The sequence below is a fragment of the Nymphalis io genome, chromosome 10 (genome assembly GCF_905147045.1).
Source record: "Nymphalis io chromosome 10, ilAglIoxx1.1, whole genome shotgun sequence".
In the NCBI taxonomy this organism is placed as follows: Eukaryota; Metazoa; Arthropoda; class Insecta; order Lepidoptera; family Nymphalidae; genus Nymphalis; species Nymphalis io.
The window spans coordinates 11,027,097-11,171,275 of NC_065897.1; the positions used below are offsets into that span (position 1 = coordinate 11,027,097).

Genomic DNA, 144,179 nt, shown 5'->3' on the forward strand with positions numbered 1-144,179 from the left:
ACAGGCTTCATAGTCGTATTGTTCGCGTCTTTGATCTATTTTTTTTTTATTTAGAGAGTAGTTTGATGTTCCTGCTTGTTTTTATTTCCAGGCAGAATAAATATCGATTTCAGGGTTCAAATTTTAATTACCTTGTGTGTTTTTATTTGTTCGCGATCTATTTATTCTTGTGTGCCAGTAGTCTCGTCTATTAAGAATATTAAGATTGTTACTATTATTTCAAAATCTGTTCGCCATAAAAAGCCAGTTCGAATATTTATTTTACTTTTTATTTAACATATACCTCGTTTTAAAATATATTATTGTGGCTATAATCAGCATTTTAATTTGATTATGTAAGAACTCACCGAAGTGAGTTCAAATATCTCACTCGTGAAATGTTGATAATCGACTTACGAAGATACGCTAATTTGATGCGTTTATCCTTTAACTGTTCTAATTTTTAATAGACAACACATCACTTTCTGACATTTTGAAATATAATCTGCAATCAGCTCTTCTGCTAGTAGAAATGACTACTCTTTTTATGAATTAGAAATACCGTATGTGCTATTTCAAAAATCCATCCCAATTTTCGACCATGATTTACGTTCAATGAGTTACGGTCAATTGCAATTAGATAACTGACGACATTAAGTAAAAGTTTAGTTCTAGACGATAGTTTTAACGTGACTCTAGAATATGGGCAAGCACCACTGAATTTTCATGTGCTTAATTTGTGATTATAATTCATCTCGTTTTTTACGGTGAAGGAAAACATCGTGAGGAAACCTGCATGTGTCTAATTTCACTGAAATTCTGCCACATGTGTATTCCACCAACTCGCATTGGAGCAGCGTGGTGGAATAAGCTCCAAACCTTCTCCTCAAAAAGGGAGAGGAGGCCTTAGCCCAGCCGTGGGACATTAACAGGCTGTTACTGTCTAGAATGTGCCAACAATTAGGTAACACAATGCATATCTTCCTTCTTCTTACATTGTTACTTTCTTCGTGTTAATTTTTTTACCGTAAATCTCATAATTTTTACGCTTTTGACATTTTCCAGGGCTATTTCAATGTCAATTATGATCTCGATCGATTCAGTGGCTTTTAGTCATGATGAGGTTACAAGCAGACAAACAGAGTTACTTAATTACTTTCGCATTTTAATATTAATATAGATACTAGCTTATCATTTTCCTTTTTAAGAATTTGCTAATAACAATGATACGTTTTAGCGAAGATGAAACTTGTGACGGAACACCGACAGCCTTACTGTTATACATAGGTGAGCTTAATTATATCGGTTGGTTTATTTAATGTCGCCGGCTGCTGTGCAAGGTAAAAGAAATAATAGTTCTTAAGTCTTATCGTAAGCTTATCAGGTAACAATGTTAAATCAAAATCGGTCCAGTTCTTTTTGCATGATACATGAACAATCAGACAATTTTCAGATTTATAATATCATAAATAATTTTTTTAAGGTCAAAATCTAGTATTACAAATTAAAATTGTGTGTAATTATCCTTACTTAACACTAAACAAAATTTCGATTTGTTATCTTAAACGTGTATTGCGTGATGACTAAAATGAATAAGCAACAGTTGTATTCGGCTTTCACGTGTTAAGTTTGTTAAGTATATATAATATAATTAATAAAAGGCTTAAAAAAATAATGGCTTAGCATGCAATAACATCGATCAAAAGTTTTAAATAATATTCGCAATCAATTAAAAATAATTAAGACATATTTTTTTAAAACAATGTTCAATGTTTATGTTTAAATTTCAATGTGACAGTAGAAGGTTATAATTTGTAAATAAACTGAAATGTTCGTCATCGTAATGGACGTACCTAGCACAAAAACCATAAAAAGCTCCACAAACCACACCACTTAAGAGTTGATAAACATTCACGCAAATAAATACGTATACAACGTAGCGTGCAAGTAAAAAAACTTTGAACGAGCTATAAAATAAAGAGCTGAAGTGAGAATTATTACACGATATCACCATTTAGTGGAGTAACAATAACGACCTGTTGAAAACTGGGTTGCTGTCCCGCTCTAGCGTTATCGGTCACGTATGTGCGTCTCGTTTTTTCTTCACGGGTTAAGCGCGAGGCGTCCGCACGAGCCGGCACTTCGGGTCTCACTGAGCGCCCCCCGATCTATAAGAGAGCGCTCCGCCCGCCCACGGAATACGAGTCCTGAATAAGGGGAACGGTAAATAGACTCGGTCACCTGCCACAATGACAGACGCATCAACAATATTGTTTTAAAATATAGATTACGTATTACTATAAGGAAACTGAAGTAGGGTAAATTTTTTAATTTTCGCAGCCAAGTCAATATAATTGAATATTTTTAAAAAACCTTAATATTCTATTACAATGTTATACATAGGAATGTTTTAATATTTTAATCTTACATACACTTGTAGTATTCATACAATACTTGTATTGAAGAGCACTTAAAGTATGTATGTGAGTTTTATTAATCAATCCTCTGGAAATATTCAATATTTCAAAGCGAGTATTTTGAGTTGCGTTTGATATATGAACTCGAGAACTTATTAACGTTAAAAACAAATACAACAACGATTTCAACATTAACACTAGTAGATTTCCCATAAAATATCCAATTAGTTACAAGTTAGTTTACAAAATAAATAGAACCTTCTGTGCCAAGCCTAACCAACGACATTATAGCGTTCCTGTTTCATAGTAAACAATTATTGCAAACAATATAAACTCCAGTAGAATTTTATAACGAAAAAGTTTAACGTGCAGTGAAATTTCAGTCACTTTCAAATTATGGGACATTGCGAGTGACGAGGATCGACACAGGTAGGTAGGTACGGTTGAAACGTGAAAGCAATAATTTTAAAGGCAGCAATCGCTTTTCCCGACACGAAGCAAGAAGGCGCGTTTAAAATATTCATCTAAAGTTATCTTCGTGTAGACAACTATATGAAACAAATCGACAACTCAACAGATGTTCTTTTTTTAAATATGACTTGAATACATTTATGGTTGTTTTTTTAAGTATTTTATTATTGTGTTACAGGGACATTTTAGTTCTCAAGGTTGGTGGCATTGACATAAGCATTGGTATACATTTTTTATAATGCCTGTCTATAATTAATATATATATATATATATATATATATATATATATATTGTGTTACTTTGTACCGAAGCGTAGAAGGAGCCAAAATATTTAATGCCAGTATTTTCGTGTAGGTAAGTAATTCTTCTTTTTTTAAAGGTAATATAAAACTGAATTTTATGTTATAAACAGTTTTTAAACATAATTTTCATATAGAAAGTATTCATAAAATATTTATTAGAATTATTATAAACATTTTGCAAGTATGAAAAAAGGATATAATCAATTTTAAGAGGTCCATATTTCTAGAGTATATATAGATTATGAAATTTTCACGAAGTTCTGAGGTCGACGCTAAGTGGCGCTTAATCGTCGCTTTCAAAGTGACCATTCATGAGAATTGACACGAAGTAAGAAATAAAGCAAGAATATTTCAAAACTAACCTTGATTTGGCTAATAATAAATTAAAAGTTAAAGTTAAATTAATAAGTTGTTAAAAAATCTCATAATACGTGTTCTATATGTATCCATATGGTATTTATAACGGGGTCATTATTTAAAGGATATTTTGGTTTTAGAAACAATTATTTGAAATTGTGTTTTTGATTATTTTAATAAAACATTTTACATCGGGCTCATTATTTATTTTTAAAAACTACGATTCAAGATAATAGGTACTATAATTTTGTAGCCTGTTTTAAAAGGACCAATATCCATAACCCTTAATTTTGGTATTCATAATAGAAACAATGAACAGAAGATGTTTCCTTTATATAACATATGTCTCTTTGTGTAATATTGTTGGTATTAGTAACATAAAGTTTATACCTTTTTAGCACAAATATCTATTTTACTTTTAAAAAGATGTGGTACATGGTATAATGTGATTTACATTTTATCCAAAAATTTACTTTGACCCTTTTACATCAGAATTTAAAAAAATCCAAATTGGTTCTTAAATTAACCCCGTCATTCAAGTTAAAAAATATTTAAAAAAATACATCTCAATTGAGAACCTCGTCCTTTTTTTTGAAGTCGTTTTAAAATTAAAACTGGTAAGGTTGAAGATAATGAAATTTGTTTCTAAGAACGAATATGATAAGGTAAATAACTTGCTCGCACGTTAAGTTAGCAGTAGATAGGCTTCGCAGGAAGCCGCCAGAGAGATCACTTGGCGCCCATTGTTATCGTATTACAATATTTATTTTTTTATAATCAGGCTAATATTAGTGCAAAAATAACTCCGGTTTATTAGCTCATTGAGACTAAGGATAAACCACTAAATTGGTCGTAAAGAAATTTATAAAAAATAGCCTGGGACCTGAATAAATACATGCATATACATTGCGGGAACATACATGTAAAAAAGAAATTTGTGTGGCACTCAGTTTATGGGGACAGTTAGTAGGATAATAATACCTACATAAACGCGCAAACTGAGACTTGATCATTTATATTGTATTTACTACTGATACTATTAATTATATAAAATAGCTAATAATACCTACTTCAAGAGCATAATGTCCGTTGTGTCCTATGACATTCTAATTTGGGGTAATGCATTCGATATCAATACGACCTTTGTTTGAGGGTAAGGAGTAGGGATGCAAGGTGAATTCGATATACATATATACAGACATAAGAGAGATATCATCAACCGATATGTCAAGCATTTTCGTATTGATAGTTCCGACGAGTTATAACCATCACGTCACGTCACGTCACGTCACGTAATAATGATAGTAATGTAGTAGTAGTAATTTACTTACCTATGCATCGTTCAGAAAGTAAAGTGGAGACAAATACAGGTGAAAGTTTTGAGTTACAATATTCCTCGCTTAGTTAATGACCAGAAAAATCTGGTGTTTAGATACGTTACTACGATATATGTATATGCAGTAATAAAAAGAAATTAAACACCTTTATATATATTGTATTGGACTGTTGGTTATTTAGGTTTTAGTGAATTATGCAAATTCACTTGGCAACTATATAATATGGAATTGTCACATGGCAACTACAATGTGCGAAGGCCCTCTTTTGATTTTAGCTTAATTTACATCAAACTCATACATATATTTGCGTTGATCGACCACGTTGCAGTTGCGATATTTTATATTTCAGTGATTTTCGCGCGTATTCCATTTATGCAAAAAGCACAGATATTATGTTCCTTGCCACGTGTCAATTAAAGGCCTTGACGCTTACAAACTATTTAGTGTCGCGCTCATTTATTACATTAAAATTTACTGTGTTATTTATATGATTATATAAATCGATTCAACTGTAGTGAAGATGTCTTGCACAATTTATAACCACTGTAGCATTCATTTAGGAGTAAGCAATAAATAAAAACTCGCTATATTTCATCATTGCATACTGTTTGTGGCGTTCAAATGATTCCGCAGCTGATATCTGTTTGATATTTCCAGCAAAAATTCGACGAGTATGTGAAAAAAAAATCGCATATTTCGTTCTCCCCTTTTTTTCTGATCCTGAAGCCTATATTACCGACTACTGGTAGTTTTTTAGTAGTTTTTTGGTAGTAAAAGCCGAGATGGCCCTGTGGTAAGAACGCGTGAATCTTAACCGATGATCGTGGGCTCAAACCCGGGCAAGCACCACTGAATTTTCATGTGCTTAATTTGTGATTATAATTCATCTCGTGCTTTACGGTGAAGGAAAACATCGTGAGGAAACCTGCATGTGTCTAATTTCACTGAAGTTCTGCCACATGTGAATTCTACCAACCCGCATTGGAGCAGCGTGGTGGAATAAGCTCCAAACCTTCTCCTCAAAAAGAGGAGAGGAGGCCTTTAGCCCAGCAGTGGGATATTCACAGGCTGTTACGGTTACGGTTACGGTACGGTAGTTTTTTGACGATCAATACGGAAGTGATTCTTTTATATTTTTAGAATGTATAATTAATATTGTAATATAAACTTATAATTATATTTCAATATATACAACATTTTTAGTTTTATTTTCGTATTAGTATTAGTTTTTATTCGGTTTTTGCTGCACCCGGATCTACATAGATAGGGCAACATACAATTGAAACCATACGTGAGAAAAACATAATTCCCTTAAATCTATTCCGACACACTGTGCTTTATTTTTTGTGACTGCAAACGATACCTTCACAGGAAATTGTGTCCTTTTAAAACAAAAACGTAAATCTGTTTTTTTAATAAGTACTTATTATCACCTAAACGACTAACTGGTTCATTTTTCACCCAGAAAATAAGAGTTCCGATTCAAACGAGGTATGCTAGTATTCTTGCCACCATTCCACGTGGTCACGATTTGTACTATTTTTGTATATAAACATATAAGGCTTTATTTCACTTGTCAAACTAACTGACTAAGTTTAATTTAACAAAACTATGAAAAATAAATATATGCGGCAACGAAACGAAATACCTACCTATAAGCTAACCTATAAACTTTAACTTACAAAGTTATTTACAAAACGAAAATAAATACGTACCTATGTATGTATTTTAAGCAACCTACTCAACTACCCGTTGTAATAATATGTCAAAACTATAAAAAGTACTAAAAACTGTCTATGGTCTTATCTCGATATCTTTCATAAGAATTAATGTTGTATAAAAACGACTTTGCAAATAATGTGACATTTTAGAACGAATTTGATTACCATACAAAAGATTATAGTCAACCTTAAAAGACAGATTATATATCTACGCATGGGCGAGTTAATCGAGATATACCAGCATAAGCTGAATCCTACTTTATATAATTGGTCTGAGTTCAACTTACATTGGAAGAACAATTATTTTATAGCGATTTTATCGAATAAACGTTCGACGTGATTCTTTAAATTGACAATTTTATTTTTTATAAATCGATTGAAACAAAACAAATATTAATTAACACAAACAAACAAACAACCATAATTACATAGCCACAATACATTAGTGAAAACCGCACTCAAATCCGTTAAGATCCGTTTCTAAGATTAGCGTGCACTAACGCACAGACAAACAGATAAACAGACAAAAATTCTAATAATCATTGTTTTGGGTTCTATTGCGTTGATAAAGGCCTAATGGTTTTACTGATATATTTTCCATGTACAGACAGCGATCAGTTACATATAATACAGATTTATTATATGTATAGGTATAGATTAGTAAAATATATGCAACGACATTTTACAACAGCAAGTGTTATTCTACAACTAGTTCTACAACTAGAAAAGTGATGATCTACACATAACTGAACATATTTTTGACCTTTCAAATAAAAAAAATATCAAATAGGTACATAGTCTGTTTAAATCCACTTAGAAGTTACGATGCCACAGCAGACACAGATATACTCGTTAAAGTTATGATATAACACCCCTCTTTTTGCATTGTTGGCTAAAGTATATACGTAATTAACTTACTATACTAACACTAAAATAAATTTAAAAAATATATAATATATTTTTTTAATTTATTTACTTTACTGGTGGTAGAGTTTTGTACAAGCTCGTCTGGGTAGGTACCACCCACTCATCAGATATTCTACCGCAAAACAGCAGTACTTGGTATTGTTGTGTTCCGGTTTGAAGGGTCAGTGAGCCAGTGTAATTGCTGGCACAAGGGACATAGCATTTTGGCTCCCAAGGTTGGTGGCGCATTGGTGATGTAAGCGATGGTTAACGTTTCTTACAGTGCTAATGTCTATGGGCGTTGGTGACCACTTACCATCAGGTGGCCCATATGCTCGTCCGCCTTCCTATTGTATATAAAAATATAGTTATATATATTTGCAATAACTTACATTACATTTATAAGCTCAATGATAAAGCGCGCGAACTTATGTCTGAAATATAATTAAGCAATCTTGAGTTGCACGATTATATCTAACATTTTATTTTTTACTAGAAATAATTACAGGCTATAATTATAGTATACAAAGCTTCACATTTATTATATACCTTATAAAGTTAAAAGAGTGCACTATTATTATAATTAATACAATAGTTTGTGGTAACAATTAATTGAAATAATTTATCAATAATTTTAGTTCGTTAGTATCTTACAATAATATTATTATATAATCTGTTACAATTTGTAAGAACTTACTGACGTACATATTTGACAGTCGCTTTTCTGACATTTGACATAACTGTGCAAGGTAGAAGTTTGTTTACATACAATATTGATACGAAGATAAAAATAAAAAACAAAATATATCAAAAATGTCGATTTCGTTTCACCATAAGCTATTAACTTGTGCGAACTCATGTCGTATTTGCTTGGATAATAACACAACTGGAGGAATAGATCTTACCAAAGACCAAAACGTACTACAGTGGTTTGAATATTGTGTTGGTATATCTGTAAGTATTATTAATTTTAAAACCATGCAAAGTCCAAGAATATTATCTTTATTTATAGACTGCAATATTTTTTTAATATTAAATTGAAATATCAGTCATAAGTCAGCACATACTTGGTGGTTACTAAAATTATCTCATAATTATAACAACAAATAACTATGCTAAATAGATAGTTTACAAAAACATTACAACTTTAATTTGTAGATTAACATCCAATGTCCACCAAAAAGGTTATGTTTTAAGTGCGCAGATAATATAAACAATTATGTAAAATTTAAACAAAAGTGTCTAGAATCCGAAGAGCATTGGACATCATTATGTGAAGATGTTCAGGTAAGTCTCAATTGTATAATAAATGATGAACTTTAAATTCTATTCATTTTAGTAGAGTATAAATACCAATAATTTTTTTAGAAACCCAATGTAGTAAAAGAGGAGTTTATAAAATCTGAAGATACAGAAAATATATTTCATGAAGAGAAACACTTTAATGTACATTTTGAATATGACAATAAAAAAGCTAAACATGATTTTTCTCAACGTAATTGTGATTCAGAGAAAAAAAATATTGTAAATACCATAATTATTGATAAAAGTCTAGTTGAAAGCGATAATAATAATGACCAAAGAATAAATGTTGAAAGTTATATAAATGATGAAAAAGGAAATTTAGAAGTAAATGAAAACGCATTTACAAAAAAACATCAATGTGAAAAATGTAAGAAGGAATACAGTAAGTTTACATGTTAAGAAATATATAATATGATTACAAACTAATTAAAAAAACTACCTTTTTGTGTTGTGCACAAAACTATATATACTTTTATATAAATTTTAATTATTAAGTTCATCTGATGGTTGTCCTGACATTACATTTCTGATATATTATTAGATACATTAATTGTAAATACATTTTTTAATTGGTGTAGCTAATGAATGTAACTAAATTTGTTGGTATAAGGTGTTGTAATACTCAAACCAAAAAAAGATATAAATATAATTTTTTTTCCTTCTGAATATTGTACTGGCCATCAGAAAATTACATATTAAATACCGTTTTAAAAACACTCCATGATTAAGGCCTCACTAATTGATATAGTTGGCTCAAGAAGATCCTGTAAAGTACGTAAACTGTGATGGTTAAAACTTTTTTTGCCCAAAAGTTCTATGATTTTAAAGCAGCAAGGCTTCAGAATAAATTAAATAAATTACTCTCTACTTCAAATTTACTATAATTCGCATGTAAGAGAAGATTTACTAACTGGCTTTTAAAACTGGTCTATAAAGAGACAGAAAAATTATTAATTTCATATATTAATAATAAACTTACAATTGTGTTAAATAAGTAGCGTGTTCATATATTATTGAATCTACTCACCTATAGCATAAACACAAATCCCACACATATATACACATGCGCTAACACACACATATTCACAAGCATACATTATCTTTTTATTTCTATTAGCATAAGTACTTATTACTAGATAAAATATTGTAAAAGCTTTTGTCTTTGTCCTGTTTACTATAAAATTAAACAAATAAATAATTCCTAACCCACGAGGGGGAGCCAGGAGATCCTTAGTGCAGGGCAACCTAGTTTGGGCTCCTGTCTCCATCAAATGTAAACATTATTGTCCTCGAAAGAGAATTTTATTATTATTATTATTTTTTGATAAATGATCTTTTAGGAAATCACAAATGGCTAGTGACGCATATGATGAATGTATGTTACAAAAACGACATTAAAAGTATAAATATAGAAGTCGATAGAAACAAAGCAACAAAATTAGAAGATGCTAAAATTAAAAAAAAACGAATGTCACTGTCTACTTGTGGTAAGTTTTGACAAATTTAATATATTTTTCTCTATTTATTCTCGTCGTGGGTGTCTTTCAAATCAATTAAGCTTACATACAGTATAGCTTATTTACCAAAATGAGTCAGAGTCCTATTTATTTATTTAAATAAATATTTATATTAATTAACTGTAAGTTATATTTAATATTGAGGTTGTGTAGTTTTGTTCTGTTATCTGATCATTGAAAGTGTAAGAAGCATAAAATAATCCTTATATTGCCCTTCCAAATATTATATTAATGTGTTGTTGTAACACTTACCCTAAGTACTAAGTAATATCCAATATAAGTAAAATTACGGGCGGTTATTTTTACTATAATATTTGGTGGTAGAGTAACGAATGAATACATAAGCAAATCCGTACTAACAACATAGTTCATCTCACCAGAATTTCTTTATTTAAACAATTACTTCAAATATACTACTGTATATGTACATAAATATACTGAGCTAACAAGTTCATATGCACAAGCATTGGATGTAGAAATAGGTGCAGATATTCTCATAAGAAATGTTTTTTAGCCTCTTTGATCAAGGGATTTTCTTGCGTTAGAATCCCACTTAACCCGGACACCCTGGCACTTTTTGAAAGAAAAATAAATAAATAAAAATATTATAAAAATGGTTTCCAACTAACTTTGTTTCATATATTGGTACCGATAATGTTATTCACAAATTTTTTCAAAATTGTTTATACTTCGTATATATTTCCATGACAATCTATTTTTTTTCTTTGCGTCTTTAAATATAATATTCTGCCGAATTTTTCCAATCTTCTTTTACGTGTGGCTATAAATAAATGCGTACATATTTTTTGCGGATCATGCAGTTTCTCACGATGTTCGTAAATACATTATGAGTTGCTGTGAAAAAGTGCTTATTAAGAAAACTGCTGATAAAGTAAGAAAATTCAGTTAAACCTTTATTTTCATGGATCTATCAAGGCAGTAAAGTTTTTTACTTTACTTACTATTTATTGTGGATTTATCGCTTAGATTTCACTTTATATACAGCGTAAAAAACAAAATGCATAATTTATATTAATAATTAATAAAAAGGTATTTTTGTCATAATTAGTGGAACTTTTGAAACAGGTTTGTTAGAATTATCTTATATTTTTTGTCCTTGATCTTCTGAAAAATATATAGCTGATGTATTGTGTTCTACCTTCTGGGAACAGTAAAGCTTATCCCACTGCGAACGAACACAATAATCAGCTTAGCTAATAAAATTTATAGTAGATATTTTATTTGATTACATATATATTTCTACAAATAAAAGCTCCGAACGATTTTATTTGAATGAAAACACTATAGGGTTCATAGGTACTGATAAATAATGAAAAAAAAAAATAGTGGCATGACAACGTTTTTTTACGCGTTTACACGATAATGCGGAGTAAAGTCTCTTTTTGTTTTTAACTATATACAATTATTATACGAATATCGAAAATAGTTTTAATTTTTTTAGTATTAGGTCCTTACATATGAAATTAGCGTTTTGTCGTACTGACCACTTTGGTCAGTCAATCAGAAATATCTCCTCTTTGGTTAAGAATTCCAAATTCAAATTTATAAATTAATTTAGCTGGTACATTTGAGTTTTGAAAACAGTCATTCATTTGTTTTTTCCTCATGATTTTTTTCTTTGGCGTCGCTTATTACCGCACAATGGAAAACATGATATATCGGTATATTTACGAGTACGAGTTCTACCGTGGCACCAGTGCTGCAGAATCAGCTCGAAGGATTAATGTTGTGTACGGTTCTGGTGTCGCAAAAGAAAGCACGTTACGTTTTTGGTTTCAACGTTTTCGTTCTGGAAATTTCGAAATTATAAAAAACAATTTTCGCCAAAGGCGGACTAATTTTGCCTAAGCATATTAGTGGACATTCAATATTATGTCACTTACTGAACCAATTCTTCTGTCACAATATGATCTAAATATCGTTGAATCCGTCGTTGGTCTATTGGCTATAGAAGGCCGCAGATTCCGAGGTCCTGGGTTCAAACCCCAGGTCGGAACAATTAAAAGTTATGAGTTTTACTGTCGGAAATTCTCAGTTTGTATGTCCTGATGTCTCTCGGAAAGTACGTAAAGCCGTTGGTCCTGCGCCTGAAATCTTGCGGCTCGTGTGGAATTGCCGTCCCTTCGGATTATGAGAGTGAGAGAAAAGAGAGTGCACCTATGTTTGCGTACACACTCGTGTGCTATAATATGTCGTGCGCATTGGCTAATCTCTCTTGAGATTGGCCGCTGTGACCGAAATCGGCCAGAAGGACATCATTATATCAGTATCCAATTTATATACCTCTAAACTTCTAAAGCCATTACAGGTAATCTGTAATATTAAAATGCCCAGTGACTCTCATTCGTGCTTATTCATCATACTCTTCACGATAATTTATTATTTCTTTTTGCTCAAACTTTTGCTTTTGAATTTATTGTTTGTATCATACGTATTAATTTTTTATAGCTCCCTTATATTCTAATTATTAAATAAATTAAGTTATAGATTCTTATAACGTTTATATGAGCAGTCACGAACTTCACGATGAAGAGGGTGAATCGTCACAAATATATGTATAGAAATTATTAATAATAATGATAATAATGTTTTAGGTTTATGTAATACGTCCCTTAGCAGCGACATCACGAAACACATGGACGAACATTGGTCAAACAATGATTTACAATGTCAATTATGCAATTATTTTGGCAGAGATTTTGCAGATATGGTAACACATAGGTATAATAATTCATATTTTTAATAAATTAATGTCATTGATCCGACATGGCCTAGGGGTGAGAATGCGTGAATCTTAACCGATGATTGTGGTCTGAAACTCAGGGTCTCTTTCATTTTCATGTTTAATTTTTGTTTATAATTCATCTCGTACTCGGATGTGAATGATGATGTGTGTGATGTTCATTGAAATCCTGCCACATATATGTTCACCAACACGTTGTGGCACTGTGACGGAATAAGCTCAAAACTTCCTCAAAAGGAGAAAAAATTACTTTTTACTTTAACTTGACACCGTGTTAGTTATGCATATAATCTACAGTAACAGTTTGGGAATATCCCACTGCTGGGCTAAGGCCTCCTCTCCCTTTTTTGAGGAGAAGGTATGGAGCTTATTCCCCCACGCTGCTCCAACGCAAGTTGGTGGAATACACATGTGGCAGAATTTCAGTGAAATTAGACACATGCAGGTTTCTTCACGATGTTTTCCTTCACCGTATAGCACGAGATGAATTATAATCACAAATTAAGCACATGAAAATTCAGTGGTGCTTTCCCGGGTTTGAACCCACGATCACTGAGCCATTTCGGCTTATAATCTATGATGACAAAATCATTTATGATAAAGGACGAATAATTCTGTTCGCAAAATAAAATCACTGAATACTTTATTTTAATACTAGATATATAAATAGCTTTCTAGATATTTCTATATCTTACAAATTTTGCTCGTCGAACCAACAGCGATAAAATTACCATTTTTATTTTGCATTCTGTTCAACGTAGATTATGCAAAAAGTACTTACTGGATTTTAAAAAGGATTTGCTGTAAAACATGTTCAACTCGGTCGAAGTGTTGGGAAATAGTAATTTGTGGGTATTATTCATACATACTTTGATACAAATCCGCTTGATTTCGAAATGCTTTTTTTTATATTTTTATAGAGTATATTAATGTTTACGTTTGGTAAGTTTTTAACTATTACTACTATTTTACTATTAATAGTATTTATTCGAAATAGTTTCATTCATATTACTGACAGTTCAAGAGTTTCTGTGTAACTTCAGGCACAAAGGACATAATATCTTAGTTCTCAAGGTTGGTGGCGCATTGGTTTTGTAATTAATTTTTAATGTAAATTGTAATTCATTAAAAGTATATACTAAGTTTTAACTTTTGGAGCGGATTTTTTTTTTATAGAATAGGAAGGCGGACGAGCATATGGGCCACCTGATGATAAGTGGTCACCAAACACCCTTAGACATTGGGATTGTAAGAAATGTCAACCATCGCTTACATAGCCAATGCGCCACCAACCTTGGGAACTAAGATTTTATGTCCCTTGTGTCTGTAATTACACTGGCTCACTCACCCTTCATACCGGAACACAACAATAACAAGTACTGTTGTTTTGCGGTAGAGGTCTATGCTAAGCTATTGCATAAATAAGGTATACTACCGCCTAAGAACCTTAAATTGTTAAATTCAGTAGAAAAGGTGACTGCTAGTTTTTTTTATATAATATTATAAAATGTTGCCTCAATCGTTATAATGTACGACACTTCTATATTAACGTAATAATTCATCGCGGAAAATGTACGAGGATAATTTTCTAACGGTGTGTTACTTTTGGTAAGATAACGCGCCGGTTCGCAATACTAAAGTTGCTTCACACAATAATGAGTTCGAACCACTTGTGACTTATATTTAATTTTAATTTGAATATAATTTTTTGTAGGCAAAGGCAAATAATATTTTTGAAGGGTCACAAAAGTTAGTATTCCCATATGTAAAGAGTTTTGTTATTTTATTTACAACCCTTCCGTCCCACGTACTTTAGGACCTCCCCTTGTACCATAAAGTATCAGTGATTAATCTCAAGCTACGACATTTACACTTTTTTTAAAGATTTTAATTCTGAGAGAGAGGGTTCCTCCTGACTGGCCAAAAAAGACAGTCTGGGTACGGGCCTCAGGGTTGCCCTCTTTACCCGAGCTATTCCTTACCGGCAAGTTATCCTGCCGTGTCTTTTAATTTCGGCTGGAAGGCTCAACGACCCAGTGGCTTTTAACTCTGTATAAGTAAATTAAAATTGTATTCAGTCGTAATAAAGTTGGTTGTAATTTAACATTTCGAACGAATGTTTGACTTGAAAAAACTACATTGAATAACAAAAGATAATCAATAATATACTCGGCTCTTCAGTCATCCATAGTACAAGTTTGATTAATTGTTTTATAGTTATTATATATAATATAGTTATTATAATTTTTTTTATTAAGTTACGATTTTTCTTTTCATGCAATAAATTGTTCTTTTTTATGAATGACTAGCACGTATTTTTCTTTTCAGTTTTCAACATTCTCCCAAAATGAAATTATTCTGTCATGCATGTAAAAAGAAGAAGGCTTCGGTTCCATCTCTTCAGTTTCATTTCAGATCGGTTCATTTACAAAAAGCGGGTGGTCTTTGTTCTGTATGCAATAAAACTTTTAAAAAATTCAATACTTGGAGAAAACACGAACGACTTCACAACGAAAATAGTTTGTTTATTTGCGATCACTGTGGAAGGAAGTAAGTAACTATCGATTGGTTGGATCCGGTTTTCTCCTTTATAAAAATCTCATGAAATTCACGAGTAAAACTAATATATAGCGGAAAAACCGATTTGTTTTTCTTGATCACGGTGGAAGTCCATCGTTAACTCAAATGTTTCCAACGAAAACACTATACTATGTATACTGTTATATCGCTTCACTCTGGTTTTGACGGGATAAAAATATAATTTACATTTCTACCCATCAATTTTGAACCTTATCTCGTATCTAGTAAAGTCTAAAATAATATCCGTGGGTAATTTACCTAAGTTGTACGCTCCAAGATGATCAATTGAGAAAAATTGTTGGGGAGAAAAATAAGTTAATAAATAATTTGTGTCGTAAACACTACACTATACAATTCATAAGAACTATAAATATGAAAAAACAAGTTATTTATAGTTGTTTGATACTTAAAAATAAGCGGTAAGCATTCTTATTTAATAATCCAGAAATTATGTAACTAAACAAACATACATATATATTTTTATATATAATGATAATTAAAGTAAAATTAGATGCCCTTAAATTCTTTGGATTATGCTTATAATAGACGACTTAGAACAAGACGACTGTTTTGAATTGTTTTTTTTTTCGTACCGGCTTGAATTATTTTGTGGTTACTTGACATTACATTGTGAATTTTGCTATTATCGTCTGTTATCTTATCATTCGGACGTCCTGGGCGTTCAACGTCACTCATGTTCTTACGACCACAACGTTATTCGGTAATTCGTGAAATAATCCATGCGACAGAGCAGTGTTGCCGCAAAATATATTCAGATAATTTTTTTTTTTTATTTCGTCTATAATATTTGAAGCTTCATTCTCAGATTATGAAGTTAAAATTTTAAAAAAATACGAACATTTTAACGTTATTAATGGTTTATAAACAATTATTTAACTAAGATAACTGGAACAGAAAAACAAATTAAAAAATATTAATCGTGCAGTAAAATATGACTAGCAAATATACATTAACTTTAAGTAAATGAATCATTGCAGTGTTTTGAAATTGCGGATTTTTTTTTTTTTATAGAATAGGAAGGTGGACGAGCATATGGGCCACTTGATGATAAGTGGTCACCAAACACCCTTAGACATTGGGATTGTAAGAAATGTCAACCATCGCTTACATAGCCAATGCGCCACCAACCTTGGGAACTAAGATTTTATGTCCCTTGTGTCTGTAATTACACTGGCTCACTCACCCTTCAAACCGGAACAGAACAATATCAAGTATTGCTGTTTTGCGGTAGAATATCTGATGAGTGGGTGGTACCTACCCAGACGAGCTTGCACAAAGCCCTACCACCAGTGAATATAAATATTTTGAGAATATAAATATTTTGGCTTTACAACTAATATTATTAACGTCTAAAATAATTAACAGGTGGCTCTAAGCATATCAGAGTCTACGATCGACCTTAATACCTAATTAATTCTGATAGGTCATGACCCAGTTTATCTTCAGCTTTGATAATATTGAATTTAAAGCACACCGTCAAAATTCATATTCGCAGATTTTTATACAAGAACGAAATCAAATCACATCTGATTTACCACACGGATGTGAGGCTATTCGTTTGCGAAACATGCGGCAGGGGTTTCAGGAGAATGTCCGGTTTAAAGGTACGTCCCATTTTTATTTTAAGTGGTTTTCCTCAACTCAATATTTTATTCTTCAAAGCGGGCATTTATTGTTTAAGGTTTCGCTTATCTTGTGTTTCTAAAATGTGATTTAAAATATAGCTTTTCAATAGCTACTTACTCTCGGAATCTTTAAAACACATTGTTAAACAATATACTATGTTAAATAAATATATGTATAATGTTTTTTTAACGTCTACTTTGTACATAATCTTTGTTGATCGATGTAGCTTTGGTTTTTGTAAAACCTTTGATAAATGGGTCCGCCATTGGTGTAATTCACTTTAACGGGTCGGTGTTAATCGAGTTCATACCGAATCAATTTTAAACTTACCTCTACATTTAGATGTAAAATGACTTTAATTGATACAATTATTGAAGCTATAAGCGAATTTATAGTCGCATAGTGTTCAGTATATTGTTCTTTATTTTATTGGCAATTAGTCAATGCAGATAATTAATATAGCATATATTAAACAAAAGTTTGTGTGCCTGATGGTATGTGGTCACCACCGCCCATAGACATTGACATTGTAAGGAATATTAACCATCCCTTACCACCAAGTGCTGACTTATTTCTTATATATTAAGTCTATGTATTATAAAATATTTACATTTACGCTATATTTATTTTTAGGACCACATAAAAAATTTACACACCGTAATACATCCAGTGAAATGTCACCATTGCGACAAAACGTACAAAAGTCAGACAAAATTAGATCTTCATTTGAGGAATCTCGCTAAAGACAAGCCGTTCATATGTGAAGTTTGCTCCAAGACGTTTGTATCTCAGAAAGTATTAAAAAAACATATGTTCTGGCACACCGGCGAACGACCTCACACTTGTGCAGTATGCGGATCGAGATATAAAGCCAAAGGGCAGTTGAATCTACACATGAGGAGCCACACGGGTTTTATGCCCCATAAATGTGTTGATTGTGGCAAAGGTTTTCCAACCTCGACGCAGTTGAGGCGACACCGAAGCGTTCACACGGGTGTCCGAGCGTATAAATGTGTGCACTGCGAGAGATCTTTTCATCAAAAGAAGACTTTGTTGGAACACGCAAAGCAACACAAAAGCTCTCAGGGTGCAGAATCAGAAAACTAGTTTTGTACATTTTTAAGTGTCAGTTTTTGTACGAATGTCGTTGATTATTATGGTATTAAATAAATTAATCTATTTTAAATGCATTGTTTATTTTATTTTTCCTTTCAAACAATATTCGTTTTATTTTTCGAGTAGATTTGTTGTTTTCTATGTCTTTATGTAAATAAAATCAAAATTTTATTTATTTATAATTAATATATTTATTGTAGACAGTTTGTATGAAACTTTAATCTTAAAAAGATTTATCTAATAATTTCTCGGTCTTTTAACTTTTATCTTATCAATTTGTATTTTACAGTTAGTATTCTTTAAAAAAAAAACAGTAAGCCGAATAGTAAGAACGCGTGAATCTAAACCGATGATCGTGGGTTCAAACCGTGAACGCGAAAATTCAGTGGTGCTTACCACTGAATTTTCATGTGCATAATTTGTAATTATAATTCATCTCGTGCTATACGGTGTAGGAAAACATTGTGAGGAAACCTGCATGTGTCTAATTTCACTGAAATTCTGCCACATGTGTATTTCACCAACCTGCATTGGAGCAGCGTGGTGGAATAAGCTCCATACCTTCTCCTCAAAAAGGGAGAGGAGGCCTTAGCCCAAACATTCACGGCCATTCACAGGCTGTTACTGTACTGTACTGTACTGTAAAAAAAAACAATGTATTACTCTCATTTAATTGTCAGAATATTCTCTCTAATTACAAAATAAATTATATAACATGAAAACATTAATTATTTCAAGAAAAAATGTATGTTATAATATGTATTTTATTTGAACCGCAAAAAAAAAACAAATATCTCTTAAACGACAAAATTCATAATTGAACAGTATTACTCTAAATTAATTACGTCACTTAGTTGGAGCGAACGATAATACTAAAAGAGCCGTATGATTTATCAAATTCCCAAATTAGTTTCATTAAGAGATTCAAAAGTACCTAAGTGTTTTAATTGAAATGTCTTCTAGACACTCTACTTTAAATAAAAGGACAGGTGTTTTTTAGGTTCTTTTTTTATAGAATGGGTAGGTGGACAAGCATTGTAAGAAATGTTAACCTTCGCTTATATCGCCAATGCGCCACCAACAATAGAATTTCAGATGTTATGTCTCTCGTGCCTGTAATTACACTGGCTCACTCACCCTCAAATCGGAACACAATAATACCAAGTATTTGTTGCTATTGCTGTTTTGCTGTAGAATGTCTGATGAGTGGGTGGTACCTACCCAGACGAGCTTTCACAAAGCCTTACTAGTATATACTCGTAGTACGTAATTCGCTGCAGTTACTAAGCCCTTAAGCAGCTCCACTGAGCCTCTTCATAGTTTAGCTGGTTCGATAGTTGATTACGGTACTTATATTTGTTTTACTTTTTTCTTTCGTTTTATCAAAAGAGTGCTTAGTTTGTGTGGCTCGATGTCGGTACGCGTGACTACTTCTTCCAACCATTTTTCCAATCAAACCTTCCCTGTGCGGCAATCTTCGCTCGGCTGGAGGCAATGCCCTAGGCACTATGATCCTGCTCGTTTAGAAATTACTTTGTAACGTCAAGTTCGATACGATCTTCCGTTAATGAAATTTTAACTTTTTTGCTTATATTGCATAATAGAACGCATAGAAAAATAAATAGCTATATATACCTATTCGTATTTTGAGGACTAAACGAAGCAAGTGTTGGCTATATATGAAAATCAATTCAAGATAGTGTGACCATTCGACAGATCAATCCATGCAAAATTAAACTTAATTAACCAGGAGCATTGTTGAACAGTGTTTTTAATGCAAACTCCGATCGGCGTCAATCGCTCGTCCTCGAATAGGTAAAATGATACACTGATTATCATTTGACATGAATTTGAATGTATTTTTTTTTTAAATTAGAATAGTAAGTGGTGTACTGTATTTTTTGGTGATTAACAAAATTTTAAGCCATTTTAATTAGAGTTTTGAGTTATGCAATCATGGTTTTTTATATAATATTGTTTCAAAAAGTAAGGAAATAAGTTATTTAAATAGTCATTATTTTTAAGCACTTAAAATTAATAAGTTTTAAATATAAAATGTGTTACTTTAAGATAACTCATAATATTTAACCAATTCTTGTATATATATTTCATGTATCTCAAAACCGGCTTCAACGACTTGACTCAAATTTTGTATTTAGATAAGGTTTTTATTTTTAGTTTATGTATATATATATATATTTATTTTGTTAAAAATGTGTTTTAGATAGGTTTTATTATTAGAGCCCTTGTTCTATTCTAATCCAGAAGTTGCCTTCAAAAAGCTCTTAAATTTAAACCTAGGTTTAGCTTTCGGCTTTATATTTTCTAGGACAAAACGCCTATAGACGTCATAACTAACCAAGAATTACTGCGCTATTGTGTCTAGTGTACTGGCCCTGAAAGTGTTGATATCTATTTAATATACTATATCAAAACTACCCTCTATTCGTGGACTCGTACATGACCACAAATTCAGTTTGACGTATCTACGCAGAAACCGAGCTAACTTAACTCGATCGTTTAGACATTACACCCGAGCGATAATCATAATAATTGCTGTAATCGATACCACTATGTAAGTTATAAGTACCCGCTCAACATATTGTTTAGGTATCATGTTTTGATAATTATGGTTTAATGTTAACTTAATTCCAAAATTAAATATTTTCATCTATTTCGGTAAAATAAAAGTCATTATAGTAATATTAAAAAAAAGTTAGATCTACAATATCTTTAGTTTTATATATTTGTCCCATAGTATTAATCCTTATTAAAATAAAAATATATTAATTTAAAGTTTTTATTCTTAAATAAATAAAAAATGATTTACATTATGAAGTTTGGATGTGTCATTTGAAAATTATATGTTAAAAGATATATTTTTTATAGAATAGGAAGGCGGACGAGCATATGGGCCACCTGATGGTAAGTGATCACCAACGCCCATAGACATTGGCATTGTAAGAAATGTTAACCATCGCTTACACCACCATTGCGCCACCAACCTTGGGAACTAAGATGTTATGTGTTGTGCCTTTTGCCTTTTGCCCTTGTGCCTGTAATTACACTGGCTCACTCACCCTTCAAACCGAAATACAACAATACCAAGTACTGCTGTTTTGCGGTAGAATATCTGATGAGTGGGTTGTACCTTCCTAGACGAGCTTGCACAAAGTACTACCACCAGTAAACAATAAAGTTATGAAAAAAAATAATTTACAATAAAGTTATGAAAAAAACCTGTGGGCCGTCAAAATTTATCATATAATATATTATTGGTATTATTTAGAATCGGAGCATTAAAAAAACTCATATTCAAACTCCATTAAAATATTGTTTATAAGTTCTAAGCTCACATGCCAACTTACTAACAACAATATTTAATCATTCCTAATAAATATATTGAGAAGTTTCGGTAAAGGACCACCTCTTTATAAGTAAAGTTTAAAAGTAGAGGAATAAATCACCCCTAAAATAACTTTATTCAACCTATTTTAGTTGGTATTTGCAATCGGACGCGAACAGCGTCGGGGTATGAATTTTTTAAATTAAAATTCGTTCATCTAAGTTTAATTAAAAATACTTTTTAAATTCTTCGTGCTTTTTTAAAGTAATTAAGAGGTAAAACTAATATTTCTATTATATATGTTATTTAAAAATGTACGATATAAAGACTAAAGACTGAAAAGTGTCCTTATATATGTTGGTCTAATATGTTTTTAACAAAACTGAGTCCATTTCTAATAGTCTAGATTTGTGAGATCGTAATGACGAAAGCGATTTGAATAGTGATTTATTTCTTTTTGGAAAGCAGACAGAGTACAGAGAGTAAACAGGGTTGTCTGATACGTGGTAGCCTTACGTATATACACACTGACACAGCAGGGAGTATAAACCACGCCGTAAATGTACCACCAATCATTGGGTCTAATATATGATGTCCCTTAAGCCTGAAACTGGCATACTTACCTTACAATGTATTGGTGTTTAAATGTGGCGGTAAAATAACTGATGTACAATGCCCTACCATCAGTTAAAGCTGACGTCTTTTGTTAAAGCAATAAAAATACCCTTAAATAATGTATATTTTATGACGATAATGATGATGATGATATCCAGGAAACTTAAAAACTTGTAGAACCTGTAGATATTCTATTGCGATGAAGGATTTTCACTAATAGGATTGGAAGCATGATCCGCCACAATGCTCTGTTGTAAATTGTCGGATATACATACATTATGCAAATTCAATGGTGGAATCTAACGGGGGGGTGTAAGTTCACGTAATTACATTTATTTTTCATTCACGGTAATGTGGAAGACATATTTGATTCGATTTATTTGGTCGAATGTGACAAATGACGCTTATACGTGTTTCTATTCACTTGTATTGTAGTGTACTTAAGTTACAATACAATTGTGTCAAAGTAGAAAAATATTTGTATTGATTTTAAAATTATATATTATTCTGCTATTGTTTTATAATACTTGTAATTGTATAGGATGAGTTATATAAAAAAGAATCTCGCTGAGTTTTTTTCGCCGGTTCTTCTCAGGTCTGAGGTGTTTATTTCCGAACCGGTGGTAGATTTATGACAATCAATAAGTAAGTGTAACGCTTCTATATTGAATTAAGATTTTTGACTTTGACATAAATTACGAGCTTATGTTATTTTAAGCTAGATTACATTTCTAAAAATGAATTAAAACATATTTCCAACGCTGTATTAAAATTTTGTTACTGTTTTATATCAAAAATCCCTATTAAATCCGGGTAACTGATCCACTTTATTATGTACGAAAGGTAATCAGGTTCATGATATCCAGTTACGTCTAAACGTAATTGGTTGATAGCTGCAAGGTGTGGGGTCTGTTTCAGATTATCATGAATCAATTTAACTGTTTTTTGTTGTTCAGAAAAATCTGTTTTAGGGAAATTGTAATGGTGCACTTTGAAAACTCGTTAATTTTCTAGATACTAAATATCTTATTTTATACTGTCAGTAAAAACACTTTTTTTTTCGATTTATTTTTTATGTGCGTAAATTGTGCAATATAACGTTGTAAACATGTAAACCTTACTTACCTTACTCAAGGAATTCTTATCGTTAAAAGAGTTCAGGTCAGGTAATTTCGACAAAGGGTTAAAAAATAATGACAAAATTTATTGAATCTATAAATTATAATATAAAATATAATCATATATAAAAATAAAAAAATAAACCAGCCTCTAAAATAGAAAACTGTGGGTATGTAAGTAAATACATATTAGTAAAAACATTTATGTTTTTTCAACCAAGTCTGGCGATGGAACGAGGGCGGCTGCTGATAAGTAGATACAGTACAGGCCGCAATTAAGAACACGAAATCGAACAATTTTATTTAATACAATATAATAAATAATGAAAACAAATTTCTACGACACTATACGTGACTAAAGAAAAACGGTAAATCCAATAAAATGTGTTTTAGCTCCTGTTAACAAGGTCATGTGAATGTTTTGTCTTGATAATGAGTTCTAAACTAAAACAACTGTCCCTATTTCGAATTCTGCCCTTAATAACACGAGCTCATTAAGATAACTTTACTCCCACACGTAAAGATACGAAGTATTATTGAAAACTTTGTTTTATGCATATTTTCTGTCAAAAAATTTTTGGGAGCCCAAATAAATACAAGAGCTATTCTACCTTCATGTGTTTGTAATTTTTTTTAAAGGTTTAAAATATTATATTAATATTTTAACGATGGTACTGTAATAGAATAACTTCTATCCACCATAAGGTATGATTATAAAATATTACAAGAAACATTAAGCTTACAATATCATTGACAGTTCATTTTAGGAAGTTACTCATCAGTATGTACTTCTTTTTTTTGTAAATATATCTTACACATAGAACAAATATATATATTTTACCGAGTATGGAGTCTTTTATCGAGTTAATCTTTTGAGTTAGGAGTTATGTGTCACAACGAACAAAAATAAATTGGTAATCTTAAACAGATTAAATGATAAAATTATTATGTCCAATAATATTGAATTTTATTGTCAATGTTTTCCTTATCTAATTAAACCCCTACACTTTTGTTAAAAATTAATACCATCCCTTTGCGCGCAACTTATATACTATTAAATCTTGTATTTGCATTACAATTTTGTATTATAACGCTTTTCTACTTGTTCGCATGTGCCCATATAACGTCAAAAGGAGTAATCTATCACTGCCGACCGCAGTGTCTCGTTAACATAATGAATTAGCTGTTGACGTGTGATCATTAAACAAACTTGTTCCGCTGATTCCTTGACACTGTCTATGTCAGACATTGCGTGCATTTTATTTTGTCATTAATTTAAATCGTCATTAAAATTATATAAGCAAGGAAATTATCATTAGTGGGAATATGTTATTAATTAATATTTTACTTGGTGGTAGGGCTTTATGTAAGCACTTTTCGGTAGGTATCATATATTATACCGCCAAGAAGCAATATTTAGTACAATTGTGTCCCAGTTTGAAGGTCAGTCGGTAATTCAGTGAGAGAGGTAAGTGTATCTACAGGCACAAGGGACATACATTACATTGTAGCTCGCATCTTAGATCCCAGAGTTGGTGGTGCATTGACGACGTTAATATTTCTTACAGTGCCAATATCTTTGGGTGGTGATGATCACGTATCGTGGGCTGATCAATTAGCCAGTTTGACTGCTTATTTTATTTAAAAAAAAACGCTTTAAATAGTTTAGTTTTAGATGAAAGCTGTACTCTGTATTGAAGCGGTCAAATGATTGGTGCCTTATATTAGAACTTTATGTAACGCCATTTTATCCTATATTTTGATGTGAAATTTGAAATCAAAATGAAATTATAAACTTGCGTTTTGGTATAAATTTACCAAAAAACAAAACCCGATATAACTTTTTTTTAAATCTTCTGTTATAATCGCACCGTCATGAATATAAACAGATTATATGCGGAATGCGAATAAGAAATGCCAGCGTTATTTGATATGAAGGGAAATTTGGTATGTGTACGTGTGGTAAGTCTAGGAATAACAACACGTATGTGCCAGTTTGGTTTAAACTTATGCTTCTCTTCCTTTTTTAGATGAAGAAAAAATTGCGGTGTTCTATACTTACTTATTTTTATTTTCGGAGAAAGATAAAGTTTATTTTACGATACAAGTAATTGAAAGCTTTATATTTGTACAATTTTCTTCTTAAAAATATATAATGAAATAACAAACTCAAGTTTTTGGTAAACGAAAAATGTATTTTTAACTTATGACTTTGTCAATTTAATCTAATGTCTATGTGTCTTAATCAAATAATTAATGTAATCAGTGTTAGCTTTGTGGTCGAAATACGACCATATATATGTGTTACATGTATCTATCATGTTGCAAATAAAAGTAGAAATAATTTTATTTCCAACTAGCTGTGCTCGCGGTTTCACACGCGTATAACTTAAAGAAATCACTAAGAGCAGACTTATCGTATTTCAGAATACACAACATTTTTATTTTTATTGTCGTGGGATATAAGTATTTATTGGTTTACAGCAACATACAATTGGTCATGAGAAAAACAGCTTTACAAACTTGAAAAAATAACATAACCTATAAACTTTAATTTGCGAAGGTTTTTAAAAAGCGAAAACAAATAATTAAGTATGAATATTTTCTAACAGACATTCATGTTCACTGGTGATAGGGCTTTGTGCAAGCTTTAATGGGTAGGTACCATCCACTCATAAGATATTCTACCGCAAAACTTCAGTATTTGGTATTGTTGGTTTCCGGTGTGAAGGATGAGTGAGCCAGTGTAATTACAGGGACATAACATCTTTGTGGTGCATTGGCGATTTAAGCGATGGTTAATATTTCTTGCAATACCAATGTTTATGGGCGTTGGTGACCATTTACCATCAGGTGGCCCATATGCTCGTCCGCCTATTTTTTCTATAAAAAATCCTACTCAACTACCTGTTCAAATATGTTAAAACTATAAAAAGTACAGTATTTTTCATTGCTGCTCCGCTCCGCTATTGATCGTAGCATCTAGCGTTGTATATCCTGTAGCTTTTCTCGTAAATAGGCTATCCAAAACTAAAATATTTTTTCAATTCGAACCAGCACGTTCAACCAAATAAACTCGTCAGCTTTATGATATTTGTATAGGTAAATAAAGTTTTCAGTGAGTTAAATAGTTTTGTTTCATCTGAACATTTTGGAATACAGCATTGTAGATCGGAAGACAACTATAAAATATATTAAGTCAAACTTCAGGCACTACAGTGAAAGTGAACTTGCAGTGATGCAAGTTCACTGATGACAAAAAACCTCGTAATATACTTTTTTCATTTTCATTCAAAATGACAATTCATGCTTCTTACTTTAAAATCACAGATTTCCATACAACCATTCATACTTTGCCTATAATTACGCGAGCAATATCTAGTTCAGTTTAAAGATTCTATCAGTTTTTTCTATTAAAAAAGTACAAAAATTTAAATTTAAACATAGTTTCGAAAAACATAAGAAATGTGTATTACATGTATTGTTATATTTCTTTTTAATCCGTAATATGTACAGTTTTTTTTTTTTTAAAAAGCTACTTACTACCTTAACTTAACAAAATACTTTACAAACGAATACAGAGAGAGGTTTACTAGGTCCCTGTTACCAAATAACTCAGAGTGCCTTTTTTTTTTTTTTTTTTTTTCCTGAGTGAATGTGTGCTGTTGGCCCTATTGGCCTTTACAGCGTCACCGGGCGTTGGGGCGAGTACTAGACTCCGCCTTGAATTTCGAGCCGTTTCGGGCTCTACATGACGTCCATCCTGAGGATGTCTCCTACGAGATCGCACCTCGGCTCAGGACGTAGTCGGAGGGGAGGGAAGCGCTTCTGTACGAAGCACCATACTAGATCACGACCGATTTCGCGATGTCGCAAATCTGGGACCTCGTTTCCGCCGGCGGAAACGGTGTATATGTGTCTTGTGTAGTGTTTTCCCTACGAAGGGAGCGTTTGCGACAGTTATGCTGTCGTCTTTGTCATTAAGGACGTGCATTGGACGCCTGAGTCTGTGCGGGAGGTTACCTCTGAGGGAGGTATATGAGCAGGCCTGTGCTATCGGCGGATTGCCGTGTCGTTTAGCTCTCTCAAAATACGCCGTAGAGAGCATTTTGAGATACTTAGCGATCGAATCGATTTTGAGGTCCTTGTGAAGGTCAACGTTACGTATGTACCATGGCGAGTTGGTAGCGATACGAAGAAAGCGATTTTGAATCATCTGCAATCAGAGTGCCGCAATCGGCGCGCTTTATATATGCATCGCATATACGCGTAGGTGCGTTTATATGACGTGTGTCCAGCATAAGATGACCTTTATTTAATATGAATCCGATAATTATGAAATTTTCGTCAAAATTGATGTTCGGAATGCGTTCAACACGGTTGATCGGGGAGGTATGTTAAAAGAAATTAAAAAAAAAATCCAGAAATATTCGACCATATGTGGCAATGTTATGGTTCTCCTATAAAATTATTGTTTGGTGAGCACGAAATTAATTCATCAGTAGGTTGTCAGCAAGGTGACCCACTTGGCCCCACCATATTTAGTTTGGTTATACATCCAATAATTTCATTATTAAATTCAAAATTTATTTTATGGTACCTCGATGATGGCTCTTTGGGAGGAGATGTAACAATTGTCATTAACGACTTAAAAGACCTTTAAAAAAATTTAAAAGTATAGGGCTTACTTTAAATTGCATTATATTTTTCAGAACCTATTTCTCTTTCACAAGGAAAGAAAAACAAAATTTTAAGTGATTTAAACCTTTTAATCCCAAATATTATTACAGTGCCTAAGAATTCTTTAACTTTACTAGGCGCTCCAATATTTGATGATGCATTTCTTTCCTTAATAAATTCAAAATTAGAAAAGTTTAATCTCATTTCGAAGCGTTTATTAGACACTAAGCCATATATCATCATATTATAGATCTGAGCTCAATTTAGATTGGCATACATAATTACTAAATAATCTCTGAAACTGTCCATTTTTTAATTTTGTTTTGTTCCTATAAACTTTCAACCATCATAATTTTTCAGAGTATAAGTTATAAGTAGCTAAAGTTAATATTTAAATTGACATAACTTTTTTATTTATAAACTGATTAAAATAAAACAAACACTTAATTTTAATTTGCCTCAATACATTAGTGAAAACCGCAATCAAGTCAGTTAAGCCGTCTGTAAGATTAGCGTGTACAAACGCACAGACAAACAGACAAAAATTCTAACAATTTAGTTAGTTTTAGTTTTGCGTTGGTATTGTATTGCGTTGGTAAAGGTCCCCGATTATAGTTTTTCTCATATATCTTCCATGTACAGGCAGCGATCAGTTACTCTTTTATTAATATGTATAGATTTTTTTAATGTCTACACAAAAGCTATCAAAATCGGTTGACAGATGAGAAAAATATGATTAGGCTCGTAAAGGCAGGCCAGCCGTCAGAGAGTCACGGTAGCATGCGAAAGCGATCCCGTGGCGCTCCTTGTCAAAACGGGCACACTCGGCGCCTTGGATACCAGCGAGCCCCACATAACCCCGACTGTTCCCGTGGGGGAAACGCGTAACGCGTTTTTCCAGCGGTAAATAAAAAACGGAGAAAAATATGAAAATTTTAGTGTATTATTTTAGGAGCACTAAAATTTTCAATTGTTTTATAATCAAAATCCTCTTGTTAGGTCACACAACTCATAGTTGAAGACCACTGACTTTCATAAGCTTAATTTGTGCTTATAATTCATTTTATGAGCGGCTGTGAATAATATGTAAAATAATTGAATTGGTCAATTAATGTCATTATTTTCTCTAAAGATAGGCAACAATCTTGAAAGCAAATATCAATATCAAGTAACGCGTAATTGCATATTGAATATCTGATAAAAATCATTGAATTCAAATTTTTTTTTTATAATAACCAAGGTTTTTTTTATAATAACCAAGTTTTTATGTGCACCAAATGAGAATTATATGCGAGCAGACCGATATTTTCGAATAATATTTTATACATTTATTAAAATTTATATATGTATTTGGGACCTGGATATTCATAGAAAGAAACAAAAATTTCCTTTGAACAATAACTTGAGGGTACGGAAGGGACAAACAGGTACACGTATGGATTGTAGGGTTTCATCACGTCTGATACAATTCCTATATTTAATTAATAGATATACTCGTATATTGTAATTATTCAAAAAATGTAGTCCATTTACAAAATCCTTATTTCTCCCGTGCAAAATAGTTGAGGATCGTTAGTATACTGTAATTATTGCCGCCGCCTGGTTGACTCCGCCCACGTACCAGCTGCTATTCTATCGCAATGGATTATATTTCTCAGGAATGAAGGTGAGTCACTGTTATTATTGGCATGTTGGCAGGTTCCGCGATCGGCTGATATTCTTTTTACTAGTGTCTATGGTGTCTACTATTAGATGAATAATAATAATTAGTCTTATGTGTATTTTGATAAATATCGCTTAATAAAATCTTTAATGTGCGCTACATACTCTGTATATATATATATAGCGTTCGTAAAATGTTTAAAATCTTGGGTGTTGCCATCAAAAGGATTTTTGACAAGAAACAAACTTTATCTGTCAATAAATTTTGAGCGCTGAGTTTGAAAGTTAAAGACGAAAGAAAGCCCATCGGCCGTGTCAGTTGACGCCCTATCGGACTATGAAATTGGGAAAATTGAGGATGCACACCCTGAGTTTTGCCACACAATTAAGTACTATAATATATTCTGCTCAGTTGGCTAGCCTTGAATAATAATGGTAAGACAGAAACGTCTGGAGGAAATCATCATCATCACCAATTTTCTTTGAATATAAAATAGATGAAAATGTTTATTTGACTTCAAAACATTTATATAAACTGGCCAAAATCTGACCGACGTTGTCCTGCCTTTGATCAAACGTCATAGCGATCCGTTGAACGGGAAAGGAATTTAAGTGGTGCCGCATCATCTAGTGGTGAGTTACAATTAAATAGATTGTATGAAAACATTTTCCATTAAGAAATACTTATAGGTGGCACTTTCATGGTGATTGATTAACCGGTGTCGAATCCTATTAATCTCAAACAGATATACATATGAACATCCATTTGTATATATCGCTTTCAAATTCATAGCTATAATAGTTTTGACTTTAAACGATGTCCAGAACTTGTACCCTCGGGATAACTTTGAACAGGATACGTATTCCCACGACATGTTGCTAGAACAATGCTAATGTTCAGATTACATAAATATATTACCTAAATTGGAGACTGGTTTGTATTACACTATATATTGCTTGAGGGATAATATTGTTACGAATGTATTTGAAGCAATATAAAATTAATTCCGATTTATAGATTGAATGAATATGATACTGTTATTAATATTTATAATCATTTCTATATTTTCAGCAAATGGTACGTGTAAGTAACTATCTCCTGGGAATAACTAAGCATTACAATTGTAAAACATTAATTATTTCTCTCATCTTCAAAGTGCCATCAAGATTGGGAACTAAGATGCGAAGTCCCTTGTGCCTGTAATTAAACCAGTTCGCTCACCATTCTAACCGTTACATGTCTTCAACTACATTTCATTACATTTATCGTCGTGTCTCTTCTCTTATTTTTTTAAAATTAACTTCAACAACAAAAGAAGATATCTTAATGGTACCAATTATATTTTGATGATAACATAAGTGTTGCATACACCCAAGTGCATATCTGTATGACATACACAAAATGTATGTCATACAGATGTAAAGTAAAGTAAGTGTTTTTTCGCCTCGTATAATACCGACAAACAGTAATACTTTGTGCTGTTGTGTTTTTGAAAGGAGTTAACTTAAATGAATGATTAAAAATTAAAGATATAAATTTATAAATTATAAATTGCTTATCTTTTGACTTTGGTTACCTATCCGGATCAAAGTTAAAAGCCTTTGAAAAAAAAAGATTTATTATTTTATGTTTTTACATAAAATAATAAATCTTTTTTTTTTTTTAGTTATACTCATTATATAATAATAACGGGCAGGCTGGTGAAATCTGAAATATTGCTGGTTTTAAGGGCGCACTTAGGTTTAATTGATGAAGCAGTTTTGTATAAAATAAAAACGATTTAAAAAGTACCCACATTATGTTTGAAATTTTCAAGAAAACAGTTTACAGTATTGAAACACAAATTCCCCTTCTAAGCGCAATTTCGATGCGTGCTCTGGACAAAAACAAAAAAACACCAAATAAGTAAAGAATAATGATTTAGCCGTTAGACGCTACCTTCTTACGGTATCAGTACCATAATATCAGTATGGGTATACTATAATATAACTATTGCTCGCGTCATGTTAATATATCATAGATTTACGCAAAAAAACATAATTAAACAAAATTCTCAAAACGCAAAACTGTTAGTATCTAATTAATTGTTGTGTAATTATAAACATCTTAAACATCTCTATTAATATTAATATTTTTAAATTGCTCCATCATGTTTCCAAGATTATGTGGATTTATTTAAAAAAGCTTATTTCGATATAAATATTACTACTTGTTTTTTACATTATTTTTAAAGCTTCAAATATAATCTCCCGCTATCATAAGTTTTGAAATTTAAGTGAATTGTATTTTATGTATTAAGCAAATGGTACATTTTTATACTGCTATACTGCTGCTCCCTTATTGCTGTCAGACGATTTTTTTATTGTTTTTTTAACCTTCACAAACGTGTTATCTGTGTCTTTGTTGTATCTTATCTTTAATTTATTTGAATGTTATTATAATGTGCCTGCTTGTTCGTTATCAGGTGGCATCACAATCTACGTTTCAGGATTTAAAAAATGATATTCGTGATATTCATTTGCAGCATGCATTTATATTGGTTTGCATTTGACGTCGTTGAATCCAGAAAGATGACTTCTTCATTGACTCGAAATGTGTGTCAGCTGACTTCCTTAAGGGGGTGTTTGTTGTCGTCGCGGGATTTTAAATTTGGTAAGTTTTTGTATATGCAGTTATTTGCCGAGATAAATCAGCTTTCTAAATTTCAGTTTGAACATAGACGTGAATTTTATATAGAAAAAGTCACCGCTTTTAATGGTTTATTCTGGAATGCTATCAGGGTTACGCTTATTCATCATCGTATACCAATATATTTGCAGAATAAATTATGTACATAAAACAGGGCAGGAAGAGAGCATTCTGCGAGGCCTCTATTGGAACTTCGCATAAGCAAGCAATGTAGGGGGACAAACATTTTATTCCCTCTCGAGCTCAAGGTGAACATCGTTGTTGATCGCGTGAGGTATTTCGCTTTCCTTTGATGTTGTGTGAACCATGGCCATCTACAGCGCACCCGTTTCATCTCTCGGACTCTGCGTTTGCCGTGCTGAGTTAAATTTCACAGAATACGATATCCCCACGTTATTTCAAAAATATCCCACGCTAAGTCACTACAATAGATAAATGGCTTAAACGTAAAAACAAACAAAAAGGTTTTTTTATAAACAGCGAAAATGAAAAAATATATCAAATATTTATTTCTTTGCTTAAGAATCATCCACACACTGTACACATCTCGCGGTAGTAAGAAATCTTTAAATGCGAACATTTAGATGCATTGGATCTAGTTGGTTATTTTTATTCGAATCGGACGTGTCCCGAGTTTCAACGTGCGTATCTACACATTGATAATCTTTTCGCCTTATGTACATCGTCGTAAACTTATACGATTATCGGTATTAAAGGTTAAGCGGCACTTTTCCGATTACCACAAAAAAGTTAAACTTATGTAAAGTTTTAGTTATTTAATGTAGTATTTAAAAAAAATCATTCAAAGCAAAATTAAAGATAAATGATAAAATAAAATAGACATTATATACAAAAACAACGGGCCGCCTAGCGATGTAAGAGTCCAGGTTCGATCCTGCCCGCTTATAATGAAAGTACTATAAATTGTCGTCCCTTATAACAAGCTATTACTGGTCGTAGAGCTTTGTGCAAGCTCGTCTGGGTAGGTATCACCCACTCATCAGATGTTCTACCGCAAAACAGCAGTACTTGGTATTGTTGTGTTCCGGTTTGAAGGGTGAATGAGCCAGTATAATTACAGGCACAAGGAACATAGCATCTTAGTTCACAAGGTTGGTGGCGCATTGGTGACGTAAGCGATGGTTAACATTTCTTACAATGCCAATGTCTATGGGCGTTGGTGACCACTTACCATCAGTTGGCCCATATGCTCGTTCGCCTTCCCATTCTATAAAAAAAAAACTAATAAATAAAAAATAGAAAAACACGCCGTTCAAAAATGTATAATATATTTTAAGTAATAAAATTTTATACATTATACTTTATTTACTGTGTATCCTAAGCTCCTAAAAATCCATTTCATATTTACCTACGAGAATATTATTCATGTTATGGTGATGTTATTAATCGAAAAAAAATTGTTTTGGGAACTCAAATCGCGTTTTAAATTATTTTATATTTTTTATATTTCAAACACTTTTAAATACTTTTCAGTAATCGTTATCATAAACAGACGGAGAAAGAATTAAAATATTAATATTTTTAACTACCCCTAGTAATTCATAAGTTGGTATTTTGAGTAGCGTTTGAAAAGCGAGCAAAAGGCACTCACGCTATCTTGAGATTGCTTATCTTGGGATGTTAAATCTTTAATAAGTAGATTCCAGGTGTAAGAGCGGCTCCAACTATCTTTTCTGGGTTGAAGTTTCTTTTGTTTTTCAAGTCTTATTCTCACATTTTTTTTTTCAAATTTTAACATCCAGAAACCATCATTCGCCCTACTAATTATATTTTTAAAATATTTATAAGCTTCGAAAAAATGAGGATTTATAGTGGCATAAGTCTTGGTTTACCTTACAAAAATCAAGTTATAGCAAATATTTGAGCTTAGCATGCTCGAAAAGTTTATTAAAATCATTTATTAAAGTAATAAAATAAACAAGATGTCAATTAAATAATAATAATAAATATTTTATTGCATGACTGTGAGGTACTTTCTATGGCAGTTGACAACGCCAGAAGATTTTATTTAACAGTATACTCACATTCGGGCTTACAATATGGTTGCTTTTTTAATTTATATTATGTATAAAAATAAATAAATAAATAGGTTATAAAATCAGTTTTCATGATGCTAATCATATAAAAACATAACAGTAATGAAAATAAATATATCACGATTTGATATACCCTATAATATTTGCCTTTATCGTTAGTTAAATAATCTAGTCCAAGTTTTTAATTATTATTATAAAAAATTTAAGGGTGTTATAAATATGACATACATAAATATTTAATATCATCAAGTAAATTGTTTAGTTGTATAGCGATGATGCATGTGATCTAACGATAAATTATATAATATAATAATAATTTATTGTTGGTTAATGCAACTGGTTTTTTTGTCTTTTAGGCAATAGTCTCATGCCTAGTTCGGCTTATTAAGTCTCTTACAATGGCAGGAAATTTTTTATTTATACTACAATTTTTGCCATTCAATTGTCTAGTCATCTAATTTTCTAATTGCTTCTGTAATCCGAATTTAGAAATCAGTTTCAAAGTAGATTATAGTAGGATTTTCACAGTTTCATTATTCATCTTGTACAAAAAACTCGGTCAATTAGCTTGGTTAATATTTTTTATACAGTTTTAGACAGCAAAATACTCAGAACAAGATAAATATAAAATGTATTACACTACATAGCTAGTAAGCGACACGCTGATGTTTAAGGCCTCCTTTTTTGTTAATTAGAAGGTAAAAAGATTGTGCATTGTAATGTTATGATATTATGTACCCATGAATAATATAAATTTAATACGATAATATAATTAAATAAATGGGATCATGAACGGCTTGAACTAAGAAATAATATAATGCTTTTTTTATGGAATACGTAGGTGGACGAGCAAATGGGCTACCTGATGGTAAGTGGTCATCAATGCCGATAGACAATGGCATGGTAAGAAATGTTACCTTGGGAACTTGGGAAGATGTTATGTCTCATGTGCCTGTATTTACACTGGCTCACTCACTCTTCAAACCGGAAAACAAAAATACTGAGTAATACTGTTTTGCGGTAGAATATCTGATGAGTGGTTGGTACGTACCCAGACGAGCTTGCACAAAGCCATACCACCAGTAAAATTTCTGAAACTATACATACGTATTTATCTCATCTCAAAAAAGTAATAATATCCTAGGACTTTCACACACGGCCATCTGATCCCAAATTAAGCTTGTACAGAGCCTGTACTATGGAAACCAGACAACTGATATACTACATAAACTATTTTTCTTTTGTAAATACATACTTATATAGATAATTACACCCAGGCTCAGGACAAACAGACATGACACAAATATCTGTCCTGGGTGGGAATCGAACCCACAACCTTCGGCGTGAAAGGAAAGCATTCACCAACCACGCCAACCGGCTCGTCGTCATCATATCTTTATAGTTTGGTTTAGTTAAATGATATAGGAAGTTATTGTCATTCAATTTTACTTTCAATAACTTACATCTATATGTATAAATAATATATATACATATATAACCATACCTAAATAGAATTATATGTCTATAACATTAGTTAAATTCGAATTACGAAGTACAATTAATCTTGAACCAAGCTTGTTTCGTAAACATACTCCTAATTTAATAATCTAACCATCTCATACTAGTATGACCACGTAGAGCCAGTTTATTTATATTAAGTTTCATCGGCAAATAATTTTAATGAGTCAAATTCAAATTATACTTACAATATTAATTTAGTATCTAATGATGTTTCTGCGATCACTGGTACCTACTCGCCGTGCGCCCAGTGAAGTTTCATACTGGCAACATTTCAGGACACAACTTTTACTTGGTGGTGGGTGATAGCCTGTCTGGGTAGGTACCATTTATTCATCACATATTCTACCATCAAGCAGCAATATTTAGTATTGTTGTATTTCAGTTAAAGGGATATGTAAGCCAGTGTAACTACACACACACACAAGGAACATAACATCTTAGTTCTGCAGGTTGGTGGCGCATTGGCGATGTAAGGGATGGTTAATCTTTATTATAGTCCCAGTGTCTTTGGGGGGTGGTGACCATTTTACCATCAGCCTTGAGTCCCTTTTACCTGTCCGCCTAATAAAAAAAACTGTTCGATTAATTCAAACCACTGGATATACATACATTTTTTGTGCATATTAAGATATGTAATTATTTATCGTACAAACGAAACCTCATCCCATAAGGGAAACATGCAAATAAAACAATGGGACTGAAATCCGTCAATCTTATAAAGCGTTATCGAACTTTTTCCGTAGTCTTATCTCATCAGGCGCTGTTTTAGTATAGTTTAGTTTTTAGCAGCGACTGATTTATGAAATAGTTAGTATGGGTGACGTGCGACAGAGATGGGAGATGTTTTATTGACGACAAGAAAATGTAGTATGCGCCAAAAGTTTTTATGTTATAACAAAAAAAAAAAAAACAAAAGAGTTTTTCAAAAGGGTCACTAGAGTTAGACCTAGATTTTTGGTAAATATAAGTAATTGTACAATTTTTAGCTCAATAAGCTATAGCGTTGCGAGTATAATTCAGAAAACATGTAAAGTAGATCTATATGTTTTGTATTTTTTTTTCTATCGATATAATTTTATGGTTTTATGTTTTTGACGCAACCCTTGAAAATGTAATGTAGATCGGTATAATATTTTATTTTAGCTTTAAACTATTTATCTAAAAACAAATAAGAAATTGCAAATTTGCTTTATATCCATATTCATGTATTTGTTTAAGATGTAGCAGTAAAGGATATCATTGATAAATATTTTGAGAGAACCAACAGCTTCATTTTCCTCAAGTTATAATTTACTCTCAAAATAAAATCTAAATCTCTTTTGCTAATTGAGGTACTTTGTAATCCTTCTTAATCGTTTCAAAGATTATTTATTATCTTTTCGCGATTGAGACTTACCAATCTTCTCAGAATAATTTTCGCTTTCACAAACAGTTATTTTTTAATATATTTAATATTTTTTTGCTGAGCCAATGTCTATGGGCTGTGGTGACCACTTATCCTCATAGCTGGCCTATTGGAAAGTCTATCTGCCAATGGTAAGTAAATAAATAAAGAGCGCAAAGTCAGTTCAGTAGCTGTTAAAGTTAAATTGTTTACTGTAGAAGTTTTGAATCAAGACTAATAAAAAGTACTTAATACTTGATCTCGAAGTTAGTTTAAAATAAATGGGATACTTCGATTCTATATATGAAATGACTTTGTGTTGTTTGTATGAGGATGCAACAAACGATATTCAACTTTCATCCATTGTTGTTTATTTGTGTTGTAAAGTATAAAATCGGAGATAATTCAGTATTTAGAACAAGTGAATTTTAACCGAATATGACGAAAGTATGTATATAAATATGTATAAAATATAAAAATATTAACTTACTACTTATACTTATATATATATATATATATATATATATATATATATATATATATATATAAAATTTAAATATATTAACTTTATATTTATATTATTATTATATTTTATACATATGCGCGTGCGAAAGCTATTGATGCATATATAAAATACAATATAACTCCACGAAAATTAGTTATGATAAGAAATAAAAAGTGGCAAAAGAATTATATTGTAATATCTGCGATTTTATGTAATTTACAAAATTTACATATATCTACAATTTTATTTTACGCCACCTAGACCGTCACGTGTCTTCCTCTCAGATGATGCACATATTTCCCGAGGCGACTTAAATTTAAAATGGTTTCGTAGCATAAAGCCACATAGCTATACTAAACTATCAAGCTTATATTTTGTATCAGAAATTCTTGGTCTCCTTCAAAGAAAAACAATTTTGATGCAGTCGACACACGTCGGCTATTTATCTGTAATTACTTTAAGTACTAAACAAAATTGATGAACGTTATTATGTGTGATATTCTGTAAAAACTGCGAGCACGGATATTGTCAGCTATTTTAGCGGAAACGCACTATATTACCCATAAAGTTGATTACTCCTATTCTTAACTCGTTATTATATTTGTGACATCTCTATAAAAACTCTTTTACTTAGCTTTTTATTGCAGCTAGTTACGTCTGACAACATTTTTTTGTAGTGTAATGTCACTTATGTTTTCATCGCAAATAACCTATGATGTGATAATGCGTTTGTTTGTGTCATATTTAAATACATACATTAAAAAAGTAAAGTAATAGCCTTAAAATGTTCTATTACTAGTCTAAGGGGGGCTATCTTTTAGATAGTGACTTCTTTACTTTTTGAGGAGATTTTTTTGAGTTTATTCCACCACGCTGCTGCAATATCGATTAGTGAAAACATATGTGGCAAACATTCATTCAGCACGTGCAGGTTTTTTCACGATGTTTTCCTTATAGCACGGGATGATTATAAACAAAAATTAAGCTCTTGAAAAATCTTGAATTTATGAGTTTAGCCTTAAATTAGTCCATAAATTTAATTTTTTAGTGATTTAAAAAATCCTTTCATTCAATTCCGATCAAATTTTATTTTATGCGTTTATTACGTGATATAAGTATTTTAGTTCGAAAGAGTATAAATGTAAATATAACGAAATAACAAGTAACAGTAAATATTGAATGTAGTATATAATCGTTTACGTCTAATATATAACATATTTATAATGAAATGGAATGAAAAACGAGTTAATATTACCCGTAGAACTATTTTGTAAGAACAAACTCAAAACTCAGTGCAGAACACGATCATAAAATGTCAGCAATCGTTGTGTGACTGACTTTACTAAAACATTTAAAGGACATGCATAAAAATAGCGATTCGACTACAAAATAAATCAGATTTCATCTTATCACAAATGAGATGCGAAGTGGGTCTTCAAGGATAGCGCAATTGTGAAATATCAGAAAGTGATATACGAGATTGCCGTGGCGTGATCACGAATCGCTCATGAATTAAGCAATGAAGTAACAAGGTTGGTAGCATATTGGTTGTAAGTATTTCTAACAGAGCTAATGTCTATGGGCGGTGGTGACCATTTACAATCTGTACAAATTTACAAACATATATTATATAATAAAACTATGTTTTTATAACAAAATTAAATAAAAACTCATAACAAAATTTTGTTGTCCTCAAAAATATAACTATTGATACATATATAATTGAGTTTGAAAGGAATTCGTTTCGAGTAAAATCACTCAATGCAAATTTGATTAGACGGTTCCTTAATGAAAATCCAATAACATAACATTCTTGATACGGAAATAACTCGTATCCTGTCTCTAACGTTAGCTGAAATATTTTCAACGGAAAATCAAGCATAGAATCAAGACAAGCTGACAAGGTTTATGAGTGCATGATGGAATGAATACAATTAAATAAATAAGTAAACAACCATCCTTGCTATCATTAATATATTTTATTTATGTCTTTTTGTTTATTTTTTCTTAATTTATTTCAAATTCTTAAGACACTATTTATTAGACTAATACGAAGGTGTCGTAACTTTTTTTTGCACTCTACTCTACGTTTGATATTCTATACTGGTGGTAGGGCTTTGCAAGCTGGTGCAAGCTCGTCTGGGTAGGTACCACCCACTTATCAGATATTCTACCGCAAAAGAGCAGTACTTGTTATTGTTGTGTTCCAGTTTGAAGAGTGAGTGAGCCAGTGTTATTACAGGCACATGGGATATAACATCTTAGTTCCCAAGGTTGGTGGCGCATTGGCTATGTAAGTGATGGTTCACGTTTCTTTCAATGCCATTGTCTATGGGCGTTTGGTAACCACTTACCATCAGGTGGCCCATATGCTCGTCCGCCTTCCTATTCTATAAAAAAATATATATGCTATGGAGTGAGTATATTTTTGTCGACTTAAAAATACGGTAACAATTATTTTTTTGTCTGCATGTTTCTAAATATCTTCATGGATTGAGAACAGATATTATTAATCAATTGTTACTTGGTTGGCAATATCTCATAGACCCCTTTCAATTTAAAAAAATCCTTTCAACCCCTAAGAGTGGCTATTCAACCAGAAAGGGAAGAAAACTAGTGGATTTTTCCCTAGGGCCTATTGTTAACCGATAGTAGTCATTTATATTTTATTGAAAATATGATTTACATATAAATTAAAATGTACAATTTTATCCGTAAGGGCTGAAAAGGAGTGCAAAATTTCTATTTCAAAATCATTTCAAAACGTAACTTTCATCAGACCTTTGTGTATCAATAAGTAATAAGTTATTCACAGAATTTGACTACTTATCCCTTTACCGGCTAGAAAAGCACGTTCTTTCATAAGCTTGTAAGAGCTGACCTCGTTAATATGACTTGACTTTTATATAATACCCTCCTATGATAATAATTAATTTCTAAGTAATAGCCTTTGAATATCCCACTGCTGGGCTAAGGCGTCCTCTCCTTTTTTGAAGAGAAGGTTTGGAGCTTATTCCACCACGCTGCTCAATGTGGATTGATGGAATACGCATCTGGAAGAATTTCAGTGTAATTAGACACATGCAGGTTACCTCCACGGTGTTTTCCTTCACCGTCATTCACGAGATGAATTATAAACGCAAAGTAAGCACATGAAAATTCAGTGCTGCTTGTCCGGGTTTGAACCCACGATCATCAGGTTAAAATTCACGTGTTCTTACCACTGGGCCATCTCGGCTTAGGTCCTTTTATAGCCTTTTTACAATATCGTGTCGTTTCTCTCTGTTAATTGATTTTTATTGTAATACATACTTATCTAGTATACATCTTTTGAAGTGTGACAGCCGCCGTCGTCAAGCGCAGTAAGATTAAATTTTAATTTTAGTGAATTTAAAAAAAATTATATTATTACGTGTAAAATGGCCCATCTGATAGTAAGTTGTTATCACTACCTTTCAGCGTAAGAGATATAGACGCCATTATATAGTCGCAATATTGCTGTACGAAAGTAAATGACTTAATATATTATGTGCTTTCTGTCTGTACATTAATTGTATTGGAGGCGTAATTGACGGCCAGGATAAATTTAAAAATGAAGAACTATTTAACAATTTACATCGCTAATGCGAAGCCGATCTTGGGAACCAAGTTGTTATATACCCTTTATACCCTTACTCTTCAAAACAATAGTAACGATGGGAACCCTTCCTGGATGGACAGACATACATAGTATAAAATAATTATTTTCTTTACTAAAAAATCATTGAACAAATTACATTTAACAATCAAATCATTTACATATAATAATTTAAAAAACATAAAGTAGCAAGTGTAAATTTAAAGACAGGCTGGGTCAGCTATTAAGTTACAATGGAATCGACTGAAATTCTAATAGCCTACCAAGAATCAATTTCTCCGACCCTAGTAAATCCTTTTGAAACTAGTATTTATGGGCATCAAGTTAAACGTTCGTTGTTTGAAGTCAGAAAGTTTTGCAAACTGCCAAAGCCTTAGGGAGCTATCAATAAGATATAACCAAACATATACACCGACAAATCGATGGCTGTTGAACAGCTTAATACATATTTTGTTTAAATAATATATGTTTTAATGTTAATATTTTTCATAAAATAAATATTTATAATACCAGTACAATCAGTATCTACTTTATTCTAGTGGGCTCTCTTAAGCACTATTGAAGCGACATGTTACATTATTAAATTTTAATGTAAAACAACAGTTTCTCAAATTATTATATATACGCATTATCAAATCAACAAATACTATGTTTATGTATGTATTTATGTGAGTTTTTTTATTCCACCTATCTTCTAAATGACCGAACAGATTTAGATGTATGGGGTATCGTTAGAAAACATACCACCTCTCGAGTGACACTGGCATTCATTCAATTATAGACTTTTTTCCAAATTTATGATTATTTATCATATATCTATGTGGTCAATATTTAATAATTTAATGCTTGCTTCAGCAAGCATTAAATTTAACTTGTATAAAATAACAATAAAACGCTTTCCTTTGAAAATAATTTTAAAGTACTCATGCCTGGCAGGAAGTTAAAAGCAGCATAGTTTTCAACTATCTACAAACTATCTGGTAATTAAATAATGAGCGAGCGAACTCCTTTTAATAATATAAAAAAATCCAAGCTCGACACAAAGTTGAAACGACGAAGTTATTACAATTTAATTTCACTTTTGAATTTGATAGTTAAAATGACTTGATACTTTTTAGATAATATACAGGCTATACAGTCTAACTTCTCATATGCCGAATCACGATGTACATGATTTATTTTAAATAATAGTAAATGTAATTGCCTGTATATAGCCCACTGATTGTCAAAGGCGTACTATCCCCTTGTGGGGAAGGTTTGAGCATGTTACCCCAAGCTGCTCCAATGTTAACACAAATTAAACACATGGTTCGCTTGTTTTAACCATGCCATCTGACTAGTAATAGCGTGTTAAAGTATTATTTAGAACAAGTTATTCCAAACGATCTCTCTCGTCTATACTTTGTGCCAATAAAATTTTAGTACTCGCGTTTTCTTTTTCATGCGTTTATTCAATTGCTCTTTTTTATTATTTTCTTTTTGACTCCCACGGTGGTCTTGTAGTACAGCTTATAAAGCTCCAAACCCTGACGGCCTGTATTCAAATGTCGAGGCAATAAAAGTTATTTGATTTATTTTTGGTTGGTTGGTAGAAGAAAAAAAGTTGACCAAAGAGCCCGTAGGTTAATTAACAACGAAAAGTTTTCAAACAGCAGACTACACACCCTTGAGCATCGTCGTCCAGTTGCCAGCTTATCAGTTTTTTATAGGATACACTTTGGAGAGTGCTCGAAGGCTCTTTTCGAACTGATTGAGCTATCTCCATTCCTTTATCGGACTACTAGGCAAAGGCAAAAGTTTCATCAATACGTTGTTGACATACCCAAAAGTCGAACTAAATGGTTTGACAGCTCATTTTTGGTGAGAGTCGCCAAGATTTGGAACGACCTGCCTGGGTCTATTTTTCGTGAACTCTGGAGCCTTTAAGAGTAGAGTGAACAGGTTTCTTTTGGATGGGCGTGTACCATCTTCATCTTTATCTACACTTTCCATCAGGTGAGATAGAAGACAAACGCCTATTCCATTTCAATTATCTATAAAAAAAAGAAGCTGCTGCTTGTAGTTTGGTTTGTGTTTGCGCACAACTTAAGCACAAAATAACACTTCTAATCTACTTATGCCAGAGATCGAGGCCGTGGTGGTTAGCGCGAGCGCTTGTTTCGGTTTTAGTCATTGTAAATATTACACTACAACAAATGTGAAACATTTATTGTAGTCTTATAACGTCTCCAAGCTGGTTTATCTGAAATTGGTCAGGGGGTAAATTATAGTCATTATCTTCTATCAAAACCTGTTATATTTCTTACAGTGCCAGTGTCTAAGGCCAAAGGTCTACTCACCGGCCTGAATATTTTGCTCATCTGCCTTTCTACAAAAAATAAAATATTTTAAAAACCTCAATAATTATTTAAATGAGAAAGACAAGACTTCGTCTTTTTTTACAAATTTGCCGACAATATTGCAAGGGTTGCAGGAATCAGATGGATAAGGGTAGCGTAAAATCAGCCATTGTGGAGATCATTGGAGACCTTTGGTCTTGCGGCCGATATGATGATTTAAAATATAAAAATAGTATTTAGATTGAAACTTTGTATAACTCTCGAAATAATACCATCAACAATATAAACAGTTGGCGCACAAATCGTATCGGATGATTACCATTTCGTGAGCGAAGACCTTTTTAGAGAAGAGCGAAGTTTTCTAGTTATTTTATAAAACTAGATTATTAAAAGTTATATACATAATTTAATTAAGAAAATATTGGAACACGTTCCCGCTCGCGACATCTATGAAATTATCGAAAATTAATGATGTGCATGATATTGAACTCGACGCGCTTCGATGTTACATGAATATCAATAAGCTTTCTATAAAATGAGCTTACCTTTGGTAAGCTATTATGATAAAGTGTGATTAAAATATATTATGCTTTTCACATTGTTCACAATATTTAATTATTTATTGTACACCACTAAAGACACAAAGCGGGGTTAATGCTAAAAGTATTTTTATTAGGGATTACAGGAAAGTGCATTTGTTTGTATTCAATGAGAATAAGAAAAAAAAAACGCAATAAAACACGCGTTGTTATTTTTGTGTAAATAATTTACTACTAAATGATTAAACTAGATAACATATTGGATTTAGTTATTTCATATTTTTATTTATTATATTATATCTTACATTTTTTAATAATTAATTATTATTATTATTCTTCTTTGTGTCTGTGAAGTCTGCCCACTTAAAAGTTAGTTGTAGAGCTAATGATATTTCTTCTTTAGTTTACTTCTGTATGGGCTCTTTATCGTGCCGTGCAGATGTTCAGCAGTTACTACACTACTTACAGTTACACTAACACTAAGTTTTATTTTTCCTATATTATTTTTTTTTTTTTTTTGACTAAGGTCGCAGCGAACGTCAATCCCCAGCATGGCGATTTTGCTTTGTATCACCAGCGGAGTACCACAGAGGGAGGGAAGAGGGGAAAATGCTGACTTTTTCGCTGTGAGAGCGCATACCTGTGTTTTCTTGGCATTAAACTCAACAAGATTATCAGAGCCCCATTTGGCGATGAGCTCTAATGTCCTATCGAGTTCAATGACAAGATCCTTCCGCCTCTCCTCAATTTCCGCTCGCCCAGCTACTGCGCGTCCGTGGTATCCACCATGCACTGTACTATCGTCTGCATAGCAATGTATGTTCCCAAGAGAGAGCATATCATTGATATGCAAAAGAAAGAGTGTCGGAGATAGCACAGATCCCTGGGGGACCCCAGCATTTACTACATAGAATTGTGAAGCGCAACCATCAACTAAAACACGAAGGCTACGCTTGTGTAGGAAGCTGGCAATCCAAGTGCTGGCAATCCAGGTGCAGGTGCAGAGAAGACTTCTGTGCCAGACCCTGTCGAAAGCCTTGGAGATATCGAGGCTGACAGCCAACGATTCTCCATGCTTGTCGATAGCTTCACCCCAGAGGTGTGTTACGTACGCTAGAAGATCACCTGTGGACCGTTTTGGTCGAACACAGGAGACAGCTCCGCTGCGCACTACTTCAGTGCTATGGCTGGTATTCCATCGGGACCGCTAGCTTTCCGTACATCAAGTGATTGCAACTCCGCACGCACATCACTTTGCCTGATTTTGATGTCAGGCATCGTATGGACACATGAAGGTATTGTAGGTGGCAGCGCACTACAATCATCGATGACGGAATTATCGGCAAAGAGCTTAGCCAGGAGATCAGCTTGCTCTTGCGGACTGTGAGCTAGCGATCCGTCCGGATTTCTGAGCTGTGGCAGCGAAAGTTGGCAGAAATTGTTTTGCACAGACTTGGTCAGACGCCAGAAGCTATGGGAGCCCCTAGGATGCGAAACAAGGTCATGACCAATCTGTACAATGCGCTGTGCATCCGCTCTCATGTATGCCTTTCTACAGGACTTGGAATTTTTTTTTTCTATGGAAATTATGTATAAATTATAATATTATTTAAAATAAACATTATATCTTTACTATGTATAACTGTTGTATACAGGATATTACAAATCTAGCAACTGTTCTCATGACAACACACCTTGGAAATGAAACGATTGTTTCCGAACATTTTTAGGGTAAAAATATACTGTTATAAATCAAACTGTGGATGATTTTTTTTATCATTTCTCTAATCTTAAGGATTTCTTTCCGAACCAATGGTAGATTTTAGCTGAATAATAAGCAAGTGTAACACTTCTATAATCGATTTTTTGGGAGATATATGAGTGTAATAATTGTATTTGATAATTCAAATAGTCACTTACATTTCGAATTACTATGTCAAATACTAATTGTCTATATAGTCTTCTATTTGTCTATATCTATTTGCTCTAATTATTATTATTATTTATAATGTATGCAGATGGCGTATGTACCGCCTGATGGTAAGTGTTCACCACCACCCATAGAGGTTACACCGCCAATGCACCACCAATCTAAGATGTTATGTCCCTTGTATCTGTAGTTACACTAGTTTACTCACTCTTTCAAGTGGAACACAACTATACTAAATACCACATTTTGACGATCGAATAAGTGGTGAACTAGTGGTATCTATCAAGTCGTGCATGTACAAAGCACTACCACCTAGTAAAAATATTAATTAAATTTATTAGAAGCGTATATTCTGAGGCATCTTCTTTTGAATCTTTGCTGTGTGAACTGCAACATCGATCGATGTTTTACGCTCAACGTGCCCTTTCTTTGTGTATTTTAAAATTAGACATGGTTGACATTAAAGTTGCTTTGAACTTAAAGCTTGTGGTTAAATTTACATTCCCCTTTACATTCCATATTTAGCGTTCAATAGTTTGAAATTATCAGCACATAATCATTTTATACGTTTATCTAACGTTTACATAACAGTCAAGTATTATTTAAAATAAACTATCAACGTATAACTTCGTAAATATCCGAACATAAAGTATGAAATATATATCATATAATAGGACAGTTTAAAATGTACTGTTATCACTTTTTTTTAGGGCACGAGCTGACTATCCTCTCACCTCCTCTGACATTTTTCGCATGAGTATTTTCGCCTACCTTCATTATACTTTTTTCTGTCTTTACTTGTAATATTATGCAAACACACAACGCGTGAGTGTGAAATAAAAAAATAATAATTGCAAAAAAAAACTGATCATAGAATGGAGAAACAGACAGAAACGAGTGAGATTCGAATTATTCTTCATGCATTCTAGAATTTTTGCAATAATATTGTTTCATACTAGGAAACCTAAACGTTCTATATAAATCAAACAATGAAGGAGGCACGACGCCTAACAGCGTCGACCTTGTAATTTGATGTACTCATACAACAGCGCACAATCAGTATTCGGTGATAATCTAATTTCCTACGAACGTTATATTTGAGCTTTGCAAATATTGCATAATTACATTGTAGGTAACAAATCACTAATTGAATCTATGCTTATACTAGAAGCTGACGAGTGTGGTTATTTGTGACATTTTAGTCCAATTTCAAAATAATCTTTTTGATATAGCCCATTTATTGAGGTATAGACTACATCTTCTTATACTATCTACTCTACGTCTTGGTATAACCCACGTGAGCAGAATAGTAATGCCTGGTTTACACAGTACGAGCTGTTGACTAGACAGTTGACAGGTGTTCGCATTGTGTACTCGTATGTTAGTAGCTCGGCTCGCCTTAGCTGTTTCCATGACAAAAGCAGTATTGCTAGTTGTGTGCTGGAATAGTATCTCCACTTGGATTTTCTCGCGATTGACTGGCGAGCTTCTGACGAATGCGTTCAAACGATGCGAGTAATGTTCGAGCTGCTAACATCAGAATGGTGGTGGAAGGCGAGCAGGCAAGTGAAAGCAAAAATGTTAAAGGTTAATATCCAACTCGCAAGTGCCAATATTTCGTATGATCCGGTCATACAATGAGATTTGCTGCACTGCTGCTTCTTCGTAGGCCGATTTACACGTTAGCCTGCACTGTGTAAACTAGGAATAACGTTTAATGCAAATTAAATCACCTGAAGCAGCTATCTATGATTGTTTGCTTGAACGCTGTAATCTCAGGATCCAGTGTAATTTGAAAATAGAAAATAGATTCTAAGTATTGAGAAATGGTATACACTTTATAACATCAGGGGACATGGAGCAGTAACGCTGGGTAACTGATTATATATAGGTGTTAGATTTTGCATAATCGAATGTTTACAGGCAGTTTTATTTGAAGACTTCAGTAACCATAGATTGCTAATTCATTGATGAAGATTGTCACGTATATCTTCACACTAAGACTTTTAAGATCGGAATGATAATAGTTAACGACAGCTTATATGGAAGTGATATATATAATAATAAAATTTACTACATTTAGTGCACACTAATAATTAATAATACAGCTTGTAATAACATTATTGGTATCGGTTCAATCGAGATAATAGAACAGATATCTTTCAAACAATAGATTGAAGTATCCATCAGTATTGATTATGCAAATGTACAAACAGATGATCATTCATTGTTGTTGTTACATTAACCGCAATTACGTTGACGTTTATTAACGTACATAAAGACAGCGTTATGTTTTACATTATAATATATATTAATCCCCAGAAGTATAGTAGATAACCAGAAATATTGAGACGAATATAAGTTTCATTAGATTTTTCATGGTATAGCACTTATTTCACGATGAACTATTCGACTTAATAATCTCAATAATATAAGCCTTAATAACTTCCAAACATATCTGGTTGACTAAAGTACTATTGGCCTTATCAATATTGTGTTATATTATTTTTCACTGAAACATTCATTCACTCCAAAAAATATTTAAGTGGACATGATTTATAGCAATTATTTTTTTTTAATATCTTGGGACATTATTCACACACGACCATCTGACCCCAAACTAAGCAGAGCTTGTACAATAGAAACAAACAGACAACTGATATAATACATATACTATATTTCTTTTGTAAATACATACTTATATAATTGTACCCAGAATTAGGACAAACAGACATGTTCATGCACACAAATATCTGTCCTGGGTGGGAATCGAACCCACAACCTTCGGCGTGAAAGGCAAGTATCTACCAACTACGCCAACCAGCCCGTCAAATTAATATGTACTATACCTAAGAAACTGTTGCTCAGCGAGAAATCGATAATTCATAGTCACTCTTCGTGAACATCTGATCGATATTATCTGGCCATGTATTTTCTTTAAATTATAATTCTGTTAACATCCCAATACTGGGCTAATGGCTTCTCTGTTCTCGAGTTTTGGAGCTCACTTCACCACGCTGCTTCAATGCTGATTAACAATTTTATTTTCACCTTATGTCTATCACAGCTAGGTTTTTCAATAACCTGCGTAAATTATTATCACGTTATTTCGATTATAGAATTTATAATATTAACAATACATTATTTTGAAGTTATTGTTTTAATTCTATTCAATTATAATAATTGTAGTGACTGAAATCAAGACTTTACTATTACTCCTATTTTCCCCTCTAAATCATACTAAGAGTGGGTGTAATATGTTAGGAGCGGGTACGATAATTACCGAGCATAAAGTGTTGATAGAAATAATTTTCTAAGATTTAAATTTAATAAACTAACTAAGCTACTTTAACATTTGTGATTTAAATATATGAGAATTTAAACATCGTATCAATGAAAGACTGACTGACCCCTTTGGCTGTCGATAAGAAAATAATAAATTATTGTATAACGCTTAGATTCTTAAAGAATTACTTGAACTAATATATTTTTATACGCTGTGATTTAATTTTATAAAAATGTTGGCGTTACGACGACATTACTGGTGGCTTTATGTAAGCTCGTCTGGGTAGGTACTCCACTCATCAGATATTCTAGCAGTACTTGGTATTGTTGTGTTCCGGTTTGAAAAGTGAGTGAGCCAGTGTAGGCACTGTAGGCACAACATAATAGGCACGAGGGACATAACATCTTAGTTCCCAAGGTTAGTGGCGCATTGGCGATGTAAGCGATGATTAACATTTCTTACAATACCAAAGTGTATGGGCGTTGGTGACTTACTATCAGGTGGCCCATATGCTTGTCCACCTACCTATTTTATAAAAAAAGTGCGTATACCATTGAGTGATCAGATTCGTTAGGAATAATTTATTACACGTAGATTCAATAGTTAAATCTATTTTTATACTCTGTGGTTTAATAGTATAAGAATGTAAACGTCGTATTAGTTGGCTCCGATTTGGATCAATCAATCTGTGTCACTTTAATTTGTCGGATAACACACATCATTTACCACATTACCTCTTGACGTAAGACAAGAGTGTATAGTAGCATATTATAAACACATAATATGTCGTAGGCCAATTGTTAAGACAATACTTAAGCTTATATGTAAATATGAGTTAAGTTTATATGATACAATGTGTGAATGCGTGCATTTATATTAACATACATATGTGTGTGTGTATAGTCTGTTTTATAAGTGCAAAATATGTATGTTGTCAATGTACTGTACGAATAAATACCGTAATCAATGGATTCATTGTTAAATTTCCAGTTAATCCCAAATATAGCGGTGAGTCTATTTACCTCGACCCTTTGATTAAGTCAAAATCAAAAAATCAAAATGATTTATTCAACGTTTAAGTATTACACGATCATCTCATTCCTAAGGTGTGCTATCATCCATAAATTCATTAATTGTATAATAACATTTAACACAAAAGCGTTCTTTAAAAATTTTTTAAACTTAGCAACTGAGGAGGCTGCTGGTAAATTTATTCAAAAGTTTTCACTATTAATGCTTAACGCATATTAGTCCGTTAGGTATTGAATCCTTCTTACCTAAAGTAAATAAATTAAAAAAGTTCTTGTAATTATTGTTCAGAATCTATGTCAATCGAATTCAATTAATATAAAGTGCTTTTTTTTGGATTTACAAAAACAAGCATTCGAATTCTAATATCGGTAATATAATTAAGCAAATTGTAAGCCAATCAATCAGCCGAGCCGATGACAAACACCTGTTACTCTAAGGTTGTTTCAAATTGAATCTTCTACTTAATTTCTCTCGGAGATTAATGATTTGTAATTTAATTAATTTTATCGATATCAAATGTAATAAATAAATTGTACCGTAATCGCTTTTTTTAAGGTATAATTTGGTTAGACGCCCTGGAATAAAATTGATATTATAAGTCATGTGTATCATACGATTTTCCTTACAGAACGAATAAAATAATTATCACCATGTCCCAAAAAAAAATGGAAAGAAGGCCTCAGCAGTGATATATTTACAGGCAATTATTTTACTATAGTTTTAAAGTTATTACAATAATCTAATATAACAATTTTCCATTTAAATTTACAAATTAAGTTATTTTTAATAAAATACGACTTTACAAACGTACATGTACATAAGTGGACTACCTTAGGGTAAGTAGTCACTAAGCCACAGTGGTTCTTTTCATAGTCAATGCGTCACCAAACTTGTATATTAAGATGATATGTACCTTGCTCACTGGCTCACTCACCTTTCAAACCACAACACAAGAATACTATGTAATACTGCTTGGCGGTAGAATATCTGATAAGTGGGTGTTACCTACGTAGACGGGTTTGCGAGAAGACGTTCCTTAGCCACAAAACCAACGAGGCTATCGGTGATGGTACATTATTAGGAATATTTTTACTAAATCTACTCAAAACAATTGTAACAAGTTTCGTCTCAATCATGAATCGCAATGAATAAGGAACGTATTTGTCATAAAAACAGCAATTAATTTAATATAGATGAACTTTATATAAAATAATTGCTTAATAGATAACAGTATATATACCTTTTATATAAATAAGAATAATTTACATTTAGGACATAAATGGGTATAAAACAAAATTAAAAAATTGCTTTTGTACAAATCGTGATCGCGTAGAATGGTGGCAAGAATGCCATTGTTATTGCATGCCGTCGAATATAATCACTACATATGATAAAAATAAAACCTGCCGTATCTATATGTCTGTTTCAACGCGATAAACTTAAAAACTTTCGAACAGATTTTGATAGGGTTTTCATTTCTGAACGGAGTTATTCACGAGGAAGGTTTAAACGTATAATTTATTAAGGTTTTGTGAAAACTGGCTAAAATAGAACGATGATTATGTAAGACTAAAAATCGTGCTGACTGGAGTTTTACTGGCATGCGTCGCCTAAACCAATAGAGTTATAATATATTACGATATAAACATATTATAAAGACCCTTATTCTAATTTATTAATAAATAAAAGTTTAAGCACGCTATTATTAAGGTGGATTGTTTTAGTTGACGTGAACATTTTCGCATGTTATTTATTATCGCTTAAATATACGTGTACATGTTATATACATGTACACAGAATAGAAGTAAAATTTAAATCCTTTCGACAAATAATTAAAGACAAAAGGGCTAAGAATCTCGAATGATTAATTCGACTCCGACTTGCTCTAATATTGAAGCTTAAATCTGAGAAAGATAAAATCTTTTATAACGAAAGGATTCGTAGTCGATGTTATTGTTTAATTTATTTATCGTTTGCTCTGATAACACGAAAATTGTTAAAATAATCTTTATTGCTTCGTCAATTCAACAATAAGTAAACAGCCTTTAGCGAACGCAAAAACAATAAAATTAAACTCTGAATCGTTTTTATTTTATAAAAACAAGAAATAAAATAAAATAACACAAAGGAATGTAAGGAGACTTACTGTTTTTTATTTATTATTATTATTACAAAAACCCTACACTGTTTGCCAGAATAGTTAACGCCTATGGTTGTTATTCCGCTTCTTAGTCTTCCTGAATGAAATGGCCCTTTAAGCCTTTTTTTTGTTCAAATCTGACTTATCATTCCTGAGATTACTGTGTGCATACAAACACTCCGGCTTCATAATACAAATAGATTGAATAGACTTATGACAAATGCGTCATAAAACGTAGTAGTTATTAAATTTTCCGTCCTCGGTATGATAACAGCTATTGTGATACGATCAGGTTATTCCAATTAGCAATTGAAATCGATTCAAAATGCCTCACAAATCGAGACGAAAACCAGGTAATTCGTATTGAATCTCTCGCTAACTTCGTGAAATTCGTTACCCTCTTGGAAATGTGCCAGCGCTCGTATTAAACCTTAATTCTGTTGAGCTAAAAATTTAGGACGCCTTATCACATGTCTTCTAAATACTTTTCATTGAAGTTATTAAGCGAGTTTGTTTTTAATTCTATAGTAGGAATTCTTAATTTAAAATACAATTGCTTTATAGAATACTACCAAAGTGGATAATTTAATTATTCGACTTAGCGCAAAGTATCGAACACTTCTGCCTGAACAAACCTACCGAAAGCGGCTCAATTGTAAATTATCTGTAAGGCTATGGCTACACTGAACGACTAAGCGAAATATCTTATACAAACAGACTTAAGGTCATAAAGCTGTTTTTGGTGGCGAAGTTGTGGCTGTAGCTTGATTTTGTTACGCTTCACTTACTCTTCCTTTAGTAATTACTGAGATATTCGACCCTTAAAGTTTATGTCAAAGTTGGCAAGGTAGCGAATTGAAACGTCCATTCTATTTCAGATCTTATATAACAAATTAAGTTATTCGTAACATTACTCAAGTTGTGATAAGACACATTTTACCTACCTCAAACTTATATAAGTTTTTCTAATTTTATGTTAAAAAAAAAACATATTTATCGTTCCTATTAAACCTGCTTTGTCATTTCTTCGTGATCTGTGCACTGAGATAGAACAATAAATCCTGTATCGATAAGTAAAATTATAAACAACTAGTTCTCAACTAGTTAATCTTTGTCTGTATAATGATCATCATTGTATAAAGATATTTTATCCGTGCAGTGACGGAGAAAGAATACATTTCACTGCCCCTCTCTTTCCCATGGGTGTCGTTAAGAGGCGACTAAGGCATATCTGAGCGACCATCTGCTCATCTGGTGGTAGGATGCTAACATCCGCCTGGCTTGTTACCACCGTACGCATGGTGAAAAACTCGTGAAGTGGTTTGCAGCCGCGTTTCGAGGTCAGCCAGCGTACAGCCAGAGCCCGAGCGAGTATTGCCGCAATGGGTGTTGGTCCAATTGGAGACGGCTGTTGAACCAATGCCGGGGGAAACTGTATTGACCTGCCGGTCAGGGAGACCGGAAGAAACGGCTGTTCCGCTGGCCGCCCGTGGCATAGTACAGGGGCCCGAGCGTACCTAACCAGCTCGTGAGGCTGCCCCACCAGGCCACGCATAATCTCGGGGTGGACCGTCGTGCCGGTTGGTGACCGGTAAGTGGGGTCCCGGCGGCCACTTCCGGGGGGGTTCGGGGGCCCTTCCGTCCAGCGGGTCAGTGTATTTTTCCTTTTGGCAACCACTTGGGGAAACACGCCTCCACACTTTGCCCATCCCTATCGTGGCAATACATCGCTCGCTTCACGTCTCTTTTCCATTTCATTTTTCCCAAATGGTGCAACAAAACAGAAATAACGGTCGTACAGCGGTGCACACCCCCACCATACCCTCGCTGTTTGAGGTCGAGTTCTCTAACACCCGAGGACTCCACACTAACCTCAACGCTGTCCACCACCATCTCGAGACAGCACGGCCAGCAATGTTGTTTCTCACGGAGACACAAATACTCCGTCCTGCCGATACCAGCTACCTTAATTATCCCGGCTACACGCTTGAAGAATCCTTCAAAGCGAAAGCCGGAGTATGCTTGTTCGTCAGGACGGATGTTTGCTGTCACCGACTGCGCTGCTTGGAGGACCCCTCCTTCTCCATGTTGGTGGTACGTGTGGACCTGGTTCGTCAGAGCCGAGTCTACGTGTGCCTCTACAGATCCCACAATGGTGACTTGGAGACAAGCCGATTATTTGACCATCTTAGTCGGGTGGCAGATGCTGCGCAAGAGCAATTTCCTAACGCGGAATTGGTGTTTTTGGGGGATTTTAATGCTCACCACGAATCCTGGTTGAAATCCCTCAAAACTGACCATGCTGGAAGGACTGCTCATGATTTTGCTCTCACACATGACTTGACCCAACTGGTTGATCAGCCCACCAGGATCCCAGACATTGATGGGCAAGCACCTTCTCTACTGGACCTTCTGCTGACTTCTCACCTAATACCAGGTTGTGGTTCAGGCTCCTCTTGGCTCTTCGGATCACAGCCTTATTTCTACCAGAGTGCCACAGGCCAAGCTGCCGCCACTAGCGGTATGCAAACGTCGCGTTTGGCACTATAAGTCAGCGGATTGGGACGGTATGCGCGATTACTATGCATCGGTCCCTTGGAAGGAACGTTGCTTCAGTGGGAATGACCCGACAGCTAGTGCCGCTGCTGTTGCTGGCGAGATCATGCTGGGAATGGAATACTACATTCCTAGCTCAGATCTCGTCAGAAGGAGTACGCGTAACCGTTGGTTCACTCGTGAATGTGCCGATGCTGTATCATCTAAGCAGGCGGCATATCGCAAGTGGATCAACGGCTGCATTAGCGGGGCATCTAACATTGACTCACTGAAAGCAAACTATAATAAAAATTCCAAGTCCTGTAGAAAGGCATACACGAGAGCGGATGCACAGCGCATTGTACAGATTGGTCATGACCTTGTTTCGCATCCTAGGGGCTCCCGTAGCTTTTGGCGTCTGACCAAGTCTGTGCAAAACAATTTCTGCCAACCTTCGCTGCCACCGCTCAGAAATCCGGACGGATCGCTAGCTCACAGTCCGCAAGAGCAAGCTGATCTCCTGGCTAAACTCTTTGCCGACAATTCCGTCATCGATGATTGTAGTGCACTGCCACCTACAATACCTGCATGCGGCCATACGATGCCTGATATTAAAATCAGGCAACGTGATGTGCGTGCGGAGCTGCAATCACTTGATGTACGGAAAGCTAGCGGTCCCGATGGAATACCAGCCATATTGCTGAAGAAGTGCGCAGCGGAGCTGTCTCCTGTGTTAACGCGCCTGTTCCAACTTTCTCTCTCTTCGGGAAGTGTGCCGGAGGCTTGGAGAAGAGCTAATGTGCAAGCGGTTCCCAAAAAAGGGGATTGGTCTGACCCGGCAAATTATCGGCCAATAGCTATCACCTCAGTACTTTGTAAGGTGATGGAACGGATTTTAAACAACCAACTGATCCATTACCTAGAAGATCACTGTCTGATTAATGATCGTCATTACGGGTTTCGACCAAAACGGTCCACAGGTGATCTTCTAGCGTACGTAACACACCTCTGGGGTGAAGCTATCGACAAGCATGGTGAATCGTTGGCTGTCAGCCTCGATATCTCCAAGGCTTTCGAAAGGGTCTGGCACAGAAGTCTTCTCTGCAAGCTACCGGCATATGGTCTGCCTGCTCAGCTATGCACCTGGATTGCCAGCTTCCTACACAAGCGTAGCCTTCGTGTTTTAGTAGATGGTTGCGCTTCACAATTCTATGTAGTGAATGCTGGGGTCCCGGAAAATCAGGGATCTGTGCTATCTCCCACACTCTTTCTTTTGCATATCAATGATATGTTCTCCCTTGGGAACATACATTGCTATGCAGATGATAGTACAGTGCATGGTGGATACCACGGACGCGCAGTGGCTGGGCGGGCGGAAACTGAGGAGAGGCGGGAGAATCTTGTCATTGAACTTGATAGGACGTTAGAGCTCATCGCCAAATGGGGCTCTGATAATCTTGTTGAGTTTAATGCCAAGAAAACACAGGTATGCGCTCTCACGGCGAAAAAGTCAACATTTTCCCCTCTTCCCTCCCTCTGTGGTACTCCGCTGGTGATGCAAAACAAAATCGCCATGCTGGGGATTGACGTTCGCTGCGACCTTAGTCCAAGGGATTACATCGAGGCTGTTATAAAAACAGCTTCACGGAAACTCGGAGTTCTGAACAAGGTGCGGCGCTTTTTCACGCCACAACAACTGTGCCTGCTGTACAAAACACAGGTACGGTCTTGCGTGGAATATTGCTCGCACCTTTGGGATGGCTCCGCTAAGTACCTACTTGAGGCCTTGGACCGGTTGCAGCGACGTGCCGTACGCATTATTGGCGACGTAAAGGTCACAAACACCCTTGAACCTTTACAATTGCGTCGTGAGATAGCAGCACTGAGCGCTTTCTATCGACTAATCGTGTTCCATCACGAACAAAGAAATTTGGCAACTCCTTTCTTTGTCGCACTTCCAAAAAATGGAATTCCTTACCAGCTCACGTGTTCCCCTCCTCTTACAACCCGGGTTCCTTCAAACGAGGCGTGAAGAGGCATCTTGCGGGCCGGCAAGGCGAAGGCGGCTAGTGCAGAACGTTTTTCCCGTCTGTACTGGCCGTCGTCGCGTTTGGACTCTACTACCACTTACCATCAGGTGGAGTAGAGTCATTTGCCCTCCCGGCGAATATAAAAAAATATCCTGTCATTTATAGGATATTTATATATTTGAGAACTTTTTTCAAAACTTCTTTTTTTTGTGTTGAGATAATGCCTTAGAAACTGCAAATATCTTTGAGTTTTTAAGATAAATCTACGTTAATTCTTGAATTGCTAAGATAGATTAGTTGAGGCCTCTGTTGTTATAAATCACAAATCAAGATTACTGACATCTTATTTGCTTCATTAGTGTAAGTTTATATTATATTTCAGATTTCTTGAACGTTAACTTTCGCAACTTTTTATTGATGGATGCGCTCCATCGCATAAGAGATTATACTCTATTGCCTCTTACAACACCTATGGGTAAAGGTTAATAACGTAAAAAGCAAGTAAAATAACAGCTTGTAAGTGTCCCACTGCAGGGCTAAGGTCTCCTTTATTTTTAAGTAGAAGATTTGAAACATATTTCATCACGCTTCTCCAATTTTTTGATTTTAATCCAACACTTTCAGGTTTCCTTACAATGTTTTCCTTCGCCGTCGAGCACGAAATGAGTTAAATACAAAGTACATGAAAATTAAGTGGTGATCTCGACTGGTAGCGTATTCTAAGTACTGTATATAAAATCCTTTCATTGAAATGAATATAATCAATAGCATCACATACAAACAGCGAGGCTAATAAAAATGATCTATGTATATTGGTATTTGTTAAATTAAAGCTTTCAGTTTACAAGGTGAGTTAAAAACATGTTAGTGGTTAACTGACCGCTGTCCGTGGATATATAATATTTATTTATATATCTGACATGACGTAGTATAAACGAGTTTGTCATTATAATATTTAAATAGCCGCTTTTCACGTGTGTTTATTTGTTCACTGACTTCTGAGTGGTGGATTTTGATAAGATTTTTATAATTGCTTGGATATTTTGTTCCGCGTACTCTTAAGGGTGGGTGTTAAAATAGCTTTTTAAAAGGTGGTAGGGCTTTGTGCTTATCTGGGTAGGCACCACCCACTCATTAGATATTCTACCACTAAATATGCCAATGGCATATAGGCTCGACCTATTCCTTAAAAAAATAAGTTACACTTAGTAGGAAAACAAATGTTGGCTTTGTAGCTAGCTTATGCGGCTGCAGACTACGGGATCACGGGGCGGGTCTATCAATACTTAGTGATGTGGCTGAAGATGATATGCACGGTCCGTCCTAAATATTTGATTAAGTATGTCCCTATTATTGCAAAATGAAGGAATTCTCCTGAGTTTAAATTAGTCAGTTTATATATGTTTATAGATTTATACTAATAATCCACTATCTAAATGAACTGCCATTACCTTTAAAATATACTTTATTCAAGTAGGTTTTTAGAAACACTTTTTAATTAATAAACAAGGCTTGAAACGTATACATTTTCTACCAAAATTTTCTTTTTTAATAGTGTTAATAATATTGATTGAATTTTAACTAGTAAAATTAATTAAATACAATTAATATGTTATATATCCTGCTTGATTCGACAAATAATAACTCTAAACTTTTTATCATCTACATATAATTTTAATGCTTCTTATTTATTAGTGTTTTTTTTTTAAATAAGGATTGTATAGCGATCTTTAATCATAGAAATTTGAGATACATTTAGAAAGCTGACATTTAAAGGAAATAAAATAAGTAAGCTTAAAGCGTATTTGTAAGCGAAATGAAGTGTATTAGTATCGAGAAAAGCGATACGATCACTGTTCGTATTTGTAAATGGAAAAGTATTGGAAGATTAAAAAATATAAATATGCAAGCTATGATTTTATTTTATCGCAAACCATTCAAGTTTATTTAAGTAATATGATATGAGCGTTGTGTCTTTGAGTATCACTCACTGACTATTTATTCTACTATATTAATAATATAATTTATTTTACAGCAATACTTTGTTTGATCATGCTTCGGTTTGCCTTCAAAGTTTGCCTGATACGATGAGCAAGCGGGTGTCTATACACACAATGAATAGTCATGGGACATAATATTTACATATCCCATGGTTGCCATTGACGTGTCTTACAATGTTCTAGTGTCAGTTGGAGGTGATAAACAATCATGTGTGGTATACGTAATCATCTACCATAATACGAAAAAAACCTCTAGAAAAAAATTAACGTGTAAGTAACCTTATTAAAGGAACTTCTTGTATCATCGTCTCAAATAATTCATCTCTTAGGCCTAATTAAAAATCATCAGCATAAAGTAAATGTATGTAAAGGTAAGGCCTCCTTCCTCTTTTTGAAGAGAAGGGGCTCGGGGTATAAATGTGACAGATTTTTATACGTCAGGAAACCAGCAGTTTTCTCACTATGTCTTTCGCCATCACCGCGAACGAGACGAATTATAAACACAAATCAGTAGTTCTTACTAGGCTTCGAAGCCGTATGTTAGAATTCAGTTACTATTTCTTTGACATCCAACTTATTTCTATAGTATTTTCCCCTTTTTCCCCTCTTCCCTCCCTCTGTGGTACTCCGCTGGTGATGCAAAGCAAAATCGCCATGCTGGGGATTGACGTTCGCTGCGACCTTAGTCCAAGGGATTACATCGAGGCTGTTATAAAAACAGCTTCACGGAAACTCGGAGTTCTGAACAAGGTGCGGCGCTTTTTCACGCCACAACAACTGTGCCTGCTGTACAAAACACAGGTACGGTCTTGCGTGGAATATTGCTCGCACCTTTGGGATGGCTCCGCTAAGTACCTACTTGAGGCCTTGGACCGGTTGCAGCGACGTGCTGTACGCATTATTGGCGACGTAAAGGTCACAAACACCCTTGAACCTTTACAATTGCGTCGTGAGATAGCAGCACTGAGCGCTTTCTATCGACTGTATCACGGCGAGTGCTCTGAGGAATTATTCTCTCTAATTCCTGCTTCCCCCTTCCTTCTTAAGTCCACGCGAGCTGGTTCTCGATGTCACCGCCTAACTGTGACATCAATTCCATCGCGAACAAAGAAATTTGGCAACTCCTTTCTTTGTCGCACTTCCAAAAAATGGAATTCCTTACCAGCTCACGTATTCCCCTCCTCTTACAACCCGGGTTCCTTCAAACGAGGCGTGAAGAGGCATCTTGCGGGCCGGCAAGGCGAAGGCGGCTAGTGCAGAACGTTTTTCCCGTCTGTACTGGCCGTCGTCGTGTTTGGACTCTACTACCACTTACCATCAGGTGGAGTAGAGTCATTTGCCCTCCCGGCGATATAAAAAAAAAAAAAAAAGAAGTATATGTTAATGTCGATTATATTACCACAGTTCGTAAAAGTATCCAAGCCTTAATTCAGTTATATGTACGTACATAGTTAACTACAGGACACACATTCGTCCATTAATTTTATTTTGATACAAAAATATTTACCAATTTATATTCAGGTCTTGTTTAAGCGATCATACTTTGCGTAGATTTATTTAATATGACGTGTATTGTTTGTGTATTATAATATTTAAATACGTGATTATCGGAATTTTACAGCAATACTTGATATTGTTGTGTTCCGGTTTGAAGGGTGAGTAAGCCAGTGTAATTACAGGCACAAGGGACATAAAATCTTAGTTCCCAAGGTTGGTGGCGCATTGGCTATAAGCGATGGTTGACATTTCTTACAATGCCAATGTCTAAGAGCGTTTGGTGACCACTTACCATCAGGTGGTCCATATGCTCGTCCACCTTCCTATTCTATAAAAAAAAAAAAATTTGTTTTTTTTTTATATTTATATTTACAAATTAGGAAAAAATATTTTTACTTATCGTCGACTTGGTATAAAAAACCTATTAAAAAATGTGCAATTAAAATTATCGTAACGCCATTCTTGTTTCACTCATAAAAAATGTCGAAAATGATTACACCATTTATTGGTGATGTGGAAGGCCTCACGTGCGTTATTCTCGGCATAGATAATTTGGTACGAATATTTGGTACCAATATTTATTATTAATAAAATAAAAAATAAAGTAATGACAGAATAAGAATATGAAGACATTTATTCAAGACTAACAAACACAGCGAACATAAAGTTACAATAACTGTATGGAAAAAAATATATAATAAAAATGATATATCATAAACTAATTAATATAAGAAAACAAAAATAAGAACTACATATATTAAAATTACAAAAAAAAAAAAACAACAAATTTATATACATTCACAAACACAATTTTATCTTGTTGCGATGTTTACTACCGTGATGTGTCCTGAAAAGGTGTACCATTCAGCTTTTATGTTGGGTTAGAACCCTACGCTGATTTTCAATGGTTCCCTTTGTATGTGTACTACTATTTTGTAAAAGGTTACGACGGAATTTGAATGTTGAAATAAATTACTAGATTCTTTGATTTAATTAGACAACAAAACAAATTATTTATTTCCAAAGTTTCATTATAAACACATAATACCTTCTATTACAATTGCTTGATTCTTGAGCCATTTTTTATCCTTCGTGGTAATTGTTTGTTACAAGAATAACTCACAAATTATTTATGTTTGTAATCAACAAAAATACGTGAAAAATATAAATTCTGTTTTCAGCTATAATCAAAACTCTATAGCCATAAAACCTAATCTTTTTTAGACGCTGGTTTTTTTTAATCTATCCTGACCAATAAATCAAGGAGCCAATCAACAGTAAGCTATTACATATATTAAAATACTAGTTTCCTTCCGTGGCTTTGCCCATTTGTAAAGGTTCTATGCCCTTTTTATATCTCTGGTAAAGTGATTGCAAAAGGTCATTATGATCGGTTGAATAATTAAGTTTTAGCGTGGGAAAACAAAGTCACTTTCGCATTTATAACTTAATAACAATTTAATCAGGATTAATTTGATTGTTGAATACAATATATAAGTAACAAAAATCATGAAATTAAATCGAATTTGAAAATAGTCTCGGAGTAGTATTATGTCACTAAAATACTGTTCTAGAACTGCTTCAAGTTTGAATTTCGTAACAATGCAAAGACAAAGTTTCAATTCAAAGAAATTTTCTTTACTATCCTTCAATATTTTCTGTTCTATTAGATGTTCATGTATTATAAATCATCATGTCCACTTAATGCGTGAATTTTGATGAAACAATATATATTAATAATTAAAAAATATTATTTTTATTACTTAAAATTTAAACTCAAAGGGTTAAGATGAAAATATTTCTATTTACTCTTTTTGATTTTTATTAGTACCAGAGACAAATAATAGATTAATATTTTCATACTTAAGATAAACGATCGAACGAATTGAAACGTTCTCCTGGGGGCTTCTTTATTATATTGAACATTGTAAACAATTACAAAATTAGAAAAAGTTTATTTAAAAGTGTATTCTTCAAAGATGTTTCCTTCCCCGAACTAGTGGAAAAGTTTTACTTAATTAACAACATACAGACGACTAAGCGACAATATTTTTTCGGACGAAAAAAAGAATGTAAAATCTTAGCATCACGCGGGAATCAAATCCGTGAACATCTCATAGTATAGTCGCGACGATAACCCAGCAGTATTTTAGACAATTTCACTTCGCCTGGAGCGCCGCGGGTCGATGCGAGGCGGGCGGGGTGTTTCAGACTTCAGTACTTCGACGGATCGTAAGCGAGCCGCTCGCTCGGTATTATCTACCCCTCTCGCGAGTGTAAAAAAGATAGACGCTACAGGTACCCCTTCCAATGATATATGACAGTAATTTTGCGCCGACTAACATTTGAATATACAAAAGGTTTTGGTAATAGAAAACTTGCTTTATGATTTAATTTTCTGTTAACATGTTTTAATTAATATATATATATATATATTTTTATATTAAAAAAAAATATTTAAATTGAAAAAAATATATTTAAATTTATTTTATATATTTTAATCGTGAGCAAATATTATCGTTTTAAATTCAGCTTATCAAAACTTTATGGAAGTTAAGGGATATTGGGTTTTTTTCGCGCTTTCTCATTGCGCATGATCGCAGTACGAAAAACTGAAAGCTAATATTTAAAACCTTTAAAAATTACGACCAATATTTTTATTGCAACAATTTTATATCCATATTTTATTGTTACACGTTTAAAAGTTCACTTTTATTTCAATTAAATTAGAAGTTTCACGCTTTTATGGTAAATAAAATTCCACTGATGAAAATCTTATCTTATGAAAATTGTTACTTAACAAATTATTCTATAAATAAGTCAAATATGTAAGCTTGAGTAATAATTTCACTTTTCAATAATGTATATACAATCTACTTGTGAGGTCATTTGTGATTTAGTATACCACGTTATTTTCAGCCTTCGATCAAAATTGAATGCAAGAGTTTTTAATTGAGGCGTAGCTACGACCACCTTTAAGGATACCTCCATAGAGACATCTATATATTTAATATACATGTCCGTGAGGTCGAAATTTCGTGTGACCTAGATTTTATTTAGCTAAAATAGATGCTTCGGAAGAGAGTCGTTCGATAGATAGGGCGAACTTCGTGCCTGGGGCTATTATCGCTATCTAAGTACAGTTGCTTCACTAACTCTCCATTTTGTATTATGCTTTCTATGCAAATGTATCTATATTGGTAGATTTTGATTAATAGTAAACTTATTGAAACAGATTAAAGAAATGATTTTAATTTAATGAATACATTTTGTTTAAAAAAAATCGTTATTTATTTCAGATATTTTGGTTCATGTAATTAATTAATAGTTATAAATATAAATAAATAGGAACATTCTGTTATCCGACACATAATGTTCGTTTGTTCGTTTGAAATGAAATGAAATAATGATTATTCGTAAAAAAAAATCTTTGTAAAAGAGATTTAACAAAACAGTTTAATATTACATTACATATAAAAAAAAATATTCCATATGCTATTTGTATATTATAACATATATTCAATATTTATAGTAATAAAATCTTAATAATTTATAACTAAATTTAATGATTTCGGTAGTTTGTTTAATTTTGAATAGCTTAACAACTTAATATTAATATCAATAGAGCCGAGATAGCCCAGTGGTTAGAACGCGTGAATCTTAACCGATGGTCGTGGGTTCAAGCCCGGGCAAGCACCACTGAATTTTCATGTGCTTAATTTATGTTTATAATTCATCTTGTACTTGACAGTGGAAAACATCGTGAGGAAACCTGCATGTGTCAAATTTCACTAAAATTCTGCCACATATGTATTCCACCAACCCGCATTGGAGCAGCGTGGTGGAATAAGAAGGTCCAAAACTTCTCCTTAAAAAAAGGAGAGGAGGCTTTGCCCAGCAGTAGGACATTTACAGGCTGTTACTGTTACTGTAACAAATCAAACAGTTAATAACGTTTATTTCGTATAATTGTCATGTCTATGTAGCCCTTAGATCTAGGTGACTGGTAGCCATATACTAACTGGTGGTAGGGCTTTGTGTAAGCTCGTCTGGGTAGGTACCACCCACTCATCAGATATTCTAACACAAAACAGCAGTACTTGGTATTGTTGTGTTCCGGTTTGAAGGGTGAGTGAGCCAGTGTAATTACAGGCACAAGGAACATAACATCTTAGTTCCCAAGGTTGGAGACGCATTGGCGATATAAGCGATGGTTAACATTTCTTACAATTCCAATGTCTATGGGCGTTGGTGACCACTTACCATCAGGTAGCCCATATGATCGTCTACTTTCCTATTTCATAAAAAAAGTGCATTTTGAATATAAGAATATTCAAATGATTAATATTTTTCTTTATTTGGGGAATATGCGATTAAAATTTTGTAATACTACTAGTAGCGATAACGGGTTTCGCATTTGATGATTATGGTTTTAAAAAATATTCTTTTAATATAATTAAATATATTAATTATGATAAAAATGAATTATTAAGTGGCAGATTTTCATGCGCATTAGGCCACATGTTCCCTCACGATGTTTTCGTTCACCACCACCGCACGAGATGAATTATAAAAACAAATAAGCGCGTAAAATTCAGTGATGCCTGGCCGAGTTTGAATTAGAAATCATCGGCTAAAATTCTCATCTTCCAACCGAGGGACTATCACGGCTCTCTCTTAGTCATGTTTAATTAAATTACATTTCGGTAAAGACATCAAGTTAGACGATCAGATAGATTGATATGCAACGACAATTACGACACGCGTTGTATTTGTAGACGTATATAAACGACTTGTATGTGCTAACACAAGTTGATAATTTGTGAATGTCTAATACATATTAAAGGGCATATGTTTTCTATTTGAGCACAGTTTCTTCATTAAAGTATAAGAGATTTTTTTTTATATTTTCTTCGTGGTAGGGCTTCGCGCAAGCTCGTCTGGGCAGGTACTACCCATCGTCGCATTTTCTATCGCTAAGTAGCACTACTTAATATTGTTCTCTTCCCGAATGACGGGTGACTGAGCCAGTATAATTACGGACGTAAGGAATATAACTTCTTAGTTCTTAAGGTTCGTAACGCATTGGCGATGCGCAGTTAGCTAATCTTACTTACTTGGTATTCTTGTGTTCCGGTTTGAAGGGTGAGTGAGCCAGTGTAATTACAGGCAAAAGGGACATAACATTTTAGTTCCCAAGGTTAATCACCAATGGGCGTTGGTGATCACTTACCATCAGGTGACCCATATGCCCGTCCGCCATAGTGGACACCAACGCCCATAGACATTGGCATTGTAAGAAATGTTAACCATCGCTTACATCACCATTGCGCTACCAACCTTGAGAACTAAGATGTTATGTCCCTTGTGCCTGTAATTACACAGGCTCACTCACCCTTCAAACCGGAACACAACAATACCAAGTACTGCTGTTTTGCGGTAGAATATCTGATGAGTGGGTGGCACCTATCCAGACGAGCTTGTACAAAGCTCTACCACCAGTAAAAATTAACTAATTATTACTGTTCGGTAGAATAGGAGTGGGTGGTACCTTCTCAGACGGGCTTGCACATAGCCCTACCACCAAGTAAAAGTACTGGAATAAAATATGTTTTTTTTTTCGGAAGAAAAAATAAAGAATATGACACTTAACATCGAGTAATATAATTTTATTAATTAAAATTTCAGGTTTGTGTGATTACGGACACAATGATATTTAAAACCAGCATATGATTTAAATTGCAAATGAAACAGATTTTTTGTTGAACTATCAATGCTGGTTCATTATCTATATTTCGTATGAAAATATTTTTTTTATTATACAATATTATGTTAAGTTTGCGAGAAAACTATTGATGATGAAATATGATGTTATTGCGAAATCCGTATCTACATATAAACTATAGTAAGACAAGAATCTTGTAGCAATCCAAGTACACTGACTAGCGTAGTAGTAGTTTACTTTTATGTAATACATAATTGCTTTTATGGAGTTTTCTCTAATTATTCCGAAGGCGAGGTTACCCAGTGGTTGGAACACGTGAACGCTTAACCGATGATCGTAGGTTCAAGCCCGGGCAAACACCACTGAATTTTCATATGCTTAATTGGTATTTATAATTCATTTCGTGCTTGACGGTGAAGGAAAATATCGTGAGGAAACATGCATGTGTCTAATTTCACTGAAATTCTGCCACGTGTACTCCCGCATTGGAGCAGCGTGGTGGAATAAGCTCCAAACCTTTTCCTCAAAAAGGAGAGGAGGCTTAAGCCTATCAGTGGGACATTCACAGGCTGTTAATTAGATATGGTATCATTTATCTGTTGCAACGGCTATCATAATATGACTTTTTTTAGATTTCGATATAAGTTCCAATTTTTGGCCATGCGCCAAAATATCCTTGTCCACATAGTACAAAAAAAAATATAGTACTCACAATTTTAATGTCTTTTTTTTATTTTTTTGAGATATTCTATGATACCTAAAGGCCGAAAGATTTTTTTCTATTACGGTATGCTGAGTGAACTTAGGCACCGTGTTTACGATGTACGGGACATAAGTTAGATTCAACGGTTGACATCACATTATCTTGTATATCCTAAATAAATTATTCGTGGAATACTACCTATAAATATCTTAGTACATTTATTTATATAAGAATTATTTATATCAAAGACTTAAATCTTCTTTTTATATAAAAAAATGAATGTTTGTGTTTGTTCTTTAATAAAAAGGTTTTATGTCAAATATAAAAAGCCGAGATGGCCCAGTGGTTAGAACGCGTGAATCTTATCCGATGATCGTGGGTTCAAACCCGGGCAAGCACCACTGTATTTTCATGTGCTTAATTTGTGATTATAATTCATCTCGTGCTTAACGGTGAAGGAAAACATCGTGAGGAAACCTGCATGTGTCTAATTTCATTGAAATTCTACCACGTGTGAATTCTACCAACCCGCATTGAAGGAGCGTGGTGGAATAAGCTCCACAACCTTCTCCTCAAAAGGGAGAGGAGGCCTTAGCCCAGCAGTGGGACATTAACAGGCAGTTACTGTACTGTACTGTATGTACAAATTAAAATAAAAAATAACTTGTGTTTAAATCGTGACCGCGTAAAATGCAAGGCTAGGCAAGGCAAGAATTCTAGCAGCATTTCCAAGTTGAATCCGAATGCAATTCTGATTCTCTATGAACAAACCTCTTGTCACCAATGTAAGCAATAAATGCGTTTTATAAATGTTGCACTATTACTCCACGTTCCGAGTGTTTCAACTGCAAGTGGCACAATGATATAATTCCAATTAGAGACGAATATTTGCACCGTTTGTTCGCTTCAGCATTTTCCGCTGCGGCTCCGCCTTTGACATTGTTTCCCTGATATGAGACGGGGCCAATATGTCGACTCATGTAGCGCCCTTAATAGTACGTTCTATACTTTGTTCCTATTGCAAAGAAAAAGAAATAAACAGGTTCTAACTAAATTAACAAAAGATTTTTTAGTAAATTACTCCTCTTATGTATTTTTAAAAGCCCGCTCTGTTGGAAATCGTATCTTTATTTCTGTTTTTATACTAAACGAGATTTTCCTGAATATAGTTTTCTTTTGTTTAAGTTATCTCTAGAATGTAAAGTTATTAGACCAGCTTACAAGTATTTCTTTAGGTATTTTATTTGTAGTATTAATGTATCTTTTATTATAAGAATTTGTATTTTATTCATATACGAATAATGTTGTCATTGAAAAGGCTTCGTGTAGGCCTATCTACCAAGCGGTATCTAATATCCTACAGGCAAATAGTAAGAATTTGTATTGCTGTGTTTCGGGTTGAATTAGTTTACTGGTGGTAGGGCTTCGTGCAAGCTCGTCTGGGTAGGTACCACCCACTCATCAGATATTCTACCGCAAAACAGCAATACTTGATATTGTTGTGTTCCGGTTTGAAGGGTGAGTGAGCCAGTGTAATTACAGGCACAAGGGACATAAAATCTTAGTTCCCAAGGTTGGTGGCGCATTGGATATGTAAGCGATGGTTGACATTTCTTACAATGCTAATGTCTAAGAGCGTTGGTGACCACTTACCATCAGGTGGCCCATATGCTCGTCCGCCTTCCTATTCTATAAAAAAAAAAAAAAAGCCAGTGTAATTGGCTAAAAAAATGTAAATAACAGGTGCAAGAAAGATAATATGTTAGTTCCCGTGTTGGGTACCTTGACGCTGCAAGATGCGGTATAAAGTTTTTCCAATGAAATTGTGATAATTTTCTCGTGTTCCATTCTAAATAACTAAAAAAAATATCAAATGTTATACTCAGAAATAGAAATTAAAGATATAGCAAATTAAAATCGAAATCCATCTTCTTTAAATTAATACAGGTTGATAGATACGTATATATATATATATATATATATAATAATTCTAGTGTATTTGTTAATTTTGAAGTCGGCTTGTATATAAGGTTTTATTATAAAGAGTTCGCTGAATATACTATTTTTTTACTTCACGACTCGACTAATTTAAAGTAATATAATTATTTTTAGCATACAAAGACAATTAATGTAGTCAATGAGACGAACGTATCGTATTAGGAAACCTGAAATTGAAATAATATCTTACATAGTAAAGTGAACTCCTTGAATTTGTCTATTGCTTATAAACCGGATAAATTAAAATGCGTAACTGTTGGACAAAATAAGAATCTAGAAAGCGAAAACAAAAAACAAAATGCAACGTTCGAGATTGAAACAACCCTCATGGCGGCATAATTTACATTTATATGGACATAGAAATAGAATATGCCGCTGAGGCGGCGAACATCAAAGTTTTTACACGCTTCAATGAGAATATTATAACAAGGTATAATATCATTGTATGCTGTATGCGCAATTCCTTTTAGGCAATTTAAAAGGATTAGGTTATATGTTCAACGGCTGTCTTTTTTATGTATGTTAACCGATTACCCGAAAACGGCTGGACCGAGATTCTTTGACGTACAAAATAGCGTTTCTTTTAGACAATTTGGCCCATTCAGTAATCATTTGTAAATTTTAATAACCTGACAGCAACTCGGTTATACAAACTTAATACTATATATATTTAATATAAATAATAATATCAGTTCAGTAGTATAGCCTTATTTATATTATCAAATTATAATTATTTGTTTGTTATGCTTCCACGCTTAAGCTAATGCATCGATCATTATTAAATTTTGTATACACGTTTTTAGGGATACAGAAAAGAATAAAGTGTATCGAACACCGCTGCCTATCACGGGTAAAGTCACTGGCAGAAGCTAGTTAGTTATGTAGCAATGCTTACATTAAAAGTGATTTACTGAAATTCAAACGCTTTGCGATAACTTTAATTCAAATGATTTGTCACGCATTAATCCCTATCAAAAATAAAATAATTATTTTAAACGTTTTCTGCAAATTACAAACTTTACAGTTAGGATTAGTAGGTACTTTCTTTTATTACAAAGTCGCGTAAGGGTCCGTTCACACAGACCGGCTCGGAGAGGAGAGCAGATTTTTATCACGTTGGAAACAGTGTTTTGAGTGATTGTAGTAAAGTTTATTTTTGCATTTGCACCTTTTTTGTCATTAAAAATGCCTGAACGCGCTTCGTGTGAAGTAATAAAAGGAGCCGACCGGCTCCGCTTGCGTGCTCTTTCTCGCTCGCACCCGCTTTCAGATCTCTTCCAGCCGGTCGATGTGAAATAGTTGGCGGCTCCGCTCCGGCCAATTCCAAGCGTATACGACCCGGTCTGTGTGAAAAGAAAAAAGCAGGCCGATGCTCTCCGAGCCGGTCTGTGTGAACGGACCCTAAGACGGAATCGCTTGTCTGGTTGACACTTTTTTTTTGTAATTTAATTGATTTACAAACCTAACACGCGGTGCTAAGTCCTACAAGACTTTTAATATTTTTGTTCAGATTTACATATCAAGTTAGCTTGCTACTTGGAATCTATATTTTTTATTATTCAATAAAATAGTTTCTAAGTACATAATTATATCGCCCGGCATATGTGAAACATTTTTGACTGTTATTGAAATAATTTACAGTTAAAAAACAACAACAAACAGTAATAAAATAAATATAATTTTGTTACTATTATGATAATGGTAACAGAACGATGTATATAGTGTAAGGTTTTACTGATTTTTAATATTTATTGTTAGATTTTTACAAATAATTTTTAAATATTTTTAACTAAATTAACACTGGTTGGATATTATTGAGCGAAAAATAACTACGTGATATAAACAAAAACAAAACACGGAAAAATTTACTCGCTTGATCAGGAATACGTCAGGGTGATTACAGGAATTCCAATGAAAATTGTAATAGAATTGTAAAACATTAATAAGTATTAAGTTACGTGTTAAAGAGAATAAAATGTTAAAAGTAAATGTGAAGGATTGTTATACTGGGGTATTTTTAAAATAGTAACGCGCCTCGCACAAACAAGGGAGTAGGGTGCGGCGGCGGAGAGGAAGCAGGACGGCATAAGAGTGTTATACCGTTTGCCGTCGCGACACACGAATCGCTTTTCCCTACTATGGATAGTTTCGCTTTATAAATATTACATAGAAATCGATAGTCCAACTTCGAGAAAGAGGTCCATCGTCGAATCCAACTCGTCTGGTCAGCGCTCGGGAAGCTACGCGATATCTTCTCATCCCAAATACCGCAGTGTCTCAAGACGAAAGTCTTCGACCTGCGTGTGTTGCCAGTGATGAATTATGGATCAGAAACGTGGTCGCTTCTTTGAGTCTCATAAGAAGGATCAAGGAGCTCATCCAAACCACGCGAACTGATGTAACCGACATTGCCCGAAGACTTGCTAAGTTGAAGTGGCAGTAGGCGGGGCACATCGCTCACAGAACTGACGGCCACTGGGGCAGAAAGGTTCTCGAGTGGTGACCACGAAACGAAAGACGCAGCGTGGGCAGGCCCCCTACAAGGTGGACCGACGACATCGTAAGGGTCGCGGAAAGCCGTTGGATGTGAGTAGCGCAAGACCAGCTATCGTGGAAATCCTTTGTCCAGCAGTGGACGTTTTCCGGCTGAGATGCTGCTGATAATAATAAGAAGTCGATAAAGCTATTTCAATATACATAAATGATTGTTGTTTGACAAAACTAATTAATCGTAAGTATTTAAGAACACATTTGAATAATGACCATTATTTTTAGAAACGAGCTACAAAGTTAAGAATAATAGTTTGTATGTGTAATTTAAATCTCTAAATAAAGCTATAAATAAATAATAATAAGTCCATTCTTGCACTTTTACAAAAAGCAGTCATACTGAATACCACACGTCTTACACGAAAGTTCCTCACATCACCATTGTCAATTTAATATTTGAAAAACCTATGACGCTTGGTCATAGCCCTCCTGATAGTTAAGTTACCCCTGTTAAAATGGAGATATAAAAAAAGATACTAATAATAATAATAATGTCATCCAAACCGTTTTCGGGCACGGAGATATTACTACGCAGGAGATATTATAGTGCACAAGTGTGTGTGCAAACACAGGTGCACTCGCTATTCCCTATCTCTCATAATCCGATTGGACGGCAATCCGACACGACCGGAAAGAGTTCCGGAGCGGGACCAACGGCTCTACGTGCTTTCCGAGGCACGGGAGAGTACACATTTCCAACTTCCAGACTCCGGGCTGCTACTAAGAATTTTCTGACAGAAAAACCCAATCAAACCCAAAAAAAATCGGTCTGGAGGAGATTATATCGTAAGTCCACTCCGTCCAATTTCATTTTATTTTCTAATTTCGATTTTAATATGCGAAACCGGTTTTACTTGATACGTTGATCTGATTTTATGAATTAACTTATAAAAATATATCTTGGCTTAATTGAAGCAGTACGTGGATTTCTCTGCAATTGGATTTTCCAATATTCCTTTTTACAGATTTTTATTGTTATTTTTTTATATCTATTATTGTATATATTCCCGTCAGAATAGAAATGAGTGCGCAAACACAGAATATGCAATCTGTATTTTACCCGCCGTTTTACGTGCTGGTCGAAAGCTCCATGCGCTCTTCCACATTGTCAATATGAGTATTCATCGTAGTCGGATTCATAGATCCTGGGTTCTGACCCTATGTCGAATTAATAAAAAGTTTCTGTAGATAAATTTTTAGTTGCAACTTGGAGTCTGAGGTTGGCAGTAATATACCGTGCCTCGAGAAGCATGCAAAGCTTACACCTGAACTCTATCCGGCCGTGCTGATTCTGCCGTTCCATCTTTGTGTAAACTGTGATATATCTTTAACAATTTATTAGTCTCCCTTGAAAATGGCCACTGTAACTGAAATTGGTCAGAAAGACATGACCGTACACAAATAGTGGAAGCTTAGTTTATCTACATAAACTAACGCATTATTAATAGTAATGGTATTAATAAAAAATAATGTTTTAAAAGAAATTAAGCGTTAAATATAAAATGAAATATTTATAATATGAGTATGTATATGTAATCAAGTTACATTGTATGCAATTCTTGAAGTAAAAGAAGAAATGAAGGAACCTCAAAGTGTGAGAAACTTAAATGTAATCTACGAGTAGTTTCTTGCAAAAGTGAACTTTTCCAGAAATTCTGTCAAGAAAATTATATTGCGAATATCCGGAACCTGAATTCTTGCAATATTAAAAAGTATGTTGGTTTTTAATAAGTTTGTGTAAAGCATAGTGAAATAATCTTAGCATTACTAAAATCAAGTAGGTCTAGGAGCTCTAGGAATTTTGACTACGAGAATTATACTAACATTAATTTTTATAAGCTTACATTTTTAAAATTTTACAATGTCAGCTTCAAAGTTATTACTACGTACAAAATGTTTTGTATTTATTAGGTTAATATGATAATGTAATTTAAAATAAGGTATAAAAGTACATAGTCAGAGTGAAACTACTGTGTTTCCGGTGCTTTTGTGTGAATATTGTCGTAAAACATTAGTAGATATGACTACACCAAAACATTGTAGCAACAGTATGCAGATATCAAAAAACATTCATAAATATTGCGGTTATTTTACTATTTTGTATTTATACGAGTTTACATGAAGATTTATTTCAACTTGCTTTGTTATTGGAAGTTAAATAGTATACTTCCAATGTTTTATATTTTTATGATAAATAGAACTTGGTTTAAATCAAGTTTGTAGATTTTACATTCTGGCTAAATCTAGATGTTTTTGTATAGATCGTGGTATGGTACCATTGCGCGGATCTGGTGATACAGCTATATAGGACCTGGACAGTGGAACTCTTTAACGACTTTTAGTTAAAACACTTTAGATTGGATAGTTTTGACTACTCCCATATATCTGACATAGTATTTTAATTTGAATCAGTTGGTTTTGAAAATCAGAAAACGCGTGAAGGAACTCCAAAGAAAAATACTCTTTGGGTAAGCTGCAATACTAACCTGCACATTTTGAAAAGCTAACGAATGTCAGATACTAATCTGACTAAATACTGAACCCTCGTTTATTCTGGCATTGGCTGTTATCGACGAATGCCTATTCAAATTAAAGTCAACTTAGTTAATCTGGATTTGATTAAGGTTTCCGAATCAGAAAGTTAATATACAGTAAACATCGCGACAGTATCGTTATGGTTTTTTACGATAAACCAACCTATATCTCCCTAAACAAAATGTATATTAGAGATAAGGCTTATATAAAAACATGTGAAAAGTGAGTATATATTTTCGAGAAAGCGTATCTAATACAACGTATTTTGTCACTATTATTAGTTATAGTATTTTTGCACCTATTGGATAATATAATTTAGTCTCAGAATACTATCTCTATAAAGTAAACCGACCCTATTTTTATAAATTAGTTTTCTATGATCCCGAGCTACGTATTTATTTTCTTTTTCATGCATTAAGTGCAACTATCTCCTTTTTTTTTCGGAGGATAATTAATAAAACTAACTGATAAGTTGATTACGTAATAGTTAGAACAAATGCATTGGTCATGATCGCTAACATTAATAGTGCATTTGTCTTTGAAATTATCGCATATTAATAGGCTGCCAAGTTATTGTAGACAAAAATTACAGTATTTAAAAAAATTCCTTCTAGGTCCTTCGATAGTCTTTAAGAATGACTATTTAAAAGCATTTAAGCATTATGTTACTGGACTTGTTAAGTTTCGGAAAGAAACAATTCAGAACTGAGAAGAACCATTAAAAGAAAAATCAATATTTTTTGTGTTTTAATGTCATTATTCAATATAGAAAGCTTTTCTTTTGTTAAGCTAATCTCCACTAAGGATAATTAATAGTTTTGCTGACGAAAAGAGTTTTTGTAATTATCTTATTTTTTCAACAAATGTTGTATACTTATTGATAGTAACAGTTGTAACGCTGGAATTCAAATTCAATTTCAGTGGATCGAACCATAACATCCAATTTGAAAAAACAATCCTTAGGTTTTGTATTTATTACATGTCTATAAACCTCTTCGTTTTCATTCGGTATGTCTTTTAAATTATATCAGTCGAACTACTTTGGTTCTGTTATCGATACCAAGGTATGGTTGCTTTGATCCATTTTCCAGGTCACATACATCGTAAGTTCACTCCGTCCAATCTCAGTTTATTTTCTAATCTCGATTTGAATTTGCGAACCCGGTTTTACTTATACGTACATTTTATTTTATAAATTAACTAATAAAAAGATACTCCTGGCTTAATCGAAGCAGTGCGTGGATTAGCCTACGAACCCTTCTCTGTAATTGGAGTTTCCAATACGGACATTCCTTTTTAAGGATTTTTATTGATATTTTTTTATATTTATTAGTGAACATATTCCCGATAGAATAGAAATTAGTGCATAAACATACAATATAAAATCTGTATCGCAATCTGCGATAGGTATCGCTGGCGACTCCGTCTAGACACATAAGAATGAGACTGTTACATAATATGTTTTATTATTCAATATATATTGAATTCAACACATGACTATTTACCATTTTCATAGGTACAATTAGCCCTTCGTGGAAGGACGTGCATTGCATCTTATGACGTATTTTTGGAGGACACCACTCCTGTAAAAATGCGTCATAAGATGCAATTATTAGTGACTGGCCAAGCCCATTTAAATAAATCCTCTAAAGAAATATTGTTTATAACCATGTGACAAATATTAATATACTTTATGGCACGGAGTTTCGCTAATTTGTGTTCAAATAATTATCTACATATTTTATAGGAAGCTCATTAAGATTCAAATAAGAATTCAAAATCAAAACTTTTATTAAATTTATTAAATGGCTTACGAGATAAAAAGCCATGGTAAAGGCGCAGGGTCAATCCTGACCTTATTTTTCTTTAGTTATACCGACGTAGTAAGTAAGAGGGGAAAATTAAAAATATCTTGAATCGGTTGTTTATTAAATTATAACATTGAATAGATAATAAAAAAAACCTGCCGACATTAAAACATTTGGTATTTATATAATAAAGATAAATATATGACAAAGTTTTAATTTATTTCATCGCTTGTTGCTGGAAATTCCTTCCTGGTGATTAATGTTAAGACGTTAAACTTGGAACGTAGTCAAAATCGATAATGCGTTAAAACATCAAAGCGAGGCATAATTTAAATGTAATTATGAAATGCTTGCTAAACTTAAAATATAATAAATAAATTATTTTATTTTTTTCTTTCAGATTGTAATTCACATTTAGTTTATTAATCGTATTGTTAATATAATTTAAATAATTAATTATTGAAATATTAAGAGGTTTCGGCAACGTGAAATGGTGTTATGCAATTTAAAACCATATCCATTAAACGAACATGTAAGCGCTTCACCCACTTGTACAGTATATACAAGTTAGCAACAAAAACATTAACAAGGGAGGTTGGCGTAACAGGTCAGGACAGAACAGCCGGTCGTCTGCGAACTCGTTATTAAAACAGCTGTAGCTCACTCACTTCGTCGAATATTGTTCGATATATTTAGCAAATTCAAATACATTTTAGAAATGTGATCCGGTTTGAATGGTAAGTGAGCGAGTGTAATTACAGGGCAGACAGCATTACTGGTGGTAGGGCTTTGTGCAAGCTCGTCTGGGTAGGTACCACCCACTCATCAGATATTCTACCGCAAAACAGCAATACTTGATATTGTTGTGTTCCGGTTTGAAGGGTGAGTGAGTCAGTGTAATTACAGGCACAAGGGACATAAAATCTTAGTTCCCAAGGTTGGTGGCGCATTGGCTATAAGCGATGGTTGACATTTCTTACAATGCCAATGTCTAAGGGCGTTTGGTGACCACTTACCATCAGGTGGCCCATATGCTCGTCCACCTTCCTATTCTATAAAAAAAAAAAAAAATCTCCCGTGGTCGGCGACCGTTAATTGATTTATATTTCTTACAGTGAATGTAGGTTGAACTGTTTTTCGATTCCTTCCGAACTGAAATTTAAAAACTCTCGGTTATAAGAAACCGAAAATAGCATTTCTTATATTTTTGATTCCTAATATTATATTAAATAAATAGGCACCATACATTTTGTACTTTGAGGTTGTTAAACTTGGAATGTGTACTTAATTTCTACATATATGTTTACTCAAAATTGAACATTCTTACGAAGCGATAAGAACGAATTTAATTTCTTTACTATTCACATATATACTTTTTATTTCAATAAATAAAACTGAATATTTCATATTTCGTAGAATATTAAATGAATCAATCTGACCTTAATGAGGTGATGTAAGCTACGCGATTGCTTTTATATTACGCCATTTGCAGCATCTCGGGGAACGCGTAACTGTGTATGTTCGTTTCATTTCCGTCTCGAGACGTCGACAAGAAATGACAATATCTCACGAAGGTAAAACATGGAATTCTTCTTTATACCGTCTTAGATTGTAAGCAATTTTGAGACTTTTGATTAATATGTAAGTTATATACAATTATTTCAAGACTGAATTGTTATTTATTGTTATTACTTTAATATTACACAATATAGTAATATTCCGTAATGCTGTTTTGGTTGGATGGGTTCAGTTAAAACTTTTCACGTATATTAGATTTTAAAGGCAAAATAATAAAGTAGCGGCCTAAAGTTTTGGTCAGCAGTGTTAACACTCTCGTGCCTCGGAAAGCACGTACTGCAGTTCGTTATGTTTGCGCATAATTATGCACTAGAATTTCATGAACATTTTGCTAGTCTACCTTGAAAATGACCGTCGTGACAAATCGATTTTTATTAAAACGATCATTTATATTTTGATTACATTCTTAATAATTTTACCGTAACAAACGAAACTGTACATGCATTAGGTTCCGTAGAAATTCAATGACGTTATCGTCCATCGTTAACCATAGTTTGAATTTACGTAAAACATTTATATTAGATTACTAGCTACCCGTTCCGGCTTCGCACAGGTCGAAGAAGGTAATACTTAAACGCTTATATCGTAATATTATATTGTATATAACTTTATTGGTTTATGCGGCGATCGTCAGTAAAATTCCCAGTCATTTTTTCCGGTACGATATTTCAGTCAATTTACAAATAACATGATAATGAATTATACCCTAGACCTTCCTCAGGGATCACTCCGTCCATTAGTGAAAACCGTATGAAAACACAGTTAAAATTTACTTCAAAATGTAAAAAGTATTCTTAGCACGAATAGTAAAATCATATCTAAGCGTACTCCGAACTATCTTTACAAATTCATAGAAGATTAAGCTTAATGTCTATTTTAGTTAAATTCATCTTTTCTACGGCGTTTCATTGCCACAAATGAAGCTAAAGCTGTTGGGATTGAATTGAATCTATGAAGAGGCAATTGAAATTGAAGGCGAAGTGATTTCAGCTTGGGATTAAATCCAACTTGAAGATCAATGAATCTTCAGAATCAGTTCAAATAGTTTTGTCATGTTTTTAATTGATGAATGGCATAGTAAATAAAAAATAATAACGACCTCGTGATAATAATCACAGAATAGTAATTACTTAATTTTAACCCAAATTCACAAAAACCTTTTCGTCCTACTACATAAAAAAAAAACAACAAAAATTCTGGGCATTCATGGGTTAAGGATTAAAAAACATTTATTTTCAGCATATAATGGAAATGGACATTATATCGGCAGGCGAAAAATAAAAATACTTTATAGTTATATTTAGAATTAAAGCCTTCTTCAATAACATTTTAGCGATATATGAGATTTCCTAAATAATTCCATTTCAGTATTTCTTTATACAAGTAGTTTTTGTAATTAATTGAATCAAAATAATAATTAACTATCTAATAAAATGTAGATAAAGAAGTTGTCTGGAAACAAAACATGTATATATAGTGACGTATAAAAATATAAATATCGTGTACATAATAAAAAAGGAACACAAAGGGGAAGAAAACATGTCTTAAGAGATTAGTATATAGATATATACTAATAATAAATAAGTAATTAATATATGTAATTCTAATTATCCATTCATATTTGTTTTTATCTAATTTCTTGTCTTTATTATAACAATTAATTCAATTTAACCCTTATTTATACAATGGCACTCAATCTTCAAATATCATACAAAATAAATTAGATTAAAGAGATTTAAGTACATAAACTTGCTCTTAGAATGTATTAAAGAGAGGAACTTTCTTTACGCTGCCTGTATATATGCCTGTAGGTTATCGTTACTATCCAATATCAACTTTAGCTGCTTCGAAATAAGAGCGAAGTTTGATTGTGTGTACTTATTATTTTTAGATGTTAAATAAACCTGACCTAAGAACAGATAAGAAAAGGAATTACGCCTTTAGAATAACATGTTGCATAATTCGTGGTATCGTAGTTAACTACCGTATCATACAATACATTAAGACCTTATTAACATTTGGTAACGAAGTATGTCATGAAATTAATATGCTGATTTCAAACTGCCATAGTTTTTTTGAAAAATAATATTCTTATTACCTGTGTGCGTCCATTAAATTACGATGTTTAAAAGTTTGGCTAAAAATATTGTATGTTTGTCATTTTTATTTATTTATCTAATATTTTGGAAACATACTATAAATACTATAGAAAATATAAGTACATTAAAAATAGCTTAACCTTAAAGCAAAATAAGTTCTACATTATAAATATAAAATAAATAAAATATTTGACAGGGTATAAAATATATAATGAATTATATAATTTTAATAAAATAAAAATTATTATTGTACTTAATATTTTTTTCACAGATTAATTGAATTTCGCACTTAGTACCTCATATTATTATGATTTCGTAATGTGCTTAATTTCAATTTTAACCCAACTGTGTATTTCTGAGCGAAAACGCATTTTATTATCTTACAGCTTTCATCATCATCATCGTTTCTGAAACGTAGATCAAAGTCAGATTTACTGTAATGTCCATTGTCATTGATCGATGGCAGCCAAGATGAAACAAGTTTGGATATTAACAGTGTATACACTCTTGTGCAGTGCCTGAACTCTCTCAAGTATTAGATTGCCGTTCCTTTTAATTAAGAAAGTGAGAGAATAGATAATGCACATATTTTTGTACTTTTTAATTATATTATAGGAAAGCAGATAGTCAAGTGAACCATCGGCGAAGTGGTCACTACCGGCTATATACATTGGCGATGTTTCATCGACAGTGACCCACCAACCATGAGGACTAAGATTTTGAGCGCCTTATGCCTGTAGTTACACAGGCTCACTCACTCTTCAAACCGAAACTTATAGCTGTTTGGCGGTAGAATATCGAAGATCATACTTGTGCATTAAAATGTCCTCAGCGTCACCTCAGTTAGATGGATATTATTATCCAAGATACTTTATTATTGTATGATATAGTAAATAATTTTTCTCATTTATATATTTACATCTATTTATTTTACCGAGTGTTAATATTCTAATACGTGTTATTAATTTGTATCAGCAGTGTTATTAAGAAACTCAATATGTACTCTATGTCAACATTTCACGTATGGGACGTGAAATGTTGACAACCGACTTGTGATGACATACTATTTTGATGCGTATATTCTTGAAATGACCGTTTTCTGCGGTGATTTTCCAGTTTAATCTTACAGCATAATACAGTACTGGGTTTTATGTGTTGTATAAAAATGGCACTTCTATTGCATTTATTTTCTCAGGAAGTGACGGTGTTTAATGGCGGGACGGTCGACAAATGAGTTGGGCAGGTTATTAGTTAAAAGCACTCTTGCGTACTGCGCTACGATGTATCTTCTGATCTCGCATTTTTCACGATACACTCACAATCAATCGTATATCGGTGTACGGAATAGTTGATTAGAAGTCATTTGTATTAAAAGAATCGCTTTTTTATTTATATAATGAGTCTAGATAGCTCGAAGAAATCTTAGAAAGTAAGTTACGTAAATATCCCACGTCAGAACAAAAACCTCTTCTCTTTTGGATAAAGGTTTGAGCTCATTCCACTACCCTACTCCAGAGCGTGCTGATAGATGCACATGTGGTAAAATTTTATTCAACATATGTCGGTTTCCTTAAGATTTTTTCCTTCTTCACCGAGCATGAGATAAATTTTGTCAACACAAATTTAGTTGGTTCCTTATTAGATACCAATTAATGAATAGTCCTAACAATATGATGTAACTGTTATCTTAGATAAATAACGCTTAACTTTATAGACAAGTTTCAATGTGCCTCTAAACTTTTATATCCCTGTATATACCCTCACTCTATATATAATCCGATGGGACAGCAATTCGACACGACCGGAAAGAGTTTAGGCGCAGGACCAACAGCTTTACGTGCTTTCCGAGATACACACACTTCCAACTTCCAGACTCCGGGCTGCTACTGAGAATTTTTCGACAGAAACTATCCGATAACTAATTATTGGCCTGAACTGGTCTGTCGGAAGTCAGGACGTCGGGATTTGCGGCCGTATATCTAGCCACTAAGCCAATGAGGCAGTCAAAATGTTATAATAATTAACATATTATGACATATGTGTTCATGACATAATTCTTCAAACATTTCTCTTGACGATTTTTATTTACGAAATAAAAATCCTTCGGCGAGAAATGTTAAATAAGTGTGGAGAAATTGAGAATAGTTTTGTATGAATGAATGTAAAGGACCACAAAACGGGCACCCTCATCGATGTCTCTATGATAAATTACGGTCTAATACAAAATTTATAATATCTATTGACGTTTTATTATGAAATTTATTTGCTAAACGATTATATAAACAATACCGGATGAATGAATGAAATAATAATTTGGAATATTTAAATATGAACAACTGGTATTTAAATAAAAACTATTATCAATTTCTAATGTAGTACGTGTTTATCAAATATTTTCGCATGAAATGATTATATTCTGCTTTTACTTTATAGTAACAGCCTGTGAATGTCTCACTGCTGGACTAAGGCCTCCTCTCCTTTTTTGAGGAGAAGGTTTGGAGCTTATTCCACCACGCTGCGCCAATGCGGGTTGGTGGAATACACATGTGGCCGAATTTCAGTGAAATTAGACACATGCAGGTTTCAAGCACGAGTTGAAAATTCAGTAGTGCTTGCCCGGGTTTGAGCCTACGATCATCGGTTAAGAATCACGCGTTCTAACCACTAGGTAATCTCCGCTCAGCTTTACTGTATACATTAATATTATTCTAATAAAAACCTAAAAAATATTTTAGAAATGTAAAATTTAGTAGGCTAGTTGGCATTGTCAATAGAAGCAAATATAATATATGTGTGAAATTTCTCTGGGAACTTGCTTAAAATTGATTTGCAATTAACTCACACATATTGTGAGGTGACTTTTACAAGTTTGTACATTCTTTGTTTATTACGTATGCGTTACTAAACCACTATTTATTTATATTATTACTAAACTACTATGGTTACGATAAAACTTGGCGATTTTAGTTGTTAAATATTTATGTACTATGAAACAAACAGTACTAACATATTTATAATATAAGTATTATTTTATCGCTAATATGTATTATAATATATATATAATATTAACACTTGGTACACTGAATAAGGTCGGAGAAACCCTGCTACTATAATATTTTACGCTGATTATTTTGTAATATTTGTTTACATCAAGGGATAAAACCTTAATCGTACCCTTGCCAAGTTGGGTCGGATAACTCTTAAATTTATATTTACGTTGAGTTATGCCGTGGAAATATTGTCAGATATTTTTTTTATTTTTTCAATAAGCTGTTTCTTATTTATTTAGGCCGTGTTTAATATTTTTTTATTAATAGTTTAATTTTTCATATAGATATTTTTTTTTAAAACTAAGCTACCTTACAGTTGAATAGAATGCAATAAATTGTTTTTTAACCAAAAACATTGGAACATTTTTATCTTTTTAATCACTAAAATTTCATAATACTAATTATAACAATATGTATGTATGTAATAATGTATAAAATTAACTTTAAATAGCTAAATAGCACCATAACATTCTGCGGTAAATTAATAATAATAATATCCTTCGACATTTTTCACACACGGCCATCTGATCCCAAATTAAGCTTGTACAGAGCTTGTACTATGGAAGCCAGACAACTGATATACTACATATGCTATTTTTCTTTTGTACATACATGATTATATAGATAATTACACCCAGACTCAGGACAAACAGACATGTTAATGCACACAAATATCTGTCCTGGGTGGGAATTGAACCCACAACCTTCGGCGTGAAAGGAAAGCATCCACCAACCATGCTAACCGGCACAAATATTATATTGTGAATATATTATAAAATTTTCATACTATCATATCAATATTCTTATATTAAAACATTGGGTAGTAGTGAAAAAAGTGTTTAAGAATTATTTTGTGAGAGAATTTTTATACTTTAAAAAATTGATATTGAAATATAAAGATCTTTAAATCTATATATAGATATACATATATGTGTATAATCAGACGATTCGAGAACCTTCACCGTTTTATAGTCCGTTAAAATGTTATTAACATCAGGTTAAACAGTTCAGGTTTGTTATCTTAGATTTGATTATAATATTAAATTTATATTTACGTTGAGTTATCAATTATATCCTAACATTACGTTGATATGATAATTAAATGACGGCAACATAAAACTTAATTAATCATAATATAAATTTCTGATGTAAAATTTATCTCTAAAGTTGTTTATTCTATTTTTTAAATTATAAGGTCTGATGTTATTGCAGCGAAAATTCCTAAATTCGTTGTTTTAAATAAAAAGACCGTTCTTCTAAAAAAAAAACGGTATTTTTTATGTTAAAGGTAGGCGGGTAGGTATAAAAGGGGCCGCTTACGTCTATAGACTTTGGTGATGTATGTTGGTGTCTTCAAATCCAGAGTAAACAGATTTCTTATAGGCAAGCGTTAAAATTACATCTTAGACCGTGTCGATGCTTAACATCAGGCAAGTCAACGGTCAAACGCTGGCCTATTAATTGTAAAAAAAAAAATCACCTATATGCCACCAATCGTGGGAACTAAGATGTTATTTCCTTTGTGCATGTAGTTAAGCTGTCTTACTCACCCATTAAACTGGAACGCAGCAATGCTACTGTAAAGCGGTAAAATATCTGATAAGTGGGTCTAACCCACCCAGACGGGTTTGCACAAAGCCATACCACCAAGTAAAATGATAATATGTTGGCTTTCTATAACTAAGTGATATGTTTATATATTATATAAAGAATTTATTTGACTTATTTATTTAATTCATATTTAACAAATTCATTTCAAAAGAAAACGCATAAAATACGAAATAACATAAATAAAAACAATAATAAATACTTTTATCCGATTCATTTAAAAAAGGATTTAGAGAAAACACAAAGGCGATCCGTTACAATGCCCAGTGGAGCATTCTTTGCGAATTATTTTTTTAATAAAACATAAGTTTTCAAAGAAACTTAGCTATTGTTGTCCATTGTGTATAATTATTCTGTGTAGAGATGTTTAGATATAAGTCAAGTAAAGTGACCACCCTCAAACGTCCCACTGCTGGGCAAAGGTATACTCCCATCATAAGAATTGAAACTCATTCCGCAATTGTTTACTTGGTGGTAGATTTCAATACACGCTCGTCTGGATAAGTACTCATCAGATATTATACCGAAAAACAGCTGTACTTGGTATTTTTGTGTTCCGGTTTAAAGGGTGAGTGTGTCAGTGTAAGCAATGGTTAACATTTCTTACAATGCTAATGTCTATGGGCGTTGGTGACCGCTTATCATCAGGTGACCCATTTGCTCGTCCGTATAAAAAAAAACCTACTTTAGTGTGGGTTAGCGATAACATTCAATGTATGAATATAATATGTGACTTACACGGAACGCGTGGGTGATGTTTAAAATCGAACTTGACGGCTATTGAATGAATTTGTAATTAACGAGAACCATATATAAATATGTAGAAAAACGAATAAAAAAATATTTACATATTATTTAAACGCTACATTTTGGAAAATTAATACTGATGACATAAGAAACTTACTTTATATCTCATTACAAACTTACTTTGTTCTCATGTAAGTGACGTTCATCTTTTTTGGGAATAAAGATTCTTTGAACTTAAATATAATTCATAGCAACGATGTGTATAGTATACGCGTCACGCACACACACGAGTTGTGAGGGGCGGCGGATAGGGGAGACGATTTTATAAAAGAGCGCCATGCCCAGACATACGAATCGGAATTTTTTTTAACGTTGGAAAAACGCATTATGCGTTCCCCTACAGGAACAGTGGGGAAGGGGTATGTGGGGCTAGCCGGTGTTTTAGGCACCGAGTGCGCCCCATACATCGGAATACCCACTAAAAAACCAGCGGTACCCTTTCCGTCGTAACGAGGAGCACCGCGGAATACTTGCACATGCAACCGTGACGCTTTGACGGCCGGCGCGCCTATGCGCTATCCAGCCTCATCCAGCAATCTAAATACGAATCGGTATTCCCTAAATCCACGCCATTAGACATTTCTCGTCAAGAAAACCAGCTTAAGCAAATTAACGTAACAATTTATTGTTTTATTTAATTGATAAACCTGTAGTCACTTACTTTAATTAAAACGTAGATAATTCCATTGCTTAAGTAATCTTGTGTTCAAGATAGATTTCAATTTGAACACAGTTATATATACCAAGCCGTGGGATGAATATATACAGTTAATTGTTATATATTGCGAGTAAAATGATAAGTGATTTGAAGTGCAAAAGCGCAATAGTGTACAGACCGCGATGTAAAAGTCTCAGGTTTGATACAGAGCCTCGTATTATATAATAAAAGGAATGTTATGAATTGTAAACTTTTTTTATCATCTAAAATAAGTAATGGAAAGGCAAATGGGTCATGTGATGATGATTTGTAACTGCTGTCCTGATATACGATCTGTATGAAAATTTTTGAAAACTAAGGTGTTATACAAGCCTGTAGTTACACTTGGTTACTCACCCTTCAAATTGGAACACAACAATACTAAGCATTGCTGTTTGGCGGATGTTTGATGAGTGGGTGTTACCTACCTAGATGAGCTTGCACAAAGCTACCACCAGTAGTAGAATATTTATTTAATTATTTATAATAAAACAATTAATGTTTCCAAAATATTAAATATGTATAATTAACGAATTTCAAAGTCGTTATAATATAAAAAAAATATATATTTTACATAGTGACTATAATTAGCAATTGGTTATAAAAAAAATTGAGCGCTGAATAAATTTCGATAAAGTGATTTTAGTACAGCTTGATATATAGTTATTATTATGGTTATATTATTTTGTATAAATAGTTTTTGATACGTAATACGTTTTTTTTTCTAATATCAATATTAATTTATGTCTCTTGTGTCTGTAGTTACTCTGACTCACTCACCCTTTCAACCAGAACAAAACAAGATTAATTATTGGTTTTTGTGTGCTGAGTGGGTTGTACCTACCCAGACAAACTAGCACAAACCGCTACCACCAAGTATCAATATTTTGCGGTAGTGTTCTCAGTAAGTGAATCCAGATAGTTCATAAAGCCACAAAAAATGCGTATAAAATTATACAATTTCTGAAATATTTGTTAACCCAAATAATTCATAAAACTTGATAAATTTCTTAAATATATCAAATTTGCAGTTTCAGACTTTCAGTTCAGTAAAAGTTAATTAATTAAAGAGGCAAGTGTGCCGTGACACTCACCTTGCAGGTTAATGACTTTTTTTAATTAAAAATTCTTTAAATCTTAAATCCTTTAAACGGGTTCAAAAGCGTTTTACTCGTACTCATATTGTATAACATAAAACTTAAGACATCGTATCACCACTAATAACAATATTCTTCACAATTTTTCGGAATAAAGTATTGTGGTTTCAATAAAAGGAGCCGAGATGGTCTAGTGTTTAGAACACGTGAATCTTAACCGATGATCGTGCGTTCAAATCCGGGCAAGCTCCACTGAATTTTCATGTGCTTAATTTGTGTTTATTCATCTCGTGCTTGACGGTGAAGGAAACCTGCATGTATCTAATTTCACTGAAATTTTGTTACATGTGGGGAATACCAACCTGCATTGGAGCAGCGTGGTGGAACAAACTCCAAACCTTCTCCTCAAAAAAAGGAGAAGAGGTCTTAGCCCAGCAGTGGGACATTCACAGGCAGTTACTTTTATGTTTCCAATGAAATTGTTGCAAACTTATATGTTGGCAACTGCTTATAATTTCTCAGAATACCAACAATTAATGGCAATACTATAATTTTAGATAACTTTTGGTAGTTAAATAATTGTCATCTACCAGTTTTGACGAAGTTACGAAGACACAGCAACACACCAGGTATTCAAAATGATTCATAATCGTCTAGATAGGGCCTCTAGGAGGCTTCATCAATTTAGATCCAGACCTATTTATTTTAAACTTAAAGAAGTATTTACAATACCTAAGTATTTATGTCTGGAAGCCAGCTATTTCAATTGTCGTCTGTCGACCAAACGTAGTCGTGCAAGCCATAAATCCTTCTTGGGCAACGTTGGATTGTGAACAAAAACTATTTCAACGTATAGTTGTCCCTACCGCTGAGATTTAAAGAAAAGAAAAAGATGAAAGTTAACCGGAAAATTAAGATTCATGTTCACTTTGTCTGTAATTATAGTCTTTTAAGACATTGCTTTAAAATTTTCATTGAAAAAATAAATGATTGGTATTTATTTTCTATAGATTTTCATTACAATAGAAATGTTTAATCATTTTTTAATATATTATTATTTTTTTATATACGAAACAAAAAAATCTTTAATAATTGATGAATTTAACGGCTCATTATAAAATTCAACATCTGCAAAGTCGTTTTAAATGACGTAATACGGTTTTTAATTGCCTAGAAAATCGTAGGTTGCAGAAGTAATAATAAGAAATTAATTAGAAGTTTATGCAGGTTCGAAACAACATGTTACTGTTTTTTTTTTTATTAGGGAAACATACAGTAAATATTATATCGATCATTTATGGTAGTAAATATGAAATTCAGTACATTATAAATATTGAAAAAATAAAGTATATAAATAGCAGAGAATATACAATACATTTAAAAAAATATACATTTTGAGCAAATTTGTTCGAGTAGAGGGTAAACCGGATAAGGAATTATTGCGTGTGTACAATTTTGGACATCTAAAGTGAATTTTACTTAAGAGAAATGGACTGTCATTTAAATTATGTATCAGCTTAAATAAAAAACTTTGATCTCGTAGCGTTCGACGGTACTTATGGATAATAAGGAAGTCATTTTAGTCGGACTTTGATTAAGGGTGAGTTAAGTAACAAATTTATGTTGATTTTTTTCTACTGTATAAGTATAAATTTTAATAAGTATATTAATATAACAGAAAGATAAAATGTCACGCTATACATTAATTAATTGTTTATGAGCTTAACTAAGGAGGGAAAAGGCAAGAGAAAAAATAAAAATCTCGTTTCTACTTTATGTAAAAAAATACCATAATAAGCTAAAATATATAAAAATATCCACGTATTATTTTAAAAACATCGTTCGCTCATTCATCATTCTTTTCAATTAAAAAATATTTACGTAAATAAAAATAAAAGCTCACGGTATATAATAATATTATACAATATCTTATATGAAGTCATTGAATTTAACGACATCTCGTCGAAAAAGGATATCCGCGTACGATTTATTGATTTGTAAGGACTGATGTGTTTTGATAAGGCGAGACCCTTTAGGACTATTTTGACGTTTATTGCTTATAAATAAACCATGTATACGCGTTCGGAGTCACGCACGTATACTTCAACACCTATATAAAGCAATGTAAAGCAATAAAGATGAAAGTTAGAGTTGAACTATGTGTAATTAAATAGATTTCGTCTTGTAAAATAAAGCAGTATTTGTTTATATTATTGGAACCACCCACTTTTCAGTTAACTACCGCTAAATATTTATACTTTGAGTTTTGTAATCCAGTTGAAATGGTGAGTAAGCTAGTATAATGACAGGCAAAATTACTTTGATTAACAAAATAACAATTTGTATAAGACAATTTTTTAGATATACATTTTTTTTCGGGATATTCTTTTATTGTTTTAATTTTACCTATTTTTAGTGTTACATGACTTTGTTGTAGCTACTTTATTCTTTTTTACGTCAAGTTACAAGCGGTGTGTACCTATAATTAGTTTTTATGCTACTCTATGTATTTTTTTTAAATTTACTAATTGTAATTTTTAGTGTATACAACTGTTGTTAAACCTTAATAAATAATTGGAAATAAATGCTTGTGGTTGAGACTAACGATGTACTCCCGTAGTTTATATTATTGACGACTCCAAAATTTGTGAGCGTTGACCACATACCGTCCGGTTGCCTTTTTAATTGTACGCTATTTTATTTAGCTCATATAAAAACGACTTCATATGTTTTAGTTTGATACCAAAATCGGATTGAGAAACATTTGCTTAAAAATAATATTTCTATTATTTAATACACCTTAAAGTAATTAGTCTGAAACGGAAACAATTATATTGTTTCAATAAATACTCAAGTAGTGACAAAGTATGAAACGTAGGCTGCAATGTCACGCTGTCTATTTTCAACGTATTCAATCGTATCACAAAACTGTTCGAGCGTGCACTTGCGTGAGGCGGGGCTATTTTAATGCGTCAGATAGAGGTATGGCTACAGTTTACAGTTAGTTAGCTACTTAGATAAGAACATGGCTGCTATAACATTCAGAATTAATAAGAATCATGAAGCATAAGCTAAAATAATTATTGTTTTCTGATCGATTTCCAATGACTAAATCTCAAAAACTATCACGGACACTGATATATCTGCAGAGGATATTAAATTGCACAAGTATATGTATGTAAGTGCCCAAATATAAATAAATAATCGAACATGACTAGAAAGAGCAAATAGCAGTACTTAGTATTATTGTGTTCCGGTTTGAAGGGTGAGCCAGTGTAATTACAAGCACAAGGGACATGACATCCCAGGGTTGGTGGTGCATTGGGGATGTAAGCAATGGTTAACATTTCTTACATTGCCAATATCTATGGGTGTTGGTGACCACTTACCATCAGGTGGCCCATTTGCACGTCCATCTACCTTTAATATAAAAAAAGAGAGAACGTTCAGATCCAAGTGCTTTGAGTGCTTTCTAACGTACGTGAGTCGAACACTGCCAACATCTTAACTGCAGGCTGCTACTGAGATATTAAAAGAAAATGTCAGCAGCTTTTTAAAAATTTACAGTATCTTGTATTTATTCGTGCTTATAAGATTGAAACTTTAGTTTTTATAATTATTTTTAGTGTTATTATATTATCCTTCGCTTGCTCTCAGCAGCATATTTGGCAATACTTTACGACCAGCGCAACCCTTAGAAATGATTAGTCCCAGTGTTGGTTCTTGAAGTTTGTGCTCGATTGAATAAGGAACTCAAAAAAATCTCTTACTTCATATGACATCTGTGAATGGAGACGTGACTTCTTTATTATTCTGCCTAAGCCAAATGCCATTCCTCAATTAGGCAAATTTCAATTAAAGTAAAAAAACTGGAAAGCTATTGTAGTATATCAGAAAAATACATCTTTCAAAACTTTGGTTATAAAATAAATAGTTACCGAGCAAATAAAAAGTAGCTAGAGTTACAATCAAATCAACGGTTAACTCTGCAAAAAAGATAACTCAATTTTGACGCTAGGAATATTTTATGACATGTCTAGTTTATTTTGTTCTTAGTTTGAAATATAGAAAAATGTACTATTTTCTACCCAATCGTTAAGAACATAATATAGTATTAAACCAGTTCAAAATTATTTCCTAACTTTTGGAACGTTGAGGCTCGTGAAAAAAGAAATTGCAATAAACAAAAACTAAAGACAAAAGAAATCGCGAATGTTTGAGATCACTTTTGGTTTTATTTCCCTCACATTAAATTATACGGCTTTCCGTTAAATATCAACCTTTCGTTTTCAGTAAACTGTGCAAAGTCTTTCATAAAACTCCAATTATTGTAATTGTAAATTTCATAAAGTGTATATTCTATTTTTGTTTCGTTAGCGTTCTTAAAAATAAGAACAAGTGTGTTAGAGTTTAAAAAAAAAACCATTTTTGTTAAGTTTGTTGTCTTTTTCGATCAAGCTCGTTTATGCCTGTCAAATGTAATATTCTAATTTTAAGCAAAGCATTGTTACCATAGATAATATAATAGAGAGGCGTTGAAGCGGCAGGAACACCGGAGGGCTTTTGCGACGTGGCGCGACCGTCTCTGTGAAGAACGGTACGCACGCAAACGCGTTGTTGGAGCGATCCTGCCAGCCTTCGAAGCCTGGTTGAGACGAAAGCGACGAGTCACATTCCGACTAACGCGGGTAATGACCGGTCACGGTTGTTTTGGAGAATACCTGTAAGATCGGACGCGAATCGACGGCGATGTGTCACCATTGTGGCGCGGACCGGGACACCGCTCAGCATACGTTGGAGGTGTGCCCCGCGTGGAGTGTGTCCGACTTCACGGACCAGGATGGGAGATCCTGGTCCGTGAAGTCGGACAAGACCTGTCCCTGCGAGCAATCGTGTCGGCGATGCTTCGCAGGGAATCGGCGTGGAGGGGCGTAGCCTCTGTGAGACCGTCATGGTTCAGAAGGAGACGGCGGAGCGGGAACGGGAAAGGGCCGATCCTGCTCGGTGGAGACGACGACGGCTTCTTCTCGGCCCTCCCATAGCCCAGATGCCCGGGGCTTAAAAGATAGGGCGTAACCTTCGGGCCGTGGATGCGTGAGGTGGGTGGTGAGTGGGGGCCTCACGTGTCCTATTTCAAGCGGCCCTGTGGAGGACGGCAGCCGTGATGGCATCGCGCTGCCGAACGCACTAGCGAGGAGTGCGGGGGGGGAGAGATTCGCCCCCTGATGAGAGCTCCGCCGAGCCACGAGTGGAGCAAAGCACGGGAGAGGCCGCGGATGCGTTATATCAACACGATCCCGCAGCCTCTCCGATCCGTGCTGAGGACGGCCATCGCAGTGGTTTTAGTGGGTAAGAATCCCACATAACTCGTTTCCACCGCCATAGGACCCGGGTACCTTTCTGAAGGTTTCCACTGCAAGAAAAAAAAAGAGATAATATAATAGAATTCTCGGATTGGTCAGTATTAAGGCCTTCATTTTCGATATTGTTTCGGCATACGTGGGTATCGTTAGACTGAGACAACATTTCTACAAAATCACCGTATTTAATTAAAGAGCCACAAATCATTGGTGTTAGGGCTTTGTGCAAGCTCGTCTGGGTAGGTAAGACCCATATATATTTATATTACAGGCACAAGGGACTCTTAGTTTCCAAGGTAGGTTTCGCATTGGTGAAGTAAGCAATGGTTAACATTTCTTACAAAGCCAATGTCTACGGGTGTTGGTGACCACTTACCATCAGGTGGCCATGAGCCCATATGCTCGTCCGCCTACCTATACTATAAAAAAAAAATCACAATAAGTCAATTAATTATGTGTTTTAGATATCGTACGAGAAGTTAAACAATACAAAATGTAGGGACAATTTCCTTTTTCGATTGTTTAGAGCAAAGAGAATGCTTTTCCACCCAGCAACACTCGGTTCAATTCACGAGTCCGTCTAGACGCACCGAAGTGAAGTCATCACTCCTCGACTCGTCTTCCGTTTCATTTTAATCTGAATACTTATACGATGACAAAAATTATTTAAAATTTGAATAATTTTTAATTCATAATAGAAAACTTTTATCGTTTTTGAATTTTTCGGTATAATATATACAACGATGCGTTAGAAGGAGACAGAAACGAATTTAAACTGTTTTCATAATTTTATATATCTCGTTCTTGGCATTTAAGGAAATCATGTACAAATCCTGCGTGTATTGAATAAAATTCTGCCACATATTCGGCCACTAATGGTACTAAGTTCTAGCATACGCAATTGAACATTAAAATAAAGTATGACACATTAATGATTTGTATTTATATTAAATATTATACAATGTTGCATTTATAGAACAGTTTTTGATATTATTTGATTATAGCATTTAGTTGAACTCTCAAAACATGGTTTACAGAAAATAACATAAAATTTTATTCGGAGCCGTTATATATTTTATTATTTATTAGATTATAATTTTGAAATCATTTATTTGAAATTAACATATATAACATAACATACATAGCGCTCATGATTAACATTAATTATGTATTTAAATATTTAACGCATTAATTAGGATGATTGATTAAAAATTAATGTATAATTATTGAATCAGGAAGTACGTGAAAATATATCGTTATTTACAGTGTGTAATGTTCGTGATGTTTCTGTGTAAATATTATGACGTTTAAAAAAGTGATTCCAAGTGCTATATAAAACAGTTATGGTGTAATTAGTAATCAGATATAAAAGCGTGGGTGATGGTGCCTCTTCGGATGTTGTCATTGTGGTCAACACTGCTCCTATTATCAACCCTAGAACGGGGTAAGTTTATTTACATGTGATTTAATTTCTAGTATTATAATCTAAGGCTAAGTGGAGTCAACATTGTAGCGCACACACAACACAACAACAACGCACATTTTTTTAATAACTTTCAAGTTAATGAATTAAGGTGATGACTTACCACATCATAAAATCCAAATATTCATGATTTGAACCAGCATCAAGCTTTAAGTGATCTGCCAATAAAATTGAGTATCCATGTGCCAAAGCCGAGATGGCCCAGTGGTAAGAACGCATTAATCTTAACCGATGATCGTGGGTTCAAACCCGGGCAAGCACCACTGAATTTTCATATGCTTAATTTGTGGTTATAATTTACCTCGTGCTTGACAGTGAAGGAAAACATCGTGAGGAAACCAGCATGTGTTTGAGCCTATTGATTTAAATGTTCATCTTGCCTCAAGTTTAATATTATTTTATTTCTGAATCACGGGCGGAGGAAAACGTCACCTGTCAAATTTCTATTACTTGAGAATATAATGTATAATTGCATTAGCTCATTTACATATAACGCAATTATAAACTTGAAACCAAAATTCATAAAACAATGCTTCTTCATGTGTGTCAAATATGCCCGCATAGGCGGGCCGGCTGTCAGAGCGTCACGGTAGCATGCGAAAGCGATCCCATGGTGCTCATCATTAAGACGGAAAGGATACCGCTGGTTTTTTAGTGGGTATTCCGATGTTCGGGGCGCACTTAGCGCCTTGGACACCGGCGAGCCCCACATACCCCCCCACTGTTCTCGTGGGGGAAATGTGTAACGCGTTTTTCCAGCGTTAATAAAAAAGTTGTGTCAAGTATAATAAAGTTAAGAATTCAATGTTCAAGTTAATACTTAAATAGGTAGAAATAAACCAAATAATGTCGATGGAACGGTTTTGTACACGCGTTTGTAGTAGTGCATAGTCAGCAGATAAGTACAAAATATATATAAATAAACAAACACTTATTTTTTTATTTATATAGGTACTTAATATAATACATATTAATATAATTTTTAATCGTGTATTTCTTCAGCTCCAGACATTTCGGAGTCATCCTCAACTTCTCTTTCATCCGGTAAATCATTTATGTTAATGTTAATTCGTTCTAATATTGTATCTAAGGCCTGGTCTCTGACGTGAAATTATTCTTGCTCTTCAATAAAGTATAAAGTATGCAAACAAATATTTATTTATTCTCTCCAGTAATGGTATTCAATTTGCCTCAGCCAACGTCATTATAGCATTCACGTATATTGAGACATTTTGTTTTGCGACGTAACTTTTCACTGTTCCATATATTTATTATGAACTAATTAATAAGAAAAAAATTATAAGCAAAATAACACTTAACTGAAAACAGACAATTATACTGTTTTATATAAATATATTTAAACATTTGTTTTTAATATATTATAAATAGTTTGATTAATTTATTAATTGGTCATTAATGTCGAATCATTTTGCCATTTGTATATCAATAAAAACCATTTCTAATAAACATTGAGCTAGGTTATTTTATTGAAATTAGTAGACAGAAAGATAGGCTACGTTATAGTAAGTTATTTCCACTGCCCATAGATATTGACACTTTAAGAAATATTAACCGGGCTGTACATTGCCAATGCACCACCAGCCTGGGGTACTAAGGTATTATGTCACTGTAAGATTTTATGTCCCTAGTTACATTAGTTTTATTAGCATGATAATCCTCCCATCCCCCATTAGTGTCGTGGTGGCAGTTTTAAGTCCATTTTATAGTTTGCGTTGTAAGAGTAATAATGTATACATTGCTATGACTATTTAAGGTGTCTCAGTTGTTTGATAGCGAGATAGTGCAATATCGCTTGAAATTCTGGACGGTGTATATTCGACAATAATTAATCGAATTTCAAGAAGTTGTATGTGTATAATGTAGAGGAGATTCTCCACATATGTAGCTATCAATATGCTCTACGGGCATTGGACCGGGCGTATAGATTTTTGACTTATCATACACATCCCAATATATCGTACTTGGGAAATGCAAGAATAACGTGGAATATTTTACAGACATAGGATATCATTAATATGAATCTGAATTTTTATAAGCTATGAGTTTTATTTATTTTCTTTTTATTTGCTTAAAAGATTCAATACATTTATTTTCCATTAATTGATAACTTTTGAAGCACTTTGCAAAAAATATTGCCTAGAGTTGCATTCTTTCGCCGAATACTGTGCTCTATCTTATTATGTAAATCAGATTTATAAGATCTAAATACCAGTCAATTGTATTGAGCGAAAATCAACCATACCGCGGTTTTATTCTTTATACGCTATATATGTATAAAACATATTAAGCATATCTAACTTTATTAATGCAATATACTATGTATCGATGTCGATTGAAATATAAATGTAAAAAAACACTCATGTTACCTAGCATTACTAGAACGGGTAAAGTGTACTAATGCAAAACGTATTTTTTCTTTTAATTTATTTTGAGCTCGACGCATAGAATTTGAGATATATTTTAATTCCAGTAACCCGTAAAAGTGTTTTTATCCCTTTATATTTTATATCGAAAAACGACATGTTTGTTCAATTCGCCCTTACCCGATCTTCTAATATTTAAACAGTTTCAATCGGTCGGGGAATCGTTATCATGTTGTCATGTTTATTGAAAACTGCTGTTTACTCTGATGTTTGGTATTAATTAATCAGTAAATCCCTTAATGCTAAACCACCTAGCTCATTGTTGATGTGGATATTTCTAGAAGATAATCAAATCAAAATCCCAGCATGCGTTTCGTAATCAATGTTTGATTGTAGGGACTGTTTAATATACATCGTCGACATCTGTGCATTATAATTAAATTGATGTAACAGAAAGAAATAAACGTAATCTTAAAAAAAACATATAAACAAACCGTTATATGCTATGAAGATAATAATTAAGTAAATGTAATGTTATCAGCATTAACCTTGTGTAAATATTCAGAATAATGCATTAATGCTATCGATTGGATGAAACTAACTTAAAATGCAGTTACTTATGAAAGTAACTTAAAAATAACAAGATTTCAAAACTGTTCATCACAAAGAAGATGAAAGAAAAATAAACATTTTTTATGATATAGTCTTGAGTTGGTTCAAAGTAACTACAGATTTAAGTGTAAATTTATTAACTGCATGTCAAACTTGCCTTAGATAAATTGAAGTAGCTCACTTGAAAGAAATGACGTTATTTCTTTACCTGTCACTTGCAACAGGCTTAGTGAACTATGCTTCATCGTTCATCCTAAATCGAACGATATAATTCAAGAATAACAGATATATTTTATTTAGAAATACTATATAGTGCAAGGAATTACTTACAATTACGATTTATTTATAATTATTTTTACCAAAGATGTATTGAAATGACTCATTACAATGTGTGTATGTATGTTATATAAAATTCCTTAAATTATTTATCATGTTTCAATGCAGTTTCCAATTGCGAGAACAAACTTAACTGCTTATCCAGTCTTCCAAATTATTGACATCTTCCAAATGGGACTTTGCTAACAAGAAACTATGTAATATTTCATCTTAGGAAGATGTATTTACTATGAGTGCTCTTGGCTTTGTTTACGTAAACTTTGGACAGCGAATTACATTTTGAGTACAAATTATTCTTTGTACTGTCCGTTATATAAGATACATGCATTCTTTTAAGCGCATCGAGTTGGTTCTGAATGAAATGAAGACAAACGTTTGGATGAAAAAACTTCTCTTTGGACTGTGGACGAATAACATTTAAGTTTAGCTCATGATTTTTTTTAATTTAATCTGTTTAAGCAAAATATATTAATAATATCCAGACTGACAGAAATTGTTCAAATTTTTTTGTTTTTTCAATATAATTGACTAATATCAGTGGCAGTGAGTACCTATTACGTAAATGAAGTCTATCATATATTTATTTGTGATTAAAGTAATAAACGAGTATTTATTAAGGACGTAGATATACAAGGACTCCTTTGGCCCGCTTCTCTTTTGTAGCAATTTTAACTTCTATGTAAATGTTTCAAATAAGTTGATTCTCATTAGTGTTATCGAAAAAACCTTCAGACAATCCATTATAAAAAAAAATCACGATAAAACTGTGCATTAAATTCAAAACAATTGTAATATTAATAATAATAATGCCCTCCAGATCAAAGCCAATTTTAAGACAGATTAGTCAACTGCGCAGGAGATATTATAGTGCACAAGTGTATGCGCAAACATAGGTGCACTCTTTATTTCCTCACTCTCATAATCCGATGGGACGGCAATCTGACACGACTGGAAATAGTTCAGGCGCAGGACCAACTTCTTTACGTCCTTTCCGAGGCACGGGAGTGTACATATTTCCAACTTCCAGACTCCGGGATGCTACTGAGAATTTTCTGACAGAAAAACCCAGTCACTTTTTTTGGCCCTACCTGGGAATTGTAACCAGGACCTCCGAGTTTGCGGCCTTACATCAAGCCACTAGACTAACGAGGCAGTCACTTTGTAATGCTACTACTATTATAAATGTGAAAGTTTGTATGTTATTCAATAGCTGGGCGAACTGGGGTGAAACTTGGACTAAATACATACCCTCTCCCACACCACACCCCCATTTCCACACTCAGCGAAAGCCGCTGAAGGTATAGAATATAGAAAAGAATAAATACAAAGTATGTTTAATCGTTGTCGATTTTAACAACTTTATCCAATTAGAGCATAAATATTGTATTAATAATAGTAAATAACAAATTCGAATATTTAAATAGTAAGTAAGCTATTGAGCTTCAAAGTTTCAGTTATAATGTTTCCACATTCTAATCAACTTAATACTCTGTGACTCGTATTTACAACCGGACCGGACGTATGATGAACGTCTTTGTCCGGAAAAAGCGACGCGTGTCGGAAGTGCAAACAGGGTATTATCGTCATTGACGTGCCTTTTGTACCATCAAGTCCGGCACACGTTCGAGTATCTTTTTGCTCATACGCATGTAAGCCAATTTGCGCAGTTAAGCACGTATAGGACGATTTATCGTTTGCTTGTGCAAATCAGCAAATCTGTTATGAAATTTCATACTCGACACCCGGCACGATATTATACTTTTTGTTTGCAATGCATTTCATTGGTATATACGTCGAGCTTAAACTTTTGCAAATATTAAGTACCTTTATATGGGTTTTAATTAAACTTTTGATTGCAATGCAAGAAATAAATTTCATATCAACAATAAAAACTTCAACTTATATAACATGTGCCGAATAATATGTTTTAAAACATTTATTTATTATTAAAAAAATAATACTCATACTTTATACCGGAACACAACAATACTAAGGATTACTGTTTAGCGGAATAAAATATAGGTTGGTCTAGACGGGCTTGCACAAAGCACTACCATCAAGTAAATCTATAGTACCAATTTTAAATCCAAATTGTTTACCAAGATAGAAAATAAATTACTAATTACATAAAATGGTATCAGCTGTGATTGTTTTCTAATTCATTATTTCATACGTGTAAATTCTGATTAATGAAAGCTTTATAAAATACATCATCACTTCATCACTCTATGACTAAAGTAAGTTTCGACTCTGTTACATCAGTCTGAATGAGTTTTATGGTGATCATAATCGTTCTAGGTTACTGTAAGCTTAAGTGAACTTAAAGCTTCTGAACTTGGACTTGATGTTTGTTATCGATGTGAACAAAACTTTTGGTTGTTAATCCTTATATATTGTCTATCATCCAATACGAATTGCGCTAAAACGTTTTCTTGCAGAATTTATCATGGTCGATAATGAAGTGAATCAAGTACAATAATTAGGATAATAGTCAAATTTATGAAAAAATACAAATGATTGGACAAACATACGAAGTCAATTTTTATATAAAACACCGTAACCTTCAAGTTGCAAGATTATTTGATTCCACCCAAGTTAATGATGAAGCTTAGTTTAATAACAGCGTTGTCATCGTTGTATATATCAATAAAAATATATACGATAAAAAATATGTGAAAATATTATACTTATCAATTTGGAGTTTTTAATATAATTTATAGATACGAAATTTGCTAAAGCAAATCCATATAGAAAATAATATGATAATGAAGAAACTTTTGTATTTATAGATAAAACTAATATCGAATATTGTATTAAATAATATTCGTGTTATGTTGATATTATATTAAAATGTTATATAAGCATTTAAGCTAATTGTTAGAAATTAATATTTCACTCGAATCATTTTCGTTGATATTATGAGCGGTCATGCTTTATGCAGCAGTTATATTTAATTATGATTAGCTTTTTCTATTATTTTGTTTTCTTATTTTGTAAATGTTTTTGATTATTACTGAACACTGTTTATTTTTATTTTTTTTATTAAGTAATACAATGAGAAAATATTTTAATATATTTGCATAGCTAAAAGCCGAGATGGCCCAGTGGTAAGAACGCGTGAATCTTAACCGATGAACGTGGGTTCAAACCCGGGCAAGCATCTCTGAATTTACATGTGCTTAATTTCTGTTTATAATTCATCTCGTGCTTTTCGGTGAAGGAAAACATCGTGAGGAAACCTGCAAGTGTCTAATTTCATTGAAATTCTGCCACATGTATATTCCACCAACCCGCACTGGAGCAGCGTGGTGGAATAAGCTCCAAAACCTTCTCCTCAAAAAGAAAAAAAGGGAGAGGAGGCCTTAGCCCAGCAGTGGGACATTTACAGGCTGTTACTGTTACTGTACTGCTTAGTTATGCTTCAGGTTACAACAACTCTATTTAATCTAATTTGGTTGTAATAAGGTTTTATGAATAACTGGAATCAGTTTAACAAATGACTTTTACATTCAGAATTGAATGAACAAACAAACTCAATAATTATTGTTGTTTACAAATTTTAGCTGCCAACAACATCTGCAAACAATTATTTCGCGTCTACGTTGTTTTGGTTTGAAATGAGAGTCATGTTTCTTAGCAATCATTATTAGTAAAGCTATTCTGTAAGAACAGACGCGAAACTCATCGCTGAGCGCAATCTTGAAAGTCAGAAGCGATATGTGACATTGCCTTTGATAATTATAATATTTGAAACATAATATAACGCTTTAAAATAGTGCAACACCTCTCAACTCTTTTCAACATATCATGACTCAATATCACGGTAGTTGAGCTTTAAGAGAGAGTTACATTAATTACTTACTGATCGCATATTATATACGTATATATAATGACAAGCGTTACAAAGATAATACATCCACATTATAATTACCAAACACGATCACAACACGCATTACATATTTCTTAAAATTAAATTTAATATATAAAAATAAATTTTATTTATTAAAGACTTACTGTTTGGTTATTTCCATACTGATATCACATCTGAGATGCAGGCACGTAAATTAGCAATTAGCGTTAACACGACCATGGTTATATTTATAATATTTTTACTGCATTCTAAAACGACATACATATTTTCATCGTTTCTTGAATTAAAAGGCAATCTTCTCTGCCTAGTGATCTAATAATATTCCAATCTTAACTTTGAATGACTGTTAAGAACAAAGCTAAAGTTGCTAAAAGTAGATGTAAAAATCTTGACTTTTCTTAATCAAGTTGTGAGTTTGAATCTGAACACTACTTGTACTAAGTACTAGGAAAGTACTAAGAAAAGCAAGGCTCAAGTGTAGAAGGAATATATATATATATATATTTATTTTATTTACATTTTATTTACATTTTATTGAATATCACTGGAAAAGAGTAAAGAAGATGCTGAGCACTAATTAATGTGCTGTACAAGACCGTCTTTTGTCCAATAAGACATTTCTTCCAGACAACCCGATCGATTGAGAGACTTTAGAAGAAGAGAAATAGATATCGGATAAGTGGTGCTGTAATGAACTGACATACAAATAATTTTATACACACAAATACTTACGCAGTACATATAAATAGACTAATAAATATTCCATAATATACAATACGTATAACTGTAATATATAAATAAACATATGTCACCAGTTTTGAGATAGTGATTTTTACAAATGTTTTCAATAACGATATCGGTTTGGATTTTATATGAATCGTTATAACATTCCACAGTTTTATTGCCTAAGCAGTGAAGGACTGATAATAAAGTTTAATTTTATGCAAGATTTTTAAGCATATTTTACAAGCAAGGGTTCTCAAGGTAGGGATCAAATATTATATAATACAGAAGAAAAAGAATACGTAATTTTCAGCGAGTGTTAGTATTTAGTAAAAAAAGCATTTCGACACTTATACGCTTTCGTTCTTTGCGTTATCATTACATTGTCTTTACTTATTTGAGATCGGTTCAGTGTTATTTTTCGGCTTTTCCTATTGACCCATTACAATAATCCTTCATTGTTTTTTTTATCGAGGACTTCTCAGTAGAGAAAGCTACCTTTCAAATCATGTAAAGTTAGTTCTGCGTCTGATCTCAGGTTGTTTAAATGGCTGTCCCATTCTGTTATTAGATTAAGGGGGTAGGGAGTGCACTTTGTGGCTTCGCACAGATTTGTGCACAATAGGATGATTGTCCACAGTAAGTGCATTCAAACCGATGTATATTTTCTTTTGAGGTTGTGCGTCAGTGGACTCAAGATATACGTATGTTTTTGTTGGTTTTGTAACAAGTGCGGTCATATAAGAACACCCGACTGTAGATATAGTTACACTTCTTTGAAGTCCACAGAGGGCAATCATGTCTAACACCTACGGGCAGATTTTACTTAGAGATTTGTAGACACCTAAAAGTGAAAAAGTTCACACAATTTTTTTTTTTTTTCATATGAATAGCTAATGAACCTTATTCCGGTAAGCACCTAACCATCTTAAGCTTCATCTATGGTATTCGAGATAGTACCAGGTACTGCCAAGTACAGCTATAATAAAGCAATATACGCTAAGCGTGTGATTACAAATATTATTTTGAGGAAAGGGCTAAGATGGCCCAGAGGTTAGCACCGAGATGGCCCATTGGATAGAGTGCGTGAATCTTAACGGATAATCGTGGATAAGCCCGGGCAAGCGCCACTGAATTTTTATGTACTTAATTTGTGTTTATAATTCATCTCGTGCTTGACCGTGAAGGCAAAGATCGTGAGGATACCTGCATATATCTTATTTCATATATTCAAATATATTCCACCAATCATCATTGGACCAGAGTGGTGGAAAAAGCTCAAAACCTTTTCCTCAAAAAAGGTAAGGAGGTCTAATACTAGCAGTGGGACACTCGCAGGCTGTTACTGTACTGACAATAGGGCCTGTGGGGAAAAAAAGGAAAGGGCATGAACACAATATAAATTAATCGATATTTTTGAAACCTTGTTGTCAGGTTAAATCAACTTAATCGAGAGAGTAATGACTCTGAGATACCGTAACATGATTTTTATATTATACATTTAACAAATAAATGTATTCTGAATTGTGACATAAATGTTTATTACAAACTCGATGAAGATAAACACATTACTTTCAAACGCCATTTATACGTACATTTCAACTACAATAATGCGATATAAATGTCATGTCATTTTAACTTTATTTGAATTCAATTATACTTTTACGTTGAAGTAAAATGCTTATATATAACAATAGATTATAATCATAATATTTAATGCTTAACTTTTTTTACAAATGGTTATCACAAAATTATTCGTCGTGTTTTTTCCCTTTTTTTAGATAATAAAACAATGTGCTTTACCTTACAAAAGAAAATCAACATCCCCTAATTTTTTGTTTGGCACTCACAATGAACCCGACGTTGGAAATCTAAATATTTCCCAAAACTGACAATTGAAATTGAAACACAATAATCGATAATAATATAAACTGACTACAAAAAAAAGGTTTTATATTCAAAATGAGTTTTTTTTCGATTTGAACAAAAAAGTGCATCTATCTATGTATATGTAATTTGTACATCTAAATGGATATATAAACGTTCATTAAAAAAAAAACATTTTGTTTTTTTTAAACTTGTTTTATATTCTTTCTTATCTACAAGCTATTCAAATTTTATCATATTATAAGTAGACAACTTGCATATACGTTTTAATGTAATATGTAGATTTAGTGATGTTCAAAGGATAACTATGATAAAAATACGAATTAAAACTATAAATTTAATAAACTTAGACGGCATCTTCGTTTTTTATATAAATAGCTAAGTGTTGGATTTCTCCTTCCATTTATGTTCCCGGAAAATTATAATTTAAAGGTATTCGTGAAGAGAAAGAATTGGATTCTTCTCGGAATTCGCGCTTGCGTGACCATTTTCCATTAAGTGGGTAATACGCTAGCCTTTCTGTTCTATAATATATATATAATAAAAGTCGACATGCGACGCTGATACGGTAATATGCGATATATATAAGTTGTGAAATAAGTAGGGGAAAAAATCTTATATTTTGTACGAAATTTCATAATCTAAAAAGATATTATACCAATAACTATAACTTTTCTAGCCTTTTTTTTCAACTGTCGAAATTAAATTTTAGTAAAATATAACTTTTCAAATTTAATTTTCACATGTTCACATTTTGATGACATCATATTGTGTTCATATGAGTAGTCTTACATATGTAAGTATGAGTGTGTGCAAGTTAGTGTATATGTGTGTCTTTTATGTTTTTCCTTATACATATATCTCGAAGACACGAAACCCAAAAATTTTATTGGACATACAATTTGCATAATTGTTGACTAGAAAACATAAATTGTAGCCAATAGAAATCTCTCATAATGAGGTAAAAGCACAATAAGTACGTGTCCCGCAATTTGACAAAATAATTTTCTAAAGAATTTTAACCCACCTATTACTCATACAGTTTTTCTCATTTATTTTTTCCTTGAACGACGAGCGCTTGAAGAATTATAAACATAATTATTGTAGCTTAGAGAAACGAATACATGCTTGTTCAGTTTTATCTTTACAAGCTTTGCTGAAAATTCGTGAGCTTATGATATTTCGTAAGCTTGATTGAAATTAAGAATTTATTATATAATTTTAAGCTGCTCAGGCCCAGCAATACGTTCTTGGTAACATGAAACGCTTAATTGAGGAGTTGACGTCACTGATCGTACATACCAGATAGATATTGTTTCTTATGATAAAAAGTCACTGATTATAACGTAATAATAATAATGTCTTCCGAAACGATTTCAGCCATGACAGCCGAGAGATTAGGTAACTGCGCAGGACATACTGTACACAAGTGTGTGCGCAAACACACCTAAACTCTGTATTACCTAACTATCATAATCTGATGGGATGGCAATCCGGCACGACCGGAAGAAGTTCAAATGCAGGACCCACGCCTTTACGTGCTCTTTGAGGCACGGGACTATACACACTTCCCACTTCTAGACCCCGGGCTGCGACTAAGAATTTTTGAGAGAAAATCTAAATAAATTTTTACTGGCCTGACCTGGGATTTGAACCCAGGACCTCAGGGTCGGGGCGGTTATATCTAGCCACTAGACCAACGAGGCAACTTCAACTTGTATTGATACATGACTTGGCAATGAGGCGTGTGTATTCTTATGAAGTTAGAAGAATAGCTTCTAAAGACATGTAATTTTAATTTCAAATGCTCTCAAGGAGATAAGAAACATTAAAGGTCATCGATAGAGAATATTTCACGTCAACTTATCAAATATTCTGTCATAATACCTTTGTTTTTTTATGGCATTACGAATTTTGTTATTATCTACTAATTTATTTATTTAATTATTAATTTTGCATCAAATCAATATTTTATTTTTCCTAATAAGCTCTTGTGAGTACTTTTAACTCATTTTACAAGCTACTACCGGTTCTAAGCATACCCGATGAAATTAGACACATGCAGATTTCCTCACGATATTTTTCTTCACCGTCAACCACGAGATGAATTATAAACACAAATCAAGCACATGAAAATTCAGTGGTGCTTGCTTGATCGTGGGTTCAAGCCCGGGCAATCAACGAGTACTAACTCATTTTTTATCACATAATTTTAATAATTTATTTATTAAGTTAAATAAGGCGTTTATTTATCAAAGTTTTCTTAACATGTTTTTTGTATTTATTAATTGGCAAAACTAATAACTAAAAGACTTTTCCTATACATTTAATAAAATTGTAACTGATCGTTGTCTGTACATGGAAGATATTTGAGTAAAACTATTCTCCCATAAGGAGCTAGTCTCCCATAAGAAAGGAATCATGACCAAATCTATGAAATCAAGTATTCCATTTTGAGTTTTTTGAGTCAATGGCACTTTTCAATGGCACCGCTTCGGAATGTAAATAATACTGAGAACAACCGGCAAGAAAATCAGCAGTTCTTCTTTGTAAAATTTTAATTACAGAGACAATGAAACACAAATAAATTTATGCATTACATGAAATCTGAAAATACTAACCCCAAGCTTTTTAAATTTGTGTTAAGTAATATAAGGTATAATTATCACCGTTTATCAGTTTTTTTGACAAAAGTATTATTTTTTTGTTAAATAACTGAAGAATCTTATTATAGAGATGAATACTTTTAATGATGTACCCCAGGAATGATTTATTGAATTGGCAAAATCGGAAACAAGATGTTGTATATTTAAACGTATAGTATAATTTTGATACGAAACTTAATCCGAATAATCTGACCAAATAATATCATCATATGATTGTAAATATATAACGTACTTTATTTATTCCATGAATTTAAATTAGATTGTGGTTGAACGTTAAAGCTAGGTGAAACGATGGTGCTAATACAACCATTTTACAGGAAGCGGTCAAGCGACGGAGGTCGATGTGCGAATATCAGCGCCCAGCTGGGTTGCACGTGGTGGTTCTGCAACGCTTCGATGCCTCCATCAAGTGCCACCGCAGCTGCTTTATAAGGTGGAATTTCTGAGGTCCGGTGCAAAGCTACTCCAGTATGTCAGGGAGAGAAAACCACCGTACACGAATTATACATTCCCTGGTGGGAAACTGAATGTGAGTATTGTAATTATTTTAATGAGTTTTGTAGTTGTTTTTCTCTATTTGTATATTAATGTGTTTGTATGTGTTGTACACGACAATAGTAATTATGCCGCGATATACAAATAAGTAGTACTTATTATTTACTCTCATTTTGCATACTCTCAAATCTAAATAACAACAAAAAAATTACACTTTCATATTGTATATCTAATAGTACAAACCACTATAGATTATAGATCTTAAGTAACAACTACCGTGAAAAATATCGCGTACAAAACTGTGTAGGTATTAGATATAATAACGATGATGACAAAATATGAAATTTCACTGGTGGTAGAGCTTTGTGCAAGATCGTCTGGGTAGGTACCATCCCCTCATCAGATATTCTACCACAAAACTTCAGTACTTGTACTTTAACATCTCAGTTCCTAAGGTTAGAGGCACATTGGCGAGGTAAGGAATGGTTATTATTTCTTACCTCTTCAATGGGCGTTGGCTACCACTTACCATCAGGTGGCCCATTTGCACGTCCGCCTGTCTATGACATAAAAAAAAGAAATATGATAGCATTAAATTTGCTAAAAACTCAAACTAAACTACCTTCGAGCTTGTCGTATATTGTCTGTACTGGTTCTACCAACATTTTACATATCACCGTTAAAAGCTTTTAGTGGAAAATACGCTTATTATACAAGCTACAGGTTTACTTTTAATTAATGCCTTTTACTACAAATGCAACGTAACCACAACACAATGATCATACCGCCAGCCGTATAGTTCACAATGTTTATTTGAAATATGTAAACTTTAGGAATGTATTTAACATTGTTTGGCTGCAGTAAAATATCAGGAGTTTTGTATGAGATAAAATATTAACATTTTATAAATTGTTGTTTTAAAATGAATAATATATTGTTAATGTTTAAAGTCGTGTGATTCAACAAACGTGAATATATTTGAAGCGTGGACCACATCATCTAACTAATATTGAGAGGAAGGAAGTTTTTGCTAGACGCATCCATCAATCAATATGAGACGAGTTGTACTTGTGGGTTGAACGCGTGAATCTTAACTGAAGATTGTGGGTTCGAACAACACTGCTGATTCATCAGCTAGATGTGTGTAACCAATGGATAAATAAGATCCATACATTTACCACAAAAGGAGATGAGACTTTAATCCAGCAGTGGGATATTCACAGGCTGTAACTTTTAGTTTAACATCCATTGATATAGCATGTCAGCGCATAAGGTGGCAGACGACAGACTATTTGCAGTTAAGTCTTTAAAACCTTTATACTTACAGTTTACTGCGCGAAAATGTTGGCAAAAACCTGCCACCTGTCTGCCTGCCTGGGTAAACGAATGATAATGAAAAAATGAATCAAAATATAATTTTGTTATTGAAAAAGTAAAGCTCTATAAGCACTTTTGAATCGTCATGTGGATTCCATTGAGAAAAACGTGCAAGAAACTTGTTGAAAGTTTGTTGGTTCTTTTTGTTGAAATGAATCCTATAAGAAATAAATGTATTTGTCAATGATATAATAATATTATTTATAATAATATTATTAATTAATATAAATGGCCAACACATTACACATCTGCGATTTGCCGACGATATTGTCATCATGGCGGAGACTCTGCAGGATTTGGAAGAGATGCTAAACAGCCTGAGCGATTCTTCAAGACAAGTAGGTCTCGGGATGAACATTGAAAAGACCAAAATTATGGCAAACCGTCATGTATCCCCGAGACCAGTGGTCGTAAATGGCTCTTCACTTGAAGTTGTGCAGGAATATATCTACCTGGGCCAAACTATACAACTTGGCCGGCACAACTTTGAGAAGGAGGCTAAAAGAAGAATACGTTTGGGCTGGGCGGCAATCGGGAGGTTACGTCATATTTTTGAATCGTCGATCCCACAGTCGCTTAAGACCAGGGTCTTCAATCAGTGCGTCCTACCTGTAATAACTTACGGTGCCGAAACGTGGACACTTACCGTAGGACTGGTCCACCAATTTAGGGTCGCTCAGCGAGCAATGGAACGCGCGATGCTTGGGGTTTCTCTGGCAGATAGAATCCGAAATGAGGACATTCGCCAGAGAACTAAAGTCACCGACATCGCGCTTAGAATTAGCTCGCTGAAGTGGAAGTGGGCTGGTCATGTCTCCAGGCGCATTGATGGCCGATGGAGCCGACACGTGTTGGAGTGGAGACCACGCTTAGGCAAACGTAGTGTAGGACGCCCTGTGACAAAATGGGCCGACGATTTAAAAAAGGTGGCAGGTTTGGGATGGATGCGGACTGCCCAAGATCGGGATAGTTGGCGTTCTATGGGGGAGGCTTTCGTCCAGCAGTGGACGGCAAAAGGCTGAAAAAAATAAATAAATAAATAATAATAATAATAATATGAAAATCAACGAATACGAACTCCACAAATTACTATCATCAAATTATTGTATTGTGTAATAAAGCCTTAACAATTTTAATTCATTGCCTGGCAACATTTAAGTTAATTAATATCAACACATTAAGGATATTTTTATAAAACAACGCTTTAAAATTAAAAATTGACAAAAAAACTTCGACTAATTAAATTAAAATTCATTTCGAAATACAGTGAATAAAATCAGTAATAAAAACAGTTTCAACCTTATAAGTGAGGCGTATAAAAGCTTCGTTTTTTAACTTACTTAACTTCAACATGATAAATTCAAATGTGAATTTTTTACACTTTCATTCATATGCAACTTCAACTGAGCTTTTATATAATAATGAAGTACTTAGAACAGGTACCTTTCTTTTAAATAATTTTTTTTGTGAAACAATTAACTATCTAGGTATAATTGGAGTACTATAATTATTAATGATTTTATGAGAGGGATTTACTTTCAAAGTTTATTTTGAGTTAACTAAATATTGTTTTTAAGGAAATACATTTAATCGTTTTAAACTTCAACCGCAATCTTACTTTCTTATTATTACGCCTGATTTCGAGACACATGTTACCACATATGGCAACACCTGTCGAGACCATTAGCTGACTTGGAGCTCCGCGCTCTCTCCGTTGACTGCACGAGCTCTCGTCTACCTTCATTACACTTTAATTGTCTTTATTTCTCCTACAATGCTGCGAAAACGCTACACGAACAAAATTGGATTGCGCGAACCTTGTTCAAAGGCACTTTAATTTTACGAAATTTATATAACACGAGATTACACATTGTTGACAACTAAAATTCATTGTCTCGATTAACTATTTTATTATTTTAAATTTCAATCGCTTCAGAAACTAGGCTGTCATTTTTGTCCGTCATGAAATCTTTTTGGTCAGGAACTTATTCCATTCTCTTCAAATAGTCTAAAATCTGTGCCAGGCGGTCAGGATTGAAAGGATTGATCTTGAGATATTAACATCGCTATGGCCTCGTATATTTCGCTGAGTCCTTGAGCGTTAAAGGTTTTATTGGACATGTTTAAATGGAAAAGTAAACCAATAAATTTAAATAAATTGGTATTAAAATTAATAACATAATCTTCTTTCGTTTGGAGAATATTCATTAAAAGCTCTGAAGGCATGGAAAATATGCCATGGATACAAATTGTACATGTCAAAATTGTAATATTTTACAAAATAATATGTAATAAAAAATTTGTAAAAGTCCCACGGAACCATGCGGTACTCCAGTGCAGGTATTGAGGATACATTAGCAGATTATAATTTGACTCATGCGGGCTTCCTTTTTTTACGGCTTACGTCACAAAATAGTAGAAACAAATGAAAAGGTGTAAGACTTAATAGATAGGTTGATGTGAATCTTAACCTTGCGGGTTCAAATCCCGGAAAGTTTGACCGAATTTTCATATGCTTAAATTATGTTAATTATTTATCTGTGGCTGTGAAGATAAAATCGTAAAAATGCAGGTATTTGATAAAACTTTGACACATGCGTGACTACCAACTCTCATTAAGGCACAGCAATATATTAAGCGTCAGACCTTCATGTTTTTTTTTGCGACCATTCACTACAAAATTGTATCATTGGACATCAAATATCACAAATACTAAGGAATTGTCTTGAATAAAAATATTTACTTCGTTGATTTATTAAACTGAGAGCTATGACATATACTTGAGCATTTTCAGATGTCTCTGGTGACTGAGAATTCTATTACACTTGATAATCTGGACCCGACCGCCTCCGGGCTCTACTGGTGTGAGGTGTCTCTGGAGACACCCATATTCACGGCCGCCTCTCCGCCTCACCAGCTTACCGTCGTGTGTAAGTAAAATAGTCTATTTGCTAGCCTTATTTTTACATTTCTTTTTTTAGTTCTAAAGTTAAATCTATATAAATAAATGATACGTTATTTTGTAAAGCCTAACTGAAAAATCTACTAAAATTTAATACATAAATATATAAAAACTTATACGATAAAAGATGCAGCGCGTTTCGGAGAAGATTTTGGTATATAATATTATTGTACTAGCTGCGCTTCGCAGTTCTACAAGCTTTAAATTCAAACTATTGACGTCACAAGAATGAATATCATCTTCTTGTAGACTATAACACGATACATATAACCACTTTTTTTCAATTGTCTTCGTATACAAGTATGTTAAAAGTTTTTTTTTAATCATTTATAGTAAAAATAGAATAAGATATAATATATATATAGTATGTATGTAATATAATATATTAAGAATAGAAAGTTCAAGGTATTGTATTTCTGTTCGACAACAATAAGAGATACATAAAAATAGTAGTTACGCAAAATAGAAGCACAATTAAATATCAATAAATACATGTCGGGAGTTTTGGAGACTCGTTATCTGAAAGGTCAGACATGATGAAGATAAAAAATAACAGTCTTGGCACTTGATATAGTTGTCAGTTTAATCGACAAAGTACATGCAGCTATGAACTGCTTGGCGTTTCTGATAGATAGGGTCATAGTACTGGCGCCGCGACATACATATTATACAATACAAATTATACACATAATTAGTTGTAATAATTGCTGTTCTCACTAAAAATAAGCTAGTCGATTGCGCGTTACATATTATATAGCACAAAAGTGTGTACGCAAACGCTCAGTGCACTCTATTGGAACACACTAATATATCATACTCATCCGATATGACGAGATAATTTAAATTAATTTGGCAATACAATTACTCGAGTTACGTAATTTTTATAATATGTTAATTTTATTGAAAATGCTAATCGATGTTGTTAATCATATCTGTTAACATATGTAAGTACATAATAATCCAATGAGTAATGTAACGAGTGGTAAGGATAGAAAAACTTACGTACTTTGTGGTATATGTATATCTATACATATATATATATATAGATATACATATACATATACCATATATATATATATATATAGAAATGATAAAATGAAGATAAACCCTTCTCTGCTAGTCAACTTTCATGCTGAACATAATTTTTACAGTGTTAGCAGAAGTTTAAAATTAACAAACTACGATAGATCTAGATACTATTATATAGAAACATAAAAATATAGTGAATATTACTAAGGCGTATATGCAGCCGATGTATTGAGTTCTGATTTGCAGTATCATCTCTTATTACTCAGAAATTCATTTTCCATTATTTTATTAACAAATGGTTTTTACAATTACATAGTATAATGTCTCCTAATTTAACAGACTCGCAAAAACACCCACCTATAATAACATTCGGAAAGCCTGATGTGGTAGTGGGCGGGTTGCTACGTGCTAACTGTACGAGTGCACCCGCTGCGCCTGCGCCGCGTCTCACTTGGTATATTGATAATGAAAAGGTAAAAACTATTTATACATATATAAAAAAGTATTACGAATTTCGTTTTTTTTTTAAATGTCTAAATATAACTTTAGGTGTTATAAAGTACTTTTATGGAGACGTAGCTACGGCGTAGATATACTATGATAATTTTATTTTTGAGATGTCATTAGAATAAAATAGTGAAAACTATTATACTTTGCGCATATCTCAATAAACGTGACAGAAGTGAAACGTTTTTTCATCAGAAAAATTTCGCTCTCGCAATCATTTCATTTCGACCATGACATTTTAGAAGTGCAAACCTTACCTCAGGAAAATTGACGAAATTAAAGCGTTTTTCAGTTTAATTTCATAAAAAGTTTTATATAACAATTGTTTTCAAACATTTGACAAAATTATGTCCCCCCATATTTCCTTCTTGTTTTGTATAATGCAAATAAATTTTCAGGTGCCCGACGAATCCATTAGATATTTCTCCTACCGTGTGTCAAGTTCAACGAGGAACAAAGGCGGAAGCGGTTACCGTCACCGGAAATACCAGCATAGATATATTGCCCCTGAATTCAACTACACTGGCAAGTACTGGGCTTTAGTGAGCGAAAGTACAACACAATCGCCGGCTAATTTAACCAAGCAAAGTAAATGCGCTTTGAAGGATGGGCCGAGTGATGACGTCGCTAAGGTTTGTTTATGAGATAGTACAATGTTCTATTTTCAACTATTTATAAAAAAAATCGGTATATTATTTTTTTTAATATTTCTGTTTAAATTATATTTAGTTTTAAAAGAGTCTTCAAGAATAACCTTCATAAATATAAATTTACTTTCAAGTCATGGAATTGTATAATAACAAATTATTGGCTATAGTATAGTATGTATAATTTAATCTGACCAATACTAAATAATTAAGTAATCAGCCGCCCTGACAATCAATATAGCTTTAATTCGGAAATATATGCTTAGAGAGAGATAAAGATTTAAAGTCTATTTGACGTAATATTTCTTGAACAAATATTAATATAATAAACACGAATTCAGTTAAAGTTAAAATATAGATAAGTATCTATATTAATATAATTAAAATGAAAAGTTTGTTTGTTCATTCAGGATATACCATTTAATGAGAAAGGTGTACCTCCAAATTTTAACATAGCTAAAACTGCGCGAAACATCTTGCTTATAAATTTTTTTCATCAGATTCGAAAAAAACCTCGTGATCCAACTCCACCCCCTATATCTCTATGGGTGTCGATAGCTGAATTACGAACACCAGCTCACGGAAGACTTCAACTTACATGTACCGCTACAATACCTGATGAAGTTGGCCCTGGAGAACGATATGCAGATATCAAGAAACAAACTGTTACAGGTAAAATAAAAATAATTGTCACTTGATCAAGAAAGGCTCTGGCTTTGATTTAGATTTTTCTACACAGTTTGGCTAAGGCCAGTCAGAAAGTCTAGTTCTAGTTATATTTTCAGATTTAATAAGACGCGTTAAATTAAAAAAAAAATATTATAAAGTGAAAATTAGGGACTAAAATAAATATTGAATAAACACGAGAAGTAAAGAAAAAGGGAGAAAGAAAGATTTGTTAAAATTAAAACTCTTGTTTTATGCAATATTTCAATTAATGACTAACTATAATAAATAAAAATAGTTCTAGATGTTGCTAACTACAATACTTAAAATATAGTAAACATCTTGCTCAAATATTGTAAAATTTAGAAAAGTACTTTAAACAGGTTTTGCAAATAAATTAAACATACAAAGGACTTAATAGAATAATTATTTGTACTTCAACTTTATCTCAACAGAATTGATTAAAAAAAAAGAGTCTATTTAATTAAATTTGGTATTATTTGTTTTTAATTTAAATTAATTCAATCTATTTTAGCCAAAACTGCTATAGCGCTAAAATTTTATTAGTTGAAAACTTTCCACATCCATTAATTCTATTACCGGTAACATATACTAAAACTTTTAGAAATGAAAGTTTATTTCGATACGAATAGATGGGTTGAATGCCTAATATTTTATTTCAGTGGCCGTGAACGAACTCAGTTTGAAGAAACCGCGAACCGAGACATCATATGCCAACGCGACATCAACACGTCTTCAAAATTTCCACCCCTTTTTACTGATTGGTTACGGCTTCCTAATAAATGAGCTTCGACAACCTTTATATTAAAAAAAATTAAAAATCCATGCAATACATAGCTTCATATAGATTTAATATTTGCGATTCGTTTTTTCACTAGTATGATATCAGCTCGGTATAAACGTCTTAAAATATGTACCAGCTATAAAATAAAATGATACTAAAAAGTTAATAGGCGCTATATATTAAATGGATGTCTATATACCTACCTGCATTGATCAAAATCGCTTAAACTAATGTAGACGTAGTAAATATTAAAACGTATTAGTGATCTCGTAATATTTTTGCCCTAATTTTATTATTATTAATGGGTAATCAAATTATTTTTATAAAACCAAATTATTTTTCTAGTGTAGATATTAAATCTTTTGAAAGTCTATATGTAATGTTACTAGTTCAATTATAGATCAATTTATATGCTTTCTCTTTGAAATATATTTTTAATCTGTGTTAATAATATAAAGACGAATATAAAAATTAAACAAAAAAAATTATTTGTGTTCGTATTTAAGCGTTATTATATTATAAAATTTAATATTTGTTTTTATATGACATTATTCAAAGATGTGTGCTTGTAATTTCTCATTAATTAAGAGCTTTCTCTAAGTCAATTAATCTCTCCTTACACAGCTTCTTTAACAGGGTTCGTAAAAGTAAAAATTTAATTTCTTAAATCGATTACCTAACACAATATTTCAAATTTAATAATTTTAAATATATATATAGTCAAATGTTAATTAAGTCATTGAAATTGTATGCACTTATTTCATTTAAATATTTGATTTATAATTGTTATAATTACTTAAAACTTTATCTTTTATATAATTTTGTTTTTTATAAAAATTACATACGTACTTAGCTCGGCATTTTTATATTAAATTTACTCTTTGACTATAATATTATATCTGTACATATTTCTAGAAAAAAACTACATTTATATTATTATATATTCATTTATAAAATAGTGTATTCACTCCTTTTGTCTATCGAATACATTAAAATTGATAACATTATGCAGCTGTCGTGAATGATTTAGGCAAGCAATCATTTGTTTGTTTTGATTATTATATATTTGTCTAGATAGAGTGACAGAGTGTGTGTGTATTTGTTTTTCTATAATACAATGAACTAAACTCGACCATGTAGTTTATGAAAGCCGCTGACTTCCGATATACAACTAATGGTAGTTTGGTTTCAGGGTTAATAAAAGAATTGTAATCATGTTTGTTTGTAAGTCATCCCGGTCACTTAGTGCTGAATCTATCTGTTGTGTGTTTTTGTATTAAAATTGTCAACAATTTATCCAGAAAAATATGTAAATCAAAAAAAAAAAAAAATAACAAAATTCGATTTAAATATCGTTTTAAGATTTTGTGGACATCGACGAAATGGATTTCGTGTTTCCTAATTTCATTAAATTTATAGTAAAAAAATATATACATAGAAAAAATATCAAAAAAACTTCTTTAAATTGATTTAAATGTCACTTCTGAAAAAAACAAGAACACGTAGTTTTGAATATTTTGAAATATTTTAAAAATATATTCATTAAAATGTAACAGATATTTCAACAATGGCTTGGTCTGTTCGAGTTCAATATTACTTTCTATTGAAAAATAGTCGATTCATATAGCTTACTAGAGCAATACCGATTTCAATTTATGAAATCCCAGCAGAAAGACATTATTTAGTTTATAGTAGAGAAATATGTCTCAGATACAAAATAAAAGGCAACATTTTTACTAAGTGGTGGGCTTTGTGCAAGCCCATCTGGGTAGATACCACCCACAAACTCAGGTGGTACCACCTACCTACTTTTTATAACATAAAAAAAATTAACTAAACAATATAATTCATAAATCACATTAAATACTATTGGTATGGTAACTGGCAACACTTGCCAAACAAATTCTTAATAATAAAAATAAAAACATAAGTTTGAAGAACAACAATTATTTCATTTGTTTACACAGAATTCACAACGCGTTTCAAGTATAATATCGGGCTCGTTTTGTTCTTTACTAAAATTTGAAGTATTCTCAGGTCACCTAAGTGTATTACTACAGAAGTGTTTCATGACTGTGTCTCGAGTACCTCTTTTTACCGCAATTTTGTGTTTGGTAATAAACTACTCAAAATTTCGTTAATATTATTTAATGATATAATTTTAATTATTTGACATTTACGTAAAGTTCGTATTCTTGGGTTGCCGATTTATGTATGTATGCATTCGTCTACTAACGAACCAATATGCAATGATTACGAGGAGAAAGGAAACGATAAAATTCTGATAAGTTTTATTCCACTAAAACACCGAGTACAGAACGAGTTCTATTTTTAAAAGTATTTTTAAAAGTATTATTTTTTGTACAAACATTTCAGCTTAGATTATATTAATATGATTTTTTTTATATTTTTCATCACGCTCTATTAATGTTGAATTTCAATCAACGTTTTTTATCTTTGCGTCAATTATTATAACAAATTAATCATAAATTCATTTACATCCGTTATTTATTATATGATGTCTAAAAATTTTATGCAATTTTTCTTGTATTGTTATTTTAATATGAAATGAAATATAAACCAGAAAGTATAATATTTACATAGTGTAATAATTACGGAGTTATTGTAAAATACTTACGGAGTTATATATATCAAAATCAACATTTATTATAATTTATGATCTCAGTTTTTCATGATAACAAATTCTTAACGTACGTCATCTATAATTTCATTCATAAATGTTTTGATCGAAATTTTTCAAATAAAATAAACGCTTACGGTTTTATCCATATTTTGATCTTTTCAATACGATCCAAGCCCAATATACTAGAGTTGATATTTTATTAATATACCTCCAAAATCATTTTCTTATGTGAAATAAATATATGACGTCATATGAGTCGTATGATAATATGTGTTTTGATCTTACTGTTGTAATTAAATTAGTGAAATAATCTATTAGAATAGAAATTTCCTATCTTGAGCTTAACAGGGCCAGAACCTACCATGACAAAGTTTGCCTTATTTCGTTTATCTAATAAATTAAGCCTTTATATAATCTCTCCGGAATTTGTATAAAAGTCTGCCTTGTATAATGCATTATATAGTTTCAAATTCGGTCTGGTCGTCGAGTGAAAACATTATTTTAATATAACTACTATTAATTATCTGTGTACTTAAAAAAAAAAATATTTTCGATATAAATAGTGTTACGCTGTTAAAATAAATATACTTAATATAGTTATAATTGCCGATTTCGGATTGACTTTTACATGATGTATGTAAAGTCATTCACGTGGTCTGGTGTTATATGTCTTCCTGCAGCTCTATACACTGAATTGTAGAGAATTAATTTGTTTAGGCTAAATGATGTGATAAGTCAATGAATATAAGAGCGAAATATATTTTAAAAATAGAATAATATCGGAAAATTTTATTTATCGCGTAGTCTTAGATTAGTTGTATATTTTAGAAAACATGAGACCAGTAATCTGATAATCGCTTCATCATCGTTATAAAAAGGGATTATTATTGTATAATTGTGTTGCAATGTTAATAAATTGATTTAAAAAAGCAAGTTATTTAGTCATCTGTGCAAAAACAAATGCAATTTAAAATAGGTTTTGTATAAGAACTAGCACCAAAATTCTGTGTAAAATATCATTTTTAATTGGTACAACAGACTTTAAATTCAGTTGCAGGATTTTATACATACTAATATACGTTAAATAAAAGCTTGTAAAAATAATCGATATGCGATCCAATAATCAAACTGTTCCTTTGTTAACTTCCAAAGAACATTATTTTAATAGAAATCTTCTACTTTGCCATTATGTTATATTAAGTTATTTAGTAAGACATTTGTTTTGTAAACACGCTTACATTGTTAACGATAAGTAATTTAAATTTGTAATGCTTGAAGCGATTGTTGGTATAGAAAATATTTTTGTTAACATCCTCGGGCCATTGTAAAGTAAAAAAATATATAATAATTTTATCATTGTACGTTATGTGATGAAATAAAAGCTTTTAAAGAATAAACTGTGTTATCATTTTCTAATACTAATTTATTTTAAATAATTTTATTACTATTAAATATTATGAGGTTCTTTATCTAGTGAATAACTCGTTATGAATACTTTTGAACAATATATTTTATTTATGGACAAATAATTTACGAATTAGAATTTGTTTTCAATATTCACTTTTATTTGTGATTCTTAAATTTATTCATTATTTTATTGTGCCTTGTGAACAATAACACAGTACTCACCTTTCAAACCGCAAGAGTGTGACACAAAATATTATTCTTTGGCGGTAAAATAATTTAATACATAGAGGTTTTTTTCTCACGTTAGCCAAAACGAAAAAAGGCAACTGTGTAGGATATATTACTCAATTGTATGATATATATATTATTTTCTTATCAGTTAAACATTTTAGTGACCCGACCCAGATATTGAAAGGAACTTGAGAGCTGCAGCTTAATATGCTAGCCAATAGACCAACGAGGCCGACAAACGCTGGCAGATACTGAACAAAGCTAACCAAGTAAGTACATTTCAAACGTCCGTTCATAGTATAATTTATCTGTCAAATTTCATAATGAATGTCCGTCAGTGAATAAACTTACGTCATAGAATCTGCAAATGACATTAATGATGAATTTATGCCGCAACAGTACGTCATGTTTATATGACTGGTCTTGTTATATTTGTTTCTTATGTGCATACGTCATTCAAATATGTCACATCGTTTCCGAACAACTGAGTAACGAATGGACAACTGCAATATGATATATTGTACCAGTATTGTTTTTATTTATGTTTTTTTGTTTAAAATGTAAAAGCGGAACTTTCATTTTTCAGTTGGTTTAGAAAATAGTCGAGATGGCTCAATGGTAAGAACGAGTGAATATTAAGCAATGATCGTGGGTTCAAACCCGGGCAAGCACCACTGAATTTTCATGCGCTTAATTTGTGTTTATAATTCATCTCGGGCTTGATGGTGAAGGAAAACATCGTGAGAAAACCTGCATGTGTCTAATTTTATTGAAATTCTACCATATGTGTATTTCACAAAGCAGCAACATTGGAGTATCGTAGGGGAAATAAGCTCCAAACCTCCTCAAAAAGGGAGATGATGCCTTAGTCCTGCAGTGGGACATTTACAGGCTGTTACCGTGCTTGGAAAATAACTTTAATTATTTATTGATTTAATCAAAAACATCATAATTTGTTAGGAAACGTATTCTAGAAAATGTCGTCAATGTGTCACAGATTAAGACAACAAAAATTAAAACGCGTTTTAATAAAACCATTTCAATACAATAAGTAATTTAATTTATTGTCCTTTGCAGCACGATTTTTTTTATTATTATATTTTTTAAAAAAAAAATACATCAATGGTTGTCAAGGGCTTAAAGTATACATTCCATCACATCCAGCCGAAGCCGGTAAAAGGAAATGGTAAGGTAAATACGTATAGGTTAAAATCAACCAGAATTATTTTTTTTTAAATATGTGAATGACGAAGTTATTCGAAATTAAAAAAAAAACGTAACATTTTATGTAACACGCCTGGAAGTTTCGATTCGAATATTCCAGATTCGAAATTAGCTTAATTTCAAACGTTTGACAATTTCATGCTGGTCACGCGATGTCACGCCTGTTATAGTTGTTATATTTTTATGTTTATTGACTTAGTAGATTTTTTTAGTTACTAACAATATGTCTCCTCATTTATTACCTATTATAAATAGATAGATAGATAGATTACATCATTGTAAGACTTATGTTTAACCATAATTTAATCATAACTAAATAAGAAAATAAAATAAAAACGCTTGTCAAATTTCGAAATTTCAACGAAAATCTTTGCTTGTTAATTTTATTTATAGGCAAAGAACACATAACAAGTACAAGCGTGTTACAGATAAGGAAAACAGTTTTTATTTATTACATAAATACACACATCACATTTTGTAGCGAAGGAATAACAAAATATTATGATCATAAAAAATCATGAAAGATAACAACTCAGTGAAAACGTATGAATTATTCATAATTTACGTTTGTGCTTACTTCAGGTATTTCTCTTCGGCGAATCTTTTTACGTATTTCATATAGGACACTATATCCTGACGTAAGCAAATTCTATACTTCTATATGACATACATTAAAGTTAACCTTAAAATACTAACGGCCTTACTATAAACGTTGTTTAGCAACTATTTAGTTAAACACCGATACATCTCTTTCAAGCATTATTGATTTGACATTTGAAAGAAGAAGACACAGCATTATTTAAGTAGTTACCCGATAAACAATATTTTTAAGTAAGGACGTTAAACTTAAGTTTTACAATTGTTAGTATTCTCTAGAATAATTTAATTATTATTTTCTGTTTTACTTTATTATCTTTGCTTTAATATATTACAACATAACACAACCTTAAAGACCCAATAGAAAATAATATATAAACATGTTTAAACTCCGTAATTATAAGAACATTAAAGCAGATATCATAATTACGGATTCCTCGACCTCTGTAACAACTGAGACTAAACTTTTGATAAAAATATAGATTACATCGCATTACTTAAAGTTTTAAACTTAAAGTTAAAGAAAGTTCGAGAATATTCGTAAAGTGAAAATACATGCAAAATGTTATTTAATTTAGCAAGAAACAACAAGTTTCATTGAACTAGTTGCCTACTTCCGAATAATAAGTTTTGTATTTACTCTATTTCTGGTTGGCATTGCAAGATGTTATTTAAAAAAAAATTTACTATTATTTTACTAAATGTTTAGGTCAAATCTTCGCTCAATTGAGCGAAAGTGGCTTAAAATTCACAAAATTAATTCAAAGAGATTAATCAATTGATTAATCTATTCCGAAGTCACTTGGTGCTTGGTGCTTGGTTCATGGAATAAATGAGTCATTTTTTAGGGAGATTTCTTTTATTAACGATTTATTATGGGGTTGCAAGTATTCTTACATATTTTAAAATTTTAAAATTTTTGCCCTTTATATTATTTTATTAAGTTTTTTTATCATTACGATTATTTTTCTCTTATTTTTCAATTGGAATAGCACAGAACCCTTTCCACCCGAATCTAACTTATTATGAATCTAGTCATTCTAGCATACAAATAAAATTGAAAAGAAGAATAGTTCCAAGGCATCCGTCATACAAATTAGAAGGCTGTCATTTGTAAAAACCCTTTACAATATTGTAATATTGATCAGTAATTATCAGTAAGGCAATTTTTTAAGAACGAACTCGAAGCTCACCGCAGAATAAGAAAGTGAAACGTGACAAATTGATATGTGATATTGACTATAACCATTATAACATTTAAAAAATATATGCATCAAAATAGTATTATAATAAATCCTTAAGTAGGTTGTAAAATTTCACTGATGATTAATGAAGTGAGTTATTACAGACAAGCTGTTAAATTATTGACAACCTTTTCTATAGATAATTACACCTAGACTCAGGACATACAGACACAGATGTTCATGCAATGTCTGTCCTGGATGGGAGTCGAACTCACAACCGTCGGCGTGTATATTCCATCATTGCCTAAGATTTTTATCTGACTATCATTATTTATATAAACCGTAGCTGACCGATAATTGCTGTAAAATAAATTCGATATTTTTTTTTTCAATATCTATACTAGTCTATACTAGTATTATAAAGAGAAAATATTTGATTTTTTTGTATGTTTATTTGTAATAGGTAAAGTTAAAATCTACTTAACCGATTGTACTATTTCTTTCACATATAGAAAGCTTCTTTATCAGCGAGTAGCATAGGCCATATTTAATTTTCAAAAAAAAAAATAGAGATCCCTATGAAATTTGCAATAATGTTACCCAAGGCATCAATTGTTGTCATAAAAAAGGAAACTGTTCAACCCGCACGAAGTCAGGGTGGGCCGCTGGTTTGAAATATTTATTTATTTAAGAAAAACAACAGCATGATACAAAATATGTTGACATTAAAAATACAGACAGTTTTCCATCGAACTATGCGAATCTAATAATAGTTAACAAAAATAGCAACACACAGTTTTGAAAAATAAAATGTAAATGTTACAAAATAATAATGAGTTGAAAAAAACAATACAATTCGATTAGGCGACACAGACTTTGTTGTGGGTGAGTGTGGCTATGCAGTGACATTGTTATATTTGTGTGTATAAATGATTGTATGTCTGTAAGTATTTGAGTGTACGTGTGTTTGTGTGAATGTGATTAGTTAAATTGAATTTTGAGCTCTAAGAATATATTTTTTAAATGATTTAATTGACCGATTAAATATATCAATGTGTGAGTATATTTTATTATTTAGTGAGAAAACACGTGATAATCTAGAGTTTGCAGCGTAACGCGTATTGGATAAAGGGTCGTATAATAGATTCGAATATGCATTAATATAAAAACACAAGTAAATTCTTTAAAATATAATGTGTTATAACAGTATAATGTGTTATAACAATAGTATATTGGTCTACTAATTAACTAATTCCATAAACCAACGCGCCAAGTGTGTATAATTTAATTTACCGTGCCTTTTTAGGTATTTTAATACCGGGCAATGTTATTGAGTAAAATGCCACGTATTTCGAAATTAAGTTATTTAATAAACGTATCTGATCATTTAAATTTATTTGGATTGTTTGTAATATGTCCAATTTTGTTAATTTTTGTAAGGGCTATAAGCAATTAATTATTCTGAAGCATATTGTATAGTTCATCTAAGTATTATTAATAGATAAAAGTATCTGAGTTTAAAAAAAAATAGTAATGGTTGTATTTTTTAAGTTTTGTTATTATTTTTTCTGAAGTCGAGATGGCCCAGTGGTAAGAACGCGTGAATCTTAACCGATGATCGTGGGTTCAAACCCGGGCAAGCACCACTGAATTTTCATGTGCTTAATTTGTGTTTATAATTCATCTCGTGCTTGACGGTGAAGGAAAACATCGTGAGGAAACCTGCATGTGTCTAATTTCATTGAAATTCTGTCACATGTGTATTCTACCAACCCGCATTGGAGCAGCGTGGTAGAATAAGCTCCAAACCTTCTCCTCAAAAGGAGAGGAGGCCTTAGCCCAGCAGTGGGACGTTAACAGGCTGTTACTGTTACTATTATTTTTTGTTATTTTAATTTTTTTTATTATTATTTTGAATATTATATTTTGTAATATTTACTTAAATTCACATTTGCTTAACACAATCTTAATAATCATTTTTTACTGTTTTTATAGTTTCAAGGTATTAGGGCTTTGTGCAAGCCCGTCTATAGATATTTTACCGTTACACACCAGTACTTATCGTTATCGTTAGCATTGTTGCGTTTCGGTTTGAAGGATTAGTAAACCAGTGTTACTAAAGGCACAAGGGACATCTTCGTTCCCAAGATTGTTGGCGCATTAGCGATGTAAGAAATGGTTAATATTTCTTACCTCGCCAATGTTTATTGACCACTTAACATCAGGTGGCCAGTGGCAGGGTGGTTTCTGTGTTCATTTATTAAGCACCACTATGTAACAGTTATTTTTAATTCTCTTTAGTTATTATTTAATATATTTGATGTGGTCTCCTAAAGATGAAGGAGCATTACCTATTTACCTGATTGATATTAACTTTAGTAATCTATTTTAAATAAAAAACAACCTACGTATTTGATAAATACTGTCTCTAAGGACGTTAAATGAGGAATTAATAGTTGCAGCAGACCGAATAATACAATCGCTTTACATTTTATTGTTTCCGCGCAACATGTAAATTAATCTGCCAAATGTCACGAATGATTGAGAAATTTTTGCGAAATTGCGAATATTTCTATAATTTTTTTTTTATGGGCTAACGTGACTTCCACTGACGCAGTAGTACAATCTAGAACGGTGAAGATGCACAAAAATATAAATTTATTAAATGACTTCAATTAATATTAACTTAAGGTTGTAAATACATAAACAAATTATTATGATAGTTATAAACGTATTTGGTCAAGCTGATGTCATAAATACAATATTCTGATTATAATACACTGACTAAACTTATGAACAAAGCGTAATGATTGACAGAGAACCCTGGACCCTAAATAAGCATAGAAGTTAGAAGAGACTTATCAAATACGGGATTTCTGTAAAAACCTAAGTAGTCTGAACTACTAAGTCAACTTATTTCGTAAAAGAGAAAAAATATTATGTCTAATATTTATAAATAAAGCTTGGCTATTTCATATAATTTTTAATATGCGGTTAATAATCGTGATAAACATATATAATGCTCACGACGGATACGGCCCTCCACGTCGTCATTCTTTTGTTGTGTTGTTATGAAGATTAGCTTTGATCTGCAGTGTCTCGCAAAAAAGAAGAAATCTGCATTCATGACTTTATATTATATACATGAATGTGCTTGTGAAAAATATATATATCCAATACATATTATATAACAAAACTATATTATTAATAACACCGCATATACTATCTTATTTTGTCGCTTTGTATTGTTATACGTCTCTCTCTTTTTCTCTACTTCCTCCATTGCTTCATTTTGTCTCTACATCATCACTTTTTTCTCTCATGTTCCAAAGCTGATACATCCTTAAAATTTTACTCTCAATGTACGTCCACTTACTACCAATTACTTAAGAAGTTTTCCTTCAAAAACGAAATCCCAATATTATAGCACAAATAGTCGAATAAGAAAAACTTCTACAACGAATGGGAAATAAATATCGTGTTCCATTTTTATATTATTTCTGTTTTAAAATTTAATTTTACATCCCTATCTAACCTTTTTCGTCTAATAAAATTTAAGTTAAAAGTAAAATTTTTAAAGCAATGGTCGCTATGTCGCTGTCTTAACTTTTTCTAGTTTTAAAGCAATCTTCGAAAGTAATTACAAAAACTAATAAGTATATCAAATTATATAAAAAATAATAATACTAATTAATGATTTATACAAAATTCCGGAGAAATAAGTCAAGACAATATTGATACTACGTATATGTTATAAACAAATAAAAATAATTAAGGAACTCTATGTGGGAGCCAATCTGGCCCCCAAATATAAAGGTCGGAACCACCACAAAAATTCAACAAAAAGTATATATTTGTTCTATTTGCATGCATTTGCAGTAAACATTGGAACAATAGTGAAAATAAATTACTCAAGCATATAAAACCGGCTCATTGCCTCTACCAGTGAAAGAAAGCAGGTAAATTTTCCAGAGAACCGCAGATGCAGTTCAACCGAGATAATCAATAGCAATTGCGATCGTATCGTTTAATGATCCCGTCAGTTATGGGACTAAGAAAATAAAGAGAACATGTTTGCGCACACACTTGCCTAGTTTCCCTTCAGAATAATCACCAAAGGGATATAGAACGATTATATAATATGCTTTGAGATAAAGATTACAATATTAACATATTCTATCGCCAAACTGAAAAGCTTAGTATTGTTATGTTCCGTTAAAAGACGATTTAGTCCGTGTAACCACGGGTACATGGGACATAACATCTTAGTAATCAAGGTTTGTAGAGCATTGATGATGAAATTAATGGGTAATATTTATTTACAGTACCAATCTTATGCCCTTCCAAAAACTTATTTATAAAAACCTATAATTTAGTAATATTCTACAAAACATATAATACATCGTTTTTGTAGAACAGAAAAAACCACATGGAAATAAGCTTTTGGTAGGGCTTTGTGCAAGCTCGTCTGTGTAGGTACCAACCACTTATCAGATATTCTACCGCAAAACAGCAGTACTTGGTATTGTTGTGTTCTGATTTGAAGGGTGAGTGAGCCAGTGTAATTACAGACACAAGGGACATAACATCTTAGTTCTCAAAGTTGTTGGCGCATCGGACATGTAAGCGATGGTCAACATTTCTTACAAAGCCAATGTCTATGGGCGTTGGTGACCACTACCATTAGGTGGCCCATTTGCTCGTCCACTTACCATTTCTATAAAAAAACCTGTTTTGTATTTTAATATAGATCATTTTACGTAGATTTAAAAGCTCAACTGAAGATGAATTTTGTACAAAAACCCTATCTGCTTAATTCGTAAAAAAAAACCCGTGATTGATGAGGTCTGTACAATGGCACAGTAATGACTTTTGTAAGGGAGTTAAAAGCTAATGTTCCGAGATAGGAGGTGTACGACGACATAAAACGCAATAGTCTCTATCTAGCTAACTTTTAATATAACATTTGCTTAGGTAATCTTTTCGGTAGGGACAAAGTTCATTTTTTATGAATGAATTACTCTATCTAAATATTCTTTTAAAAATCATTCCTTTAAATTATTTATAGACGTTAAATTTCAAAGGGCTTTCATCCAATTGAAATAAGAGGTTAATAATTAAACAATACCATTAAAGCTGCTTCTTTGGCCTAGTTGCTAGATTAAAAGGCTGTCCCGAGGTCTTGGGTTGATAAAAAAAAATTTGGGTCAATAAAAAGTTATTTTATATACATATAAAAGTATACACACCTATAAAACTGGTATGAAGCTGGTGGAGATAGTTGTTTTATTTAGTTTTATAAAAAAAGGGAAATAACAGGTAACAATGACCAAATCATGCAAATTCATAAATGTTTTCCAAACGTTTTTCTATAATTTTGGTCGCACATTTCGACCACTTACACCATGGCACTACCAGCCCTAATTATATGAAAATCTCTGATTGAAAACAATTCGAAATTCATTTTTTTGTTTGAAAGAATAGTCACGTTATTTCACGTCACTTTTAAAATAAAGAAAATAAAAAAATATAATCTTGCTTAAATGAAATTAAAAAGTTTCTTAGAGGCGCTCTAAAAGAGATGTCAGTTTTTTTATAAATTCAATTTAATACATGAGAGATCAAAACTAAAGAGACGTTTGTATTTCTCTCTCATACTCTTTATCACTAAAACGCCAGATTAAATAAACAGTTGAATCAATTCAATATGGTTCGTTTTGATTGAATTAATATGATAGGAATCAATGATATTATGCATGTAAAAATAAGTATGGAATCGTCTATTTATATATATATTTTTTTTATAGAATAGGAAGGCGGACGAGCATATGGGCCACCTGATGGTAAGTGGTCACCAACGCTCTTAGACATTGGCATTGTAAGAAACGTCAACCCTCGCTTACATGTCCAATGCGCCACCAACCTTGGGAACTAAGATTTTATGTCCCTTGTGCCTGTAATTACACTGACTCACTCACCCTTCAAACCGGAACACAACAATATCAAGTATTGCTGTTTTGCGGTAGAATATCTGATGAGTGGGTGGTACCTACCCAGACGAGCTTGCACAAAGCCCTACCACCAGTAGCACAAAGCCCTACCACCAGTAAATTACACCACTATTACACCCTTTTACGTACGGGTGTGTGTGTTGTACGGGTAAATTTAGTTCAAAGTTAATGATTAAATATTGTATATAAAATGTTTCATGTTTTCAAGAGTTGTGTCTTATCAAAAAAAAAAAAAATGTCTTCATAGAAAAAAATCACGTAATAAACCTCTTACATTTTTCTGATTTATACTCGTAATGGTATAAGTTATTGAGAAAAAAGGAGAGGTTTCACAAAAAAGTCACAGCCACAAGGGATTGTTTGTGAAACAAGGGATTGTTTTATTTTTATATCGATGCTTTTGGTGCTTACTATATTTTCTTTCCGCAAAAAACTACATCTCTCGTCGCATGTCATCCATACTTCAATTACAATCATATTTGTTTTTTAAATCAAGTCGCCGTGGCGCTGTTGAGACAAGAGGACTTAGAAAAAAAAATTGATTGCGCTTCGTATTTATTATTTAATTTTAGTCAAAAGAACATAACGTAAATATTTCTAAAAAATAAATAGTAATCTCTAGTAAGTTTTCTTATTAAATACATGTACACCACCATATGTCACCATAAGTCGTTTATCAATATTTCACGGGTGAGTAATGAAGTGAGTTTTACAGAATAGCATTGCAGATCTTGATTTGAAAATAAACAATAGAACAAGAATTACTAAAAAAATTGTCTTAAAAAGCGTATTGAGTTTAATATAAAAAAAAAATAGTTCGTATTATTTTTTACAACCACTATCCTCGCTTCACGTATTCACCTACAGGTTGCCGGATTGGTTGACATTTATAGTTACTGCTCCGCTTCTTGGGGTCGTAGCATCAAGTTAAGTAGCCATAACCTTCCGCAATAAACGGGCTATCTAACGTAAAAAGGATTTTTCATATCAGATTGGTAGTTCGTGAGATTAGCACGTTAAAGTATACAAACTTTCCGGCTTTATAATACTACAATGGAATTTCATGCGCCTACACTCGCCCACTGGCTGAAAGTTTTTTTTTTTTTTTTATATGCCCCGGGATGGCAAATGACTCTACTCCACCTGATGGTAAGTGGTAGTAGAGTCCAAACGCGACGACTGCCAGTACAGACGGGAAAAACGTTCTGCACTAGCCGCCTTCGCCTTGCCGGCCCGCAAGATGCCTCTTCACGCCTCGTTTGAAGGAACCCGGGTTGTAAGAGGAGGGGAATACGTGAGCTGGTAAGGAATTCCATTTTTTGGAAGTGCGACAAAGAAAGGAGTTGCCAAATTTCTTTGTTCGCGATGGAATTGATGTCACAGTTAGGCGGTGACATCGAGAACCAGCTCGCGTGGACTTAAGAAGGAAGGGGGAAGCAGGAATTAGAGAGAATAATTCCTCAGAGCACTCGCCGTGATACAGTCGATAGAAAGCGCTCAGTGCTGCTATCTCACGACGCAATTGTAAAGGTTCAAGGGTGTTTGTGACCTTTACGTCGCCAATAATGCGTACGGCACGTCGCTTCAACCGGTCCAAGGCCTCAAGTAGGTACTTAGCGGAGCCATCCCAAAGGTGCGAGCAATATTCCACGCAAGACCGTACCTGTGTTTTGTATAACAGGCACAGTTGTTGTGGCGTGAAAAAACGCCGCACCTTGTTCAGAACTCCGAGTTTCCGTGAAGCTGTTTTTATAACAGCCTCGATGTAATCCCTTGGACTAAGGTCGCAGCGAACGTCAATCCCCAGCATGGCGATTTTGCTTTGCATCACCAGCGGAGTACCACAGAGGGAGGGAAGAGGGGAAAATGTTGACTTTTTCGCCGTGAGAGCGCATACCTGTGTTTTCTTGGCATTAAACTCAACAAGATTATCAGAGCCCCATTTGGCGATGAGCTCTAACGTCCTATCGAGTTCAATGACAAGATTCTCCCGCCTCTCCTCAGTTTCCGCCCGCCCAGCCACTGCGCGTCCGTGGTATCCACCATGCACTGTACTATCATCTGCATAGCAATGTATGTTCCCAAGGGAGAGCATATCATTGACATGCATTCACTACATAGAATAGTGAAGCGCAACCATCTACTAAAACACGAAGGCTACGCTTGTGTAGGAAGCTGGCAATCCAGGTGCATAGCTGAGCAGGCAGACCATATGCCGGTAGCTTGGAGAGAAGACTTCTGTGCCAGACCCTGTCGAAAGCCTTGGAGATATCGAGGCTGACAGCCAACGATTCTCCATGCTTGTCGATAGCTTCACCCCAGAAGTGTGTTACGTACGCTAGAAGATCACCTGTGGACCGTTTTGGTCGAAACCCGTACTGACGATCATTAATTAGACAGTGATCTTCTAGGTAATGGATCAGTTGGTTGTTTAAAATCCGTTCCATCACCTTACAAAGTACTGAGGTGATAGCTATTGGCCGATAATTTGCCGGGTCAGACCGATCCCCTTTTTTGGGTACCGCTTGCACATTAGCTCTTCTCCAAGCCTCCGGCACACTTCCCGAAGAGAGAGAAAGTTGGAACAGGCGCGTTAACACAGGAGACAGCTCCGCTGCGCACTTCTTCAGCACTATGGCTGGTATTCCATCGGGACCGCTAGCTTTCCGTACATCAAGTGATTGCAGCTCCGCACGCACATCACGTTGCCTGATTTTGATGTCAGGCATCGTGTGGTATTGTTGGTGGCTGCGCCACATGAAGGTATTGTTGGTGGCTACGCACTACAATCATCGATCACAGAGTTGTCGGCAAAGAGTTTAGCCAGGAGGTCGGCTTTCTCCTGCGGACTGTGAGCTAGCGATCCGTCCGGATTTCTGAGCGGTGGCAGCGAAGGTTGGCAGAAATTGTTTTGCACAGACTTGGTCAGACGCCAGAAGCTACGGGAGCCCCTAGGATGCGAAACAAGGTCATGACCAATCTGTACAATGCGCTGTGCATCCGCTCTCGTGTATGCCTTTCTACAGGACTTGGAATTTTTATTATAGTTTGCTTCCGTTGCGCCCCGAACAACGGAATACCTACTAAAAAACTAGCGGTACCCTTTCCGTCATAACGAGGAGCGCCACGGGATCGCTTGCGCATGCTACCGCGACACTCTGACGGGTGGCCTGCCGATGCAGGCCTCCATTATCTAGGGGGATTACCAGGGTACTGAGAACCCCTTAGTCCCGGCGACGCCTATTGCGGTGGAGGGAGAAGGTGCGCATAGCGCCTCATTCTCCCCAGTCTTCTTCGGCGGAGCAGGTTTGCAGCGGCGTCCTCTTCCCGCTCCCGCTCCGACACACATGAGGTATACGATATTCGCAGGACAGTATTCTGTTCCATCATATATTAAATATCTTATTATATTTATTTAAAGACAAAAATGCTTCATCATACATAATAAAAATAATAAATAGAAAACATAAAGGCAGTAGTATGTAGCTTATGCCCACAGCGCCCGTATAATGTTCAGCTTATCACAGAGTCCATATTGTATCTAACTTATATCTTTTATAAACCAATATTTCGAATTTTGAATAGACCTATGAGGTCACAACCGAGATGACCCAGTGACCAGGACACGAGAATCTTAAGAGCGGATATAAACCAACGTTACTATTCTTTTATTTGATGTTGTGTGGGTAGATTGGGTTCGAAGTTTAAAATAAAGTATTGAGTACCTCTCCATATAAGCGTACGTCTTGTGTTAGGAGTGGGGACGACAATAAAGTCAGGATCGAACCTGCGACTTTTACCTTGCTATATTATATACATATTATATACATGTTTCTGTTCTTAATGTTACTTCGGTAGGAGATTAAGTACATAGGAAAATAATTTTAATAATAATAAAAAAATAATCCAAAAATACTCTTTGATGCAAGCAATATAAGAAATATTGAATATTAAATCTATCCATTGCTAAATTTATACTTGTCCTCGATAAAAGCTAAGAAAAAATAATCAGAAAAATATAATTATATTTTTTTATACAAAATATTAATAAAATATTAATTTCAGTATTTGCTGGTTAAACTGATTTTATTTTTCATCAGATATACATCTGTCACTGAAGGCTAATATAATATCTAAAGGACTTTTTTTTTTTTTTTTTTTATATGCCCCGGGATGGCAAATGACTCCACTCCACCTGATGGTAAGTGGTAGTAGAGTCCAAACGCGACGACGGCCAGTACAGTCGGGAAGAATGTTCTGTACTAGCCGTCCCCGCCATGCCGGCCCGCAAGATGCCTCTTCACGCCTCGTTTGAAGGAACCCGGGTTGTAAGAGGAGGGGAACACGTGAGCTGGGTGAGTGACGTTTCTGAAGACGATGAGTAAATTAAACAGAAAAACATAACCAGACACGACCTTTTATTAAAAATCTTTGCCATTCAATCTCTAGAGATGAAAAGCTGTATTCAGACACAGCACTTTACAACGTTAATCTTTACGTCCATGAAACAGAGAGATTTTATGATAAATATGAACAGTGACTTTGCTTATGCATTTTATTCCTTACATACTGATTAATAGAATTGATTTTATATTTGCCGTTTGTATCAGTCGAGTGTTCCAGTAGAGACATTTAAACTTAATGTTACTATTTGGAACTTGTTGCAAGCAGTCCAATTATTAGATATGACTTCTACTATTGCCTGTCATCTGCTCTGTTGCAGGCATCGATGCCAGACACGAATAGAACAAATAGTAAGACAAATTTCTCCGGAAATTACAACCACACGGATAAGACAAACCAGGAGTTGAAAGATAACCACCGGGTCAGAGACCTTGGCCCTTCGGGCCTAAACAATAGGACACGGCATGATTTCTTGCCGGAGACGAAAAGCCCGGGTAAAGGGAGGCATCCTGAAGGCCTGTATCCATATATTTTTGAACTCCCGATGATTATTAAATATGCAAATTTTGATAAAAATTCATATTATGACTAGGTTTCTAATTTTTAAAGTGTATGTATATGTATAATGTACAGTTGACGGCAAATAATAATTAAGAACGATTTATGTAAAGGAATTTCTGCCACTAGTCTACCATGAAATATACATGCATATTTAAGAGCTTGATCACATACTATGAAAGATGATGTATGAAGTATGAAAGAGCCGAACATTAAAATAGTCTACCAAAATTGTAAAAGCAAACATTAAGTTTTTTTTTAAATCTGTTAGAAATTAGTACCTAAGCTAAAAATTAGTACCAAAATATTTTTATTATATAATGTCATTCTCATTATCATCCTTATTTATTTTCGGTTTGTTTAGTAAATTCGGTTCCCATTTGTGTAGTAAATTTGATATTTACTGAATATTTTATGTATAAATATACAAATTAAAATATATAATACTATATAAAACAAACCAAAATTATAGAAAAAATAATAATTGCTACATATATTACGTGCATTGTACTGTGTACAAATTTTTCGTTTTTTAGAATATTTATTCTCTGTAACTTTAAATTGACTTTTTGAAAACGTAAATGTTCGTTGACTTTAGTTCGACATAAAGTAAAAATACCCCAAACCGAAGAATCCATTGTGAAAAAATTGTCAACCTAAAATACAAAAAGGTACATATGAAGTTTTTCTTCCTCCGTTTATTATATGTTCATTAACTATTACTATAGGCTTTCAGAATTTATTTTTACATAATAGACTACTCGATATATATTTGCGTCTGGACCCTCACATAAAACCCGTCGTGATTGGACTATATGCTGACTACAATGAAAACGGCAGCATTTCATACGCCCCGTCAGTTTTACGAGTCGGGTGTGCTGTGACTTGTGAATAACAAAAAATATATAGATATAAAACTTCTCGAATGTCCTTCGACGTATATTAATATTTTCCATATTAGGTACCTGATCGTAAAGACAAATATTTAATCTGTGTAAAAAAACTTCTAAGGGTGAGATTTATTACTTTTTCTATAGTACTTCTTTACTTGGTGGTTTGACTTCTTGCAAGCCTTTGTGTACGTTTTATTTTTGTAGGTAGGACCACCCTTTTTGTTGTCGATAGAAAAAAGCGTTTTCGCGTTTCCCCCACAAGAGGTGGGTATGTGGAGCTCACCAGCGCTGAAGGCGTCGGAATACCCACTAAAAAACCAGCGGTATCCTCTCCGTCTGTTCGGGGATTCCACGGGATCGCTTGCGCATCCTACCGTGTCGCCTCGACGGTCTCCATTTCTAGGAAGGTTCCCGAAAACAGGGAACCGTGTAGTAACCATCCATATCACTCATTAATCAAACAATCTACCCCAAAACATCATTAAATAATTAGTATTGATGTATTCCGTCGTTGAACTTGCTCGATTGGGAGCTACAAATGAATTTGTGTTTTTGGGGGATTTTAATGCTCACCACGAATCCTGGTTGAAATCCCTCAAAACTGACCATGCTGGAAGGACTGCTCATGCTTTTGCTCTCACACATGACTTGACCCAACTGGTTGATCAGCCCACCAGGATCCCAGACATTGATGGGCAAGCACCTTCTCTACTGGACCTTCTGCTGACTTCTCACCCGGTGGAATATCAGGTTGTGGTTCAGGCTCCTCTTGGCTCTTCGGATCACAGCCTTATTTCTACCAGAGTGCCACAGGCCAAGCTGCCGCCACTAGCGGTATGCAAACGTCGCGTTTGGCACTATAAGTCGGCGGATTGGGACGGTATGCGCGATTACTATGCGTCGGTCCCTTGGAAGGAACGTTGCTTCAGTGGGAATGACCCGACAGCTAGTGCCGCTACTGTTGCTGGCGAGATCATGCTGGGAATGGAATACTACATTCCTAGCTCAGATCTCGTCAGTAGGAGTACGCGTAACCGTTGGTTCACTCGTGAATGTGCCGATGCTGTATCAGCTAAGCAGGCGGCATATCGCAAGTGGATCAACGGCTGCATTAGCGGGGCATCTAACATTGACTCACTGAAAGCAAACTATAATAAAAATTCCAAGTCCTGTAGAAAGGCATACACGAGAGCGGATGCACAGCGCATTGTACAGATTGGTCATGACCTTGTTTCGCATCCTAGGCGCTCCCGTAGCTTCTGGCGTCTGACCAAGTCTGTGCAAAACAATTTCTGCCAACCTTCGCTGCCACCGCTTAGAAATGCGGACGGATCGCTAGCTCACAGTCCGCAAGAGCAAGCTGATCTCCTGGCTAAACTCTTTGCCGACAATTCCGTCATCGATGATTGTAGTGCACTGCCACCTACAATACCTGCATGTGGCCATACGATGCCTGACATTAAAATCAGGCAACGTGATGTGCGTGCGGAGCTGCAATCACTTGATGTACGGAAAGCTAGCGGTCCCGATGGAATACCAGCCATAGTGCTGAAGAAGTGCGCAGCGGAGCTGTCTCCTGTGTTAACGCGCCTGTTCCAACTTTCTCTCTCTTCGGGAAGTGTGCCGGAGGCTTGGAGAAGAGCTAATGTGCAAGCGGTTCCCAAAAAAGGGGATCGGTCTGACCCGGCAAATTATCGGCCAATAGCTATCACCTCAGTACTTTGTAAGGTGATGGAACGGATTTTAAACAACCAACTGATCCATTACCTAGAAGATCACTCTTTAATTAATGATCGTCAATACGGGTTTCGACCAAAACGGTCCACAGGTGATCTTCTAGCGTACGTAACGCACCTCTGGGGTGAAGCTGTCGACAAGCATGGAGAATCGTTGGTTGTCAGCCTCGATATCTCCAAGGCTTTCGACAGGGTCTGGCACAGAAGTCTTCTCTCCAAGCTGCCGGCATATGGTCTGCCTGCTCAGCTATGCACCTGGATTGCCAGCTTCCTACACAAGTGTAGCCTTCGTGTTTTAGTTGATGGTTGCGCTTCACAATTCTATGTAGTGAATGCTGGGGTACCCCAGGGATCTGTGCTATCTCCCACACTCTTTCTTTTGCATATCAATGATATGCTCTCTCTTGGGAACATACATTGCTATGCAGACGATAGTACAGTGCATGGTGGATACCACGGACGCGCAGTGGCTGGGCGAGCAGAAATTGAGGAGAGGCGGGAGAATCTTGTCATTGAACTCGATAGGACGTTAGAGCTCATCGCCAAATGGGGCTCTGATAATCTTGTTGAGTTTAATGCCAAGAAAACACAGGTATGCGCTCTCACGGCGAAAAAGTCAACATTTTCCCCTCTTCCCTCCCTCTGTGGTACTCCGCTGGTGATGCAAAGCAAAATCACCATGCTGGGGATTGACGTTCGCTGCGACCTTAGTCCAAGGGATTACATCGAGGCTGTTATAAAAACAGCTTCACGGAAACTCGGAGTTCTGAACAAGGTGCGGCGCTTTTTCACGCCACAACAACTGTGCCTGCTGTACAAAACACAGGTACGGTCTTGCGTGGAATATTGCTCGCACCTTTGGGATGGCTCCGCTAAGTACCTACTTGAGGCCTTGGACCGGTTGCAGCGACGTGCCGTACGCATTATTGGCGACGTAAAGGTCACAAACACCCTTGAACCTTTACAATTGCGTCGTGAGATAGCAGCACTGAGCGCTTTCTATCGACTGTATCACGGCGAGTGCTCTGAGGAATTATTCTCTCTAATTCCTGCTTCCCCCTTCCTTCTTAAGTCCACGCGAGCTGGTTCTCGATGTCACCGACTAACTGTGACATCAATTCCATCGCGAACAAAGAAATTTGGCAACTCCTTTCTTTGTCACACTTCCAAAAAATGGAATTCCTTACCAGCTCACGTGTTCCCCTCCTCTTACAACCCGGGTTCCTTCAAACGAGGCGTGAAGAGGCATCTTGCGGGCCGGCAAGGCGAAGGCGGCTAGTGCAGAACGTTTTTCCCGTCTGTACTGGCCGTCGTCGCGTTTGGACTCTACTACCACTTACCAACAGGTGGAGTAGAGTCATTTGCCCTCCCGGCGAATATAAAAAAAAAAAAAAAAAAATATACACCGCGCAGACCTCAAGCCCACTGTGCCCTGCGTTTGCCGAGAAAACTGACACAGGTCTGTCACAGTCAGCACAATGTCTTGTCCTGATTTATTAGACGACAGAGTATATCGATTCTTAAGAAAATATATTGTGCTACTAAATATTCCGGTGTAAATAAAAACAAAATTTAATTTAATAACTTCATATTTATGTCTATCAATTCTAATTGATTTTATAAATGAAGAGGATATGCTACATATGATGCAGGTTACAGTATATATACTTTTTTTAAGTCTTTCCGGTAACGATTACTGAAAAGAAAGGAATCAAATTAACTCAAATGTTTTAATGTACATGGGTCGGTTTAAAAAAAAACGACTAAGACTTAAGCACTGCTTACATTGTTTCTTCTTCATTCATTTTCTAGTAGCACGTATTTTTCTCTAAAAAGTAGAAACGTGTTCCAAATATATTTATTACAATACTTCTACTATATTAATTAACATTTTAGTGTCATGCTTAAAAGTGTACTTTTGTTATGACGCCCTCCATATTTAATTTCTAATTACTATAATTGATTTTATGTAACTATGTTACATTATCTAATATATTTAAATGTGCTTAATGCAGTAAGCACAAGACAGTTAAAATGTAAAGTTGGCATACCTTGGTCTAGTGGTACGTTTATAATGTTACAGATACCAAGGTCCTCGAATTCCCATTATAAGTAGATTATCAAAAGTAAAGTAGCAGCCAGTAAATATCCCAGTGCTGAGTTAATCCGCATTGAAGCAGCGTGGTGGTGTAAGCTCCAAACCCTTCCCTCCTATTCGAGAGAAGGGAGCTTACATCACCACACTGCTCCAATGCGGATTATCAGTTTTAATATTTTCTGCACAGTTATCTCATTTGAGCATTATATATATGGTGTTAAAATTTGACATTTTTTTAAATAAATTAATTTAATTATAACAACTGCAGTATAAAAAATATGTTGACATTAAAATATTGTGTATATATAGATAATTGTACTAAATGTATTAAATAAACACAAATACAGAGCGTATAATGTACCATAAGCCAAATAGACAGACAACCGAATAGACAATGCCGACGCCGGCTCAGGTGTGCTCTCAATAGACTAATAATGGGCCTCCCTTAAATTATGGTATTATTTGATTTAGTATTACTGCTTCATTTGTGTAAATGAAGAAAAGCAAAACTAAATATAATATATAAAAAGCGACTTAGAATGATAATACAAGTAAAAAACGTAAAAGGTATTATAATATATATATATTGTAAAAAATTAAAAATAAGCTGTGAAAAAATATGCACAAAGCGATGCCGTGGCGCTCCTCGTTAAGACGGTAAAGGTTTTTCAGTGGGTATTCTGATGTTTGAGGCGCTTTCGGCGCCTGGACACCGGTTTTCGATTAAATCATCTTACATTTTCAAAAATGTATTGTATTTTTTAATAAAGAGTGAAGCAACTAAACATTTACTTAAGGCAATAACCGTGGACTGTTCTATCCTTGAGATGGGTTACTTAGAGCTGGAGCGAAATGTGAAATTATAATATTTTGAAGGTTGGTATGCAACAGCTGCTTGATTTTTTATATTATAGTGTATATATGGGCCACCTGATGGTAAGTGGTCACCAACGCTCATAGGCATTGGCATTGTAATCAATGTTAACCATCGCTCACATCGCCAATGCGCCACCAACCTTGGGAACTAAGATGTTATGTCCCATGTGCCTGTAATTACACTGGCTCAGTCACCCTTCAAACCGAAACACAACAATAGCAAGTGCTGCTGTTTTGCAGTGGAATATCTGATGAATGGGTGGTAGCTATCCAGACGAGTTTGCACAAAGCCCTACCACGAGTGATAATACAATAATATATAAATGGTAAGTGGAAAATATAGACATCGTATTTGATTTGATGATTTCTATACGGGACATGTAAAAGGTTTTTTATATAGTTTGTCATGTATTTTACTTAAAATAAAAGTAATATAAATAACTTACTAAGTTTTTTTAGACTTGCATAAAATTTAATTTTGTAACAAGGCGTTTCAAAATTGCTTATAAAAGCATACACAAAAAATGATCTGCATGACTTTTTTAATTTTTTATAGTTTTATAGTAAAGCGTGACGAGACCGTGGGAACGCTGCGCTCTTTTATTTTGCGCCATTTGTTTTAAACAATACGGTAAATTTTAATGAACGGAGTTTTATGCTATGTAATAAATGAAAAGTTTTAGCGTTTTATAACGATTCAGCTTTCAACTTTCGATTTGATATACAGTTATTTGGCGGACATAACTTGAATTATTTTGAGGGTTAGTTTTTGGATCAGTCTACGTGCAAATTTGATCGAGTTGATAACAGGGTACGAACTTTTCATTGCATTCTTCTTATTTTGTAAACTTATTGTTCATTTTACATAAAAACTCCTGACAAATGATATCAGTATTCAACAGTCATGTCTCTTTTTAAATCATACCAGTTAGGTATCGAACAATATCTATAATAATATAATATAATAATTTTCGTGGCATAATTAATCTCGTACTCGTTGAAATAAAATATCATGAGGAAAGTTGGATGTATCGAATGAAATTTAGCTCATATATGTACCCATAACTTTAGTGGAACTACGTTATTTCAAATTCCAATTTTTTTCCTTCAAGAGACAGGAGGCCTTTGAGCAATGACACAATTATTGGCTGTAACTATACTAAATAAAGAACATCCTTTAAAAGCCATATAGCTTGCCAAAAGCCTCCCCGTCTCTTGGGTTTGGATTACACCATACTTTTTTTTTCTCGCAGGAAAAACACATTTATGTGTTTCCCCCACATGAGGTTATGTGGGGGTATGTGGGACTCGCCGGCGCTGAAAGCTCCGGAATACCCACTAAAAAACCAGCGGTACCCACTCCGTCTTGTCGGGGGACGTCACGGGATCGCTTGAGCATACTATCGTGCCGTCCCGACGGTTGGCCCGCTTCTGCGGGCCTCCAAATTCTAGGGGGTCCTCGGGGTGCAGAGACCCCCTAGCCCCGGCGACACTCACGGCGGGAGGAGAAGATGCGCAAAGCGCCGAGTCTTCTCCCCGATCTTCTTCGGCGAAGCGGGTCAGCGAAGGCACAATTAAAGTCACCAGGGAAAGGTGCTGAGGCCCCCAAGCAGCACATTCCATCAGAGTGTGGCATGCCGTGTCCGTAGGCGTACCACACTCGTATCAGGAGGGCGTTACTTCCCACCTGACTATTCCGTGCAGGTACTTACTGAAGCACCCATGTCCAGTAAGCACCTGAGTCAGTCTGAAGGTCAGTGTGCCGCCTTTTCTCGTTACCCAGCAACTAAAGTGGGGACGGATCACCTCCACTGTCGCCAGGCCTGCTGATGGGGACCTCAGATCCTCCTCCCACCTGCGAATCAGGACTTGCTGGGCAAGAGCCCTGATTCGCAGCACCTCCTCCAACCCTGGACGGTCGCCACGCGACCTCACTTCCACCTGGAACCGGTACACTTCCGCGAGCTCCTCTGCCTGGAGCTCCCAAGGCGGATCGCCCGCGAGATGTGTCACCACCGTCCACGACACCGTAAGATATCCGCGTATCACCCTCACCACTATGATTCTCTGCGGCCTTCGCAAGAGAGCCATGTTCCGAGCGGTGAGAGCGTCAACCTAGATGGGCGCACCGTACAGAGTCATGGACCGCACGAAACCGGCGTATAATCGCCGGCATGGCGTTTCCGGCCCTCCTACATTTGGTAGGACCGGCTTATGGCAGCAGCAGCGTTGATGAGCTTAGTGCCAAGTTGGACAAAATACTGCCCGAAGCTCCATCTTCCGTCCAGGGTCAGGCCCAGATACTTCAAGTGGGCCTGCATCTTAATCACCCTCACGCCCCTCGAGGGGGCGATTCCACCACACTACGCAGGTTAGAGGATAAACAACATGGCAGAATTTCATCCGAAGCGAGCTAAAAATTAATTATATATACAAATTAAGCACTCATCCTCAGTTATTACATATCTAAACCATGATAAGATGAAAATATAATATAATATTTTTTAAATAACACGTTATATATACATATAATAAATCTGTAGCTGATCGCTGTGTGTACATGGAAGATATATGAGTAAAACTATTACCGGCCTTTATCAACGCAATAGAACCCAAAACAATGATTATTAGAATTTTTGTCTGTTTGTCTGTGCGTTGTGCACGCAAATCTTAGAAACGGCCTAACGGATTTACGTGCGGTTTTCATCAATATAGTGTGGCAAACTTTACTTAAAATTTAGTGTTTGTTTTATTCCAATCAGTTCATTAATAAAATAAAAAGTTAAGTCAATATAAAGACTCAAGTCGAATATTTATTTGGTAAAAATGCTATAAAATAACTGTTGAGTTGAATTGGCTGACTTTACCTACCTATAAATGATAGTTTGTAAAATGATGATGATTGAAAGTTTATAGAAGCAAAACAAAGTTAAAAATGGACAGGTCCAAAAATTTAGATTTTTGCAATGTAAGTTGAGCTCAGATTTATGCAATTGATTGCATAAATCTGAGCATAAATTGGTCATAATAAATAGAGTTCAGGTTATGCTGGACAATGTCGGTTAAACGCGAATGTAACAAACCTATATAAATTACCTACAATTAGTGATTAAGGAGATTTATAAATATTAGGTTAGATAGATGAGCTACAATTGGAATGTCTGCGACATCCACCGTTTTCCCCGGACCTTGCTCTAACAGATTACTATTTTTTTTTGGAATTTGGACAACTTCTAACAAGGAAAAAATTCAACTCCGATGCGGCAGTCCAAACCGCCTTCAAAGAGTTTATTGATTGTCGCCCCCATGGTTTTTTTAGTAAAGAGATCAATGAACTACCTATGAAATGACAAAAGTGCATTGATAACAGCGGTGCATACTTTGATTAATTAAATATATTTTACAAAAAAAAAATTGACTTTATATTCCTCCCGTATAAAACGCTAATTTCATATGTAAGGACATAATATTTCATATTAATATAATAATATATTTAATTTATGTTATTTTGTTTTCTCATATTTCATTGATTTTGTTATAATTTATAAATAAGTATGTCGTAATATTTTTCTGTTAAGTGTTAACTGTCTTTTTAATATTTTTAGGTTGGGGACATTTCTACTAATATATAAATATTACGATAAGTTCCCGATTCAATTTCAATCCAACTTCGACTATTCTATATTTATTCGTATTGGAACCGAACCGATATGACGTTAACATACACCGTTGTGTGAAACCTAAATTTAATTGTTAGCTTTTATGCCACGAGTCGATACTTTTTTTACAGTATATAGATTTATATAGAGCATATGGGCCACCTGATGATAAGTTCTCACCAACAACAAATGTTAACCATCGCTTACATCACCAATGCGCCACTAACCTTGGGAACTAAGATGTTATGTCCCTTGAGCCTGTAATTACACTGGCTCACTCACTTCAAACCAGAATACAACAATAACAAGAACTGTTGCTAATAAAAAATACTGCTGTTTTGCGGTAGAACATCTGATGAGTGGGTGGTACCTACTCAGATGGGCTTGGACAAAGCCCTACCACCAGTGAAAGATGGTTCGAATTGTATACCTTTTGTTGCGCGCGCAGCTTAAACGGTTAAAATTATACAATTATCGTGTTTCACAGAACTGTTTCCCTGGAAAAGTCAAATAGAAATTCCGTGATAGTATATGTATATCTTTTGAGGTAACCTTTTGTATGACTATCAAATTTGTTCTAAAATAATGCATTATTTGCAAAGTCGGATTTATAAATATGCCATCACTTCTTATGAAAGATATCGAAATAGGATCACCGACAGTTTTTAGTACTTTATATAGTTTTAACAGATTTCAACAGGTAGTTGAGTAGGTTGTTGGAAAATACTCATACGTTTTTTTTCGGTTTGTAAAAAACTTTGTAAGTTAATGTTTATAGGTTAAGTAGGTATTTCGTTTCATCGCCGAATAAATATTTTTTCTTATTGCTTTTTTATAGTTACTTAGTCGGTTAGTTGATAATAAGTACTTATTTTTAAAAAAAACAGAGTTTACCTTCAGTTTTAAAATGACGCAATTTCTTTTGAATGTATTATTTTCAGTCACAATAAATAAAGCACGGGGAAAGACATTCATGTATGTCGGAATAGATTTAAGGGAATGCTGTTTTTCTTAGGGCAAATTGTAAGTTGCCCTATCTAGATGCGGGTACACCGATAACCAATAAATACTAATATACCACGAAAATAAAACTAAAAATGTTGTAAAAAAATCACTATTATTATCACCCGCGTGATACCGCGTGTACAGCTAGTATTCAAATATAATGAAATATAATTATGACATCAATAAACTTTTCTGAGTGTCTACACAGCTTAAATATCATGTGCAGTCGAAGCGACGAACTGGAGATGGCATTTTAGCTATTGCAAATTATAAATCGATACCCGTTAACTACAGGATCGATTCGTATTCTAGAAGTTTAAGAAGTTATTTTTATGACAAATGGATTTTAAATATCTTAAACTAAGTTATAATAAAACGCATATAAAATTTAATTACTTTCCCTTTTTGACTATTATGGAAATAAGGGCTTATTTCCGCAGTCATTTTATTTAAGCCTATTTTATTTTTAGTTTTATTTCCATATATAACTGTATTTCGGCTTAAACTGTTGAACGGAACACAACTGTTGAACAATTTACATTTATAGTAGGTTTTGTTATTAGAATTTGTCAAATTTCTTTACGCCGCGACTCCTTACCCTCTCTTCGTTAACCCTTTACCAAAAC

At 33.5% G+C, this 144,179-nt stretch overlaps 2 protein-coding genes across 4 annotated transcripts; both read left to right on the forward strand.

Moving 5' to 3' along the window:
- The first annotated feature begins 8,238 nt into the window (after positions 1-8,238).
- LOC126771118 (zinc finger protein 883-like) lies at positions 8,239-18,472 on the forward strand. Its single transcript, XM_050490851.1, has 8 exons — positions 8,239-8,444; positions 8,649-8,777; positions 8,859-9,177; positions 10,136-10,282; positions 12,928-13,054; positions 15,405-15,626; positions 17,173-17,281; positions 17,937-18,472. Exons 1-8 carry the CDS (start codon positions 8,304-8,306, stop codon positions 18,408-18,410), a joined length of 1,668 nt encoding a protein of 555 aa, XP_050346808.1. The 5' UTR covers positions 8,239-8,303; the 3' UTR covers positions 18,411-18,472.
- Positions 18,473-63,193: 44,721 nt separating this feature from the next.
- LOC126771141 (uncharacterized) lies at positions 63,194-115,339 on the forward strand. 3 transcript variants are annotated; one of them, XM_050490888.1, is made up of 8 exons: positions 63,194-63,259; positions 93,812-94,020; positions 106,856-107,067; positions 111,205-111,340; positions 112,741-112,874; positions 113,307-113,540; positions 114,056-114,227; positions 114,905-115,339. In XM_050490888.1, the coding sequence occupies exons 2-8, from the start codon at positions 93,957-93,959 to the stop codon at positions 115,048-115,050; spliced, it is 1,098 nt and encodes a 365-aa protein (XP_050346845.1). In that variant the 5' UTR covers positions 63,194-63,259; positions 93,812-93,956; the 3' UTR covers positions 115,051-115,339. The 3 variants fall into 3 exon arrangements, with proteins under 3 accessions (XP_050346845.1, XP_050346847.1, XP_050346846.1); XM_050490889.1 differs by lacking the exon at positions 63,194-63,259 and adding an exon at positions 63,283-63,321 and having other exon boundaries at positions 93,843-94,020; XM_050490890.1 differs by lacking the exon at positions 93,812-94,020 and having other exon boundaries at positions 63,237-63,321.
- The last annotated feature ends 28,840 nt before the right edge of the window (positions 115,340-144,179 follow it).

Coding starts and splice junctions, on each gene's coding strand:
- LOC126771118 (XM_050490851.1), top strand. CDS start 8,304: ATGTCGATTTCGTTTCACCATAAGCTATTAACTTGTGCGAACTCATGT. Junction 8,445..8,648: donor AATATTGTGTTGGTATATCT/GTAAGTATTATT, acceptor TTTAATTTGTAG/ATTAACATCCAATGTCCACC. Junction 10,283..12,927: donor AATGTCACTGTCTACTTGTG/GTAAGTTTTGAC, acceptor ATAATGTTTTAG/GTTTATGTAATACGTCCCTT.
- LOC126771141 (XM_050490888.1), top strand. CDS start 93,957: ATGGTGCCTCTTCGGATGTTGTCATTGTGGTCAACACTGCTCCTATTA. Junction 94,021..106,855: donor ATTATCAACCCTAGAACGGG/GTAAGTTTATTT, acceptor ACCATTTTACAG/GAAGCGGTCAAGCGACGGAG. Junction 112,875..113,306: donor GGTATATTGATAATGAAAAG/GTAAAAACTATT, acceptor ATAAATTTTCAG/GTGCCCGACGAATCCATTAG.